The sequence below is a fragment of the Rousettus aegyptiacus genome, unplaced genomic scaffold (assembly GCF_014176215.1).
Source record: "Rousettus aegyptiacus isolate mRouAeg1 unplaced genomic scaffold, mRouAeg1.p scaffold_m13_p_3, whole genome shotgun sequence".
NCBI classification, from domain to species: domain Eukaryota; kingdom Metazoa; phylum Chordata; class Mammalia; order Chiroptera; family Pteropodidae; genus Rousettus; species Rousettus aegyptiacus.
In genome coordinates this window covers 170,526,672-170,652,078 of record NW_023416306.1, presented here as the reverse complement: position 1 = coordinate 170,652,078, position 125,407 = coordinate 170,526,672, and the positions used below count along the sequence as shown (strand labels likewise).

Genomic DNA, 125,407 nt, shown 5'->3' with positions numbered 1-125,407 from the left:
ATTTTCCCGAAATACACAATTTGTATCCATTCATCCATCCATCTATCCAGTGTTTATTGAGCACCTACTCATCTGCCTCCTCTGACGCCCAGGCCACTGCCTCAGTTTACCTGGCAAAGCAGCTTCAACCCCCCACCCACATGACCTCACCCCTGGAACCCCAAGCGCCCTCCCACAGGGCTGCAGGCGCCATTCTCCACACTGCTTTGGGGCTTTGGGCTCAGCTCATTGCAACCTGTTTGGACGGTCTTAGTTGCTGGCTCCATTACTAGACTGAACTTCACAAAGGCAGCAAGTATGTTCAATCCTCTGTCCCCCATGCTGGTTACAGCACAGAACTGAAGAGACCCGTCCTCCGTCAAGCGGGACCAGCCTGTGTGCGCGGGCGTTACATCTGGGAAGCGAAAGCTCCTGCTCGCATGCTAGGTCCACCTGGCAGGAAACAGGCTGCACCCTTCGGCCTTCCTCACGCGCGAGGGCGGGTCACCGCTGGAGCGTCTCGTTTGACTCCACCTCGAGGCTCTGGCTCAATAAGCAACTCTCCCGAAGATTACGAAGATTACGGTTCATCTGCTTTGGAGGCCCAGGAGCGAGGAGTCTGGGGAGAGGGGCCTGTTGGGGTCATACTGGGGGACGACTCCAGCTTCCTGCTAGGGTAACTCAGAGACCTGGACCAATCAAGGGGAAACGTGGCCAGGTGTGGAGTGGAGGGGACCTTGAGTACCTGCCCAGTAGAGGGGAACTTCTTAGTGCCACTGTTTGCAATGGGAGGAGGACTGGGTGACCAGGCTAGAGCAAGCCTGCCTTTCTGGGTAAGCCCGGAGCCAAGTCCTGCTGCCCCAAGCTGCCTGAGTGTTCCTACTTAACAGATCTTAATGTTCCCGCTTAATGAAATGAAAACTAAGCCAAGAGCATCCCTCAGGTTAGTCTGATCAGCAATCCTGGAGAGAGCTGCTGACCCCTTTCCCAGGAGCCCTGGGACTCTGGGGAGGGGTGCCCCACCCAGACCCTACTAGGAAAGCCCATCTCCCTCCTGTACTCCCAGCTCCAGTCCCAGCAGGGGGGCTGTTCACCATCAGCCCTGGGGAAGAACTTCCCGATTACTTCTCTCGGTCATCTGTCTCACACCTGCCTCCAGACCCTGACAGCCAGGCCTCTGTGGAGACCGAGGGAACTTGCTCCCACATGGGGCTCGGAGGCCTGGGCCTCTGAATGCGTGGGGAGTTTGGGGACTTGGGAAGTCTCAAGGCTGTGATCCTCCACGTAATGTTTTCCCAAGCAGAAGGTGGCGTGACTAATGGAGGGATGACAGAGAACTTGTAAGGTGAGTCAAGATCTTGCGCAAGAGCTGAGAACAAAAAGTAATTTGGGAAACAGAAAACAGTATTTAAAAAAGTATTTAAATTTAATTAGAGGCAGTGAAGACACTGAACAGAAAAGACACTGATCTAGAACTAGGGTTGGCGCACTTTTTGCAAAGGGCCAGATAGTTAATATTTTTGGCTTTTTGCAGGCGATTCGGTCTCTTTCATAACTATTCTACTCGGCCTTATAGCTTGAAGTCAGCCGTAGGCAGCACATAAATAAATGGATGTGACTGTGTTCCAATAAAACTTTATTTATAAAAACAGGTGGCAGGCTGGATTGGGCCTGTAGGCTATAGTTTTGATCTGAGACCTTCGCGAAGGAGAGTAAAAAAGAAAGAAATGAAAACTGTCATTGACAAAACGAGACACGTAAGTAATAGATTCAAGAGACCTAACTTCTCAATAATAGGAGTTTCAAAAGGGATGAAGGAGGAGATGCCCTAATTGAGGACAAAATAAAGTTTTGAAGTTGAAAGAACTCATCAGAAGACTGGACGTTTTCCCTAAGAACAAGACAAGGTTATCCACTTTCACCACTGCTTTTCTATATTGTACTGGAGGTTCTGGTCGGGGCAATTAGGTGAGGGGGAAAAAAGGCATTCCTATTGGAAAGCGAGAAGTAAAACTATTTCTTTTTGCAGATGACATGACCTCATGTATAGAAAATCCTAAGAAATCCACTAAAAAACTAAACAAAAAGTTCGGTAAAGATGTAAGAGCAATACACGAGAATTAATCATATTTCTATACACTTGCTTTGAGCAATCTGAAAATGAAATTAAGGAAACTTATTTACAGTAATATCACAAGAATAAAATACTTAGGAGTAACTTTAATAAAAGAAGTGTGAGACTTAAAAAATACACTGAAAACTACAAAATGTCACTGAAAGAAATCAAAGACCTAAACAAACAGAAAGCCACCCATTCATGGATTGGAGGGTTGAGGGGACAGTGCTCTCTAAGTTCATCTATAGATTCGGTGAAATCCTGTCAAAATCCCACTGCCTTTTAAAAATTTTTTTGCAAAAATTAGCAAGCGAATCCTAAAATCCATTTGACCTAGAACGCCCAAAACAATCTTGAAAAAGAAAAACAAAGTTGGAAGAGTCATGTTTCTGATTTCTAAATTCGTTGCAAAGCAACAGGAATCAAGACAGCGTGGCACTGGCTTAAGGATAGATACACAGATTGACAAATAGAGTTGAAAGCCCAGAAACGAGCTCTCACATTTATAGCTCATCAAGGTTCAACAAGGGTGCCGAGACAATTCAGTGGAGGAAAGAATCGTCTTCAATAAATAGTGGTGGGACAGCTAGATCGTGACATGCAAAACATGAAGCTGGACCTTTTTTTACATCATATACAAAAATTACGTCCAAATGGATCCTATATGTAACAGCAAAGACTATAAAACTCTGTGAAGAAAACACATGTGTAAATCTTCATAACCTTGGGTTACGTGAAGGCTTCCTCAATACGACACCAAAAACTCATGCAACTAGAGAAAAAAAAAAATAGATAAATTGGACGCCGCTCTGCCACCTCTCATCGTGTGGCCATGGGCGTGTGTGTGCTGGTCCTTCCTGGGTCTGGGCTTCCTTGAGCTGGATTCTAGATGGTGGACTTTGGTGGCCCCTGGGGCAGCTGGGGGTGGCCGGGGTGGATGGACTGTTGAGGGGAGTAGGGTGGGAGGGACGGGGGATGGACACAGGATGAGAGTGTTTCTGGTCACTTCCCCCACCTAACGGCTTCAGCCAAAGCAGCTAGCGGCATTCTCGACCACATCATGGAGAGGGGCTTCCGGGAAGGTTTTATCTGGACGAAGCTTTCGCTACTAATGCAAAGTTTGAAACCCAGACGATCCCCAGCCCCCAAGTCGCTTTCGGCTCTGATTTTTTCACAGCAGTCGGCTCCCACAGCTCATTGGTTTTCCTTTGATAACTTCCTGGTCTGTTAGAATTTAGAAGTGTGTAATGGGCGTGCGAGCGTTCCTTCTTCAACAAAACCACTGTTTAATTTGGAACATAATTTGAACTTGCTTTTCCCGAATGACCTAGAAGTAGGTTAGCGCGCAGGGGCGGATGGGCCCTGAGGGGGTAGACAGTTCCTGCACACACGCCCGACTGGGAATGATGAGGTTTGCAGCCTTTAGGTAAAAATAGCTCCGTGCAGCTTCCGCCAGGAAGACACTTAGCTAGGGAAAGAGGATTCATTTGCTAAAAAAGAAAAAGGCTCCCAAATTGCTACCATAATTTTGGAATTCATTTTTGCAAAATGCATCACGGGACAGAAAGAGGTTCTTCCCCTCTTACGCAGTAATTCCGTCTCTGGGCATTTGCTCCAAAAGAGTAAACGTAACTTAAAAAATAAAAGCTCAGTGGACAAAGTTGTTCTCAGCGGTGTTGCTGGCAGAGGTAAAACAGTGGACACAGGGGAGACGCTCGAGGTCGACGGCAAAGGTTTAGGAATCTGACACAAATCTGATGGCACCCTTGCCGCTCACATCGTGTTCACGCGTGCAGCCGCCTCACCCTGACCGCCTGTCCCCGTGAGGTGCCCGAGCAGGAAGAGTGAGCAGGAGGCAGGGTGTTCGCGTCCCAGGGAGCTTAGGACACGAAGGCTACACGCGGGTCAACCGGCGCTTACGATGCAACGTGACGGAAGAAGTGCAGTGAACGGGGACGCCTAAGAGAGACCGCGATCCAGACTAGGCACCCTGGGAAGGCTTCCTGGAGGAAGTGACTTTTACGTTGAGCTATGAAAATTGTGGTGGTTGGCAATGGAAAATGGGAGGAAGGGTGTTAAGGCAGAGGGCATGTGTAAGAGCGGGTGGCGACAGCGTGGGCCGGAGGGAAAGCAGACAGACTACTGGCGAAGAGCTCGAGCCCCCCGAACAGCCCCACGTGCGGCATGAAGGAGCTTTTCCTAGGAGCCGCGACAGGATTTTGAGCAAGAGAGTGACATATTTGGAAAGCTCATATCTGACCGCTGGCCAGGCCCGTGGAGCAGGGCCAGTGTGACGGACTGCAGCCAGGCCAGCGGTGACGGCGGCTGGCCAGGGCAGAGGCGGTGCAGACAGGGGGACGGGGACACAGATCCTTGCGCCGCGGAGAGGCAGGGCGGAGGGCTGACGGAGCGCGACCTCTGGAACCTGGGCTCTGATCCCGGCGGCCTCGGTGCGCGGCCCCTCGCGGGTTAACGTAGCAAGGTAAAGATCTCTGCGATGAGGAGCCACCTGACAGGGCCGATGTGAGTCGTCGCCACGCGCAAGGCACCTCCCATGCCTAGCGGGGGGAAGCGCTAGTGGGGTCGGTACTGTTATTGGCGGCTTGTCGATATGGGCAGTGGGTCAAAGAGAGGGCTCAGGAGGGACGACCACATTGCCGGCCCGGGCAGGTGGGAGGATGGCGTTCAGGGTTTGGAGGGGGAGCTGGATGCATTTGGTCTGGGGCCTAAGAAAGACTGAGGTACCAGGGGACGGACAGGTATGAAGGTAAAGGCGCCGAGTCGAAGACTGGGCCTGGGAGCTGAAGAGGCAGCCTGGGGAGGAGGGGAGCGGGAAGGGCAGAGACCCCGGAGAGGGCCTGCAGCGCACCCGGGGAAGCGACAGGCCAGGCAGTTTCCCTTTGTAATGGGAAAGAGCTGAGCCTGCTTCAGTGCCGCAGGAAGGAGCCCTGGGGGTGCACGCCATGGGCAAATGCCCCAGCGAGGGTGGCCTTTATGACCTCTTCCTTACCATGGCCATCCCCGAGAGATTAGATAAGGAGTGATGATAGTAATCCTTAGCAGCCTCTTGTGCCTCTGACAGGAGCTATTTATAACAAGGCTATAACAACATGGAAAAATGCTCGTTAAGTTACATGAGGAAAGCAATATACAGCATTGTATACGCAATATGTTAACTATGGGAGAATATACAAAAATGTACTTGTAGGGAAAAAAGGCTGGAAGGAAATGCGCCGAGAAGGAATCGTCCTGTTGGTGGGTGGTCAGGACATGGCAGATTTATTTCCGAATTTGCTGTAATGAGTGCATGTTAATTTTATCATTAAAAAGTCCAACAAACTTTATTTTATAAAAAGAAACCAATTAGGGTGGGTGGGGGCTGTCCCTACCAAGGTTACAGTGACCTTGGGCAAATCCCTGTTTCTGTAGGGGTTTTGGTGTCTACACCGATAGAGGGGGCTGAACAAAACAGCATTGCCCTAACGTGCACTCTGCCTTGCAGGGATGTCCCAGGAAGGAATGGCTGTGTGGTCAGTTTGGGGGACCCTTTGTTCTCGCAATCTGCCCTGGGTGTGTTCTATACCTGGGAGGCCTCCCCCCGATGGCCACAAGGCTCAGGCACTCCACTCTCTTTCCAAAGGCCACCTTCTCCAAGTCCTTAGGCTTAAGTGGCCTCCATCACCACTGGCCCCTCCCTGCCTATCTCTAGCAAGAACTGTGATATCTTTGGTCCTAGGAGTGATGATAGATAGATAGATAGATAGATAGATAGATAGATAGATAGGACAAGAGTCTCAAGGTCTGGGCAGTTCTTACTAAATGCTATCCTTCCTAAGTGTTAAAATGTAGCACAGTATTTTACAGAAGCAGCAGCTGTAGTTTGATAAGTGCGGCCAACTGCAAAATAAAGAAATCAAATGCGTAATTAACCAAATAGTGCAGAGAAGCCATGGTGGAGCCTGCTTTCCAGGAGACAGAGCATGAATCCCATCTCCCTTATTTGCTGCAAGTAAATAACACTACCTGTGGACGATCTCAACTTGATCTTGAACAGAACATGGCACCTGGCTCAGAGAAGGGAATGGTGCTTATTGGATGGATGGACGGAAGGATGGGCAGACGGATGGATGGAATGGCCCCTCTGGACTCACAATGCACATTACTGTGTTAAAACCCTGAGAGGACCCCCCACTCAAAGCCCTGCTGGAGCTCCAAAATGAGCCACGGGTTCCCCTGCAGCCCCAGCCTTCTGCAAAGTACTCAGACCTCCCTGCTGCGGGCGTCCGCCCATGTCTGGCCGTCCTGAGCATGCTGGGCCCTCTCCTTCCCCCGCCCCTGGCTGTCGCCCGGGCCCGGAAGTGGCCTTGGCCAGGGAAGGAGATGCGCAGGAGTACACATGCCAGGACAAGGGAAAAGCTTTCCCTGCAGAGTCTTGAGTTTCTGAAAATGCGTTCCCATGGGACCTGCGGTGACTGAAGGTGAGGTCGGGGCAACCCGAGATGCCCCCAAGACCAGGAGCACGGGCTTCTACGGGGGCTCATTTCAAATGCAGATGATGAGCTGGCACTGTGGTTTCTAAACCTACCACTTCGGTGAGAATCAGAGAAAAATAAACCCAAACAGACCCGTGAAAACAGGAACAGCGTGCAGCCCCACGAGCTACGTGGGGGCGGGCAGTGTGTGGGGCTGACTGTCCGAGCACCCCCCACCCCCACTTCCGTAGCCATGGCACTGAGGGTCAAAGGAACCTCGGAAATGCCACAGACCTTGTGACACTGGCCTTGCTGTGGCAGGGAGCCTGGTAATTTCCAATCCAGGCCTGATGAGGAAGAAGTTGCCTCCAAATGTCAGAAGTTGCAACGTTATAAGCAAATTCTTTTTTCTGCTGCTCCCCATTCTGCCCGGAGGCCACAAGCCTGATAAAAGGAGGAGGAGGAAAGGTTATGGGTCTGCCCCGGACCAGGGGCTCGTGCCACTGCCACAGGACGTCACCACTGCACCCCGAAGCCCCCCAGCTGTGGATTTTATACATCAGTGAGGCGGAGTGCTCTAGAAGAAAGTGAGACATGGTCTACAGAAGTGGCCGGGGACATGGAAGCAACAGAAAAGCCCTAACGTGCCTTGTGCCTCGTTCCGTCACTCGGAATTTGGCCTCGAAGCCCCTCCCAGTGGAAACTGGGGGAGGGGGGAGGGGACAGTACCATTGGGCGCCCGAGTTCCCTTTCACGGTGTTTCCCCAGGATGGCATGCCCTGGAATGTTGATCCATGGCCGGTAATCAGCATCTTAGGTGCAAAAGTGCCCCGTGGTCAAGTTTGGAAAATGCCAGTGTGAACAGGGTTCCTTCGTACAGAACTTTCCAAGGACATCATCAGGCAGCCTGCACTCAGGTCTCTGCATGCTACACATGACATGCCACATGCCGTGTCTGACACTTTCTAAAGTCATTCGGAAACCCTCCGTTAGCAAGAGATTAGGGTAACAGGCCCCTCCCCGTCACTCTCCGCAGCCAAGCTAAGAGCTGACTCGGCCACAGGCCACTGGGAGGAGGAGGGCCCCACACGGAAAGGACCAGGACGGACTGGCTCTGTGGGCCAGACGCTGCCGCCCCGGTCTCTGAGGCCTCTTGTTCGGCAGAATCCTGAAAGTTCTGGGCCGTGCTTGCCCCAGAGGGGTGAGCGGTCATCCAGGCCGGCGCTCGCTTTGCTACCGAGCAAATAATGAATCCCCGCAAGGCTGATGTTGGGCTGTCTAAGAACTTCGTTGAAATATGGGCAAGTGTGAAGCTAGTAATAACGGTTTATATACATGTCCCTTTCCCATTATTGAGCTTAAAAATAGTGGAAGTACAAGGAAATAAACCGAGATCCTATAAGCCGATAACGGGTCCCTTTCTCTCCCCTGATCTGGTTATTCCCTCAGTCATTCATTTTAAAATGATTATTTTTTCCAGTATTTCCATAACCAAGTAAACTAACAACTGGGTATCATAACTAAGCCGAATTCCTTTTAGTTATCTAATCTGATAGATGTTTACACACCATATGCAAATTATAGTTCCCAGGTGAGGAAAAAAATTTGTTTACGAAACAGAAATATAGTGTGAACCATAGCTAATTTTAAATATTTTAATTTATATACTTTCATGATTATAGGTCAATAAGAAATCCGCTGTTCAGAGTTTATTTCATTACAGAATATATTTGGTAAGGATACATACAAACGGAGTCACCTTTAATACACATTGTTTCCTGGTGCCTGCACTTCCACAGTGGGCCGGAGATGTCGTAAAAAACGCTTCGAATGTCGCCATCGACCGGCCACTCTAAACAACCAGTGCTGTAGAGTTCACGGAGTTCGATTCCTTTACTTGCCTAGAGCAAGTAAAAATCTTAATATTTGTTTTTAAGTCTGTTTATTACTCCTCTATTTTAAAATCTGAGATACATTCCCCAATGTAAACAGTACATTTCAATCTGTCGCACGATCAGAATGGATAAGGCCGTCTTGACAAATGCATGCCGCCTGTGCTCTATTCATCAGAACGCGATCTTACTTCATTGCGAAACCAGCCGTCCAGGCGCAAGAGGCAGGAGAAGCGGCTGCCTTCAGTGCCTGGCGGCGCCTTCCAGATTTCTCCCTGCTGCAGGTTTACGGTATCTTTTCGACTTGGTCTCCTTGGTCTTAAAATACAAATATACAATGTCCATAAGCATAAAACAGTAAAGCCTAGCCTTACGCATTTATCGTGACTTGCTAAAATCCTATACAATACCATACCATGCCAGTTACTATACAGAGGAAGGCGGGCCAGATGTCTCCCCCGTTCATCAGGGCACGTGGCCGGGGAAGGGTAGGGGCGCCTGTCACGCGGGTGCTAAGTGGCTGTCCGCACCGGGCTGGGCAGACAGTCCACCGAAGCTCGGAAATGCCTGTATCCCTGGCTGCGATGTTGAACTTAACCAGGAGTCCGACCTGCTTAACACGAGACGGGAACAACCCCCTTCTCACCGGCCTCCCAGAGGAAGAACTGAACGACACCTGCGACCACGTGACCAGAGGCAGTCCTGTCCGCGCATCCCGACTCAGCTGTGCAAATCGGTTATTCACTCTCGCCCAGCCGGGGTAGCCCGCGAGAACCACTCCGTCGGCCGCGATCGGGATTCAGCACCTCGTCATCACAAGCCGCTCGACTTAGCAAGCTCGATGGGGCAGGGGTGGGCGTACGGACAGTATGTGAAAAGGCATTCTGTGACCGTTCTCGAAGAATTCATAGAAAAGCTATGAAGGGAACACCGGTCATCCTGTCGATGTCACCGTAATGTAAACCTTGGCATCTTCTTCTTTTTCTTTTTATATTAAATGTGTTTTACATATTGTACAACAGAGAAACCTGAACTGCTGATCTGACGTGGCGCTCGCCGAGCACGCGGCTGGGGTGAGCGGCACAGGGCGTGGTTTTCCTGAGGTTTGTGAGAACTTTTCCAACGGACCAGAAGTCACAGGGGCCGAGGCCCCGAGGCTGCGTGCGTCCGGGCCGGCTCTGCTCCCCGGGGCTCCCGCCGGCACTAAATGACCCGCCACTGCATGATGCTCATGTCCTTGCCGCCCGTGGAGATGAGGTGGCTGTCATCGCAGAGGAAGTCGACGTTGGTGACATGGCTGCTGTGCCCGCTGTACACATGGCTGGGAGCCTGGGAAGAAAGGCGTGCAGGGGGCTGGACGCACAGCGAACCCCTCAGAGTCGGAGGGCACCGGGACCCCATGGCCGTGCCTCCGGCCCTTCGTCCCTCCCTCTCGGCAGCTGCCACGTGTGCCCTGCTCGGCAGGACACGTGGGGACCCAGACCCAACCACGCAGAGTCTCTGCACACACAGAATCTGGTCTGGCCTGGGGACAGACACGGGCCAGCGAGCGCCCTGCACAGTGACACATTCAAGCCTCGAGGGCTGTACCAGGCCCTGGGCGCCCAGAGGGGGGACGAAGCGGGCGCCGGGGTCTGGAGGGAAGGGGGTGTGTGCTGGTGGAGGGGGGTCACGGGCGGGAAGGACCAGGCCGGGACGAGCTCAGTGGGGCTGGGGCGAGGGCGCCATGGTGGAGGGGGCGACACGGGGCGATAAGCCAGGTCTCGGGGCTTCTACGGGTCCCCCGGAAGGCGGGGGGGGGGGCCCTGAAGTCCTCGAGGGCGGTGGACGACGGGGCCAAGTCTGCGCCTGGGACTGGCGGCGTTTGCTCACGCCGCCTTTCTCCTCAGTTCCCGAGGGGCTCGGGCCGCACACGCGCCCCGGGAAACGTGCTCACCCTGAACTGCGAGCAGGGGTAGGAGAAGAGGTGCACTTTGCCGAAGTCGTCGCCCGTGGACAGCAGCTTCCTCTCGTGCGCCCGGCAGATGGCGTTGATGTCCGTCCCGTCCGAGCCCTCTGGCCACACGCCTAACACGCAGAGCACAGACAGGGTGCTGGACACACCGGAGGCGCCGGGCCGCGCCGCCTGGGGACTGGCCGTCGCGCTCTCGCCAAAGACAGACGGCCACACCCTGGGCTTGGGCACCAGGGCTCCCCGCCGCTCCTGGGAAGCCCTCGCCGCTCGGCCCCGTCCTGCCGCTGGGGCGGCGGTGCCAGGCCTCCTCCTCTGCCGGGCCCCTTCTCAGGAACACGGCGGCAGCCGCGCCAGGAGCTCCGGTTCCCGACACGCCGCCTTCCCACCGTCCCCCCGACATCTGATGGGCGGCCGATGAGTCTGCAGCCCGCGACCTGGTAACTTTTCTTTTTTTCCGGGTGACTCTTCACATGTGAGAGTCTCTCCAGAGGACGTTTGAACCCTGGGTCTGTGCGTGCCCTTCAGGCGCTTGCTGCTGTCAGCTCCTCGTGGCTGCAGCTCGCCTCGGGGCGCCCGGCAGGTGTGGTGTGTCTGCCGTGGGCCGGGGTGAGGCGGCCGCTCCGGCCCTGCAGCCCTGGGTCCCAGGTGGCCTGACGAGTGGGGTGGGGGCGGCATCTCCTGACCGGTGCTCCGGGAAACCCTTTCGGTTTCAGTAACTTTGGATCTGAGAGCGCTGGATGCACACCAACCCTTCGACTGGCAGTTTGGGAGAAAATGCAGGTGGGGGTGTCCTAGCGTTTAGTGCCAGAAAATGGTAAAATGCCAGCTTTAAGGAGATTTGTGAAATTCTGACCCACTTATCATGGGTTCACATAAAGAGATGAGAAGTATTGCTTTTGGAAAAAAATTCTACTAAATTGTGGCAATCTATTTTAGATCATTTAAGACTATATTTCTAATCTGAACTTTGAAGGAAGTGAACATTTTAGTTTAAGTACCAAAGAGATACCATAGTAACTAACGAAAGGTAAGTAAATTGGCTGAGTGCCATCTGGCCCATCTATGTAGGAAGTTCAACACAGCCTTCTCATGTGAGAAGGTTCTAGAGCACTATCTCGGGACTCATTTCATACAGCGGGAAAGGGTTACAACCCCTCTCCTGGCCCTTCCTGCCCGACCCCGGGGTGCTGCGTGCGGTGCGTCCTGTGGGGTTCACACAGCAGTGGAGCGTGTGACAAAGCTGCGAGCCTTACTAACGATCAGAAAACACTCTCGAGTAGACATGTCTCCCATTTGAGCCAAACGAAATCTGCAGGAAACTCACCAAAGACATGGAACCCCAAAGTGCATGTGTACGTGGCCCATTCTATGTCCCTTGTAGTCTCCACACTCACGACTTGCTTACAAGCAGAGGGAACCCCTGGGAAAAACAAACACAGGCCTGGTGACGTCTGAGCCAAGGCCCCTTCTCCTTCCGGGCGGGGCTGGGCCCTCGGAGCCACGTGTCATGGGCTGCGGAGCCCGCTGGAGAGGGACACACTCCGCTCCCCAGCCCGGGGCCTCCGGCGTCCTCCCCGCTCTGGCCGGTTTCCCCTCGTCCAGCTTCTCTTTCCTTTGACCGCCCTCTGGCTCCTAGGCCTCCGTCCACTCACTGTTCCCCCGGAGCCCCCAAACACAACTCAGCCCCCTGCCATCTGGCTCCCTTACCTTCTGCACACATGTGCGTGTGCGCACACCCACCCACCCACACACACTCGATCCCTTCACCTCTGAATCGGAAACGAAAGCTTATGGAAACCAATCAGACCATGGACCTACAGCCTCCCAGGGGCTTTGCCTGTGCCCCAAATGAGCTCTCACTACTGGAGCATGAGACTGTGTCTGAGAAGATTCTATACCCAGGGCCTGTCCCTGAAAACCATCCCCCCAGCCCCATTTCTGCCCTGTGCCAGGCAAAACCTTGGAGAGGGCAGGGAGGGGACACTACGTGTCACTGGCCCAGCTGGAGGGAGGCATGGTCCTGGCGCTGGGCTTTTCCCCTGCCTGCCCCGGCCCAACAAAGGGGTGCCCACAGACCCCCGCACTGGCTCCTGCTGCCCGCGGCCTCACGCCTGAGCCAGACCTCCGTGCCTATGAACTGGGGTAAGCCTGGAAGCGCTGTGGGTCACGGGGGAGGATGCAGATGAGGATGCTGCACCTGTTAGTAGCTTCTGGCGGGGCAGAGACCAGGCCCGCTCATGCCCGTGACCCCCTGTGCTTAGGCCAGAGCTGGACATGTGGCGGGCGCTCGGCAGGTGTTCGAGGAACCGAGCATATCGTGTCGTGTGTGCTTAGTAAGTGCCGGCCACTCCCGCCCTCACCGGTCCCAGGTCCCGCCTGGGCACAGACAGCGGCGGGAGGGGCTGGGGGAGCAGGGAAGGGGTCCTGGCGGGGGGCGGGGGCTGCTGTCCACCCTGGCGAGAGACACTTCATGGTCTGCCTGCTCGGGATGACGTCCCCACAGCGTCCCTCTCACCGTGACGGCTCTGACACCCTCTCTTCTGCCGCATCCTCCCCCTCCAGGCTCATTCTCCTCGGGGGCCGCATCCCCTCAACAGGGACCTCGGTCGGCCTGAACCCCACACGTCTATGAGCTGGGAAGGACTTGAGAGGTCGTGCGGCCCAACTGCTCTGTTTACAGAGGCGGGAACTGAGGGAGCGGAGGCCCGAGCTGTGCGGGGAGGGTTTTGCGGGAGCACACGCGCCCCCGGGCGCCACTCACAGTACAGGATCTCGTAGTCTCCCGAATTGGAGACGAGGAACTGTGAGTTCACCGACCAGTCCAGGTGGGTGATGAAGCTGGAATGGCCCTGGAGGAGAGAAACAGCGCGTGAGCTTCCCTCGCCCCGCGACCTCCCGACCCGCGCTCCGCCGAGGACATTCGAGGGCGACACGTGTGCCCGGGCCGTGACAAGGGCGCTTACCGAGCATTTGCCAACTCGGGCGTACTTCCGCCCGTTGTCGCTGACGCCGTAAATGTAGATGCAGTTGTCATGGGAGCCTATTGCTAAGAAGTTCCCATCTACGGAGATACGACAGATTACATTTCAATTGTTAAAAATAAGCATTTGATTAATTCTAAGAGATCATGCTAGTTGCCAACACAGATTTAAAAAAAAAAAAAAACCAGCCAGTTTAATGAATTATTTCAAAGAGAATAATTTGCTTTTGAATGAGTCCTACGCCACTTCCAAAACCACCTTTTGAAAATCTTTACCTGCCCATTTGGAAGGCAGTAGGCAGTTTCATAAGATGTTCTACCTCAACGGACCATACAATCCACCAATTCTACTGAGTTTACTCGAGACATAAAAACAAATCGCTGTCCATAAAAACAAATGTCTACAAAAAAGGTCTATAATGAGCATCCATAGCAGCGTTATTCATAATAGCCACTCCACAGAAACCGTCCAGTGTCCGTTAACTGACGGGATGGATAAACAAGATGAGTACAACCCAGCAATTAAAAAGAAATTACTGATACAAGAATTAATCTCAAAAACATCGTTTTAAGTAAAAGAAGCCAGAGGGAACTTTCGGGGGTGCTGGAAAGGTTCTAAAATTGGACTATGATGATGGGCGAATGACTCTATGAGTTTACTAAGAATCAGTGAGTTATATGTAAATTACACTAAATAATAAAAGAGACATGGTATATTAAATACTATATCTCTTTTTTGAGATATATACAGTGATATTAGCAGATAAAGGATAAGATATCTGGGAACTCCTTCAAAATAACACAGGAGTGGGCTGGTCGGCAGGGTTACAGATGAACAAGATTGACTAAGAGTTAGTAACTGCTGCAGCTGGAAGGTAGAGACGTGGGGGGTTCGTATGCTATTCTAATTCTGTCTGTCTGAAAATTTCCATAATCAAAACTTAAAAAACACACAAGCACAGTGATCAAAGAAGGGAAGGGAACCCCAAAATGTCACGGTTATGTGCACGTATAGTTTAAATTCCACTCCGAGGAGGCTTGTGAAATGTTTTTCTTTAGAGACATCTATCTACACAGAAGTTCATCAGTCTGTTGGGCTTTTATCGTAGGGAATGGTTTGCGTTCCAACCTGGCGAGTAGCGCATTACAGAGAGCTGCTCATTCCCATCCGTGTGAACAGTGACCAAGTCTTTCGTTTCTGTGTCAAACACAAACCACCTGTTGTAAACATGAGAAAAAGCACAAAAAGTTGTTTAGTGGGAAAATGAAGACTTTGACAATAGTAAGACTTAAAAGCTATTAATCTAAGGGCTTAATAAATATTCTGTCTCTGTAAGAACACTTCTTCCCGCTTTTATTTTATTTATTTTTTTAGGTGAGGCACCCTTGGCTGACCTCACAGATTGCAAGGGCCTAGCCAGCTTGCAACCCCTTATTTTTCATTTTTTACGCCTGGTCTTCCTAGGTGGTCTCCCATCCAAGTATTAACCAGGCCCGACCCTACTTAGCTTCTGAGATCAGACAGGATCAGGTTTGTTCAGGGTGGCGTGGCGGTAGACCCCAGCTTTTATTTTAAGAAAATTTCCTGCATACGAGCATTTCCTAAAGAATGGAGCAGCAGATTGGCTACCCATTGAAATGATTCAGTTACCGAGGCTATGCCGGGGCTCCTCGATGTCTGAGTTGTGTCATTTCCATGTAATGAGACGGCCCTGGGCAGGGAAGCTGGACCAGCCGCTAACAACGGCCCGTGGCCACAGGCAGCGGCAAAGGGGCCACCTACATGAGCTTACTCAGGGACACGGCCAGGGGAGCAGGATGGGTCCGGGAAGATGGGGCCGGGACAGCCTCAGGGGTGGGGACGCGCCCCACCGTGCTGTGCGGGCAGAGGTGGGCCAGCGTCTGACCTTCTGTGGATGCTGGTGTGTAACCAGCCAGGTGAAAGAAATGACAGTGAGCAGGGAAGAAGGGCGAGTTGACCTCTCCAAGCTCAGCTCCCCCCCGTTCTAAGATGGGGACCAGGGCCCACAGCCACCTTGCAGGCTCAGTGTTAAACCAGTCACGACGGATGTGGACGGGCTCTGTATCCTCTTGTGAGGACACGGCACTTGGGGAATGTTAGGTGACGGAGTGACTGCACTCTCCTGCCCCTGTGTCCTCTGGTGGAGGCAGTAACTGAGACCCCAGTGCTCGCCGGGATGGAGAATGTGGGCCTGCTGCTGCCGCAGTCTCAAACCCAGAGGACACATTCCCGAAGCGAGTCCCCTCCGCCGGCATCACTCGGGGCCCCATCGCCACCCGATGCGCCCGGCTAACACCCCCGACGTTTGGATTTGGCTTCCCAGCTTTGATCTCTTCCATCTGGCAGCATCCATTGACCTTTAACGTGCAAGCTAACCTTAACAGAGGTCAGATCACAGGAGGCAGAGAGACTGGAGCTGAGTGAGCCAAGCCTTTGACAGTTCTGCTGAGCTGTCTCATCGAGAGCCAAGGCGGGCACTTGGCCCAGAGATGCGGGAGGTATAAACGCAGGGGAGGGATTGGGTCACACATTCCATCTGCCCCCCAGGACACTGTCCGTGATTCTGAGCAACCTGGCACTGTCACCTCCCATCCCGCCACACACACACACACACACACACACACACACACACACAGTATGTAGATGGTGGCAAGAACCGGCTGGCGGCCATTCACCGAACTGCTGAGTTTGAAGCTTCAGCTGTCACCGAGAGTTATGAGGTAGGGTGTGTGTGTTTGTGTGTGCGTGTGCGCATGTGTATGGCTATGCAAACATGTAAGATGCTGAGCTCCTGGAACCTGTGACTTATGATTACTCCTTCTTTAGACCTACTCTACAGTCATAACCACAGAATCTAAGTGGTATGCTTTTTGGAGAGGAAATCACCAGAAATATTTGAATTAAACTACAATAATTGTATGTACTATGGCAAACAATATAAAAGTATAACTGAAATTTATAAAGCGACGATGCTAAGCGCCGCCACCTCCTGCCAGGCGACCCCAGGAAATGCTCTCCCCACACCGGCCTCTCTGTGCATTGTCACTGCAGTGTGGCTAGGCAGCTGCTATGACCATGATTTTGAAAGGGCAGCAAGAAAAAGGAGTCTTAAATTCTCAGTGCCTGAAACGGCCTCTCCCCCGATTCTGAAGTTGAGGTTCCTCCCGCAGCTTGCAGGGGAGGGCCCGAGGGACCCCACAAGTCCTCTGAAACTGGATGCAAAGGTGTATGCAGGGGTGGGGAGGTGCTTTTCCAGGGGGTTCACAGCATTCCTCGGATTTCCCCAGGCCCTGAATGTGAGGGACCACTGTCATCATTTTCCTCTTGAGATCTGACTTAATTCTCGGTAAGTCATGAGGAGCTGGGAGGTGCAGCCGAGAGCTGCACTGAGCCTGTCCCCCGGGAAACACAGACACACGCCTCTTTTCCGTGGACTCTGAAGGCACAAGCCACGCTGACGCGGACTTACCTCCCGGTCAGCGTTCCAACCGCAACCACAGACCCTGAAGGATGAAAACCAGAAGACTGAGCTGGATCCTAAAATATTTTAAAGGAAGTGTAAATTGATGACCAGACACAGCACTATCGCATAAAACACACACAGCCCTAACCCCTCAGGGCCATTGGGCCTCATTTAAAAACAGCTCTCTCCTCTCCAGAATAAAATCTTTTTCGACTTGGACGAAGGTCGTGTTTCAGTAACATTAAATCTGTACCCTTTTGGACTATTTCTCTTTCTGTCTTATATCCTTCCGTAGCTACTGCAGTCAAGTGACAGACCACGTCAACGCTCTTCCCGCGAGTCTTGGCAGCCCCCCGGGGGGACCCCGTGCTGAAGGGTGAGCTCGCTCGGCCTGGAAGCTCGACCACTGTGCCCTGCTCCACTAGACAGGCACCGGTGAGTGCTGCTGGCGCAAGACACGTCGCCCCAGACGGTCGAGACGAGCAAGGCACGTTCCAGGCTTTGATCTGCTGCTACACACACACCTTCATCCCTAACTTTGAGAGGCAACAACAAGCTGTGGAGTCCCAGGAGCGGGAGGCAGAGGGCGTCAGACGGGGGAGCTGGCCCAGCTTTCCGGGAAGAAGCAGAAGTGGACACAGTGATATTTTGGGGAGATCAGGTGTTATGGGGACAATAACGTGATCAAAGAGGTGGAAGCAGGCCAGTTTGGGGCATGTTGAGGACCGGGCGGTGCAGTCGGTGGGTTTACAACGCAGAATGTACGGGGTGGGGGATGGGAAAGCGTACGGATGACGGGAAACCGTTCGGGTGACGCTGGAAATGTGAGCTGCACCGCCATGGCAAGGACTGTGACCACTAGGAAAGGGGAACACAGTGGGTGACTCTTTCTCTTTCAACAAAGAGTGATATGATTGAATCTGCGTTTCAGATAAAAGACCCCTTGGCAGGGATGTTTAGGATGGACTGAAGTGAGAAGAGATTAATCCCAGGAAGACCAAGGAGAGGGTGAAAATGGAACCGGAAGTGGAAGGCAGCATTGGGATCCTCCTGGATAAACTTAAAACATAAGGGACCAGAAACTCTTCAGGCACTGATCACATTTCTGCAATGCTTTTTCCAAGGTGGGAGCTCGATTAAGCTCAGAGCTGTCACCGATACACAGAGAGAAATCACATCTGCTTGACGCTTGATCGTGTAATTCATTGGAGGCTCATCACATTATTGAGATGCAGACACTGGGGTACAGGGAGGTTCCTGTCCAAAGCCACATGGCCAGTGGGTGCTGCAGGTGGGACTTGACCACAGATGTCTCTGGCATCCGGTTTGGCCCCCGTACCCTTTCGCCAGGCTGCGTATGGGGCTAACTAGCAGCCCGGTAAAGCGGAGGGGGATGGAGTAAGGGGCATTGCTTTCAGCAGGGATGCTGTGCTGACAGACACTCCAGGGAAGGCCACCTACCCAGGCCACCACTGTCCCTGCTGCGCCCAGTGGTTGTTACCAGCTCTGCACGAATCCCTGATGCATCCCCCACCTGCTCCTCCAAGCCCCTGCCAGGGGACAGGCGCGACTTGGGGCACCAGGCCCCACCACCTCGGGCTACACCTGCTCCTTCCTCTGAGCGGCGGCGGTGTTACCCCCGGGGCCCTGTCACCTCAGTGCTCAGCTCCCTCTGGCCGGCCGTCTCTAGCTCCTCAGTGACCTTTCCCGAAAGCGCAGGGCAGGAGGGCTGAACCTCGAAGCCGGCACACTGGGAACAGCCCCACTCTGCGGGGCTGGGAGGAGGGGCCTACCTAGGGGCTACCGTCACACGGCGCCGTGCCTGCCATGAGGGTGCAAGCCACACAGGACGCGCATTTGATGCACTACGGGGCGGGGCCGCGGGAGACCCTGGGCTCGGGAATCAGGCTGAGCTGGGTGTAAACACTGGCTCCGTCACTTACTAACTCAGTGACCTTGACGAGCTGGGCCTCCATTTCCTAATCAATATACCAGCAGGGAAGCAAACCGTCAGCCTGCCAGGCTGCTGCGGGGAGGGGACGCAGGGAGGTAGATTAAGTGACGTTTGCCTCGGGACAATTTTCTATCACTATTAATTTCATGGAAAAAATAAACAAACATGTTCCAGATGGGTTTTTAGAGGGAAAATGGAAAGTAACGTGCATGTCTACCTCTATTATTTTGTCCCAGACGGGCCGGTGACCAATGGCGTCCCAGAGAGTAGCATGCCGGTCATGCCCACAGGTCAGGAACTGAGGTTTCGAGGCATGGACGGCCAGCCCCCAGAGCTCGTCGGTGTGACCCTACAGGGAGCCAAGACAAAGAGAAGCGCTCTGAGACACTGCTGCTGACACTCAGGAGCCACGGGACGTGAACCGGGCTCCCCGCACACGCCCTAATCACTAATCAGTCTTGGTTTCCTCCCTCCCCCGCGTTAGCGATGATGCAGCTGAAACTCCGGAGGGGGGTCACGTGAGTCCGAGATGCAGGAGTCACCTCCGCTCCGTGATGCCTCACGATATTGCAACACTACGCAGAGGGGCCGTGCCTGGGGGCCTGCTGGGGGTGCACCTGAGTAATGGGCGCGAAGGCCCCCGACAGAGTGCCCTGCAGAACGAAGTTCCTGGTCGTGCCAATCAAGATGACGTCGCCTTTCCCTTCGGCCACTGTCCGTATTGGACCGAACTGTTCTGGAATCTGTGTTGAAGAGACAAGATTTAAAATGTCATGAAGTTATTAGCTCCGTCACTCAAAAAACCTGCTTATACGTCATGGTGACAGCTCTCTCTCTCACACACACACGTGCACATCTACAGGGATAGAAAAAGGCCCATAACCAGTACTTGTTGAATAAACGATCAAAACTCCAAAACTTACTTTCAAACTCTAGGCATTTTATATACCTTAAAAGAATCAGCAAGAGTAAGGTTGTTAAAAAAATAATAAAGAATAAAGCATTTTTTTTTCTTGACGAGATTAAAAGGTAAGAAACAATACTGGTCAGTTTACGTGTTACGACGTTGGATAGCAGGAATGGGTAAGGTTTGGAAAGTAAAGAATAATACCACGTGCCGTAATCAGAGTTCCTAGAATTTACTGCAACTTAAAATGGTGATTTCTTGGGCAACTTCACTCTGTTGAGTTTTGAAATCCACTGTTCATGTTGGTAACATATGGAATTATGGAAACATTAAGAAAAATAATTTCACAATGCACCGGCCAAGAACAACTTGCTAAAATAAAGTAAGTGGAGGTTTTTTCACACTGTAAAAAGAACGAAAACCACAGCTGGCCGCTGGCGGCTGACCCTGAACATGCGGGTCTGGAAAGGGCAGAGCCCGGCTGCTCCCACGCACACTCTCTGCCTCGGCGCGTTGGGTAGCACAGGTCTGACGACAGGTGACGACTGTCCAGGCCAGTGAAGAGGAATTGCGGATACTAAAAGATAATGGCTGAGTACCTTCTGTGAAACTGGAGGTGGCTGAGGAGTTTCGTGGAGGTTGTAATTTAACATGGGAAAGGCTGGTCAACTCTCATAATTAAAAAAAGAGGCGTGGCAATTAAAATCTCCAGGAAAGGGAAGTGATTTCCAGGCTCCGATGAGGACTCCGTTTAGGAAGAGCAGCAATCGGCAGCCCCGGCTTCCCCCTCACAGCTGGGGCGCCATGCTGGCTGCTCCCCGCTGTCCAGGACACAAGGCGACGTGTCGTGCGCACCGGGAGAGCCGTGTGGCACGTCACGCTGCACTGGGGACGGTGACCGCCCACCTTCAGGTCAGTGCTGACTTGGGCAGCTTGTAACTCCCTGGGACTGGGGGAGAAAGTCTGGGGAGTGTGTGGGAAGGTCATCTGGTTTCCCGCCAGGGTGCGGGCTGCCGCCCAGGGAGAAAGGAGGGGAAACGGGTCCTGGGAGCCCAGAGCTCCGAATAACGCGGTGGGCACTCGGCCAGGTACGAGGCGGGTGCCCAGCGCGTCTCAGCTCAAGGTGATCATGTCTCCAGAGCGACACGCTGGAAATTAAAGTGGAAAAGGAGCAAGGTTTTAAGGATAGATCAGAATGCAGATAATATTCCCTTGGGAAAGTGACTCTGGTTCTGTCACGAAAGCATTCTAAACGTGAAATACGTTACGACCTCGAATTTGATCGGTCTGATGCCAATTCAGTACTTGTACCTAAACTGCCTCCGTGAGTTTAATAAAATGTTATCCCATTGAATCGAACTTTATCTGAACGGTTTTTAAAACGGTGCGCTGAAGACTTCACGCCCACACGGGAGCTGACGGCAAGGTCCAAAATGAGCGCCAGGGGCCCCGCATGCTGCCTCACCTCCGTTTTGTGAAGTTTCTGATAGTTTCCATTCCAAGAGATGAGCTTCCGGTCCTTCCCTCCGCCCGACACCAGCGTGCCGTCCCGCAACATGCAGAGCGCGAAGATGCCGCCCTCGTGGGCGCCCTGGACGGCGCAGCTTATCCGGTTCGTACCTAGACACGCCAAGAAACCCTCCTGAGGCCGGGGCTAAAGGCTCCGCGGCCTGCCGCCCGCCGTTTCTGTTTTCAAGGTGACGCTGTTGGTTAGAACATCCCTGGGGTGGGAACCCGTAAAGGATTCGGCTTCTGGGGGCGCACAGCGCGGCGGCCGCAGGGGCTGGACCGCCTCACGGTCAAGGAAGACCCGTGTGGACACAGGCGCGGGCCGGAGGACAAGCGGCTCGGAACAGCGACGGCAGTCTGATGAGCGGCATGTCCGGACAAGGGGCTTTGGTGCCCTCGGCCTCGGTTTCCCGCTTTGTGTCATGAGCTCCTGCTAATCCCACAGGGTCGTTCTGACGACAAAAGAAGCCAATGGGGAGCACGCCCAGCACCCGGGGTAGCGGGAGGCCACACACGGGTCACCGTGCTGGTCCGAGATCACGCTGACGGGTGTCTCCACCTCCACTCCCACCCCGAACCCTGAGGTCCTCGAGGATGGGGGTGCCCTGTGTCCCCTTTGGTCGCGGCACGTGGTCAGTGCGCATGAACCGAATGAACATCTCCCGAGCGACGGGCGCCCCTTACCACGCTGCTCGCTCGATGACGCCTGCCGAAGGCGGAGTGCGCTAGGCATCCACCCACACGTTGCAGAGCTAAACAAACGGTCCCGATGACGTCATCGTGACAATTTGTGCACAGACCTCCTAACGAAGCTCCTAATTCCATCATGCTATCCTGGGCTTAACAAGCCTTTCAGAATGACGGCTGGGCAATAACTCGAACTACTCTTGTTTTCCTCTGTTCTGGCGTGACTTCAAGTTACACACACACACACACACACACACACACACACACACGTATGTGCACACCTACATAACCTGGAGTTTACTAGTAATGCTGTAGGCTGCATTAACAGACAACTCCTACGGAAGTCACGCCTGACCTCTTATAATTTGTTTCCCAAAACTGCTGGCTTTGAAAACAATCACTTGTTACCTTTTCCCCACACCAAGATGTTGCCACTTGAATCTCCGGTAATGGTGTCGCCGTTTTCAGAAAAAGTCACGCAGAGGACAAACTTTGGCTTTTCTTGCTTCTGCGGAACATTGTGAACATACGTACTTAGCCGAGACGTGCTTTTGTCTGTGTTAATAACATCCAAACTCACAGGGATCCCGAGCCGGGTAGCGTCGGCTTCTGTCACCACCTCACACGCCTTTTGTCTGCCATCACGTGCCTTACGCCACTAGAGTATCTGCTCTAACGGAAAGGAATCCCTGGTGCTTGTAAAGTTGCAAATGGTTTGAGCAGAGGACGGTGCTGGAGGGGGCTCGGGGGCAGGCTGTGCTGTTGGTCACGTTCGTGGCCTGAGGAATAGGCCCTGGCACCGGAATAAAGAGGCCCTTTAACTCGGTCTTGGGAGTAGCAGCGAATGTCCTCACAGAGAAGAGGTGCTGTCCCCCGGCGCCCTCACAAGGCCCCCCCAGCGGCCAGCCTAAACGGCACAGAGCGCCCGTCGCCCTCCGCACAGTCTCCTTGCCCGCCTGACCTGCCGGGCGCCCTCTTTGTTGCTCTCTGCAGCCAGCAGGCGGGGCGGGGGGCCTGCTCCCCAGGGAATCCCGCCCCTGCCCTCTCCCTGGGTCGGCCCCTCCCTTCTTCCCAGCAGCACCACAAGGGGCTCCCCAACTCTGTTAAGGAACCCGGGCACCGTCTGTCACTACGCCCCCACGCGCACCCCCACAGTGGCCAATTTAAATAAATCCTAGGACCGGAAAGCCTCCAAGCCGCCTGGCGAGGAGGGGCTGATCGCAAGGACACACGGGGACAAGGGGAACGTCACCGCACCTCGAACAGTCCCTGCTTCTTGACGAGGGAGCTCCCCTCCAGGGTCCAGAAGTAGAGGTGCGATTTTCCACAGGTAACTATGATGTTGGTGTCCGTGGGGTGGAAATCCGCAGCAAACACAGCTTCGTTCGAACACTGAGGGAAACAGGAGAATCGGATGGCGCGACTCTCCGAGGTGCTCAGGGAGGGAGTCTGGACCGCAAACAGGCAGACAGCGCCCTAAGCTAAGCGCGAGTCTCCAGATTTCTCCCCACTTAATTCATAAACACGAAATCATGTTTGCTGCGGCCTTAGCCTCTGTCTCCCCCACTGGACTGCAGCCCAAGGGCGGAGCACGGGGCCCTTCCTCCGGCCAGCGCCTCTCACAGCCCCTGGCACCGCAGCCAGCCCCGTGTGTCCGCTGAAGGAGTGGCTTCGGGGTGGCTGGGGACCTGGAGGTTGCAAGCATTGCTCTCCTCTGCCCATCATGGATTCCCCACCCCGGCTGGACAGATTCGGCTGATGTGTGCTAAATGCCGATGTCAGGCCTCGTCCCCTCTGGTGGCTGGAACCTCCAGCGAGGGCCTAGGAATCTGCATTCCCGATGGCTCCATTGCTCCTGGCCCACTTTGGCTGCCGTGTTTGCCCTGGGAGTCCCTCCCGGTCTCATTCCTGTGCCAGTGGGTTGGCGGCCAAGCCAGGGATCCAGCTCCTCAGGTGAACCTCGCTACCCCCACCCCGTTATCCGACTTCCAGACCCGCATCCTGTTCGGATGAATCAGACCGTGACTGTTCCCTTTGCTTGATAACTCAGGTACACCTTCAAAAACCTAGATGATAACTTGTCTCATTACATCTGATCTAACAACAAAGCAAGAACTCAGATACGTGACCAGAATGTTGGAAGACGGAACCATAGTGTGCAAACAGGAATTAGGAGACATGACAGGTCAGTATAAAGGGTCTGCATCCCAACAGGCAAGAAGGTCACACAGGTAACGTGACCCAACGGGGGTCCTAGTGTCAGGGAAGTACAGTCATCCAGGGTTAACGGATGACAGGATTAGAAACCTAAAGTCAGTTCTGCGAAGCACATCGCGCCATGATTTAACGGGAGGAGCGCACAGGAAAGCGTGTGGACGTCTCGTGCAGAACAGATGAGTGAGCGGTGGGGAGGGACAGCCCGGGGGCGCCACCACGGGGAGAGTCCCCCTGGGGGGACGAGGAGCTGGTGGGGCACGCGCTCCTCTCCCCCGAGTGTGCTGGGCGCGGACGGGCTCCGTGCCGGCTGTGACGCCCTGTCCCCAGCGCCCGGCCTGCTCCCCCGAGTGGGCAGCGAGCGCATCTCGGTGCTACCGCCCGCCAGTGCTTCCTCGACACACGAGGGCACAGGGGACATGTGGCATTTGTCGAATGACAGAAAAAGTGAACGAATGCACAGTGGACTGAATTTAAAGGGCCGTGGCTGTAAAATGAGGGAGGAAAAACCCTTACGGATGTTGTGAAGAGAGAGAGAAACTCTGCCCTGCAGGGCTTGGGAGAGAACTCCTGGGGGGGGGGGCAGGAGTGGGGCCCAAGGGGCTGCAGTGAAGGTGAAGGGCCTCGGAGGGCCGCGGCGGGCTGGGGGCCATGAACCTCGTGAGGAGCAGGCGACGGACAGGGAGCCGGCGGGGTGAGGAGGCTCCGAAGGGGAAAACGACGACGCAGGCCGACGGCGGGCTGGGAGACAGACCTTCACGTCCGCCAGCCTCTCCTCCCTCTGCCAGTCCCACACCGACAGCACGTGGTCGTTGGAGTCGTCCACGGCACAGAGGTTGCTCCCTCCGTTCTAGAAAAAAAGAGGAATTCACAGGAAGACTACGCCTGAGAATAAAATAGGTTGAGCGTGATTAAAAACGAACATTAATTGTATTTTTAAACAAAGAGCCCGCTACGTTTTAGCTAAAGAATATTTCCCCACTACTTTTGAGACCTGCTTACTTGGGCAGACAGGAGTCACCAGGAGCCCCAGGGGGCCATAGCCCTCCTCCTGGAGGGGACAGTGCCCACAGCACACATAGCACGGGCCTGCCACCGCCGCTGGGCAGGGTGACGGAAAGGCTGCCCAAGGGGAGCGCGCATGGGGCGGGGCGGGGGGCACGAGGAGCCTGCTATCCGGGTGTGAATGACATGTGAGCCTCGAAAGCAAGTTTCTGGCTGAAGAAGTGGTTGAAAGGGTGGGTCGCTGAACCCACACGACCTGAGGAAGCCTGGGAGACCACGAGGCCCGTCCAGCCCCCGCTTACAGCCAGCGGCCGGCCAGTGAGGATGGCGGACACACGCGGGGGCTGCCCTGGGAGGGGCAGCTGAAGTTCAAGGCCAGGGCCCCACGGAGCTGTCTCAGGAGCCTGAAGACAGTGAGGCTGCAGGGGCTCTTCCCCTCGCCTCGCCCACCGGCTGGAAATGCCTGCCTGGAAACGTGTGACCTCGGAATGAGGGGACCTGGGGAGCAGGGAGGTTTCTGAGCCAAATCTGCACATAGACGTGGGCAGTCACCCAGACTGTTAACGCCTCCTCTTCAGCTCTGAGCGGATGCTCATCCCGCTGCGGACAAAGGCTGCAGTTCCCACAGGGCTCACACTTACAGATTTCGAGAATGCAATGCAGGTGACGGCTCGGTCGAAAAACCCGGTTCCGATGACATGAAGCGTGTTCAGGGTCACAGAGTCCCAGATGCGCACATGTGGGGGCAATTGCTGTTTAGGAAAACAAAACGCAGTTACCAACTGTGATGGGTGATAAAATTTATCTTTACCTCGAAGCTGTGAGAGTACTTCAATTCCGTACTGACGGAATACCTTTTGCTGCATTTCAGAACTGTCTTTTTACATGAGTGAAAGACCCCCAAGGTTTTAAGAGGTCATGGTCTGGATGTGTCTGAATTTTAAAAATAAAAAATGCCAAGGAAAATGGGATCTCATAGGAGGGTTATTCTTATAAAGTTTGCATTATTACTAAGGTACAAGTGTGAATTCGTCAGGACGGTCACCACCAAACAGTTTTAAGGGCTCCTCGGGCCCCAGAGAAGCAACACAGGCAATCGATTGAACATACATGAAATTTAGGACTGTTATGATTTAGTTCGAAACCCTCTCAACTGTGTTCCAAGGTGACTTAATACTATTGTCCCTCTTCCTCAACAGAAGGAAGCATTCCAGAACAGTCGGCAGATTTATCAAGAAAAGGCTGAGCATCGTACCTAGTGGTCAGAGTGCGGTCAAGTGCAGGTGGATTAGGTTCTAGTTCGATCGTCTCTAAGTCCCTGGGTGTCTGTTCACCGTCACTTGGCCTCTCTGGGTTTCTCTGCATGTAACTTGAAAGGGGAGGCTCAGAGAGCTACTGCATTTTCTCCAGCTCTAAAGTTCTGATTAATTTCAATGCCAGAAACGGAAATATACCCTCCATGCACTAGAGGGAGGAATGAATGGTTTCCTACTAATTTCAGGGGACTTTTAAAGGCCATCTAACACTAAAAATAAATAACAGAGACTCTGTTCCATTTATGTGTTTACACAATAGTGGTCTGATTTCTGCTGTTCGTGTTATGCCTTCTCAAGTGTAGAATTTTAATAGAAAACGATAGAAGGCTGATACTAAATGTGACGTTATTGAGATAGTTTCTGAAAAGTGTTTGCTGGAAGACAACGTGTTGATAAAAAGGGAAGTATTTCATGTAATTAGTTTCAGATCATATATTGTGCAATATAAGCTATACTGAGGTAGATTTCAAAAAAGCTCCAAGGGGTTTTGGATAAGGCATGACAATGAACACGGCCTATCGTAAAGAAGTAATCGGAAGCCAGTTTTGAATTGTTCTCCATTTGTTAAATTCCACTTGTTGCCCTTCTAATTCTTTAAAATACAAATTAAAGTCTTGCCGAAGTGCGGAGAAAATTCATGCTAAGACCCCCAGCAGCCCTTGTGGGTCGCACACAGATACCAGCTCCACGGGCAAGAGCCCCGGTTATAGGAGCTCATGCAGAGGGTGCCCGAATTCACCGAAGAGGCAAAATGCCCATATTCAAATGAGTATTCATTATGATTTTAACTTTACTTATGATATCTGTACTTAATATTTTAATACTTCTCACGTATGTAAATACCTTAAGCGTTAATGAATTCTTAGGCAAGAATAAGGCTATTTAAAAATTGGCTGAAATTAAAGAACTCAAAGGGTTTTTTAAGGTCACTTGAAAAATAAAAAATTCTAATGAGGGATCGAGAAGCATTGAGATACCTCATACGGAAGCAGGCTTATTCGGCAAAAGGTCATGTTGTGTTACCAGCTCATTATGAAAACATGAAAAGAGAACGTGACTCACTTTTCCATCCTTAGATGTGCCTGCGACTTGTCCTGTTGCTATTGTGATCTTGTCAGGATGAACTGCTAGGCTAAAAAAACAAACAAACAAAAAAACAGATGTTTATAAAATACCTACTCTTTAGAGGTAAGCTTTACTTTTTCACTTGATCAAATAATCTAGTCGAAAGTTGAAATACAAGAAACACACAACGTCTGACTTCTCACAGACTGACGATGAATGCGCTGAGAACTTAGACAATTAGCGCTGGCTTCATCCCATCTCAAGTCCTTCACCTCCGGAGGATTTTTAAACTCAAGGAACAAACACTCTCTGCTTGGAAAATACCATTTCAATCTTGGAACCACTTAATTAGCCTGAAAGCTTTATTAAGAAGCCCGTTCGAGTATATTAAACAGCAAAGACATCGTCTTTTTGCGACAGGACTTTTATAATTCACCAGGCAGCTAGGACAAGTAGGAATAACATAAAGCCACCATGTCATCCATCTATCCTCCCAAGGTACGCAAAATCCCATGAATGACGGGAACAGCAGACCCGGCCCTAAACACGGGGCAAAACATCTTTACTTTTATTAAAAAAATAGAGACCCCCAAGTAGAAGCCGTTTGCACGAGATGCATTAAGAAGGGTCTCCGAACAGGGATTACTAGCACGACTGGTTTCGGTGACAACGTTGGTTAGGATGACGCGTCATAAGGACGGAGAGCTCACACGGCGTCTTGGACGGCAAGGTAGCTGGCGCCCCCCCTACACGACCCGAGACAGAGCTTCCGATTTTCCCCTCCTTCGTGACGTCCCAACGAGGACTCCCCTCGGCTCCCGCTGCGCCACGGGGGCCGCGCGCGCCCGCCTGGGGGGACTCACCACTTCACGTCGTCGTTGTGGCCGGCGTAGTGCCGCTGCAGCTGCTCCTCCACGTTGTACAGCACGACCACGGACGCGATGAAGTACACCGTCTCGCCCGTCGGCAGCAGGTACAGGTTGTTCCGGCAGTCGCGGCCCCGGTACCCGTAGCTTCGTGCGCGTCAAGAGAAAACTTGGTTTTCTTTTTAGGAGCTCACGGAACATCGTCTTTATTCAACAGGCATAGGCTATAAAATTCTACAGGGCTATTGCCATCAATGTCGCGAATTTGAATAAAATTGTAAGTACCCTGCCAAATACATCTGATCCCTGCCCACCCCCCCTCCACCTCCCCCCATAAAGAGGCAGGCAGCAAAGCTGGAAATGCTCATTGATTTCATGTGAATACATGTTTTAAAAAAAACACAAAGATGTGGCTTTATTTTTAGAAAGTAACACATACTTTCTAAAAATACATAAATCTGTCGTTTTATCCATGCATCTTTCCAAGATATATAAAACCCCACCCAAAGCTATAAATGAATTACGGGACTAGCAGACCCAGCCATAAGCACGAGGTAAAACATTTTCATTTTTATTAAAAAAATAAAACCCCAAATTAGAAGCTGTGAGCGTGAGATGTGTTAAAAAGGTTTATATTATGATATATTTTAAACGCTGAATTTCTCGGTCTGATCAAAATTGGTAATTTTTATTATTTTGTTTACTAAAGGTAACAGGATCGGACATTCATGAAGTCACTGGGAGATGAACTCTCTTTAGGTCAGTCAGTCAGTCATGGCTTTGGGGGGCCACGGCCAAGGAACACATCTCTTCATTGAGCTGCGGGAATCCCACGTGGATGCCCGTCTTCTCCGCACTCCGCCTGCCGTTAGATTCCGCCAAGCTGGGGTCCTGGAGGCTGACGACCATAACATCCTGCTGAACGGTACCAGTGGATCTAGAATTGGATGCACCGGAAGCTGCATCTTGGCACGGAGAATGCTGGAATATTGTGCCCCGATTTTCCTCTCTTCCTTTCTGCTGCCTTTCTTGTGTGAGGTTATCACGCCGCTTGGTCAGATCTACTGCACGATCACGAAAGCCCCACAGAGTGCTTGCTCACTTCTCCTTCAGAATCTCTGATCTCTTAAAGGCAGAGGGCGTGATTCTGGGAGCTGAGGATTAGAAGGAGCAATGGAGCCGTCTCGGTATCATCTTTCGCCTCCATTATTGTCATCTTGAGACACAAATCTACAACTGGGAACTGAAATGGCCATTACCCTGTGCATTAATGAGAGGCACTCAGCCTGGTTCTAGAATCCTAATTGGGAAAACAACCGAGTCCCTATTATAATTTGTGGCTTTCGTAGCTTGTTTGGAAAACAAAATATATCTGAAAACATTGACTGTTGTTTCGAATATGAAGTAGTGTGAGGTTACTGATCCTGTGCCAAGAAAAAACTTTGAGCTTTGACATTCTTTATGTTTTCATGTATTTAAAAAGGAATTTTAAGATACTGGTAACTGATGTTTATATACCTCAGTTACATCAATTACAAGTTTATTTTTTATTGCAATCTCGGCGCTAACTCTTTCATATGATGAAAGTACTTGTTAAAGGTACAAACCACACACCACACACCACACACGCAGACAAGGTAAAAACCTCAGGTCCTCCAACCGCTTCCGGCTCCTTAGATAACTGCTTCTGTAAAGATTCTGGCACGTGTACACTTCCAAACCTGGAGAACTATTGTGAGAGCAAAACATCGTGTGAACTTGGATGTGAAAAAAATCACCTGGCACAAATTACCATTTTTTGGGGGGAGAAAATTCCACTGTTTCGTATCTTCTAAAACATGAAGAGTAGGCTGAACGAACGTGCTTTGAATCATGCGTTCCTGATCTGACTTAATCAGGTTAACGATGACTGACTTCAAGAACTGAACCATTTCAAGTATATGTGACAAAACAGATTCCAAAGCAGGTGCAGGGAAGTGCTTACGACGCCTGAATCCGAAAAATTTAAAAAAAAAATGTATTTTGGAGGAGAAATCTAGGTGCAGATGATACTTTAAAAAATTTGCCAAAGAACAGGATTCCATAATTTCAAATACAACAGTAATCCTTCTAACTGAAAGGATATCAGCTTAAATTTAAACGACCTTCTTATAATCTGTTTAGGGCTTCGTGTTAAACTGGGACTTGTAAATAATGATTTGAGGGTGATAAAAGTATTTTTTTTCTTTTTTCTTGAAATCTGCATGGCCTGGAAGGTGGCCTCTGTAGGCTTCCTCTAAAGTAAAATAAAATAGTAAAGAGCAGCAAAAGTAAATAAGAAGTAAAAGTAAAGTGAAATACAGTAAGACGTCGACACTTAACGCGCCCTTTTCCACAGGCTCCATCCTCCTGACTTTCCAGTGCTCTCTCTTCAGAAGCCCATTCACTTTCCAAATCTCACACCGTGAAGGTTCCAGCGGCTTTATTTCAAGAACGTTCGTCACACGCTGACTCAGATTTTTGTGGTTAGGTCTGGGGGTGGGGGTGGGGGAGGGGGAGCGTTTTCACATGACATTTTAAGTGGGACTGATTATATCCGCGCTCCATGTCGACTTCGTTCCTGCTGCTCATGGGACCCCGCACTTGGCACTCGGGCATTCGCACCCTCACGTCGCTCCTTCCGTGGGTCGGGCTCCCGCAGCCGGCCGAGTCCCTGCTAGGTCTGAGGGGGAACGCGCCTGCTCGCTTCCAGGGTATGGCTCTTTCTTCCTCTGGGTTTAGAAACTTTTTGCCAGCGCACTTGCGTTTCAGTCCCTGAGAGTCTCACTTTCTCATCCATAAATGCCGTATTTTCAGTATTTTCTTGCATTTCGCTGCTGTCCCCTTGTAAACATGTAAGGCTCCTGGCTCCTCCACACACCCCTGAAGAGCTGGCCGAGTGCATGTCAGTCAACCAGCTAATGTTAAAAACAATCAGCACTTTCGTTTTCATTGGCATCCTCAACTCTACCCATTTGTGATGGTTTTCACTAAAAAATTAGTGAAAATTAATTTTTTATTTTTAAAAAATTAAAATCCAGACCAGAAACTAGTGATGCATTTTCCCAGGACTCTCCAGAAAACAAACCAACCAACCCAAAAAACATTCAATCTCTTTTCAGGAAAATAGTATATGAGTCTTTGAGCAAGGACCACAAATACTTCCCTCGGGAATAAGGGGAATAAGTCGCTGTCCGCCACCGGCAGCAGCTCTCGGGGAACTCCTTCGCTAGGACACTGTGCCGGGTTCTGACCTATGGCCAAAAATTAAATTCTTAGGTGAAAGTCGGCTACTTTGCTTTTCGAGAGCTTACGAGGACTTCCTGGCTATGGAGCGCTGCTGTTACACTTGAGCCAGACGCAGGGCCCGGCTGATCACCGCCGGGGTTGGGGGGACCTGGCCGATGCATAAAGGATACACCCACTCCAGCTTGAGCCTTCGGGCCGGCAGCTCCGCCTTCGCCTCCAGGCTGTAGGCGCCCACTTGCTCTTTGGGCATGTACATGGTGACCGGACGCCCACGGAGAAACATCTTTACATACCCTTCTTCTACGAAAAGAACAAAGGTGTCAGCGAGACCCCTCCGTGGCCCGCACGCCATGGCGGCCAGTGTCACGCTCACTCTGGCCTTCCATCTCTGCCCTTTGCTCACACTTCTAACTGATGTCTAATTCCATCTTGTTTACTTTTGATATTGTACTTACAAAGGACGTGAACTATATAAGAAATTATTTTTAAAAAGTAGGAAAGAACTAGATTCTATTATTTTTCCATTAAAGATCTTAGTGCTTTCATTTTCTTTATCATCAAGAGGGGGAGAAAATGCCAACACCCCCCAAATTACAATTAACATCAGAAATTTACCGAAAATTTGTTTTCAGTTTAATGTATATACAATTTCAATATCAAAATTCGTAAAATATCCTTCAGTATTTCAGTTGGTTTGTTATACTGCAATGTAAACATGTATCTCTTACATCGGACAATGCTTCCAAGTGTAAATGACCCCAAAGAGCAGACGTACATGCTGGGATGCGTGCAAAAAGGAAAACGCTTCAAGAAAAGCAAGAAGTGGAAAAGATGCCTTAGAGGGAGGAACTGGGAAGTGAAACTTTCTAGAGCAAACACGTCGATAATAAAATAAATTATGGGGGCAAAAGTAAAACACATTTGACATGGGGCAACTCCTGGACTTCAAAAGAAACGAGTTGGGGTTTTCCTGGCTAGCATTTCCAGGATATAATAAGACCAAAGAGAGTGTCTTGTGAGCTTTTTGATGAATTTGGTTCCGATTCAGAACTGGCAGTATTCTGATGTTTTTGCTGGGAATCAGAGGACCCAGCCTTAATGGCATTTAATCTGGATGGCTGGAACTGGGGATATCTGTACATCGCTCAACGGAAAAATCATCTGTGGAGAGGAAACTGGTGAGGAAGCATTGTGGAATCAAATCAGCACCGTTAGGCACCACATTTACCAGTTAGTTTTGTAAATCTCATGCCTAAGGAGTTTCAAACGTTGCCACGTGCAATAGTGCCTGAAAGTCGAGAGGCCGCCCTGGTCTTACGTTATTACGTGCATGCGCTTCCGGTGCTGAGGGCATGCGTGTGACACACTCCGCACTCTGCCTATGAAGTGGGGCTTTTACGTAAGGACCAGTATGCGTTCACTCCTGCCTGGCGTGCTGGCCGCTGCGCTGTGTCCTATGGACCCTCCGGCTGGGATGCTTTCACCTGGCTCCGCCCTCCAGACCCACTGAGACTAGCCCACCTGAGGCCCCACCGCCCAGGCTCTCTTATGGGTCCCCTAGATCATCTCGCAGTCACCTGCCGAACCTGCTGAGGCCCAAACTGGATTTCACGGCATCTCCACCCACAATCCTGCGCCTGCCCTTACCTGCTGGATCCCAGGGGCCAACCGCCTGCCACAACCAACCCGCGTGGATTCCTGTCCCTGGCCAGACGTGTCTCTTCCTCGGCCCCCACACCTGTCCTGCTCTGTGCCCCTCCTCAGGCTCTCTTCCCCACCTGAAACCTCTTCCCTTCCTTAATCCTTCATTCAAATCTACGCCCATCAGACTGTGTGGCTCCAAAGGAAAAACCTAGGAGCCCCCAGCAGACCTATGGAAGTGGAAAGAAGGACGGGCGTGACGGTGCTTAAAGTCGACGGCAAGGGGTCCCGGCAACTCTCTTTGTAAGAGAGGAACCCCCGATTGCACGCTTGAGGTAAAGAGAACACAGTGGCACTTCCAGGACACACACGAGAGGCCCACGTGCATATGTCGTAGTCACGTGCTGGTGACGAAGCCCTTCTGACTGAGGCTTGCTTACTGCACAAATCTGAACGACTGGACTAGGTAAAAAAAAAAAAAAAAAAAAAAAAAAAAAAAAAAAAACCACACTGCATTTAGCTCTGGCATTGCTTCGTGCTAGTAACTCAGACATTTTCCATCTCAAGTCAAAACGCTGCGAGGGAAAGCGGTGTTTTATTTTGTTTGTTTGTTTTTTTTCAGGCATGTTAGGACAGCAGCACACAGCCACCAAACCCCGAGGCGCTGGGGAAGAGGCCAGCAGCGGTGCGGGACACCGTTTCAAACAGTGGACATCCGAGGGTTGTCCTATAGCTCTCTTAAGGTTTCCACAGATTTTTTTTTTTAAAGTTCCTGTAATCGGCCAATAATCAATCGAGATTCAAATTATAGCTACTTCTTAAAACCCATCCAAGTAAGATGCTCAGGAACGCTTTTGATTTAAGTCCAGGTGGTTAGCACCTTGTTTTCATACAAGGAGAGCGTCCGTTTGCCTGTATGAAAAAGGTTTCCGCAGCCGGGGCAATGGCTTTGCTCAGAGAGCTGTGAGGCTTCACGAGTGCTGCCTACCTTTGCAGTGCGTCACCCGGCGCTTCCCTTGAGATTTCGGAGACAGAGACAGAAGGGCTAGATAAAGAGACAGTGTCGCACTGCAGGGGCCGGCCTGCCTGTGCGGGCGCTCGCCGGCTCGCAGGCAGAGACGCCACCTGCCACCTGGCACGCACACCTGGACGCGTTTTGGGGACTCTGACAAGTGTGCCCGGGACCTAGCCCTGTGGGCCTAGGGCGCCCATGCTGTCGCGAGTGACTGCACGCTTCCTGGGAATGAAACGAATACTAGAGCACGTGCGGATAGGCACGGAATTCTGACTCTTGTGTCTCAGTCCTGAATTTAGGGAAAAATCTGGAAAAATTAAATAAATTGATTTAACTAATTACATACTTGTCCATTACTCTGCATTTTAAATGCACCTTTCAATAAGCTTAACTCCTAAAAATAGCACCTACCTTATGATAAAACTTGTTAAAAAGGTATACAGACGGGTATATGGGAACTATTAGTTTGCAGTTTAGGAAATCAAAGGCAGAAAAAGGAAAAAAAAGAAAAGCTACTTTTAGACAAAGTTATAACTTGATGCATCAGGAACTTTCCTTTCCAGAGAAATGCAGTGCTGACGAGGGGAGCCCCGTTAGTAAGGGAGGGCGGCCAAAGGCAGCGGCCAAAGGCAACCCCAGAAATCCCCGCAGTGAGTGTGGGGGCGCTTCACGCCACCTCCTTACCGACGTCACCTTCAACCAGTTCGGAAGTGGGTCAGTAAAGGGTTTCGTTCTCATGACTGTGCTATGATCTATGCGAGCACCCCCAGGGGCAGGCTGACCGGCGGCCCTGCGTGCAAAAGGCTGTGTGGGCCCCCCGGCCCCTGAGACAGCCCCTTCTCACTCACGCCTCAAGGTCTGAGTTGCTGAGTGAGGGGCGCCGCACAAGAGAACCCGGACTCACCGGCGCTGAAGACGGGCTCCTTGGGTTTGCTGTGGAGAGAAAAGAAATCCGGGGTTCAGAGCGAGGCTTGGGGGCTCATCTCCCCACCCCCACGCGCCCTGTGGGCCGCCCCGTGGTCCTGAGCCACCGCCGCGGTGTGTCACATGGTGGCTGCGTGAATGACAGGCACTGAGCGGAAAACAGAACCGCGTAAGCGCGAGTGTGGACGGGAGGGTCCAGAGCCGGGCGCAGAGGCTGGGACCCCGGCTTCGCCAGCAGAGCTGCGCTTTTCACGAGCAAGTAAGCGTTTGCAGAAGGAGGCCATCGGGCTGGGCCGGACGGGGAGCAGGCCCCGCCTACGTGCGTGAGGAGGTTTGTTGTCTGTCCCATGCGCTTGTGACAGGTCATTTAAAGAACTAACTTAAAACGGGCAAATTCCTGACCCCGTGTTCTCAGCGAGGGCTTCAGAGCCCGCCTCCCAGCCGGGGCCCGAGGAGGACCGGCCAGCCCGAGGGGAAGGAGCACAGGGGAAGGACCGTCGGGGCGATGCGGGGACCCCACTGTGGACTCTGGCCCGGCCGAGACCAGCCATGACTGCACCTGGGGAGCCAACCCCGGAGCGGGCTACAGATGGACCGAGGTCATTCCTAGGGGTCATTCCCACAGACAAGCCTGCGTGGAGTCCCCATGCACAGGAGAGCACAGTCTTCCTGTGACAGCCACCCGTGGGGATCGCCCCTTGCCCGTGGAGGAACGGGGAGCTCTGGCAGGGCAAGAACTGCACCCCATTCAAACACGGAGCTGAGCTTGATCCCGCGTCTGTGAGACTCCAACAGCCATGCCATCTTCTCACTGGACCCCCGCTCCCCACATCAGCCCGCTCCCCACATCGCCCCCCCCCCGCTTCCCACATCACCTCCCCCCGCTCTCCACATCGCCCCCTACTCCCCACATCACCTCCCCCCCACTTCCCACATCGCCCCCCACTTCAAGATGCAGAGCAAGACAGAGCAAGACAGGACACCTGCAGCTCGGGGAGCCGTGGGCTGCAGGAGCCGCGGAGGCTCACAGGTTTTTCGTGTGTGTTCGTGTTTTTAAAAATATATCTGAGCAGATAAAGTCCTAATGTTAATTTTCTCCTTCATTTCTAACTGGACATACATTGAGAAACACCACCAGTAAAATCACCCTTGACCCCACAATATAATAAGCGATATTTGTTAATCTCCTCAGTTTCCAGGTCATTTTACGCAGTCCACAGGGAGACATCCTTCCCGAAGCTCCGGAAGTGTCTCCACTCTGCTCGAAGGTGCTTTAGGCGCCTGGCTGTCACGGGCTTAGTTTTCTGGACTCTCACCCTTGGTCACTGAAAGCAGGACTGTGACAGCATGGCACAGCCTTTGAATGGAAAAGCCGACCTGACATCGGCCCGAGTCCCGAGACAGCCTCACGGGCCCCGCGCATTTCTGCCCTCGCCTCCCTTTGCTCTCCCCTCAGTCACTGCGTCCAGCCACCCTGCCCCTGCCGTCCCTTGCATGTGCCAGGAGCTGCTCTGCCCCAGCTTCCCCTCCTCCTGGAGGCCAAGGCCATGGCCAGCCACAAGACGCCACGCTGGGTCTGTGCCCAGGGCCACTTCCCGTCTGGCTCGCGGGCTCTGTCATGAGCTCACTGAAGGTCTGTGGAAAAGGGGTGTCTGCGTGTGTGCGTGCATGTGGAGATCCCCTGGTGCCTGGGGCCCCCAGGAATCCTGAGCCGCCCCGCAGTCCGCACCCGGCCCGGCAGAATCCCATAAGCTCTCGGCTGCTCTCTCCTGCCGCCCGCCGCGAAGGCCCCGCTTCCCGCGGCTGTGGGGTCCGTCTCTCCTGAGATGGGCTCGCCACCTCTTGCATTTAGTTCGTCACATGACTCTGTGACCTGGGGAGGCCTTAAAGGAGCTCTGATTTTGTAGATGCCTTGGCTTGTCCCCAGGGTGGCGGGGGAGTGACACTCTTGTGATTTTCTGAGCAGAAGCACAAGCCTTCAGTCCAAATTTTCTGCACTATTAGATTCACAAGCAGGGTAAGGACACAAGAGGGGAAGCGAACCAAAGACCGCGAAGCGACCATCACAGAGACGCGGGGACACGGAGCCGAGCAGGGGTTCGGAGGACGGGAGGCTGTTTTTTCCCCATCGTGACTTTGATCACAGAAGTAGAAAGATGCAAAAGCCGTGAACATGGGAAAAAGCCACCCGGCCTTCTCCGGGGAATGACGAGAGCAATGGCAGGTCACGTCCCTCTCAGAAGCGTCTAGGGGAACACAGGCGGGCCGCGGACGCCCGGTGCTGACGCGGAGCGAGGCGGAGAACGCGGGCTCCATCCACAGACCGGGGAGGCCGCCGAGGGGCTGAGAGGCGGCGGGAACCCAAGGGCGTCCTGTGTTTAGAAAACACGCCGTTGCTGTGGTTCATTATTTTAGAAAGTTGAGTTTTTATAGAAAATCAGACTATGTCTACTTCAGGCCCCATCGCCCCTGCCAACGCCCCACCTTTCCTGAGAGGCCAGAAGAGCATCTGGGAAAGGAAATGGCACTCACGTGTGCAAGTCCTATAACTGCCGACCTGCAACAGGATGGCGCGGCTCCCCAGCCGCGGAGCGCGGGGCCAAGCCACGGCATGCACGACGTGGTAACCACGCAGGATGAGGGGCGGCGCGGCCTCCGGCCACGATCTGTTCACTGGGCCGGCGTCCGGCACACATGCCCCTTCCAGAACTCGTCGTCGGTGGGGCTGACGCTGGGCCCTTCTCACCCAGCATGGTCTGAAACGCGCCCGGCTGTGAATTCCCTGGGCACGGAGACACCGCCTCTCCGGGTGTGATGCGATTTGTCTCTGATTACCCGTTCCTCAGGGTGAGCTCAATGGAAAAAGCAGGTGGGCGACTTAACACTCCCGCGACAGCCAGGGTGTGGTCCCGTGTGGGCAGGGCGAGTGAATGAGCACTGGGGCCGGAGGAGATGCGGAGATGCCGTCCACCCCTATCCTAGGATGGCATCAAGCCAGACGCCCCCCACCCTCCCCTCGAGCCCACGAGAGAAGCAACCCAGAGGAGGAAGGACGTCCTCTCTGGCCAGCAAACTCTCCTCTCTGGGCCAGTGACACTAGGCTGAGGCCAAAATCTGCAAGATTAACGGCGCTGCAGTCCAGGGCGGTTTCTGCTGCTCTGTGCTGGCCGGAAGGGAGCTGGCCGGAAGGGCCTGGCTCACACTCCGCTGAGTGGCTGGTTCAGGAGACTCTGCTAAAAAACTCTTCCAAGCAGTGAGCAGGACCTGGGGACGCACAGAGCCTGGAGTCTTCCCCAGACTCGCAGCGGCATCTGGAGGCAGCAGGAGAAAGGCAGACCACTGGCCCAAGAAGAACCCCTCAACCTCCCACCCCGAAGCAGCCAGGCCATCTGAGCCCCATAGCACCCAGGCCCAGCGACGGCTCACCACGGGGTCTGGGCACAGGGACCAGCCCCGTGCGGCTGCTTTTCTTCCCGTCTGGTAAAACTCACACTCGCGGCACCGTGGGCTGGAGTTTATCAGGAGGGTCCAGAGAGAACGTGTCCAGACTCCAAGTCACTGAGCGCTCACCGCCCCCCGCCATGGTGCTGGGACCCGCACCTAGCAATTTCCTACCCGTCCCCTCATTTTCCCCGGTTCCTGAGAGGGGGGTCGGGGGCCCGGGCCCACGCTGCAGGTCTCACACGTGACTTTCGGAACAGAGAGCCCTGGGCGGCGCTGACAGTGGCCACGTGTGGTCTGAGCAGAGACACTTGCTTTTAAAAGTGACCGATGAGGTGGATCAAGGAGGAGACCATTCCAAAGCCGAACATGTTGTTTACCTGTGACTCAGCCACCTTTAAAACCTCAGCCCTCAGCACACATTCCACGAGTCCTTTTGGAATGGATTTTACTCAGTGAAATAAAATTCCTCCTGGAAGTCAAAACATTCTACGATGCGAGTGATGACCGTTTATACCATTTACGCCAATACCCCTCAGCAGCTTTTTACTAGAAATAAGGTCATTTGGGAACCATCTATTAAAAATATTCATAAGTCACTGAAGGCTTTATTGGGGACAAAAAGCATTGCTTTGTAGACATCTGCAGCCAACACTTCCGCTCGCCATGGCGGAAGCCGCTGAGTTCCGGCTGGACTCACGGCGTCACCTCAATGCCCCTTAGTTTCCTTCGGCCTCAATGCCCCTTAGTTTCCTTCGGCTACGAGACGCGAAGGCAGCCGGAGAGGAACGGGGCACCGGCAGCACTAACCAAAACATGTGACAAAGTGCCCGGCCCATGGCCACCCATCACTACCACCTCCTAGTTCCACGGACAAGAACCTCATGTATTTCTGGGCTCTCTGCCTCACAGCCTCTAAACTGTAGCCACGTAAAGAGCATCGGCACTTGTTATTAAAACGCGTGTTAAAGGACAAATGACCCTGGGGCCCGGAGAATGAAACAAGATCGATTTAGCTAAAAAATAAATAAATAAATAAAAGGATGAAGACGACACCTAATTTAAGTCACCAAATTTCTAGTGCCAAAATGTTTCAGAACCTAAAATGTGGTGTGATAAAGTCATCCACCAATAGGTGGTGCTGTTTACACAGTTCTTAAATGGTTTTAAAGCTATGATATCCTTCCGTTCATTCCACGAATACTGAGCAGTCACTGTGCCAGGCACTGTGCAAAGTGCTAGTTATGCAGTGACACAGCTCCTTGTGGCCAAAGCTAAGGGAAGCCAAGGGGTGTGGGTGCGGGGGCCATGGGGGAGGAGTTAGGGTGACAGGTGAGGTTGATGGGCGGGCACAAAGCAATTGGAAAGGCGGCCACCTTGGAGCGCAGGGCCAGGGCCGGCTTCCCAGAGAAAGGGGCCGACCGGGAGCGGGGACGCGAAGGGTAAGCTGGAGCTCGCCGCCCGCCCTCCCACACCTAGCTTCCAGACACACGTGTCAAGTGGAGGGGAGAACCCGCCTCTTACTGAGGGCTAGAGGGTCTAATTCATTACGCTACGTGTTGTGGGGTTGGGGGGTGGTGTGTGTGTGTGTGTGTGTGTGTGTGTCTGTTTTGTTTTATATCAAAATTAAAAGATTTTTAAAAATACACTCTTCTTACTGAGATTTGCATTTCTTTCATTAAGACTGAATTTGATCATCTCTTCATTAATTAGTGTTTGTACTCCTTTCTCCGTGAACTGCCTGTTCAAACCCTTTACCCATTTTCTACTGAGTGGTTGTCTTTTTTCTCACTGGTTTGTGTCGAGTCCTTTGGAAATCAAGGGAATTGGCCCCTTTCAGTTGCACATGCCACTACCGTTTGCTGAGAGAACAAATCTCTGTGCGCAAACCCTTCCGCGTCTCCCCAGGCCTTCACGCTGCGTTCCGCGCACAGCGGGTGCTCGGCAAGTCAGGCGGTGCCGGGGAGCTGAACGAGTCACGTTGGCAGAAATGCGCAGAACTTCGGACTCCACCCTGTTCCGGCTGGGGCGAGGGCAGAACAGGAGTCAGACGGTTCCCAGATGTCCCATGGAGGCACGTGCAGACCGGGGGGCGGCGTGGGCAACGGTATGCGTGCGTCGGTTCCCACGCTTTGGGAGAGAGGAGGTAACCACCGCCGGTGCTGTTCACCGAGCGCCAACGGGAGGTGAGCTCCGGGCTAAGGGTTCTACATACGTGATCGGATTCACTCCTTACAACAACCCTGGCAGGCAGGTGCCATTGTTACTGGCACTGAGGAAAAGCCCGAAGAGATTAAATAACTTGTTCACAGTCACACGACACAAAGCGGCAGAGCTAAAATTAACACCTGCCAATGGCTGTATCGCCCCAGCATTTTAATCTTTTTTTTGTTATAGTGATTGAAGTAAAAAGATTCGTTCAACGAACGTTTATTGAGTACCTACTATGTGCCAGGCAGTGTTCTAGATGTTGAATTGGTCAGACTAGATTAGAAAAACCGTGTTGGCAACTGAATGCCCAGCCCAATAACATCTGCCTAGATAAGTGATGAATGATCCACATCTAAAATAATGTCAGAGTATATTTACCGACCCAAAAACCCAGCTACAGAGCAAATGAAAAAGAGGGTTGTGAAACATATGCAGAAGAGTATAATTTATGTCAAAATTACACACCACGCCCCAGAAGCAAAACCAGATGGAAATGTGAGCCGACGTCCGCTGTGCGTCCGAGCACCGAGATTATAGGTGACTTTCATTTCCTCTTTTTTATACATCTGGGTTTCCTAAAACACATGTTACTTGTGTAATAAACTGCCTCCAAAGAGAAAAAAAAGTCTTGCTAGGGAAGAGCGAGAGCTGGCGTGGGACGAGCTGGCACGGGACGGGCGTGGCCACCGGGGCCCAGGGCAGGGGAGCCGGGAGGCGAGGCGGCTCGAGCGCTCCGCGGAGGGTGAAGGTGAGGACTGCACCGTCGGGGAGGCTGAAGCAAACGAAAAGCAGGACTCGGGGCCTCGAGGGGCCACTTGGAAGACTTTCATTGAACGCTGGAGCTTCAGGAAGGATGGCGCTCAGCGCGTCCGGCTCAATGGCCTTGCGGTCTGGATAAGACGGCCAGTACGGCCAGTGCAGGATGGCAATACAAAGGGGCATCTGAGGGACGCTTTCACATGGTAGCCACCTCCATTATTCTGAAGTTTTTTGGTTTTGTTTTTTAAAAAAATATTTGTTGACTCCCAAGACAGGCAGTTTATGTTTCTTGTTCTAACAGAATCAGCCCATTACCACGACTTCCTGATGGGAAGAAGTGAAGGCTCTTCCTTACAGAGCGGATGAAGTCAGAACAAAGGGGGAGCCGGTTTACGACGGAAATAATTTATCAGCCTAGAAACATCTAGCATAAATGTAGCTGCTTTTCTGTCTGAAACAAAACGTCTTTTTGGATTCCTTATTGGATTTATATACCAGCTACATGGGCTAGTACAGATCATTCATCAAAATGTTATTGTTGGCACCCTATAAATATATAATCAGTACTTCGTTAAGACACGAGTTGGTATATAATTGTTAATATTTATCACCAATAATATACACAGTAAGTATTACGTTGCCATGTATTGCTTTTGCCTTTCTGGAAGTTTTGTCAGTGCAAAGACTAAGTGCTATTAAAGTTGTGTGGCTGGTTACCAGTGAGGCCTTGTAAAGCGTTAAGCATTCTAAGATAAAAGTTTACAATGTCACCCAAGAGATGGTCAAAGCCAGAGACCGCTGCCAAAGAAAATGAGATACAGAAGCCAGAGGACTGAAACTATTCTAAAGAATATGGTTTCTCTGAAAGCGCAATGTAATTATTTTAAAATAAGACATTATATCTGGGAAAAAGTGAATGTTTAGGATCTCGAAAACAATGTGATTTTAGGTTAAACGGTAAGATTTGTACAATTTATATGGAGTAGGCTTGTTATTTGCTGTAATTATTATTGTTGAGAAATATATAGGCTGATCTGAAAGTGTTTTTCTTGAGTAAGAGGAGCCTTTTTTTTTCCAATTTTTTGCCAAAGCGTCATATGTGCTAACAGCTGCTTCGCACGGGGTGTGTGAGCTTTATCGCAAATAATCTGTGACTGATACGAGTTAAAGCACTGCTCTGTGGCTCCTTCTACAGATCAGGATGAATCCAGAGCTGTCCTTCTAACATCTCCACTGTGACTCACCGCGTTCTGATGACCTTCCCTGAATCATACACGACCTAAAGACCGGCTCGTTCCTTTTTTTTTTTTTTTTCCCTTTTGAAAACGTGCTGTCATGGTGCTGATGGGCAGGGTGAAGTGATCCCGTCTTGAATCTTTGTATGTGACTTGTCTTGTTTTGTTTTGTTTTGTTTTCAAAGTCTGGCTTTCAGGACTGACACTCTAAGCCCAGTGTCAAGGTATTTCTTTCCTTCTTTCTTTCTTTTTTTATTTCATCCTTCTTCCCATCCCTCTCCCCTTTGGCAACCATCAGCTTGTTCTCTGTATCTATGGGTCTGTTTCTGTTTTGTTTTGCTTATTCATTTGTTTTGGTTTTTTAAGATTCCACATCTAAGTGAAATCATACGGAATGTGTCTTTCTCTGTCTGACTTATTTCCCTGAACTCAGACCAGCTCCTTCTGAGTGACATTCACAACCGTGGGAACCGTGAAGATTTCTAACGCTTTGTTTCCACCCAACCCCTTTTTAGATTTGCCAAAATCCAGGTTGACCTCCCAGGATGGTGTCCCTTACCTGGATGTAGTTTAACATGTGTCAGGCCAGGAAAAAAGACTAATGAGCTCAGGTGTCCCCTAACAGCCTCATCTTACCAACGAGAGGAAGTGAGCTCAGGGTTTTGGTGAGCCGCCGCTCTGCATAGGCCTCGCTCTGTGACACTGGCCACGATGCTGACGCCACCGAGCGCCAGGCGCGATGCCCGTCTCCCCACCAGTCGGCTCATTTCTGAGATTCAAAGGAACTGGTTATAAAATCCCCTAATTCACAGAGGAAAACACTGAGGCTCGGAGGAGTTAGGTGGCGGACCCGGTCTACGAACCCGGATCTTTCTTCTACTCCAGAGCCTGGGCCCGTCTGGCTATGTCTTGCTGCCGACAGTCACCTAACGAGGATCATCTCTTTGAATGGACGAAACATCCTGGACCCACTGTCAAAAGACAGTGAGCGACGGGGGAGGAGGCCACGCTGTCAGGGGAGCACCGGATACCATAATGTCATAAAGAGGAGCTGCGTCCAGGCCTCTCCCCGCCCCTCCCTGTGCGCGCTCCACAGCTCGGACACTGGTCGCAGGTCACTCGGCCTCCCGCTGTGCGGTGGTGCTGGGTCACAGCCGCCAAGAGCGGGCAGCTCACACGGGCGTGGAGAGGAAGAAGGAAGGAAAGGGGTCAGGCGGCGACCGAATGACCCCCTCTTTACTGCTTCGTAGCTGCGGCTGCTTCCTGGGTCACTGCCGCGGGCACGCCCCTGGGCTCCCGAGAGCACCTGTAGGTACCACCCACTCCCCAAGGGAGGGCAGGAGCTCTCCCTCCGCGCAAGCTCAGGGGCCTGCGGCTCTATCAGCTCAGTGCTGAGCTGGCCTCGACTGTTCCTGGTGCGAACGAGACAAAGAATTTATTTGTAAATGGACATGCTTGGCTGCTTGACTTATTTTTAGACAACGATTAGTAAGTTTTCCCAGTCTCTCGTTTTCAAATCGAAATTTCCAACTGTGGCATTTAAAAATAAAACCCTCTGTAAACATCTTTCATGGAAATATTAACCCAGCACATTTACCAAAGCCACAGGATTTAAAAGATAAAACGGATCTGGAGTTTGCGCAATGCAGGTTCCTCTTGGAAATTCTTAATAAGACTCAGATGTGCAGGGGAGGGGCCAAGATTTTAAGGGCTGCCAAGATCTAGACATTTCAGGTCAATTCTAAGCTGCCCCTGACTTCGGAGATGCCCACAGGCCACGCGGCTCTCCCTGTCCTCAGCTCTGTCGCCATTGTAAGTGCTTGGCCTTATTTCCAAGGTATTATCACTCAATTAGCATAATCTTCTGATAAGAAGCACTAATAGTCTAAATTAGAAGACAGAACACATGTCCGTGGTTTTGAGATTGTTAATCAACCGTGAACTTGACCTGCTAGAGATGTGCGAAGTGCCCGCGTCTTTTCCATAAAAGGTATCTTTGAAGAATAACACTGAAAAAGAGTTTAAGCTTTCCTTACAGGGCTGAATCAGGATGGGTTTACAAACTCGGGTTTTCTACAGCCTGCGGGTTGGAGTCGAATGCTTAATGACTAAGCCTTCTCCTTCCGTGAACATCTGGAGGAAAACGAAAAGTTTTGTCTGTGAAGCTGAAACTCCTTCCTAAGCCTTGCCCAACAGAGAGAATAAAATTCAAGCACGGTATTTAAAAGGCAGAACGAGGTACATCGGATAGATGAACACAGAGCCTCGCAGCCTCGATACGCTCTTAAACATAAAACAAGCGATGAACACACCCCAAATTGGCTTTCACGAACCAAGTGTTCCCATCGGTCTCCTGATATTTATTATGATCCGTCACGTGCTAAGCTCGAAGAAGAATTCCAAATTAGGAATAAGTGTATTTCACGAAACCAGAAAGAAAATGGCTCTTTCTTTCTGGCGTTCGCTCGATGTTAAAAATAGTTTCAACAGATTATAAAATTACAACTTTTCACCCACTCTGTCTTAAGTGATTCACTCACGTGAACTTTAAAATGGCAGCGGAGTGTACCAGAAATACCCAGTGCTCCCCGAGGAAGTCCATCCAGGCCAGCTTCCTAATCTGGTGCCCTCGGTACCAAGCAAATTCTCAAGAACTACCATGCCACATAAGGGGGCCGGGGGTCCCGGTTCCAATTCCCTGCCTGGACGGTAACTGGCGTGGGCCGGGACCCGTGGCTGCCCCAGGCAGCTGTCTCCTCAGGGCCCGCACGGCCTCGGGAGAGGCCCAGGTCCCACGCGAGCTCCCGGCTGCGTGCAAACCAGGGACCTCGTGACGCGGCTCTGGAGAGAGGAGGCGATGCGGAACGGGCGCACGGGAGCCGGCGCGCAGGGCACCCTTACCTTTCGCTGTTCTTTTTGCCGCTGGAAGAGCTGCTGGTGGACCCCGTGCGGTTCCGGCTCCCCTTGGAGTCGCCGTAGCTCTCCCGCCGGCCGCCCGGGGACACGCGTTCCGAGGAGCTGGTCCTCTTGATGGTGCTGAAAGTGACAGGGAATGACAACGAACTCCTGAGTGGAGGGGTTTTAGTTTACTGCTGAGTACACGCATACATAGAACGTCACACTTCCATGTGGATAGGTAAACGGATGGGTGCCGAGGCCCTAACCACGGAGATCGCGAAGGACGGTCACCTGGGCTCAATGCCTTTCTGCTCCCTGCCCTTGTAACGGCGGCAACTGGTACAGTTCAAAGTCATGGAGGAGACTGGAGGGTAAGAGCCCCAAACCACACAGCATCTGAGAGCGGCAGGGACTTCGTGGGACGTGGCTGTGCCCTGAGCAGACTTCGGTCTGGACCCGTGGTGCTCGACCAGGGGTGACACTGCCCCCAGTGCCCATTTGGCAAGGTCTGGAGGCATCTTTGCTTGTCACGACCGGGGAGAGATGGCTGCTCCTGGCATCCGGCGGGGGGAGGCCAGGGGTGCTGCTCAGCACCTCGCGGTGCCCGGGACGGCCCCGGACAAAGAATAACAGCGCCAACACCGCAGGACTCTGACCGCGAGGCACGCGCGGCGTGAACGCACATGGGGTGTCGCGGGCGGCGACGGGGACGCCCCCCCACGCGAGATGCCAGCGTGTGGCGGCGGTGCCCAGGCGAGCGCCTCGCTTCCTTCTGTGAGACCTGAGGGCGCGGGGGAGCCTGGGGAGGGGTGTCTGGGGAAGACTCCCCTGAAGACTGCAAGTTCCCGGGAGAGAGCAAATGAGGGGCCTGACTGTGTGCTAAGTGCACAGTGTGCGCGCGCAGACGGTCCACAGGCATGGAGGGACCGGCGCCCGGCAGGGGTGCAGCCTGGGGGGGCCCTGCTCCCGGAGCAGGGAACCGTGCGACAGGCATTGCTGCCAGGTTTGGAATCTTCATCACTGGGCCACCCATTTCTGGGCATCTTATCTCGTTTACCATTCTTATCTACTTTGCAGAGCCTGGTATAGAAGCTGAATATTTATTTTTTAATGAATGGATAAAATACATGAATAAATAAATGAGAGTGTCAGGCCTCGAGCCTGTCACAGGAAGAGACACGTGATACTTTAGCTTAGCACCTGCTCTGGAAGAGAAGAAGGAAGGAAGGGAGGGAGGGAGGGGGTGGACGGTGGTGCCGGTCCAGGGCAGGGGCTGGGGGACAAGGCAGACCCAGGTGGGCCTGGCCGGGATGCACGCGGACGTGCCGTAACGCAGCCTTGGTGGCGGCTCGGGACAGGAGCCGTGCAGCTGCCGGTCACTGAACCACAGGTGTGGAGGAGATCACCGCATGAGGAAGGAGCCAAGAATGAGGAAAACCCACAGGGCAACAGTAAATCTTTACAATGTGGGTTGAGAAATTGCCACGGGAGCCTGAGGGAGCAGAGAAAACCAGAGAGGCGGGCGGGAGAGAGAGATGGGGTGCGGGGGTGCCAGAGGCAGAAACTGCGGCGGGCCTGGCTAGGGCGCTGGGTGCTGCCGGGCAGGGCAGTCTGGGTGGCTTCAGTGCACAGAGCTCCAGGGGAGGACAGAGACGAAACCAGATCTCAATCAGGAGACCACAGGAGCCGAGGCCCGAGGGACAGCAGGGCCGTCGCTGCCGGGCTGACGTGCGGCCGGCGTCTGCCTCCGCGACACCCACCCACTCTCTGCCTCTCACTCTCCTTTCTGGCCTGCCTCCGCCTTCCTCCGGCCCAACTTCGGTCCTTCTTCCCTCGTAACTTCCCATCCTCCAGTGAATCATCTCCCAGCACGTTTTTAAAAACCGTGCCGGGGTACGTGCTTTTGAAAGACCACTCGCCCTCTGAGCAAACATAATACGGCGACTGCAATTGTCGGGGTTCGAACACACTTTCCGCATAGTCCTTCTGGTCACTGAGGAATCTCTGAATTCACAGCACCAGAATCTTCCAGTTGGGCGTGCCTTAAGGACAACATGCGAATTTTTAGAACACTCAATTTGGGGACAAAGAAATTACAGATCTCAGGAGAGAATTACATTCCTGAAATTTGGGACTGAAGTCTAAAAATTATAGAAACCTTTGTGCTTCAAGCTCACGATCTTCCAGGGATGGGAAACACCAAGCTAATTGCACTCAGTGGGTCGCTCTCTGCCAGGCATCGAGCGAGAGGCCCGGAGGCTCGCGAGCCTGGCAGCTGGCGGCCCTGGGCCAGCGCCGCCTCCACGGTGTCCTTGTGGGAGTTCAGGGCAAGTTCACGGCAGTTTAAAGGCTTGTACAAAACACCCTTAAAGAGCTGAGAAGCCGTGACTATTAATCAGTTATGGCAAATGTTAACCAACTTCCTGGCAATTAGCGCTCGACCTGGTGGCTGGAAAGGGTTCGCAGGGGCCCTTAATGGTGGAGACCTCGGCGGCGGCGGCAGCTACTGTGCATTAAAGACTCGGCGTTTTCCATGTCGTTTCATTTAAGCCTCACGAAGCCCCATTTCACAGACGAGGAGACAAACCCAGGGATAGAGCCGCTCGCTCGGGCAATGCCACCCTTGCTCTCTCCACTGCGCCTGAGTTAGACCACCTGTGACGCAGGGAACCGCGACGCCTAGGTGTGAGGGCCTGTTGAACCTCTAAAAATCCAGCCCGTGTCAATGATTACTGCAGTTACATGGCCTGAGACGTGATGAACGGGGAACAGTGGGTAAGATCTCTAAGCCGCTTGTTAAAATGGGGTGCAGCTGCTGGGGAGGCGGCGAGGGGGCGCGAGAAAACCTAAGTCCCCCTCACCTGGGCGTCGGTGTATTCAGCGCGCCTGCATCGAGAAGACTCACAGCCCTATTTAATCCACACTCAAGAGGCGCAGAAACGAAGCAGAATAAGCAGGAGCGCAATCACGCAAGCGTGCAAAAACATTTTCGGGAAGCGTCGAGAAATCACTGAACACACAGCGCACACTGAAATGGAAAAGCCCTGCGGCTTGCACGTACAGACTGGAACATAACCCACCACGGCTCTTTCAAGACGTTTGTCATTCACGTACTTGCATTAAAATGTAAAGCTTTTTAAAAAAATCTACCATTGTTGTATACATAGAAAAAATAAGACATGTCCTTTTGAGAGCCAAGAGCTCTTATGAATTAAAGAATTAAAGAGGATTTACCAGGACTCAGAGCGGGGGACGGGATGTAAAGCTTGAAGTCAAGACATTTGCAGGAACCAGGGCAGCCGGGGGGAGCAATACTGCGTTCTCACTGTGAGAAGCCTCCCTAAATACCCGGCACGGAATATCAAAGCAGTCATGTCCCCTCCAGACAGTAGGCGAAAAAGAATGCTCTGGATCCTGAAAGAGGCAGAAGTACTGGCTTGTGAGAGACTGCGCAATAGCTCAGCGCACTTGTGTAGTGCCTAAGGCGAGTAAAGTATTTTCGGTGCAGAAATCCATAGATACCATCATTTCTTCTTTTCTCTTCTGCTCTCTTCCAAACCCTAAGCCTTCTAAATTCTGAATATGGAATGGTTCTTTACATGTTACATTACATATACATTCAACGGTTTTTGCCAATTTAAACAAAATTTTAGACGTCGTGAACTTTCTGCCATGGAAACTGGCAACCAGAAGAAAAGTGGCAATCTTTCTTCTTACGGTCAGATGACTCTAAGCACGATGAGCTATAGTTGTCTTTCTTTCGTTATGTGATTTGCAATCAAGAACTGGTTTTCCAAAATTTGGCAAAATGATCCCAAACTTTTACAGTCAAAACCCCGGAAATCTGACAGATAGCTATTATGTGTGGCCAGAGATTTTTTTTGATGTCATGATGGCCAGGGCGACTAACACGAGGTTAAAACAATTATCCACTCAACAAACACTTACTAGGCACCGACCACATACCGGGCGCCATGCTGAGCACGGGCAAGGCAACCTGGGACCAAGACTCACCTGGAGCCTGCCCTGGTAGTCAGGAGATAATTCTGACATATGGCGATCACACACATCAATAATTAAGAAATGCTTTTATCTTTTCACTGTCTAAATACATATCTTTGTGGCAAAAATTGAGTCATTTCCTAAGGAGGCTGGTGGTCTTACAGGATCTGACGGATCAGAAGAACTTGTCTTTCTTCCTGTCACATGAAGCCCAGAGAGGAGACCAGCACCACTCCTGAGAAAGGGGCAGGTGCCAACTCACCTTCCTCGTCACAGCAGAATACTTCCATCTCCATTCTGCCACTGAGGACACCTGATGCGTGAATTTAACGCTTACATGTCAATGAATCTCAATGATAAAAATATTAGAAATTCTAATAAAAACCGACGAGAAGCGGATTTTGTTTTTCTATTCTTTAAATCGTGGACGTATCTGGCACTGACTTGGGTGCATTTAACAAAGACCGTGTTTCTAACGAGTGCAGCTACTTTTCCAAATAGCTGTTTACGTGGACGCGGGAGATGGTGACCACCCCATCTTACACTGGGGTATGGAGCGTTTTTTAAAATAATGCTCCCTTTTGTAGCAGTTTTGCTCTTTTGATCTCTCTTCTCACAGCTCTGCGCTATTGTAAAACTCCACTTAGGAGCGGAAAGAATGAATGATTGTCTCCGCCTTGAGCCCATGGAAATGTAATTCCATTGTCAGCCTCAGCACCCCAACTGCGCGAGGTATGGCCTCCGCTGTCTTCCCCGGATTTTCGGCCTTTCTCCCTTAGACGAATGGAAACAAAGCTTTTCCCAAGGATTCCAGATCCAGCCCCCCACTGAAGTCTTAATTGGCAACACAAAGCACAACCACCAGGCGCTGGATGATTTCCAAAGGGGATTTTGTTCCTAAGCATGAGGCTGAAAAACCCCAAAGGAGAGAAAACAAACATAGACCCATCTACAAACCACGGATGCCCCGACTCGGTTAATCTGGAGCTCTGATTAAAGAAAAATCTCCACGTGATTGCAAACATATTTGAAATGGCTTGGAAGTTATTTTAATCCTAATATTCACAATGTCTGGCTTCTTTCTGTTTTCAAAATCCTCTCCTAATGAGCGATCGGCAGGAACTTGACCATGGAAGTAACGATCAGATGCTACTGTTTGGGCTTCCAGCTCCCACACGGAAGGGAACGCACATCCATGGGAGCCCACTGAAGCCAGAGGGAAAAAAATAAGTGAATCACTACACTCTACACTGGAAACTTAAGAGTCTTGGATACTCAGTCTAGAAAACCACGCATTTCTAATTGGCAGCCAGACGATAACTTATCAGATTTTTACTCTTATTTAAGTTCCAAAGAGGCATGAATTATCAAATTCCATTTTCTTCAAGAATTAAGGGAAAGAATCTCATTTTTCATTAACTATTTGCTACTTTAAAAAGTCATTCTTGAAATTAAACAACTCACTCCTTTATTTTTAAGTAATATATTTCAATAGAAATATTTCAGAAAACTACTTAAACTCATTTTAAGTTAGCTTATGCAAACACACTGAAGATCACACACTTGCATTTGCATATTAGACCAAAAACAAATTAACAGAGGAACGAATCCATACTGTCACTCGGGAGGTCATATGCAAACATATGCAATCGAGTACTTCATCGTTAGAGTACTTCAAGTTAAGTGGGATAAAGAATAAAAATGGCTTGTGTTTTCCTATATGTTATCATCATTGGATATTTATCCCCACAGATGTTTATCCCCTTTGGATTACATTGTGAAGGAGTTCCCAACTCCCTCCCCACACATACGCATTCCATCAGGCTATAAACCAATGAATTTGTCAATACTCCCGGGGTACAAACTCTTGACAGTCTGATGAATTCCAATTGGCTACTCTGTCAGACCTACTAAGTCAACAATTATTGGATTATATTTGTGAATAGTTCTAACAGGCGATCTCTTCGGGAGAAACTTAGCATTTTAAACAACTCACTCTTAAACAACCAATGGATCAAAGAAGAAATCACAACACAATTTAGAAAATAACTGGAGACAAATGAAAATGAGAACAAAACATACTAAAACTTATGGGATGCAAAGAAAAAGCGCTAAAAGGAAAGTTTATAGCAGTAAGCACATTAAAAAGAAAAAAGATCTCAAATCAACAACCTAACTTTACACCTCATACAACTAGAAAAAGAAAAACAAACTAAACCCACAGTTAGCGAAGCAAGGAGATAATAAAGATTATAGCAGAGACTAGAAAAACAATAGAAAAAATATCGATGAAACCAAGAATTGAGTTTTTAAAAAAGATAACAAAATTGACAAATTCTCAGCTAGACTGATAAAAAAGAGAGAAAACTCAACTAAAATTAGAAATAAAAAGGATTTTAAGAGACTACTATGAACAAATACATGCCAACAGATTGGATAACCCAGAGGAAAAAGACAAATTCCTAGATACATACAACCTACCAAGACTTAATTGTAAACAAATAAAAACTATGAACAGATGTATAACTGGAAGGAAATTGAAGCAGTAATCAAAAATCTCTCAAGGAAGAAAAGCCCAGGATCAGAGGGCATCTCTGGAGAATTCTACCAAACATCTAATGAGAAATTAATAACAATCTTCTTCAAACTCGTCCAAAGAATTGAAGAGGGGAACCCTTCCAATCTTGTTCTCTAAGGCCAGCATAACTGTGATACCAAAACCAGACAAACACCCAAGAAAAACTACAGACCAATATCCCTAATGAACATTAATGCAGAAATCCTCAACAAAATCCTACCAAGCTGAATTGAACAGCACATTAAAAGAATTATATGTCATGACCAAGTGGGATCCACACTTGAAATGCAAGGATGATTCCACATATGAAAATCAATGTAATACATCCACATCAACAGAATGAAGGACAAATATCACATAACTGTCTTGATTGATGCAGGAAAAAAAAACACTTGACAACATTCAACATCCTTTCATGTTAAATACACTCAACAAACTAACAATAGAAGAAAACTTCCGTAACATGATAAAAGCCGTATCTGAAAAGCCTGTAGTTAACATCACATTCAATGCTGGGAGACTAAAAGCTTTTCCTCTAAGATCAGGAACAAAGCAAGGATGCCCGCTCTTACCATTACTACTCAACACAGTACTGGAAGTCCCAGCCCGTGCAATCAGATGAGAAAAAGAAATAAAAGGCACCCAAATTCGAAAGGCAGAAGTAAAATTATCTCTGTTGGCAATGACATGACCTTATATGTAGAAAATACTTAAGATTCTACACACACATACAGATTAAAACTAATGAACAGTTTCAGCAAAGTTGCAGGACACAAAAACTCAACAAGCAAAAATCAGCTGCATTTCTATACACTAACAATACCAATACAAAAACAATTAAGAAAGCAATCCTATTCGCTATAATATCAAAAAGGATAAAATATTTAGCAATAAACGTAACCAGGAAGGTGAAATACTTGTACACAGAAAACTATAAATGTTGCTAAAAGAAATTTAAAAAGACATAAATAAAGGGAAACACATCCCACTTTTATGAATTGGAAGACTTAGCATTGTTAAAATGTCTATACCACCCAAAGCTATCTATAGATTCAATGCAATTCCTATCAAAAATCTCAATGGCATTTTTTGTTTTGTAAAAATAGAAACAGAATCTTAAAACTCATAAGAAATCTCGAGGAATCTCAAATCATCAAAACAATCTTGAAGATAAAGAACAAATTTGGAGGCCTCACCCTTCCTAATTTCAAAACATACTACAAAGCTACAGTTATCAAGAAGGTGTGGTATCTTTATCAGCATAAAGACAGCTAACATAGACCAATGGAACAGAATAGAGAATTCAGAAATAAACCCTTGCATATATGGCCAAATGATTTTTGACAAGGGTGCTAAGGCTACACAATGGAGAAGGGCAATCTTTACAACAAATGGTGTAGGAAAAACTGAATATCCACATGCAAAAGAATGCAGTTGGACCCTACCTTACACTCTATACAAAACTAACGCAAATGAATTAACGATCTAAAACTATAAAACTCCTAGAAGAAAACACAGGATCCTAATTCAGGATACTGGATTTGGCGATGATTTCTTGGATATGACAACAAAAGCAAAAATAGACAAGTGGGACCATATCGAACGTGAAAACTGCTGTGCATCAAAAGAAACAGTCAACAGAGTGAAAAGGCAACCTATAGATTGGGAGAAAATATTTGTAAATCATATATGTGATAAGAGGTTAATATCCAGAATACATCAGGAACTTCTATGATTCAACAAAGGCAGCAAAATCAATAACCCAATTTAAAAAACGGCCAAAGAAGCTGAACAGACATTTCTCTAAAGAAGATACATAAATGGCCAACAAGCATATAAGATGCTCAGTATCACTAATCATAGAGAAATGCAAGTCAAAACCATGATAGCGCCTCACAACCCATCAGGATGAATGGAAAATGAGTGTGGACAAGGATGTGGAGAAATTGGAGCCCTTGTGCACTGTTGGTGGGAACGTAAAACGGTGCGGCCACCAAAGAAAACATTACAGAGGTTTCTCAAAAAATTAAACTAGAATTATCATATGACCCAGGAATCTCGCTTATGGTATATACCCAAAAGAATCAGAGCAGGATCTTGAAGAGATATTTGCACGCCCAAGTTGACTGCAGCATTATTCACAAAAGTGAAGAGGTGGAAGCAGCCCACATGTCCACAACGAATAAACGAGGAAAGGAAATGCGGTGTATACACATCATAGAATATTATGTCGCCTTAAAAAAGGAGGAAATCTTGCCACGTGCTATGCTATGGATGAACCTTTAGGATATTATGCTAAGAAAAATAAGCCAGCCACAAAAGGACAAATACTGTTTGATTTTACTCACATGAAGTATCTAATGTGGTCAAAATCATAGAAATGGGAAGGAACAAGGCGGCTGCCAAGGGCCGGGGTGGTGGGGGGTGGGGTAGGCAAAAGGCATTAACGTGCGATGGGTACAGAGTTTCAGTTTTGTAAGAAGAAGAAGTTCTAGACCTCTGTTACATAACAATGTGAATATACTTAATGCTACTGAACTACACATCTAAAAATAGTTAAGATGGTAAATTTAACATTAAATGTTTTTACAACAATAAAAAGAGAAAGAAACCATAACAGATGGCAACCTGAATCTTAAAATAAGTCTTTTCAATCTTGTAACATCTAGATAAATAAAAGATAGTCTATACCTACTGCTGCCAACTAGAATCCAGATGTCGTTTCATGTTTATTCAAACAAATAAGTAAACGATTCAAATGAGCATTAAATAGATATAAAAATGAGACCAAGAATTTCATTTGAAAGTTCCAAAAAGCCCTGCGAAATCAATTTTCTTAAAATTCACTAACAATAAGTACATGAAACTAAGAAAACACAAGAAAAATTTGCTTGGTGAAGGGTAGGCCATTACGTATGAACACTACATGTTTAAAAGATAAGATGGGATCACTACGTCTTCATTGAGTCACGACCCAGCACCAAACGCTCACAAGCCCAGCGCACATCCGGCAGCCAGGATTTTAATGAATTCCACAAGTTCTTGATCACAAGCCCACACGGCCGTGTTGCCGGAGAATTTCTTTAAGACTTTCTATGCTATATTCCCATCAGGTATTTAATTTTCCAGAGCCTAAAAATTTAGAAAAGTCGCCTAGCTTATAAAATATAAGGATTTAATATGATACTTATGAAATTATAAAAAAATTAAAAGCATACTACTCTCTATCTGACAGACAACAATATCTAGAACTCTGCTGTTAGGCACAATTTAAAAATATGAGCTTATTCAAATGTTGTAAATAAAAAATTTAAGGTTGGTTCGATAATCCAAATTTTGCTGTGTGTCGAGCACGACCTGGGACCAGCATGTTCCTCTTTCCATGGGTTCTACTCTCATTTGCTTTTACCAAAGGGAACTTTAAGTGAAAATACAAAATGGCATGCTGTAGTTTCAGCTAACGCGCTTTCAAAGATAATACGACTATAATTTAAAGAATAATAAATCTCTATGGTTCCTGGTACGGCCACACACCAGATACTGTACTTTTACAAGCGTGAACTCAGATGAGAAATTGTGAACGTATCGTATTAAAAAAAGGAATACTTGTTTCAACATCTCAGGTGGAACTGCTTCAGAGGTCCCCTACGGCACGCCGGGCCTACCTTTTGGCTGTCGCCGGCACGGCGGTTTCCTTTCTGGTCCCGGAGGGAGACGGCAGAGAGCCGCTAGGCTTCTTTGGTAGCACGGTGCCATTGTTGACGGTGGTGCGTAAGGGCAGAGTCTGCACCAGCGGCCTGGCTGCAAGGCGAGCAGAGAGAGGAGTCAGAACTCGCACCTCTGTCCAAGTGGCTCTTTAAGACGTGTCGAAAGGTAAAAGAGGTCAAGGTTAAAATGCTAGTATAACTCACAGAGGTGCAATGACCATTCAATGGAGATTTTCAACCCACGGCGCTGGCACCCTGAACCCAGACACCAACCCCACACCTTATACGGATATTACCTCCGAGGGGGCCACAGAGCTAAGTGCACAGTGCAAAATTATAAAACTTAGAAGAAAGTCTGTGCGACCTTGGTTTGGTGAGGACTTGTTAGATACAACGTCGGAAACACACTCCATTAAAGAAAAAACTGACAGCTTGGACTTCATTAAAATTAGAAAAACTTTTGCACTGTCAAAGACATTGTTTAGAGGATGAAAAGACAGGTCATTGACCGGGAGAAAATATTTGCAAATCACGTCGCTGATAAAATATTTATATACAGAAAATAAAAAGAACTCTAAAAACTCACAGTAAGAAAACAAACAGCCCAATTAAAAAAAAAAATAGGCAAAAGATCTGAACAGACCCCTCACCGAAGAAGATATACAGATGGCAAATAAGCATATGAAAAGATGCCCCGCATCTTTCGTCATTAGGGAAATGCAAATCAGAACAATAATGAGATATCTCCATACACCTATTAGGGTGGCTAAAATCCAAAAAACAGACGAAATGCCCGTCGTGGGCCAGGAGGAGCAGCAGGGCTCTCGTTCACTGCTGACGGGTGTGTGACACGGTGTGTGGCAACTGCTAGAAACGGTCTTAACACACAGCCCGGCAACCGTGATGCTAGGGATTTATCCCCTGCTGGGAAAACTTATTTCTATGTTAAACCTGCTTTTGACATTTACAGCAGCTTTATTCATCATCGTTAAAACCTGGAAGGAACCAAGATGTCCTTCCATCGGTGAGAATCCGGATGTGGTACATCCATGCAACGGAGTACGACTCAGCGCACGAGGCGATGGGCCGACGCACGCAGAGACATGGGTGCGTCTGAAACGCCCCGTCCTGGGCGAAAGGAGCCGGTCTGACGGGCCGCGCACCGTGTGGCTGCATTTAAAAGACATTCTAAAAAGGCCGAGCTACAGAGGCGAAGACCGGGTGCGCGGCGGGCGTTACCGGGTGGGGCGCGGGGCGTCCCGCGGGGGGGGGGGGCGAGGGGGGTTGGGGGGTGAAACCGCTCGGTTCGCTCCGTGGCGGTGGCCGTGGGCACCACGCACGTGTCAGAACAGCGCGGGCTCCGACGGCGCACAGAGCGAACGTCGACGTTCGCGCATAAAAACCAGTGAGGAGCCGGGAACCCCGCGACGGAGTGACGACTGTCCCGGGAGAGCGTAACGTGCGAAAAGAGCGAAGCGCCGCGCAGTGCGAGGCGGGCCACCGCGGGCCGCCGCGGACGGAGGACGCCGACGCCGACTACGCCATTTAAAAAAAGACGCTGAAACCATCCAAACGCGCACGAGGCGAACTTTCATATATCGTCTGGCAGGCCGGCGAGGGCTGCCCGGGGGCCGTGGTGATTCGTTGGCATTCTCAGGCTCGCGTCTCGTGGGGCGAGAATCCTGCAACGCTGAAGATTCGCTGTAACGGAAAATACGTGGGCGGAAAAAAGACGTGGCTGAACTGACTGCGAAAAAAATCATTTGCTGACGTTCCGGATTTCCATCGACGGGTGAGTCGACGCACACCACGTCACGCATCCACACCACGGAACATCCCTCAGCTACGGAAAGGGACGAAGCGCTGAGACACGTGACGCGGGGCGCGGAGGGGCGCTGGCGGCGTCACGCCGCGTGGGAAAGGGCGGGCGCAGACGCCGCGTGTCACGTGCTTCCATGTACGCCGGACGTCCAGAACGGCCACGTCCGCGGGGACAGCGCATTGACCGCTGGCAGGCGGGCATCGGCGGAGGGAGCCAGGGGAAAGGAAGGCCGATGGGCCTGGGGCACCTTCTGGGGTGATGAAAACGTTCTAAAGCCAGATAGTGGGGTGGCGGTATAACTCTGTGCACATACGAAAACCCAATGATTTGCGCACATTGAAAGGGTGCGTCTTCTGTTATGTAAACTATATTTCAATAGGGCTGCTATAGAAAAGTCATTTCTTAGACAACTGAGAAAATTCGAATGCGGACGCGATGTTAAGGAATTACTACTTTGTAAGTGTGATGATGGTATTACGAAGTTTTAAAAAGAGAATCCTTATGCCTTAGAAGTTCATACCGACATATTTATAGCTAAAATAAAGTGATGCCTTGGATTTGCCTAATGCGAGTGAGGAGAAGGAAGGGGGGGGGGGTTGGGGAGAAATAATAAATAAAACGAAATTGACTATATGTTGATAAATCATGAAGCCAGGTGAAAATTAAAGGCATTTTTCCTTCTACTTCTATATACAATTTAACATTTTCAAATTACAAAGTTGAAAAACAATTTTAGTCTCTGAAAAACTGAACATATTCACTAAACCTTTTCTATATTGCACTAAAGAATGCCAGTCTAAACTGGGGAGGGCAACTAATGAGAAAAATGGAAGAAACTAGAGCATTTTCTGTCAAAAAAAAAAAGCAAAAGTTATTTTCTGTAAATAACTGATTTTTAAGGCGAAAGGTAAGGAGAAAGCAAAGTAGATGAGAGAGGAAAAATTGCTCTAATTTTGGTTAACTAGGACAAAGAATTAAGTTAATTATTAATTGTATTCACTGCGAAGAGCTTAAATTCTTAAAATTTGTTCGATGTCCCTCTGTAATAAAATTTGTGAAGAGACCATAACATAACATTTCACACAATTATGTGCTGGATATGATCTATTGTATTTGGGATACTTTGCAAATCAAATTAAACCTTGAGAAAAGAACTCTTGTTTCTAGTCATATCGTTATTCGTTTCTGAAATATTTGAATTGTTTTGAATAATGCTGATTTAAATAATTTTGCTAAGAGGTGTGCACGGCAAAGCAACACGGACGGCAGGAAAAATCCGCCCACATGTCTAGCCAGTCCTCGGGGGCCAGTCTCAGATCTTCCCCAACTCGCTATGGTCTGGGGCAAATTGTCCAGTCTCCTGGAGGCTGCTTTCCCATCTGTCAAATGGGCATAAATATACCTCCCTCAAAGAACTGTGGAGAGCGGAAATGAGCTAAAATATCTGAAATATCTATTGCAAATTCCAGTACCTCGCCAGCCAATGAATGGTAGTCACAGTGTTATTTTAAATATCAGGGCGAAGTGTTAATGTAGTAGGGGCTACGTTATTAGAGATGATCCACAATCTGCTTTCGATGGCAGTCACAGGGGTTGAATTCTGAGACTAGGTTTCGATGTCCTGAAACAGCAGCGCTGACCTGCTTATCCGCATGGCCAGAGAGGGCTTTGGTTATGTTCTCTGATCTGCTCATTAATGGGGCTATTAATACGACCAGTAAAAAAGTTCGCAGAAGTGCGTTAAAGTGTTACAGGAGGCAGGCTGCCGGATTGCAGTCTGACATGCAAGCAAAATTAAAATGAGAAATAGAACTATTTGCTGGTTAACGCCCCCCAACACGGCGGACCATCCAGGCACGTGGGACAATGACTATATTTGAACCCATAGTTTACATTCCAAATCCTGTGACACTCCCCTAGGACTGAAATGGAAATTAGCCATGCATGCGTGCAATGGCTCGATCATCAGTCTAACCCCAAACCAGACTCCTGTCTCCGTGAGAACGCACGTGCGTGAACTCCGGCTCCAGCTGTGGGCGGTGAGCCGGCCGCTGCCCTCGGCACGGTGAAGGTCAGATCCGGCACTAAGCGAGGAGTCATTTTTAAAATAAAAATTGTTCTGCTTATTAAGAAATATACACCACAGGACATTGAGAAGCCAACCAAAAGCATGGAAAAGGAAAACATCATGGTCACACAGTCAGGGAACAAAAAAGCAAACCAGTGGCCACTCGCGGTATACTTCTTTCCAATCTCGTTTGCGTGGATTGTGTCTGATTAGTTGAAATTATACAACATGTACAGTTCTGCGTCTTGTTTTGACTGGGAACGCCACACGAGCATGTCCCCCGCTGCCACCAGGAACAGACGTTTTTAGATGACGCAGCGTTCGATGTCACGAGGCGCCACAGGTTGCTGCGTGGCCCCGGTGCCCGCTCTTCCTCCACGGCGTCCTACTCAGGTTCCCCACCCCGCACGGGAACTTCTCTACTCCTCGCACATGTTTCTGCGTGTTCACTCACAGGAGCGACGCCCACGGGGGTCTTATGTTCAACGCGGATGAAGCGAACTTCGCAGGCTGGCTTGTGACAGGACAATCAGTTCTTAGTACTAAAAAACCATATATATATATATATATGAAAAGAAAAGGAGAACCAAAAAACTCGGGGAGCTGAGGTAGAGACTGAGGTCACCCTGCGACCCAGCATCATTGGGTTGAGTTGGATAATCCATACAAAAGGCCATTCCAGGGACAGGAGAATATTGTCCAAAAAAAAAAAAAAAAGCAGTCCGAGACACAGCTTCCTCTGCAGGAACTAAGTCCACAGCCCCAGCCCGTTATGGAGTTGGCCAGTCCCTCCCAGTCCCATGAAGCCTCGATCTGTGAGCAAGACTGTGGTTCTCATCGTCACACTAGTTAAGTCTCATGAAGAGTGACCCAGTCGGAGCTCAGAGGCCACGGTGATGGCCTTCCGTACACAGAGCGCTGCAGCAGGGAGCGGCCACAGCTGCTCCTGGGGCCTCGGGGCTGTCCCGGGGCTAGTGAGAGGGAAGCACGGTCCAGCCCCAGGGATGGCGGCGGCACAGGGAGGCAGCGGGCCGTGCGCTGGCTCTGAGCGCTCTGAATGCGTGCTGCCGCAGCCGCGGCCCGTTTCTCGTGGCACGGCCATCCCTGTCGCCGGCAAACAGCGCAAAAGCAGCTGAAGACAGAGCCCTGAGCTTATGACTCAGTTCTGGGGGAAAAAACAATCACTTAACATTTAAATGTTAGGATGCCACGTGCCCGGTCTACTTCAAGTCTGCATTAGGATGGAAGCCACAGTAACGTGAGGCGACAATCATAATGTGGCCTTTTAAAAACCAAAGGGGGTTTGCCTTAAAATCCATCTCATCTAAAAGATCTCCCAACCCAATCCACGGCTGTGGAGAGCCAGCTACCCAGACAGCGCAGCGGGGCACGGGCCAGTGGGCAGGCAGCATTCTGGGCTGGTGACAGGCTCAGTGCCCCCTCACCTCCCGGTACCGTAATGGAGCACAGACCGCAGGGAGCCCCGCAGCTCGCTCCTGCCAGCCGCCCCCGCGCTGTCTGGAGGCCATTTTTCATTTCTCGGTGTGGCTCTGGCTCTCCTGCTTTGACTTATCCTCGCTTATGAAGAGAATGTTACAGGGAAACATCAGCTATAACTATGAAAAAAAATCATCTTAGAAGTTTTATAAAAATCAAACTTTAACTCCTGGACAGCCCTCTTGTATTATTTTTTTCCCCCTAATTTTCTAAAAACAAAGAAGTTTCAGAAGTCCCAAGTTTTACATAAAGCAACTACTTTGATTGTACCCCTTAGGATACAGTAGACATCGGAATTATTTTTGGAAAGCAGAGTAGGTCAAGAATACCTAAAATAACCTGGTTTCTATTTAAAATACCCTAATCGCTTTGTAACTTAGAAGGAGAAAAAGATTACTTAAAAGGATTATTCAAAATGGAAACGTCACCCAGCAAGTATATCTTGCATGGAGCTGGTGGTAATTACCCCGAAGGCCAAAGAAATAGATTTCTTTGCACAGAAATGTGAAAATGTGTGAAAATATAGCCAAGTGCTGGAGAAAAAACTCGCATACATAGCCTCTCCCGACTCCAAGGCAAAGATGGCAACTGTGAAATAATTTGTGAAATCCAAACAGAAAAGGAAAGTTAATTTTAAAGGGACAGTTACACACTGCAATCTGAAAAGGTTTTAATCAGAGGAACTGTACAGCCAAGAGGAATTTAATTCCGCTTTCTGGAGCTGTCCACTAGGAAATTCACCTGGCAAAAGATGAGCCACGGGTGTTGGTGGGAAGCGGACAGCAGGTTACTACCTACCAGGCCAGGGCTGTTAGGAGGCGCTTCATTTCCAGCATTTTTAGAGGGTCATTCCTAAGTTACTGAAAACACAAACACTGTTTTATGTTTCGGTCCTGGGCGCCACAGGGAAACGGAATGAGGTCGCTTTGCCAGAAATCTGCTAGGTACAGGATCTACGTGCAGTAGGCGATGCTCTCATGGGCAGCCAGGAAGGAGCTGAGAAGAAACAGGAGGCTTTGCCCAGGAGCCGCTTGCTAGCTTTGGGGGGTGAGGGGAACTCTGAGCTCTTCGGGGGCCTGTCCCCTCGGGGTCCCAGTCCTTGGCTCAGAGCTTCGCATGTGAGATCAGTTAAGTGTTTGCTGGGCTAAAATGAATGAGAGCATAAGGTGAGTATAGAGAAAGCGAAAACAGTTATCGAAGCAGTTTCTAGGTGGAACGGGCCCCAAAAGGCACCCGAAGGATCACGGGTGCTCGAGTGCAGAGAACCCCGATACATGACGCTCTCAGGCCACTGTGGCGATTCTCAGCGGCTGAGTTCCTTCCTCGACCAGACAATCGCTTACTATTCGCCTAGAAACATGCGCCTCTGGGCTACACGTCGCCGGCGTCACGCCGAAAAACTGTCCTGCTTTGGTGATGACCGTGACTACGCTAAGGGGGTTTCACTGTTAGGTTTCTCAGCTTCGCGTCCCTGTCGATATTAAGGGGAGCCACGCATCGGCCAGAGCAAGGGTCTCCGGGGGGACCGGCCGCCCCTGCCCCCGCAGGATCCGCAGTGCTCACCTTTGGTAGGTCCTTTCCTGCTCAGCACGGCCTGCTGCTCCTCGGTGATGTTCAGGCGCCGAACCACGTCAGCCAGAGCCGATTTCAGCAGCTGGATGTCATCCTCCTGCATCTGGACCCGCTGCTCCAGGGAGGCGATGCGGTCCGTCACCTCCATGCTGCTCGCGGCAGAGGCGCTGTCATCTGGAGCAGAGGAGAGGAACCGTGAGTCTGAGCGCACCCCAGAGAGACCGGCCTGGGGGCCACCCACTGGCACGCTGCCGCGGCACCGTGCTCAAGGACCGAAGGCGACGGCTCTTCCATGGGGTCTTTCCCTTTGCGGGACGCTTCGTTCCACTGTCTGCGGCCCCTGCCCGCCCTGTGTTAGTGCCTCTCGCTGTCTGAACTGCGGTTCTCACGCCACGACCGTTTCCTACATGCAGGCCAACTTATTTCTTTCCCACGATATCAGAGAACCTCGGAGGGGGTGTGAGGACCCGTCTAGCGCAACTTCCAAACGCCACAGGAATCCAGAGCGTGGTCCTGGGCGTTTGTTCCGACGATGCTAACCGACAGGTCGGTCGGACGATCACGAGGCCATCTCACCCGCCAGGCTAGACTCCTAAGGACCGCGTGGGAACTCTGACAAAGCAGTGCGAGTGGTCACATCCGTTTGGGGGGCACGCACCCTGACGGCCACGGTGGCCAGATTTTCCTGGAGAGTCGTTAAGTCCCAGCTCCTGACCGAGGCCTCCCAGGCCCTAGTGACCGTCCTCGGCTCTCAACCTCACGCTACGCCATTCCCTTCACGCGCCGGCCCCCTCCCCTCCCTGCGGACTTTGGTGTCCCCTGCGGCCTTTGCTTGAGATGTTCCTCAGCTGGCCTTCTGCATGACCAACGTCCTCTGTTCCCCTCAAACGGGAGCCCCCCAGAGAACCTTCCTAACGACCGCACCCACACGGTCGCTTTCGATGCGTCGACCTCCCTTCCTCTTCCCACAGCTCCTGCTGCGTATCCTCTACGTCTCCCGGCTAAAATGCGAGCACCCCGGAGTAAAGTCGAGCGCAACATGTTTTTTTTTTTTTTATATATATCTATTCCTATGTGCTATGTGGATATAATGATGCAAAAGTAGCACTAAAAAATTAATTAGAAACTAGTGTTTTATCAATAATACTGGTTTTCAAAGACTTAAAAAAATCTGGTGTATAGAATCACGCATTTCTGTGATCTTTTGGGGTCACCTCACTAGACAGCAGCTTTGAGCGGGCACACGCGCTCATTAACGGGACCTGGGCACGTTGGCTGTGGTGGCCAGCAGGGTACTAGGGAGGAATAAGTTGGCCTCTACCGCACGACCTTGCATTTTCAAATCGGTGTGATGTAACAACATACCAACGAAGACAACGCAGGCCTCCTCCGCAGTCTAAAAATGTATGAGGCCAAACAGCACCGCTGTAGCCTCGGTTTGCTCTATAAATGGCTTTAATAAAACCGCATAAGACTCTATTTTAATTATATTGCCAAGTTTGTATAGGAAAGTCTAATTTTAATATTTCACCTAAAAAAAAGACCCCAAAAAACCCAAGCCCCAAAACAAAACCCCAACCACCTGCATACCTGCCTTCGAATACAAGTGACAAAAAAAACCCCGCGATGTCTGATCCGCTCGGGTTTTCCCCGCGGCGCAGCCCTAGTACGCTCCAAGTCCCGCCAGCACGCGGTGGCACCTGCGGCGGGCTGCCTGGCGCCTGCAGCTGGTCGCTCTCCGGAGAGAGGCGGCCTCCCGCCAGCAGTGTGAGCTGCCTGTTCTTAACCTTTTGCGAGCACAGGAGAGGCCAGTGCTGTTCCGTGGCTTTACTCTCCCGCCGGCTGGGAAGAAAGCTGATCAGCATAATGAAAGCCACACCCGAAGCTCAGTGGAACCAACGCAAAGCAAACCCGCTTCCAGCCTCTGAACATCCACGGGCTCCCCCGGCACAAGACGGGGAGGTCCCCTGAATTCCGTCAAAGAAAACTTCGTTGGGTCAGGAATGCGGCACGAATGACCTTAACAAGCCATTGAAGGTCATGCTCATTCCTGCGCCTCTAAATCTTATCCACAGAGGTCGTTAAACCAGTTTTCACCCAGGGACCCTCTTCATCTGTTCTGCGAAGTCGTACGTCCTTGTCAAGTGTCACTGCACTTTGTGGCGTTGAGGGGAGGCTTGAAAAAGACAATAACCTTACATTTTTACCTTCTGGGTTTTAAAAACTTCTCTCTGAACTAGAACTACTGTGGGTGGCTGTGGCACCTGCTCATTTTCTTAGGAAGGCGTGGGGACCGACCGACGCCCGACAGGCAGAGTGTTCCTTTGCATTGGAATCAGGTACCTGTCACTCAGCGATCACGCGGCACTAACCGGTGCAGTGGGCACGGGGCAGACAGGACTCCATCTCCGGTGGAACCAGCCCCACGCTGGCGTGAGGCCCTTAACGCCGGCGTCGTAGCTGACTCCCTGCCCGAGGACACACTCTGCACCCTCTGCCAGCCACAGACCTCCTCGGGGCTAAATCCCAGCCTCGTGGCATTTTGTCAAGGTCCCAACGCGGTTCAGGAAACCAGTCCTCGGAAAGGCTGGTAACCAGGGTCACCCGCACTGGACAGCCTGGGTCCCGGGGCTTCGGAAAGAGCACGGACTCGGGATGCAGACTGGGCAGGGTTCAAGTCCTGGGTCTGCCACTTATTGGCCACGTAACCTTGGTGAATGACTCGACCGCTCCGGGAGGAATGCCGCCTGCCCTCTGAAGTTCTCGTGAGGATAAACGTTAGCGTGTGGGAAACGTCTGATACACGGCTCAGCACGAACGGCAGCATTGTACCGTTACAGTGCACCAGCCCCGATTTCACTGTTTATAAAGGCAAAAAGCAAACGCCGATCCTCAGCGGAACGAGCGTTAACGGCAGTCGGTGAGCAAATTCCGTGAGTGCTGCGCAGCGCTTGGCCCGCGAGCGGCCCGGACCGCAGCACGAGGTGCCGTTTCTGCCTCTGAAGCACCTCCCGTCACGTTGAGGAAATGTGTCATTCATCTTACGAGGAAGGACAGTTCCATGTGAACCCCCTCACACGGCAGCACGGGACCAGGGGCCAGCGGGGCACCACATCCACGGCTCCCTCTCTGGCTTGACTCTCCGGCGGACCCGGCCAGACGCCGGCTTCTTTCTGAATTTAAAGTGACGTCATGGGTCCAGGAAGGACCCATGTCACCCCTGATTCCACAGGCAAAAAGATGACCTTGAAGCTGAGCCCTTACCCTAGATCTTCATGTAGCTCTTGTGGCTATGACTTTTAAGCTTAGTTGCTGTTTTACGATAAAAAGTAGCACCGTAAGACCTTCCAGCAGCTTGTCTGTTTTATTCTATTTAAAAGGCGACAGAAGCGCCCTTCCCCCTCCATTCGTAGGCCTGTCCCATTATCTAGAGATAAAAACACCCCGCTACAGAGATCACCCTGTAAATCTCCTGGCGATAAGATGTTGTTGCTATCTGGGTAATGTTCCCAGAAGTCCCGGGGGCCTATTAATTTTAAAAGGTTCTCTTAGTATCTGCCCTTTATCTTGAGGTGTTCTTACTTCTTTCTCTTTAATTATTTAAAACAGCAATAAGAACCCTCTATTCCCACTTGATGTGTCAGACGCTACGCGTCACCTCCAGTCCACACTTCCCCCTCCCATTTAGGCGTCATCCCATTCCACAGCTGACACTGGAGAAGCTGGGTTTCTCGTCCACCCCAGCTAACGCAGCACGGCTAGAAAGTGACAAGCCGGGACCAGCTGGGAAACCTCCGTAATGTCCACCTTTCCGCATTGTCCATCCAATGACAAGTATTCATTACGGTGGGACTTGCTCGGTACCAAGTAGAATATACATAGAATTCCTGCGTCATTCTGCCTTTTCCTACATATTAGATACATGCTATTTAGAAGAAAAAAAAATCTTAATACAGGTTTTAGAATTTTAGAACTGATCATGTAAGCAATAAAAAATAACAACTGTTCACGCAATAATTTGCAGGAAGACACCTCATATAGAAGCCGGCTTTCCGTATTACGCACTGTTTCCAAAAAAGTTATGTTACATTGTCACACTGTTAAGCATGCCAGTCGCATCCAGTAGCGACAGGAACGTAGAAATGGGCATGGCGGGGAAGCGCGGGGCCCGCTGCTGCATCACGGTCCGGATGTCAGCCCGCCAGGTGTGCAGACAGCCAGGTGTGCAGCCTGCCCCACCGCCTCGGCTGAAGGGCTCCAGCTCTGCTTCTCTCCTGAGACTCCTGGTTCTCCTCTGAGCACCTGGGCCAGTCAGGAACCCTGAGTCTGGCTCCTCCGTGGGCTGGATCGGCCACCTGAGCCCCAGCTCTGAAATTCATCGCTTCACAGAAAGTTACACTAATTGACCCCACCCGTCAGCACTCCTGCCTCGGACGATGCTCACAGACGGACGTTCACGCACTAGGCCGCGGGGGACCTGGACGACAGCCCGCGGTTGACGAAAGGGACCGCGGCGGAGGCTCCTGAATGGGAAAAAATGGTGAGCAGATCTATCTGTGTGAGGCTGAGGCCGTGAAACAGCGGCGGGACAGACCGCAAGAAAATGCACACGGCCACCCTAAGAGGCAACGCGGCCTGTGTTAAACGTAGAGGAGACGATGTATTTTAAAGCTCACACACTTTCTGTTCACTTCAGTCGAATGTTACTGACCCCTTTTCCTGCTGGACCTGGCGCCAGGCAAGGCCACGAATACTGTGACCTTCCCAACCTTAGGGCTCCCGGTCCGGCGGAGAGACTGGCCGGCAGGTAACCACCACGGACATGCAGGAACCCAGACAAGAGTGATTACGCGGTCCCTGCCACGCCCCGATCGCGAGCTTGGCGAAAAGCCCAGCGAGAGACGCGGCATGAGGGCGAGACGAACCCAGGTCAAAGCACCGGCGAAGGAAGAGGAGCAGGATTTCAGGGGAGCACGGCTTTCGATAAGTGACTGATGGATACAGCAGAGGAGGAGGAATAAGACTAGTCCCTTGTAGAAAGAACAGCCTCGAGATCTGAGGTGAGTAATTACTGTGCTAATTGTCACAACCCCTACCTTTGCAGAAGTAATTGTTTCCTGTGTCTGTCAGAAATTAAAAGAACTAGGCACTGAAAATTTATTCATCCCTTGTTTCCCACAGTTTTAAAGTGAACAAGGCATCCTGCAGGCGGGCAGAAGAGAAACCCCCGGTGACGTGTGAACCGCGTGCTTTAACACGTGGCCTCTGCTCTGAAGTTCAGGGGCATCCGGAGTACCGAGGCAGGAACGGAGTATCCGGGGTATGGGATGAGAGGGGGCGAAGGAAAAGGCCCAACATGTGTTTCGATAGCGCTCCGAGTAAGTCACGCAATGTGGCCAAGTCCTAACCATAAAAGGAAAAGCTGAAATTACGGACAGGGAGGCGGGGAGAGCAGACAAAATCGTGAGCATCAGGACAGAACCTGACCAAGATCTGAAGTCCGCGTTTTGATTTTACAAAGAGACTGACTTTTGCATATTCACTGGTTATGTTTGTTAGAGCCGGAAGGGGCTGAGTAGGATCTCGTCAGTTCCCAGACCGATGTAACAAACTGTTATCTAAAAAGTAGCCTTAATAAACTTTCATTTGCTACTTGGTTTCAGCAAAAAGTATAAAATGAAAGCTATTCTTATCTTAATTTGTTCTATTAATTTCCACTAGTATAAAATCTTCTATTTAAACTGCAACATGGTTACATCGCCCATAATACCGACTATCTCCTAGACTGATTAGTTTCAGACCATATCTCTTCATGAGAAAGCCTGTCCTGTTAATAGTTGGGAAGAAAAGTCAGAAAAACACACTTCAGATGGTTTAAAACCCACCAGTGGGGCTAATGCCATACAACTGGTTCTCTGAGATAAAATTTGCTAACACATATTGAAGCCAGTGGTCCATCCTTGGGATAATAAAGTAGATCTGTTGGCTCACGAAGACATTAGAACGGAAAATTCCTAGCTTCCGTTGTATAAATTACCTTCTAGGCTTCCGTCAAAAAAGCGAAGCCACACATGCTAAGGTTAGAATCCAAAGGAAGGTCTGAGTTCCAACCTGCCACCACCCACATCCCTTTTTTTTGCGGTTATTGTTGTTACTGTAAAACTTTTTTCTCTCTCTTATTGACATTGTGTAGCGACTTTTTAAAAAGCTCCACCAACTTCTGCTTCCAGCTGAGCTGGGGTAGCAGGCGCTGGATTTGCCATCCTACCTGAAACTGCTAAAAGAAACAGATAAAGTTCATGATGCAGGGTTTTCAAGACACGGGACATCAGACAAGGAGGGGCAGTGCCTGCTCGGAGGTGGCAGACAGACGCGGTACCCCACAACCGCCCCGGCGTCCAGCCTGGAGGAAGTGACGTGGGGAGGGGAATCCCCGAGTTGAGACAGGGCGCCAAGATGACTGGTGTTCACGGGGCAGAGTACTGAGGAGAGAGCTATAAAAAGAGAAAACATCAGAAATCTGCAGAAAATACCCCGGGGCCACGTCATCAGCCGAGAACTGAGCAGCATTTACCGTGAGGAAGCCACCCAGGGCTGGCGGAAGAGCCGCGAGAACAATCGCCAGGGCTCACGCCGCCCAAAACGAGTTCCTGTCACCAAGGGCCGGAGTGGAAGCGACACTCAGTCCCCAGGGCACTGGGCAGAGGACTTAGAGGGTTTGACCCTGGACAAGATGTGGCTCTGGTCCCCCGACAGAGCGTAAGAGCATGCCTCGAGAGGATGAAACGGTTTCCAAGTGACTTAACCGCAACTCACAACAAAGCTCAAAAGTATTTATAGGGATATAAAAATACTCAGCTCCCAACAAGGTAAAATTCACAATGTCTGGTAGCCAATAAAAATGACCGGCCATTCAAAGGAGCAGAAAAATATGACCCGCAATCAAGAGAAGAATCGGCCAAGCAAAACTAATCCAGAAATGACTCCGAGAACAGAATTAAAGTTATTATTACTGTATTATATACATTCAAGAAGCCAGAGTGAAAGTTGACTATATTAGATAGAGGCATGAAAATGTGTGTGTGTGTGCGTGTGTGCATACACATACATTTATTTAAAGTCAAACTTCTAGAAAACTACAATACACTGGATGAGATTAACTGAAAAGATTAGTGAACATTAAGAAATAGCAATAGAAACTACCCAAAATGAAATACCAACAGAAAGGGGGGAGAATGAATGAGGAAGAAGGGGAGCAGAGGGCCAGGGAGGGTGCAAGGCCTTGGGTGCCCCAACAGCTACGTAAATCAAGTCCCTAAAGGGGAGAAGTAAGAGGGGAACACAAAATCATTAGAAAAATAATGGCTGAAAAATTTCCAAATTTGATGAAAATTATCAATCCACAGATCAGAAAGCTCGGTAAATCCCATGCGCAAGAAACATGAAGAAAATTTCACCATGGCAGAGCCAAATTGAACTGCTTTGGATCAGTGATAAAGAGGAAAATCTGGCAAACGAGGAATACAGAACTTCCTTGACTTGACAAAAAACATCCACAAAAAGCGTAAGCTAAGACCTTACTTAATCGTGAGAAACTGGATGCTTTGCCCTAAGAATAGGAACAGAGCAAGGACGTCTCCTCTCATCCCATGATATTGGAAGTCCAGCTGGTGCAAGCAGACACGAAAAAGAAACAAAAGTATATAAACTGGGAAAGAAGAAATGAAACACCAGATGAATAATTACCTATGTAGAAAACTGCAAAGAATTGAGGAAAAAAAAAAACCTCCTAGAATGAGGGACTATAACAAGTTTGCAGGATACAAGGTTAATATACAAAAGTCAATTTCGTATGTACCAGCAACGAATGACTGGAGTTTGAAATGAAAAACACAGCACCATTTACGGCAGCACCCCAACATGAAACACTTAGGTGTAAATCGAACAAACTCTGTATGGGATCTATACGCAGCTAACTATAAAACTATGATGAAAGAAAATACAAAAGGTGTTCAGTATCTATATCAGAAAACTATAAAATTACGAAAGAAACAAAAAATATCTGAAGAAATAAAGAGATATTCATCCGTGTTCATGGATCAGAAGTCCCGGTATTGTCTCATCAGCTCTCTCCACCCTGATCTATCCGGTCCCCGCAATCCGGATCATGATCCCAGCAAGCTCCTTGGTGAATAATGACCGAGGGATTCTACAGTTTATATGGGGCGTGGTGGGGGCGTGGTGGGGGCGTGGCGGGGGGGGAGGGGTAAAAGGCCCAGAACAGCCAACGGGATACCGACGGGCAGCGACGTTGGAGAACTGTAAGACTTGACCCAAAGCTGCAGCAAACAGGACATCACGTTACCGGTGAAAGAAAAGACACAGAGAGCAAAGGAACGAAATAAAGAGCCTGGAAAGGGACCACTTGGACGCTGCCAGCCAATCTCTGAGAGAGGAACAAGGGCGGGTCAATGGAGAAGGAACAGTATTTTCAACAATTGGTGGTGAAACAATGAGATTTCCATAGGCAAATAAACAAACAAACAAACAAACAAACAAATAAATCTAGACACAGATCTTACAACTTTCACAAAAATTAACTCATATTGCACAGAATGGGAAATTAGAAAGTATTTTAAACCGAATGAACATCCACACACAGCATACCAAAAATTTTGGGATGCGGCTAAAATGAGATTTTACAGCACTAAACACGAATAGTAGAAAAGGAAAGGGAAGGAAGGGGAGGAGGTGACGGAAAACGACCCGTCTACCCTAAGAATCCTCAAAGCAAGCCGAAGGGAAGTAAACGCGCCAGAGCAGCGGTCATAGAAACGGAACAGAAAACTATAGGCAGAATCGCTGAAGCCAAAAGCTAGTTCTTTGATGAAATACATGGACAAAGCAGTAGCCAAATTAACCAGAAAAAAAAAAAAAGCGAAGGGACAGAAAACGGCCTCAGGAATAAGAGGCGATGTCGCTGCAGCTCTCAGAGACCGAAAGGATAACAAGGAAACATTGAGACCATTTTACGCCAATAAATTCAATGAAATACACAAATTCTTTGAAAAGCAAAAACAAAAGCTCATGCGAGGAGAGATCATCTAAAGAGCTTATCAAAGAAATTGAATTTAGAGTTAAAGTTCTTTTTATAAAGAAGACCCCAGACCCTGACAACTTCGCTGGTAGATTCTACCAAACTTTCAGGAAGAAACGATACTGACTCTACCCAATGTCTTCCAGATAACTGACGAGGAGAGACTACTTCCCAGCTCAACTGTCAAGCCAGCATTACTCGAAGGTCAAAGATACGTTACGGGAAAAGCGTTGGCGCGTGGGGAACCCGGATTTCCGGGGCGCTGCTGGGGGACGTAGATGGCGGGACCACCTGGGAAACAGGTAACGCGATGTTCACTGTTTGATGCAGTCACTCTGCTCCTAGGTATGTGCCCAAGAGCAATGAAACCATGTGTCCCTGCACCTGAACGAAGAGCCGAGAACCGGAAACAGCCCAAGTGTCCACCAGAGAGGGAATGTAAACAAACCGTGCTATGTCCACACAGTGGATAGAGTACTGGGTGAGAACAGCATTTAACACTGATTGAAGCAAGAACACGGGTGGATCTCGAAATAGCTATGCTGAGCTAGAGAAGCCAGAAAACAGAACACTGGCTCTATGACCCCACGGATGTAAAATCGCACCAGACGCAAACTAATCTGCAGTGACAGGGGTCAGGGGTTGAAGGGGAGGAGACGGGGTGGTCAAGGGCACGGAGGAACTTTAGGGAACGATGGCTCTGTTCATTATCTTGATTGCAGTATGGCTTCATGGATATGTGCATATGTCAAAACTCATCAAACCCGTCATTTAAATATCTTTAGATTATTGCGTGTCACTGATACTTACGGAAAGCTTTTTTTTTTTAAGGCAAGGAAAGCAGAAAACAAAACAAAAACATGCTATCTTTCAGGAAAAAAAAAAGAAAGAAAATTATATATTTTTTAATGATTCCAGAAAACCTACTCAAGTCTTACAAGATACCAAAAACCCTTCACGGAATGAGATAGGATACAAAAAATAAGAAAATATTCAGTTTGGGCAAAGAAAGGAAAATGATAAATTGAACTGTTTCTGGACCTAAAGGTTACAGCAGTTTGTTTTTCTCTTAATGGGCCTTAAAATATATATATATATTTTTAAATCAAGGTTAATGCTACACATTATGGCACTCGAAACTTTATTTCTCCCACCTCCCACCCCCCAATCTTACTCTCTTAGACTAGCTTTGAAAATCCCACTGCGAGTTCCCCATTCCAAATTCCACAGGAGACACAGCCCCGCGCCTCACAGCTGCCGACGGTCCAGAGAGCAGGTCGCCAGCGCCCAGAGGGGGCTCGGTCCTGGGCCCGCCGATGCATCACCTCAGTTCTCATCCAGCTGAATACTCTGACCCATCCAAGAAGACACTCACCTCTCCACGTTCAGAACCTGCGTCCAACCCCACACCAAAAATGCACGGGAAAACACGGCTCAGAGGACATTGCTATGCACACATTATCACTTTTAGAGAGTGGTCAAACGATCAAGTGACAATTTAATTCTCCAATTTCTTAAATACACTTGAAAAGGGTATTTGCCCATCTGAGCTACAGCATGTTCCAATGTGAAAATTTGCAGTTTGATTCTTTATTCAAGTACCACTTGAAGTTTAATATGAGACATGAATCCAGTACCAGGGGGGAAAAAAAGTGGGAAAAAGCCAAAAAAAAGTGAGAGGGGAGGCACAGAAGATGATTACAATAACCTTGGCAATCTAGAACCCTTGAAGAATAAGCTCCCTAGAAAACCAGGGCTCAGGAAGAACCCACCCTTTTAAGAAGCCCACTTTTCAAGGTTTTAATCATTTTGTTCAATAATAAAAAGATAGCTCAACCAAAAAAACGGGCCAAAGACTTGAGCAGACATTTCTCCAAAGAGCTATACAAATGGCCAACAAGCACACGAAAGGATGCCTAAGACCAAGCCAGCAGGAAACTAAATCAAAGCGACAAGATGCCCCTTCGCGGGTACTAGGACGGCTACAGTCGACGGAACTGGAAGTAACAAGCGCTGGCGAGGACGTGGGGACACAGAGCCTCACGCACAGCCAGGGGGCACGCGAGTGGTGCAGGAAAACAGTGTGGCGGTTCCCCAGAAAGTTAGACACAGAATCGCCACCCAGTCCCAGGGCGCACTGCTCACAGAACTGGAAACAGGGACCCAAGCGGATACGTGTTCGCTGGTGCTCACAGCAGCGCCACCACCAGAGCCCAGAGGGACACGACACAGCGGCCACAGATGCTGCCGGGGGGATCGAGAAAACGGGGTTCTCACGCCGCGGGATGCTCAGCAATGAAAAGAAACGGAGCCTGGAAACACGGTGCCACACGGGACAGGCCAGTCGCGGACGGACAGACACCGCGTGGCTCCACTCGCATGAAGTACCTGCCACAGGCACGTTCCTCGGGGCAGGAAGCCGCTTAGAGGCCAGCAGGACCTGGGAAGGCGGGGGTGGCGGGGAGAGATGGGGGTCACTGCGTCATGGCTACCGTGATGAAAACTACCTCAGCAGCAGATGGTGGAGACGGCTGCACGGCGCCGTGAATGTCATTATCGTCAGAGAATTTGCACACTTAGAAATGGTTAAAATTGCAAATTTCGTTATATATATTTTACTACAAAAAAAAAAAGTGCCCCCAGTTTTTCTCCACCGTTTCGAACGGCTGCCTTTTAAGAAGATGCCGTATCCGTTCTTCCGCGCGCGCGCCTGCTCTCCGCGGCGGAGGCTGGGCTGTGACGGACGCAGGGGCCGCGGGCACAGGGGCCACGCTGACCCCGCCACAGCGCGACGGCAGGGGAACAGGCGGACGGGGCGGGCAGACGAGCCTGGAAACCGCCGCCTCCGGAGGGCGTCTCGGAGCAGGCGGCAGAGTTTCAGAGGACTTACAGAGAGGGAGGGAGGGAGGGAGAAAGGCACCCAGAGTGCCCAGTCTGCACGAGAACGGCTAACAGAGCGTTCGAAACGGGCTAACGAACTTGCATCCACGTTTTTGAAATGAAGAAAGTGAAGTGCCGCTGGATGAACATCACGAAACCGTTCGGAACCATAAAAAGGAAGAACCGCGACTATCGAATATCTATGCGATGAACCTAGGAATCGGTGTGCAGTCTACGAGCACACGATGGCTCCAAGGCCTTCTCCCTTACGGGCGAAGATTCTGCGTTCATTCGCGTTCACACAGCACAGAAGCACACGAGCCTGTGGGGACCGCACTCGGCGAGGGCGCCCTCGCGTGCTGGGGCCCCGTGACAAGGTGACACGGACCGGGTGGCATAAAGGACAGCCGTCTGCTTCCTCAGGGGCCTGGAGGCCGGACGTCCGCGGTCGAGGCGCTGCCCGCGCTGGCGGCTTCTGGGTCCTCTGCCCTCGGCTTGCGGACGGCCGCCTTCTCCTCGCGCTGTCACAGGCCATTCCTCCTTTCACGCCTGCGTCCTGACCTCCCCTTCTTCTACGGACACCAGTCGTGTTGCATTACGGGGCCACCCCGGTGCCCTCGTTCTAACTAATTACCTCTTTTAAGGCCCCATCTCCAAAGCTGGTCACGTCTGAGTTGTGGGGGTGAGGGCTTACACGTGGATGGGGTCAGGGCACGTCAGCCCGTAGCCCGTAACACGGGGTGCTCCCGGAACCCACACCTGCGAGGCCGTTGGCCCCGTGCCGGTACCCACTGGGCCCGGCAGCTCCGCGGGGGACATGCCACCCGCTCAGGGGCTCCCTGTGCAGCAGGGCTGTCCCGGGTCTGCTTACTTGGCATCCGGTGTGTGCGCGATGCATGGCTTTGAATGAATGAAAAAAAAAAAAAAAAAGGATGACTTTTCTGACACTGTCCTTGGGCGAAATCAGTGTCCGGACGACCCCGAGTCGCCCCACTGGCGTCGGTGCCGCGGCGGGACCTGCCCCTCGCCCGCACACAGTGCTGTCTGGCAGGAGATCCCGGCCACGGTCCGGCCCCCACCCTGTCCTGACTCACTTCCTCTCTGGCACCGACGTGGACTCCAGCTCTTCTCCCCTCCAGAACAGAGTCATGTTTGTAACACTCACAGAATTCTCTAAGAGCCTTCACCATCATTTTCTTGCCCTAAAATTTTCTTTTCCCCCAAGAAGCAGGGTGGTACCGAAGTCGGACACCACCATCGTGTTAAACGGTGGGGGTGACACTGGAGTCAATGAACGAACGCGTCCCCTCGCCACGGGACGCGGACGGCAGCACCCCCTTCCACGAGGCTGAGCGGACCTTCGAGGGCAGCCGCACAGCAGGGATTTTCTGCAGTTGTGGGTCCAGACCTGCTTGCGCACGTCGGGTTGAGAGGCAAGACTGTCAAACAGGTCATAGCTCCTGTGAACACAGAGGCCCCATGTCTGAAACAATCTCTTTGACAGCGAAAGCCATTTCTTCCTTATTTCCTCTCCCGGCGTTTCCAGCCCGACGGTCCCACGGCGGTCCTCGGAGTGGAGTTCTGGGAACCGGTGGGAGGGAGTGTGTGGCGAGGGGCTGGCTGGAGTTGGTTATGGCTCCGTGAACTGGGAACAAGCGCCCGGAAAGCGCCAGGGGCTGCTCCGGCCAGGGGTGCCCAGTCCCCATGCTTCAGGAGCTGGGAGGCTGACGGGGAGAACAGGCGCGTCCACGGCTCGGTGAGCGCTGGGGCAGAATAGAGGTGAGCGTGAGCCCCGGGGGGCGCAGGCAGACGGGAGACGTGGAAAGGGCAGGGGCTCTGCAGCCAGGACACTCGGTTCTGCCGCTTCCCCGCTGTGGGGTCCTGGGTGACGGCTGGGCCTCTCGGTGCCCGAGTGTCCTCGTTACAAAGTGGGAGGATGACACTTAGCCCGCAGAGGAAAGTGAAGATGAGAGACGGTGCAGAGTACAGCCCTTCTCCCCTGCGGTTACTCAGCAAACCACGGCTACTTTGGTTTTAGCCTGAGACAATCAGGGAGAGCTTCCTGGAGGAAATGGTGCCTAACCCCGAGTGACACCCTGGCCCACCCAACCTAAGGCACTTCAGTTCACCTTCTTTGGAGTACGTCTCACTCTAGGAAGTGCCTTGTTCATTTGTTGGCTCCCCTGGTCGCTGTCTCTCTCCCATGAGCACGGAAGGACATCGTTCGTTGGTGTTTTCTGTCCCCAGAGCCTGGAGGTGGCCCTGGCCCACTGGAGGCACCAGATGAACACGTGCTGGAGAGCAAGCAACTAACGCTGCCCCAGTGCGTGTCCAGTCTACAGTCTGCCCGCGTCCGAGGCTTCATTCGTTTCTCCACGACAAGGCACGGGGACAGGTGTTACTCCATCATTCGTTATAGATGATAGAAGTCTAGGCTCAGAGAGGGTCCAGATCCAAGGTCTCACGCTGCCAAGCCCGTGACCCTCTGCCACAGGGCACTGCCAGAAAGGGCCCTGCTGACGCCTGAGCTGGGTCACGGCCCAACGACGGGAGCCGGGCGCTCACACGAGCACCAGAAAGGATGCGATTCTGCCCGCAGCAGGGTCTCTAAGTGGCAATTTTATGAAAAGGAATCGAGTCAGTATCAAGACGCCAGTTACACCTCTAAGCCAGCCCCCCCTCCCACCCCCACCCCATCCCTTGGAACTGACGGGCATGGCAGGATGGCGGGTCTCAAACCAGAAAGGCGGGGGGAGGGTCTTGGTCTCCTTCCCGGGGAGGTGGTTTCTGCAGGCCCGGCGCTCGGGCATGCGGGAACCCAGCTTGTCAAGGCTCCGACACTCCACTGTGCATCCAGAAAACACAGATGGGTTGGACTGGTGACAAGCAGCATGTCTGGTGGGGCAGAGCAGGCCAAGAAAAGAGAGCGTGCTGAAACGGAAGAGGCTGCAGAAGGCTCCGGCCTCCCACACGGGACCCACGGGATGGGTGGCAGTTAGCAACGGGAGGGGGGGGCGGGGCGCAGCGCTGGCCAGCAAACGCGTGCTCCGCCGCCGACCCCTGCGAGCAACTCCAGGTTCCACGGCCTTCACGTGGCGCACGCGTGACGGATCACAGAATGGCTTTTTAAAATGAAACAAACGCGCCAGCCGCAATCACTGGTTCCGGAAGCCCCGGCTCCACAGGAGAGGCTGAGAAAGGCAAAGGGAGCAAAGGGGAGGAGGGGGGCGTGGGGGGCCGCTGTGAAGGGGTAGAATCGAAGAAGCCAAAGCGAGAGAGAGGAGGGGTGACGGGAGAACAGACCCTTCTTCCCCACCGCGCCCCACAGCTGGGGGCTCAGCCTCCCGAGTCCCGATGGGGATGACGACCACGTGTGGCCCTGACTCAGTCAGTCACGTGACGTCCGTGAAAGCGCGTTGGAAACGCAAAGCACCTCACAGCCACGGGGGACTGTCACCCAAACACCTGAACACTGTCACACGATGAGTCACCGGCTACCGGGCCCCCCACGCCTGCGCACGTGTGTTCTCACGCACAGCTCCTGCATTTGGCATTCAAAACACCATTAACCGCCCGCAGCACCCACGGCAGTCAGGACGATCCTGAAGATGCACCAGGTCTGGCGTCTGCGCGTCGTCTGCACTGAACCCACAGGCTGCGAGACGCCTCTGCTCACGCAGAGCAGCGACCTCCGACGTCCGCGTGCCCGGCCCCGCATTCCCGCCCCCACCCCCCCACACACACCCCCACGACCCGCCTCGCCTGACGCCGCCCCTCCCCCTCCGAAGTGCGGCCCTCCTGCCGGGCGGTGAACCGGGCGGTTGTCTGAGCTCAGAGGCCCGCACTGTCCGCGGGCTGCGGTTGGCCACAGCGGAGCGTTTCGGAACTGACATATTCAAAGTTGGCGCTAAACCCCTTCTGTAACGACCGCGCTGGTTTTCACCCAGCCTCGGCCCCAGCCTGCAAGCGACGTCGGGGCAGGGGGCTCGCGGGCAGGGGGCTCGCTGGGGCAGGGGGCTCCCCGGGGCAGGGGCTCGCCAGGGCAGGGGGCGCCGCGTGAAACGTCTCGGCTGGAGCCTGCCACCGGGCCTCGGGCCTCGGGGCGCCGTCCCAGCCCGGGGCCGCCTCCTCGCACGTGCCCCCGACTCCTTGTCGTCGGGGCCCCACGGCTCACTCGACGGGACGGCGGAGACAGGGCCGAACTCGCGCGAAGCGGCGCCCGCAGCCTCGCTGCTCACCCACCCCGGACCCGCGCCGCGTGTCAGGACGCACCCATGCACTGGGGGTCAGCATTACTCTGCTCACAGACGGTGCCTCCGGTCAGTGGAAAAGCCGTGACCGTGTGTGTCTCTGGCCTGAGCGCGCACAGGCTCAGTTTCCTGAGAATCTGTTTCAAACCATGCTGCAAACGACGATGCGGAACCAGACCGGGAGGGCCGTGAGACGTCAAGATTCTTCCTCTTCGTCCCCGATAATCCCCTCCCGTCCGGCTGCCACGTGCTGCGTGGGCACCGACGGCAACAGCCAGAATGAAGAGGTGCAGAGGCTTCCTGCGGCAGGTCTCTGCCCTGCACTGCGGGGTCCCCCCGCCCCCTGTGATGTCTGCCCCTCCTGCGATGTCTGCCCCCCTCCCCCTGTACTCCACGGTGTCTCTGCACTGCAGAGTCCCCCCGCCCCCCGTGGCGTCTGACCCCCTCCCCCCCCCGCCCCCCACCTGCACACCATAGCGTCTCTGCCCCTGCATGCGGGGTCCTCCCGCCCCCAACCGGAACACCACAGCGTCTCTGCCCCCGCATGCGGGGTCCCCCCGCCCCCCGCGATGTCTGCCCCCCTCCCCCCCCACACCCCGCAGCGTCTCTGCTCCGCGCCGCGGCTGGACGTCGGGTTCCAGGACCCACCAACGTCCATTACAAGCAAGAGCGACAGAGCACACGATTCCGTTTCAGCAAACACAGAACCTGGGTCTGCACATACGTGTCTGTGCGTGTGTGTGCACGTGACTCTGAGGCGTGAATCCGTGTTCCTCGCCCCGCCTGCCACCCACTCGCGTGCCCCGTCCCCGCTGCGGGCGCTCCACCGCACCGCCGGTCCCCGGTCTGCACGGGACTCGTGCCCTCGACGGCTTCCACACGCCTCACGCCAGCTCCGGGTCGGCCGTCGAATCCTGCCGGCTCCGATACCTACATGCTCCGAGCACCTTGCCGACGGCCGTGGGCGCCCCCTCCACTGCACCCCTGGTTTGGCCCTGCTCGCTCGCTGTCCGGGCCCCCGCGACAGTCTGGACGATGGCCGTGGCGGCCTCGTCCCGCCCTTCCTCACCGAGCAGCACGACCTCTCTCGAAGGCGGACTCGGTCACACGCCTGCTGGCACCGGCGGCACGTCGCCACCGTCCGAGTCGAAACTCTCGGTGCTGGGGCTCTGCCCTTCGCCGTCGCCCCTGACACCTCCCCGACCCCCCGGGCCGCGGCCCCAGCCGGACGCCTCGCAGCGGCTCCTGCTTCTGACCTGGCCCTGCAGGCCGCTCCACGGCACCCTCTTCTTCGCCCGGCTCGCCTGCACCCCTCTCCGGAGGCTCACCAGCTCCGCGCTGCCTCCGACCAGAAGCGCCCTCAGCGCCAGCGCGGGGACGGCGGGCCGGGTCGGGCGACCCTCCCGCACACGGCCAGAGCGCCCCACGGCGGCCGTCGCACTTTCTAGACGCCTCTGCACGCATCCGCTGAGCTGAGCCTCCCCCGCCCGGCTGTGAGCTCCTGGCGGGCTGCCCCGTGCCCGTCTAGAGGCCGAGCTGCCTAGTGCATCGCCGGGCGCGGGGCTGGCCTCCCGCGAAGGCGCTTCTCACGCGTCCAGCAGCAGCTCTAAGACTGTGGTCCCCAGAGTCCCTGAGTCCCCCTCAGGAAGTGCATGAGGCCAAAACTATCTTCATAAAGATACCGGGCCACCGTCTGCCTTCCTCACTGTGTCGCCGTGTGCACTGTCGGCGCCAAAGCGGCGGCGCCTGAGCCCGTCACCGTGCTCCTCGCTGCCGCTCACAGTAAAACACGCCAGGTCCACGTACGGACGTCTTTGACGAAGCTCCCGAAGTATCAATTTTATTAAAACCCATCCCTGACGAACACGTCCCTTTCCTCCTCGACGTGACAAGAGCGCACGGAGCCCCTGTGCTGCAGACTGGTGTGCGGGAGGTGAGGGGGGGGGGGCGGTAGGGGGGTGGGGCCATCCCCAGGCCGCGCAAGCGCTGCAGACCGGAGCGGGGGGGGGGGGGGGGGGGGGCGGGGGGGGTGCGGGGAGCGTCCCCAAGCCGCGCATGCGCTGCAGATCTGTGCGGGGGGTGAGGTGGGGGGGCTGTCCCCGGGCCACGCACACGCTGCAGACCGATGCGGGGGGCCGTCCCTGGGCCGCGCGCGTGCGGCCAAGCCGTGAGCTTTCCCCCAGGCAGCACCACGTTCCCTGTCAAGGACAACTGAGGCACCAATGCTGGTCATTCGGGCATGAGGTTCTGGACTCGTTTCCTCAGAAGTGCATGAAGGGGGCCTGTCACTTGAAGAAAAAACAGTTGAGGGCATTTGCTGCCCCTGAGAAAATCTGAGCTTTTGAGTAAAAACAGAACCCTGGAAAACTTGTACCGGCCCCTGGGGAGCTGGACTGCTTCGTGACACTTAAAAGGCTATTAATTATCCCCTGTGACTTTTTGACATTGCATAATGAAATGTGTCCACATTCGAAAGATCTGCATAGCCCAGCTAATCAATATTTTTCAAGTGCCCAAAGCATGACATTGGGTCAAAATCCGGCCTGGCTCAAAGAGCCATTCAGATGCAAGACAGACCAAAAAGTGTGAGAATCTCCCTTGTCAAATCTAAGGACAGGCTCACAAATCTCCTCTTTGGACTCAGTCGTGTGTGCCCTAAATTAGAAATATGTTTGGCACTTGCATCTGACAAAATACCATCTCGACATAAGGTTTCCTCATTTCAAATGAAACACACAACTTTCAATGTTGGACTAGACTGAGGGGCCACGTGGAGAAACCTCGGGGGGACCAGGCATCATAAGAACCGCACTCCAGTTGTCACCTGGGGGCACCAGGTGCCATCAGGTGAGCTGAGCGAAGCACCCGGCCTCTCGGAGGTCAGTGTCGACATCGTGGGCAGCACTGAGCGTCCGCCTCAGGCAGCAGGGTAGGAGTGGAATCAAATGTGAGGTCGGGGCCTTCGGGCGGGGCTCTCAGACCACAGGTCTTCCCCAGACCACACTCCGGTTTCACCTGACAGCACCTGGTATCAGGGACAGCCCTCCGCGAGGAAAGGGTGATCAAAGTCAGTGGAACAAACGTGGGCGCGAGGAACGAAGTGGAGAAGACCAGAATGAGGAAAAGTGCGATGATGATCGCGGGCCTGATGATCGCGGGCCGCCGCGCTCTGAGGTGTCAGCAGCCAGCAGCCTGCTTCGCAGGAATCCCCGCATTCTTAGTCCTGTCAGACTTTTATCTTGGGAAGCCACCTTTTCCCCTGAAGCAAACGCAATGCTTATCTTACGAGAGCATCTCTACAACAGAAGCGACAGACAGTCTCACCTACGTGGTGTATCTTTCATATCTGAAAGAAGATGAAGAAGTATCGCGAGGCCCTAAAAACCCACCCAGAATGTTCTGCCACTGATCGCTTACGAGCGAGTCAATCGAAATCATTCTCGGGGGATGCAGGAAGCATCGGAGAATGGCTGAGACTTGGTGTCTCAATTAAATATCCATCCCCACTTTCACAAAAACAAAAGAAACCACTGTTTGTAGAAGAAAAACATCACTATAACATTCTGTAAACTAAATCAGTGCTGATCGTGACACAGTCATTATCATATTAGAAGGTCATACTTTTTTTTTAAAAACAAAGCTCACAGGTCTCAGCTTAAGCACTGGGAAAAAAAAGTCAGGTTCACAGATATCAAAATGACGAGGGGAGGACCATGAGCCGTGGGCTGTACAGGAAGGCTCTGGAATCGAACAAACCAGGGTTTGAATGCCGGTTCTGCCACTCCCTGGCTGTGTGACCATGAGCAGGTTATTCTCTGTCCCACGTGTAAGCTCTGGGTCACCCGACTTGCTTGCCACAGAACTGCTGTGAAGAGTAAGGAACATGTAGACCTGGCACAGCATCTGACACAAAGTCACGTGGAGTTTGTATAGCTAGAATGGCTGCCAGACACACCTGCATGATGGCCTGGGAAGTGGGACAGGGCGTCTTCTTGGCTTTGAGCTACCTGGTTCATTTGGGGTGAGATCCATGGGGCAGGGCGGCGAGGGGGGCGGGGGGATGGCAAAGGAGGAAGGGGGATGGGAGCTCAGCTGGGCAGCATGCGAGCCTCTGCGCCCCCTAAGAGAGCTCTAAGTTGCAGTATAACCTATTCCATTATGTGATCCATTCTTAGTTTTATAGCTTTATGACCTATTAATTTAAAATATGCTTTATAATAAAATTGGTTCCTTTGACCTTCTTTCTGTATTATTTTTTAAAGATGAATTTTAATCCTGAGTCCTTTTAGATCCTTGACATCTCTAGGTTTCCATGGAGATGATGACAGCTCCGCCTCCCTCTTTTTCTTTAGTGTCTGGGGAAAGAACAGGGTCAACTCGGAAATTATGATCATACAACACCATCGAAGGCTACAGGTGTGTCAAATACACGGACCTTCACGTCGCTGTAGATCCCGGGGTTGTAGTTTGCAGTGCCCTGAAGCCGATGGCCTCGAAGCTGAGGAAGGTCCCCGTGGCAGGCGCGGTGTGCTCCGGGCGGCTACCACAGGCATCGGCGACCTCATGGTGGGCACGAAAGGGGTTCTGGGGTCAGAAATAATTTAACAGAGCATAAAAAGTGTTCCATTTCTCTAAATTTTAATTAATTGGCGTTGATGATCAGTTACTGGTGTGGACTGGTATAATTACAGTCCTGCAGGGCTTCATGAGGAGGATGGGTTCTGAGAAACGTGTCGTTAGGCAACTCCGTCCTCGTGGGGACATGGCAGGGTGCAGGCACACAACACGAGGTGGCCCAGCCCGCTGCACGCCCAGGCTGCACGGCGCAGCACAGGCTCCCGGACTGCAAGCCAGCGCAACATGCGACTACGGAACGCGAGATTAAACCGAGCACAAGCGAAGGGACGTTGTCGAGCGACGGATGCGACCGAGAAGACGCGGTGGACACAGGATGCGTGCGGCTGCTGCCGGCACAACACGCTGTCGCGCGGCAAACTTTTTTTATCAGTAGGAAGAGCATACGCTAAAATAACGATGAAAGCTACGTCGGAGTAAATGCATAAACCAATAACGAGGTCGTTGATCATCGCTGCCAAGGATCGCGTCCTGTACGTGATCATACGTGCTGTGCTTTTAAACCACTGACAGTGCAGGCGGTGTGTTTACGCCAGCACCCTGCAAGGGCAGGGGAACTTTTCAGCTCTGTTAACTATCTGTGTCATTGACCGAAAAGTCACTGTGCGGCTCGTGGCTGAATAGTCAAAGTTTACAGTCTTCTTACATCTGTATTATTCGACAAGTAAAGAGAATTATTTCTGTCGGCTCTGAGAATCTACCAAATTGTCTGTTCTGCAACCAAAAACCATATAAATGCCTATGCTAGGGCATTTGAATTTTTTTTTTTGCCTTGAAGATTAAAAAGAAAGAAGGAAAGCCAACAACTGTTCCTTTTTTACCCTCAAATCAAAAAACAGTATTTCTCTTGCACAAGATTGTCATTTGTTGGTCCCTCATTGAGTAATACAAAATGGACAGGTTGGTATTTCAAAGCACACAAAACTGGTTCAGCCATAATCCTTTTGCTCAGCATAACAAGCTTAATCATCTTTCCTCAAGAAACGTAGCTAACGAAGGTTCCTGGGCCAAACAGGCTACTTCACTTCCAAGGGTGGTACTTAATTTATTCAGCCTTAAGGAGGAAGATGTGGGGCTGACAGCGGGTGGAACGGAGTTTTTGGCAGAGTAAATTCGAGATCCTTTCTTTGGTTTATGCCCACTCTCCCCGAAAGATTAGAAAAGAGAATTATTACATTTAGAAACACTTTATCTGTTCACTTGCTTTTAAAACCATGTAAGAATGTTTAGCTAGAGAAAAGCAAATTGTAACGAAGCACTCTAGGCGCAGGTGCTATTCCCTGGGAACTCCCAACCAGCCCTGCAGGAGCTTCTACGCAAAGGTTACATCATTTCCTTGACCCCTGAAACTTTCAGCCGCCCTGCAGGACAAGCCTGGGCACCCTCCCGCTCCCACCCTCGTCAGACCCGTCCTAAATCTTGACGCCCCGAGTCTCTTTGGGCCAGACGAGGTGTAGAGCCCATTGTGTAGGGCGCGGAAAGGGGACGAAGGCTGGGAGTGCATCATGCCGTGAGAAGGGGTCACCGAGAGGGTGCAGGCGGGGGACAAACTCGAATGCTATCTGGTTCCTCCAAAAGGCTGCGAGGTCCATAAAGCAGTCCACCAGTGTCACAGCTACTGTCCCCAGCACACCAAAAAGGAATCGCCATCTGGATATCGCCTAAAATCCACATCTTTGGATTTAGGTTCAACGACATTCATTTGATCGACTTTCAGTCTATACATCCAGCTGTTTCGGAGTCATGAAGACACAACCTTGTAAATAAGTGCCCTCAGGCACGGGTGCCTGAGGCGGCCAGGGCGCCATGCCCGCCAAGACACCACCGACGCAGTCGGCAAGCCCGAACCACCCAAGCTACACGGGCCACAGCTCTCTGGAGCACCAGTCCTCACGCGTTCACCGGTCACTCAGTGAGCTCGGCCACGTGCAGCTCTCACGGGCGAGTGAAGATCACAGGCTTCCTTTGCTCTTGAGGGTGTTGCCGGAACGGAGAGTGTGGGGAGCAGCATATGAGGTGAACCCCAAGAAGACATGGGAGCACACCACAGGGGGACCCCAGACGGACATCTCAGATGTGGGGGCGGGGGGAGAAGGAATGGGACTAGGCGATCAGGTAGCACCTTGCAGGTCACAAGGCGCGGCTGCAGACGGCTGCGCTTGCGAGGATTAGGAAGCCCGCAACGCGGAAGGGAAGCCTGAGGCCCGCCGAGGCCAGACGACGCGTCCCGGGAATCCGCGAAGAGCCGCCACTTCCTCCGGGTCGGTGAGGGTTTTTGTTCGTTCGTTTGTTTTTTTCATTTCGATTGGGTTTTGAAGAGCTGAGTCCTAGAAGGTAGAAACTTGGCCCAGAGTTAACAGATAATTTTGAGGGCCTCTGAAAGCGGCAGCAAAGAAAAGGCGTGAGGCCTGAGATCTGCAGGTGGAGAGCGGTGTGCCCCTGGAGACCCACGCCACCCCCTACGGCTCGGAGCGGTCATGAGGGCGGCTGAGAAAGAACAGTGAAACTATAAGCTGGAGCCAGTGAGCAGATGCAAAGTGCCATTGTTCCTCTGCACAAGCCATGGGCCCCGCCCTGTTAACAGTGGACACTCACATTCCTACGGAAGGAAGGAAGGGAGGGAGGGAGGCACGGAAGGAAGAAATTTAGAGAATTTATTTTCTTGAACTTTGCTTTCTTGAGACAAAACTTGGCACACCTGGCTGCCTCATTCTGTAGGCAACAGCCTGACTCTAGAGTAGGGGCCCCAACCCCTGGGCCATGAACTGGTACCGGTCTGTGGCCTGTTAGGAACTGGGCCTCACAGCAGGAGGTGAGCGGTGGACGAGCAAGCGAAGCTTCAACTGTGTCTGCAGCCGCTCCCCAGCGCCGGCATCACCGCCTCAGCTCCGCCTCAGATCGCCAGGCATTAGATTCTCGCAGGAGCACCGGTCCCAGGTGCCAAAAAGGTTGGGGACAGCTGCCGTTGAAGGTGCTGTGACAAGTGACTGTTGCACAATGATGTCACAGTTTCCCCAGGGCACCATTCAGTTATTTATATGCCAGGCTTCCCACTGACTGTCATTCAAATGTGGAGCCAGTGTCCCTAAGCATGGGACAGTAGAGAGGATCCGCTGTGCAGTCGCCAGAAGCCACCCTGGGCACAGGGCCAGCATGGCTATCGGGCCTTACAGGTCCACAAACCCTTCCCTAAAACCTCTGGAGCCTGACCGTCTTCTGAATTCAGGTCCCGCCCTCAGAACAGAAGCATGGGCATATTCCATATGTTACCCAAGACCCGCCGAGGGTCTGGGGCAGCACCCGTAGTCACCCTCGAAAACACCTCTACGGAAGAGCAGAATAACTTTCATACGAAAAGAAATAAACATGAACCATTAAAAGCCACATGTTTCAATTCCAGTAAGTCCCCCCCGCCACCACCACCACCGAATGCTTCCGGTCAGGCCGAGTCTAACAAATGAGTTACCGAGAAACATTTGGTGATCAGAGCCTTCTGGATTTTGCATCTGGATAAGGGATTGTGGGTCTGCCTCCCCCAGGCCTCCCGCAGGGCTGCTGGGTCCCGGGGCGTCTGAGAGAAGCCCACGAGAGGGATGGACACATTGTGTCTCAGCCCCTACTTCGGAAGGAACAGGACCGCACCGGGAAGGGCACGCGACCGCCAAGTCAGCACTTGGTCTAGGACGCAGCATGTCGTGATCTGAGGCCGAGAATTAAAGACACGAAAAACAAAAAGGCGCTTTACCCAAGACGTGGCCCTGAAGAAGGCACATGTCCGGCGAACGTGACACTTAAGCGGATACGGAAACTTACACTGTGAGGAAAACGCTACGGAATCCTGTCAATAACCTTGTCAGGACTTACTTCTTAAACGTCCACGTTTCTGAATGTCGGGTTTTCTTAAGAGCAGGGTGGATCTATAAACACTTTTCAAAGTCCAGGTGAAAACAACAAAATTTGTGAAACAAAAGATGCGATTATCTACATCGTATTTTCTTTTTAAATAAAGTGCTCTTATAAAGGTAGTTTGCCAGATGGATGTGGATCCTAACGTGAAGACAACAAACAGAAGACAACGTGGCAGTCTCAGGCCATGCCACCCTGAACAAGCCCGATCCCGTCTGATCTCGGAAGCTGAGCAGGGTTGGGCCTGGTTAGTTCTTGGATGGGAGACCACCTAGGAAGACCACATGCTGTAGGCGTAAAAAAAGAACGAGGGGGGGATTGTAAGCTTGCAAGGTCCTTGTAATCTGTGAGGTCAACCAAGAGTTGCCTTGCCTAAAAAAATAATAATTAAAAAAAAAAAAGGCAACATGGCAGAGTTCAAAGAGCCCAAATTCCATCAGGAGACCTGGGTTTGAGACTCGTCACTTAACTGTGTGGCCGTGGTGAAGTTGCTTACCATCCACTGGTCTACGTGATCATCTGTAAATTGAACGTGATGAAATAGCACTTTATTTACCTTGGAATTTGGTTGGGAGAAGTGAGAAACAGAACTGAAGGTGCTTTTAAAACTATAAAACACGAGAGTGGAGCTTGGTTTACATTGGGGTTATATAATAAGGTCAGTGAATGAAATGAAAATATTGCCTCTAAATTACTCATGAAACATCCCTTTCTCCACAGCATACGTGGCTTTTGTAAGCTGCACCTTCTCTCAATGACTCCCTCCAGCGTTAGAACAGATTACGGCACTGGCCTGTGTTTAGAAGCCATGTCGAACAAAAAATAAATATGGGTAAATGAACAAAATAAAATTGTATTAATATATATCGTTTTCTGCAAAGTACGCATGCATAATCCATTCTGCAACGGTGAAGGGGCTTTGTGACACATGACAGTGAGTTATTTCACGGCAGTAAACAATAAAGAAGCATCTGGGTGAAACCGGAAAGCCTTTCCGTGTCGGGAAGCTCTGCCCTGGCCTTCCATGACGCTGTAAAGACAGCGAGGCCCTTTGTACAGTTTCAGCGTTTGGTTTTTATCTCGACCCGCAGGGCGGTGGAGGAGAGCCGTGCACGGTGACGGAGCAGAGTCCCTACCCTCAAGGGACTTACTAGCCGGCGGTGGGAACGAAGGCTGAGCGGCCCGCCAGAATGCAAGACGGAATGAACCAAGCGCTCATGGAGGTGTGTGCACCGGAATGTGGAAATGCAGAGGAAAGACGGTGACCCCGACGCGGGGGAAGACTCTGTAGGCTGCGTCCCCCCGGGATGAACGGTATTCAAGATGGGGACAGGAGGAGATAAGGCTCGATTAAACCTCACTACGGAGCCACAGACGTTCCCGGTGTACTGGAGCAGTGCGCGCGCAGTAGACGGGGGGATGTGCTAGGACCCCAAACCTAACACGTGTGGGACTCCTACTTGGCATCAGGAACTAGGATAGACCAACATAGTTGCCACCGTCAAACATAAAGGCGACACTTACTACTAAATAGTAATATCTCCATTCTAGACGACACTGCCGGACCCCACGTGCTCATCCTCCAGACGCCCTCTCCTGGCCTCTGCCCCGTCTGCACTGGGGGGCTGCCTGCGGGGGTGGGGGGGCGGCCACATGTTCCCCTGCTCTCAGCAGCTGATGGGCGGGAAGGAGGGAGGGAGGAGGGTGGAGTCAGAGTGTTTATTCCCCCGCCTTCCTCGTAACTGGCAAAATCAAGATTCGAATCCAGACCCGTCTGCCTCCAAGGCCCGTGCTTTGAACCTCGGGAAAAGTACGTTGGTGACAGATTACAGCAGGTCTCGACAGAAGGGCACATGATCTCTTCCGCCGGTTCTCAAGCGTGACGGAGTCATGTAGGACATGTGTAGCCTGTGCCTGCTCATCTTTTCAAACAGCCCTGCAAACGAGATGCTCCCGTCAGACACTCATGTCAGCGGGTCGTGCCAAACGTGCGCCGGTGACCTAAAAAAACCCCCCAAAACCCACCCAGAACGTCGGAGACATTCCAAGACTCCGGCCCAGACCCTGCCGGGCTCACGGCCCCACATCTGCTGCCTCCGTCCTTGGAGTCGGAGCTCGCGGGGAGAGAATGCGCGCTGGTGGCCGGGCCGCGTGGGCCGCGGGATCTCCGCAGCAAACACGTGCCCCCCGCCCTGTCTGCAAACTGCTCTACGTTTCCTCCACCTCCCCCACTCCTCGGAGGGCTGCGGCACTGGTCGCCGCTCTCCGGCCGTCGGGGCGGCCTCTGCTGCCCTTCGCTGGGTGGGCGTGCGGGGCGGCGAGGCGCCCGGGGCCCGCACGCGGGACTCCCCGCCGCCCTTCCTGACCCGGCCCCGCCGTCTACCGACCCGGCCGGGGGAAGGACACACTTTCTACGGCAGAGATTCCAGAGACGAGGCGCTGAGACGGCACAGGCTGAACGGAGCTGCCGGCGGTGTGTGCGGGTGACCTGGGGATACCCCGGCGGGAGCTCGGACCGGCTTCGACTTTGGGGTGATCGGCGCAGTCTTCGCACCCGGCTCGGGACCCTTAGGCAGACGTTGCTCGCTTCCAGATTCTAGGACTTCGTGAAACCACGGTTTGAGAGAAGGGTTCAGCGCGTGACATGAGCCAGTCACAGAAGGACACGTTCCACATGATTCCGCCCCCCCGAGGGACCGAGAGCCGCCGGATGCAGAGACAGAAAGTCGAACGGGGGCGCCAGGGGCCAGGGAGCGGAGAACGGGGCTCACTGTTTAACGGGGACGGAGTTCCGCTTTTGCCAAATGAAGAGCCCTGGGGACGCGCGGCGGTGTGGATGTCCTCGGCGCCACCGAACCACACGCCCGAGGTGCTTAAAACGGCACGTTTCACATTATCTGTATTTTCTAACCATTAAAAAATTTTTAAAAGGGTTCTGAAAAGTGAGAGAAAAATTCACAGAACGAGGCTGCTGGAGAAAAGCCGGAGGCCGGGCCCTGAGTGGGCCCATCGGTGCTCGGTCCCGCCCTGCCAACGGGGGACACACGAAGCCGCCCGGGCTGGCGACTCCCAGGCCGGAACGACCACGTAACGTGTCCAGTCGGAAACGGCTGGCCCCTCGGTCCCCCCTGCAGGGGCTCAGGGCCCGCGGCACGGTCCCCCAGGAGGGCCAGTCTGGGGGGGCCGCCACGGCTGCCCCGGCCGGGAGCTGGGTCCTGAGGGACGAGGGGTCAGAGAGGTGAGGGGCTGGGGAAGGGTCCCCACGGGGAAGGCGGGCCCACTTCGCGGATGCGTGTAACCGGCCTGGCCAGCGGGACCCCAGGTGTCTGGGAGGAGAGCCGCCCCCGGGTCAGGGAAGGGGCGGGGGGTTGGTGGCACTCAGACTCGGCCCTGTGTCCTTGGAGATACGGGAACTGGCGAGGGACTTCGGGCAGTTTAGATAAGTGAGGTTTCTCTTTAGAAGGAGTGGGAAGTGGCGTCATTTGAAGGGAAACGTGGTTTAGACGGGGGACCTGTTCAGAGACCCCGGCGGTGATCCTGGTGAAGGGACCTCGGATCTCAACCAGCAACCAGTGCGCGGCCCCCTCTGGAAGCGGGGCGGGCGGAACCACCTCGCGAGCCCGCCCCGCGTCGACGGCCGCTCCCGCCTCTGGAGCCCTCATTTCCTCTTCAAACGCGACTGGGCGCTTCGTTAGCTGTGACCAGTGCACCCGGACGCCTGGGTTCAAATCCCAGCTCTGCCGCGTGCCAGGAAGGAGCCCCAGGCACGCTGCTTAAACTTTTGGGCCTCAGTTTCCCCATCAGTGAGAATGGAGACGGTAGCAGCAGCCACCTCAAAGGGGCCAGAGGGGTGCGGCAAGGCTGGAAAGGGGAGCGCCTGTGAGTGCTCAGCCCGCGCCACCTGCTGCAGCCCGGTGAGGGCCCCAGAACTGCCCTGCCCACCGGGCCACATGCCTACATGTGCTGCCTGGCATTGGGGGGCAGGACGGACGAGACGCGGCCCCCGCCTCGGAAACGCTCCGGCTCGGCCACCAAACAGCCACCCTGTGGCATCAGCTATGATTAGCTCCAAGAGGCGGCCGAAACCCTTTTTATATAATTAAATTATATCGACTCAACAAAAGGCCACTTCCAAGGAAGGCAAAGAGAGGCCACACCGGGCCAGTTAGTTTTTGAGAGCGGGGGCCACGTGGGCACCACCCTGCTTGCTTTCTAAGGGGCGAATTCGGCGAAGCCAGGCACACAGGTCACTGTCCTTGCTACATGTCCCAGACGGTCCCCAGGAGCCTCTCCACGGTTCACATGCGGGGTGCCTAGGCATCACCAGTGACTTGAGAGCAGATAGAGCAGCGCCACGAAGCGCTACTCCCAAGGATTTTCAACCGTCTGTGACACTGTTCTTGGGGCTGAAATGTGCAGCGAGGCCACAGCAGAAGAGAGTCCTAGCTCTGGCTCTACCCAACAGTCTCATGACCGGAGCGTATTTTTCTAAGAATGGTAAAATTCTTGTTACATAAAACAACTTTTTTGGGGGGTGGGGGGACAGGCTTAACGGTTAAATCTTTTTTTTTTTTTTTTTTTACTGCTAAAACTGCTGGTTTTGCCAAGAACTACTTCACTGTGTCAACGACTTTGGCTGCAGATAATTTGTTTCAAGCCTGTTAAACCGCCAAAGGCCTTTTGCAAATGTTTCCACGTCTTGGTTCAAGCGGCCCCGGGGCCAGCTGGAGGCATTCTGCAGCGCTCGCGCGGCGGGTCTCGGCCGAGTGTCCTCGCCCCAGAACGCCTTCTCTTCTGATGCCGGCGTCTCCCAGTCCTTTGACGGGAAGAGTTAAATGCCGCGCGCACGTGCGCGTGGCTATACACGCGACACATGCACACGTGCGTATGTGCGTGGGCATGACCGGCGACTACACGTACGCTGTCTCGAGCCTACAGAAAAGCGGCGTGTGCGCCGCCTCACCGCAGCGTGGGGCACGCCCGTCGCGTGTGTCCGGAGTGTGTCCGAGGAGGGCCTGTGAGAAAGGGATCGTCCCTGATGTCACTCGACCCCTGCTCACCGGGAAACCCCTCACTGCCGGGCGCCACGGAGGTGCCCGGACGCGAGGATGATCTCTGGGCAGCTGTCCGCAAGGCTGCGGCAGACCGCGAGGGAGACGCACACGAGCCGCGACGCTGGGACGGCTGGATGACAGAGGTGACCACGCGGCCACCGAGGAGGGACACCTCGCCGCACCGGGGGGCCAGGCACGGTGGCGGGTGAAGGAGCTGGGAGCCGGCTGAGCCGGGAAGCACCCCCTGGGCAGAGGGGCGGGTGGGGTGCTGAAGACTGCCACACGGGAGGCTGTTATGACCGGACCTGTCTTCTGGAACATTCCAAACATCTAATTCCTCCTTAGGAGAGCTCAGCTGTGCCATGGATTCGGTTACCATCTATATACTGATGGCTCTTGAATTTTTTATCTCCAGTCAGACGTCTCCTGGGCTGCATCCAGACCCTACAACCCACAGACTACTCAGGCCCTCGACTTGTATGTCCCACAGGCTCCTGACACCCCACAAGCCCAAACTGAATTGTCATCCGCCCTGTCTGTCCTTCTAGCTCCTTCCGCCTGGGCACACAGTGCTCGGGATAATGGTCCTCCCTCTTCTGGCTCCTAACGACACAAGTCCAGGCCAGGTGAGCCCTGAGTACCCCTGCAGCAAAGATCCCCGTGGCCTCTGCCCTGGACTCACACAACAGAGTCCGCCTCCAGCCTCCAGGTCAGAACTCCCTGGAGATCTGACCACACCATTCCCTGGCCTCGAAATTCCCTGCCCGGTCTCTCTGCTCCCAGGAGAAGGCCGACCTCCTTAGGGGGCTGGGAAGCCCTGCGGGACCCTCCCGGCCTTCTCAAACCACTCTGCCCTTTTCCTTTTCATAGAGGACTTTCGGTTTCCAAAGGGTCCTTTCCCCACCTGGGCCTCCTCGTGGTCTAGAACGTTCTTCCAGCCCCAGGCCCCACCCTGCCCTCTCCCAGCCCTTCCCTCCTCATCCAGGAGGAAGGTCTTCCTGACTCAGCGAGCGGAGCGCCCAGCCCGGTGCCCGCTGCGGCCCTCCACCACTGCTCCTCGCACTTCTCCGCGGGGGCCCTGACTCACCAACTGTGGACCTCGGTGGAGGGATGAGCGCCGCAGGCTTCCGGTGTGCCCTCGGGGAACCCCGCCCCCATCGCTGTACCGTGAGCACGGCGCCCGTTAATATAAAAGAGCGGATCGAAGGGGCCAAGCGTGGAGACAGGAGGACTAACTAGTCTGCAGTGGATGAGAACCGATGAGGGTCTGAGCTAAAGCAGAAGCCACAGACTAGCAAACGTCCGGCCAGTGGGCTCTGCCTGGCCGCCCGAGACGGGAGGGTCGGGGCGAGAGGAGTCTGGGGTGACAACGGGGAAGACCGCGGCTTCAACGCCTTTCACTCTCTTATGTGCATCGCAGGGACGCACTCGGAACTGGCTCCACCTGCCGAGCAGACGTAAAGGCCTCTCTCCCCGGGGACTGACCTATGGGTTCTGACCCTCGTCGTCTTCAGCTGTGAGCCGCCCACTGTAACCGAAAGGTTACCTGTGGGAATCGTCTGCAGTCGGGATGGTGATGCATAGGACAATGGTGCTCAGATCGAAGGATGCGGCCAGTCCGGGCGGCACCGCAGTAAATGCGTGACCTGGCGGCCACCCCCTGGGAGGGCGGGGCCCAGCTGTCCTCTCTCCCTCTGCCGGTGGCTGAAGGTGTCCGCTCAGACTCCCCACCTGCTTCTCACCCTCCTGCATCATCCAAGCCTGCGGGCCAAATCTGCCCCTACACAGCAGGGATGGTTTACTAAAAACAGGAGTTCAGATCTTTTCCAGAACGCGGGCAGAAGAAACATACTGTTGTGTTTCAAGACACAACAAAGTACTCTGCAAAAATGTGGTTTTCCATTCCAATAGTATTTTCCAGTAAAGATACAGCTTTAGAAGAAACAAAATTGGAAGTATGTCTACTTAACTTTTAATGAAAAATAAGTACTTTTTTTAAAAAAGGTAAACTCTTCTAAAGAGCTATTTCTTTAAAGCAAACCAAAAAGGATGCACCTTGCTCCCCCTGGCACCGAGGACCCCTCACCCCTCCCCAGTCCCGCATGACATCAAAACAAACATGCTGCTCTCTGCAGAACACTGAATTTATGTCAACCGTCTAGTGAGAAAAACGTGAAGCTTTGGTGGTGGTGGGGGGGTGTTGTATTAATAATTAAATAACATTTAGAGTTTACGGCATATTTCTTTTTAGTATCACTATTTCTGACGACATTTAAAACATTTTGCTAATACTAGAAAGCTTCTATTAATAAGCTGGAATTCTAAAAATGAATAATAATATTTTTCCTGAAAAAGACTTTCGTACACAGTACAAAATACCATTGATTTTAAGTGCTTGGAAAAACTACCTTACTGATAAAAACAATGCTTTCATGTCCAACTTTCAGTGCCTTCCGTGATTAAGTTTTTCACGCTATTAGTTTTATGGCACGAACAGACTGCAACACTAGAAGCAAAGATGTTACTTCTCTTCTCATCCACCCTCCACTCAACTAAAATGTTTATTTTTTTTTAAGAGAATACGTGAAAAGGCTTACACTACCTCGGAAATGAACAATAACCAATGAGCGGTTACTTCTGAAACACAGTTTCATGACTTTTTCACCAAAATGCTCGGGTTTGTTTACCGTGTCACGAATGCCTGTGGCTTGGCTATGAAATAACTTCCTTGCCGGGTGGGGCGCCAAGCGTACCACTCAGGAATCCTCGCCTGGTGCGCGTGCCTGCTCCGCGCTCTTCCGAAAACGCGTTTTCTTTGGACGCTGCATCATGGAAAGGTCTTCTGTCGCCATGCGAGGACCCGAAAGGGGCTTGAAGATATGTCACATTGTTGCATTCAGATGACTTCCTCCCAGGGGTTCCCTGATCCTGTTTCAAGTTCAACTATTTGCCAGCTTGAAAATTCTAGCAGGCTCACAGTTAAGAGAAAACCTGAGTATTACAGGTGCCAAAAGATGTTTAAGATTTTAAATGAATTATTCTTAATTCCTCAAACATAAATGCTTGGAAAATAAATCAATTTTCCATTTCAAAACTGGAAGAAAGAAATGGTAGTAGCTCAAAAGATTATTACAGTGATTCCCAAATGTGACTGAGAGCAGCGTGTGGACTTGACCTGCCGTGGTGATTAACGAGTGGCTCCTGCAGGACAAGCAGCCCGGCTATGTCAGGGGACCGCCAGGCACGCTACACACGGGCTTTAGAAGGAATGTAATAAGCTCTTTCATGACACCTTCCAAGGCAAGAGAAAACATCATTAGCCAGAATCGCAGCCCTTTAAGGCAATGACCAACTTCCATGTCATTATAATGCCGGGAGAGGGGGTAGGTAGCTGGGGTAAAGCGGGTCAACTATGTGGTGTCAGAAAGAAATCGAACTACAGACGGTGAACACACTATACAGCATTTATATGCCTTACTGTTGAATCGTACGCCTGAAACTTACTGGGTGTCGTTAATTACTGTCACCGTAATAACAGCAAATCAATCAATTAATTAATTAATTAAAAAAATAAAAATCATGCCTGAAATACCACAGTTACATCAAATTTTAAAGGGCCTGAAGGCAAAAGGGAAAGAGTGTGGCTCAGGCAAACCAGGATATTTAAGGGTCTAAAACTGTATCTCGTAAGTGTTTTTATAATGGTAATTTTTAGGTAGAAGATTTGAGAAAGAGCTATCGTGATTGTTTCAGACATGTGATGATGACCTAGTGTACGGGAAAGAAATTAAACCTACTCTCTGTGGACCCAAGGGGCAGAACTTGGGCCAAATTTTGACTGCACGTAGGAAGTGACACTTGGAACAAGAAACAACTTGCATGGGGAGAGGGTGGGTTTCCGTCTCTCGTTGGAGCACCCACCCTGACCCCGCTGCAGAACAGAGGCGTGGGGGGACCGGGTGGGGAGGCGGGTGGAGGGGGCCGGAGCGCTGCCTCCTCCCACTTCACATGGCGCAGCCCCCGTTTGCATGTGCACGTGGGTCCGCGGGTACACACCGTACCTTAAAGAAACAGTCCAAAGGCTTAAGAAAATAAACCAGGGAACGAGACTACCTGGCAGGTCCCTTCAAAGGCTGAGACCCTCACGACCTACGGTGACTGAGCGAGGGCGCGCAGTGACACTGTGGTGAGCTCTGGCTGGCGTAAGTATCTAAAGTGGGACGGAGAGGAAACGGCATTTTGTCCCTCGCACACCCACTCCTTTCCCGCTTTCATCCGGTCCCTTAATTCCCTATTCTTTCACCAGCACGGTATAATAAAAAGAGCTTGGTATTTAGATTTCATAAAATTCGGATCGGTTCCTCAGAGATGTTAAACCCAGACTTACGATATGATCCAGCAACTCTACGCCTAGGTATCTACCCCAGAGAAATGAAAACACCTGTCCACGTGAACACTCGTCCACGAATGCTCATGGCGGTGTTATTCGTGACAGCCAGAAAGCAGAAACGCCCAAGACGTCCTCCAGCTGGTGAACGCGTGAACGACACGTGGCCCAGCCACAAAATGGAATATTAGTTGGCCATTGGCCATAAGAAGGAATGAAGTGCTGACATCTGCCACGACTTGGGTGAAACTTAAAACACGATTGCTAAGCAGAGGGCAGACACAAAAGGTCGATGACTGAATGATTGTATGATGACATGTATATTAAACATCCAGCATCTAAAGAAAGCAGGTTCATGGTCATCAGGGCCTATAGTGATAGGGGGACGGGAGAGGCCCCTACTAGGAACTGAGGTTTCTTTTGGGGTAATAAAAATGTTTCTAAAGTTGGACAGTAGTGATATCCGCGCAGATCTGCAAACACACTAAAAGTCACTTAAACGCATCCTTTAAAAGGGTGCATTTTTATGGTGTATGAATAATATCGCAATAAAGCTATTAAAGTTATTAAAACAAAAATGGTTCAGACTGGTATCCATGCCTTACTAGCTGTGCGACCTTATAAAGTTACCAGGCCCCCTTTAGCCTCACTTTCCTCACATGTAAAAGAGAATGGTAACCCCACCTACCTCAAGGGAAGGCTTCAAAGAAAATATGGAGTAAAGGATGGTAGCTCCAAAATCATAAACTGATAAATGATCGCTTTTCACTGCTTTTCAACTATTGTAGTTTTTATTAGGGCAATCAAAAAAAGTGCATGATCTCTAGCTCACTTTACAGAATCCTAAATACTCAGAAGAAAAAACAGTGCACAATTTTCTACTTAAATGAGAGGGCCGGAATCTAAAAGATGAGAATGGCTAGTCTTTTCAGGGGGCTAGACACTAGCTAGCTAACCTTACATTCAGCATTCATTGCAGATTAAGTAGGAGACATAGCAAGAAAAAAGTTTAAGGGGAAAATAGAAATTTCATTCACTAGAACAAAGTTTTCTTTTCTTCCCTTCTCATTTATACACCAGCTTCCAGCTTTATCACACCAGGAAGATGTTAAATGTGACAGTCATCCAAATTATAAGTGTGTGTTGTATTTTCTGAAGCTGACGTATCACTATGACTTTTTAGTTCATGTCTCTATCAAAAGCATGAAGCACACTCAACATATGAAAATTCTCGAATTCATATATTGTGCTGTTGTAGTCTTGCCACTGTAGTTTAAATCGCTAATTTAAAACAAAAAAAAAATTTTTTTTCAACGTAGCTAATAAAACATCCAAATGTTTAATTTAGTTCTTAGTGAACTGTTGCTTCTGAGATCCACTCCTTTAATTGAATCATCATAGTAATTAACTGAATTGTATTCATTTACATTTTCAGTTAAAGGAAGCCTCTTAAAATGAATAATTTCACATCAAACATCTGTTGCTTAAGGCGTCATCAGTTAACATTCATTTCTGCCCCAACTACTCTTGATTTAAATTTTATTCATAATGTAACCAAAAAATAATAAGTAACAGAGCTAAGAACTTTTTGAGAAAAGTAATTCAATAGTTATGATTCACTCAATTGTGTTTTGAATTGATGTTATTGTTTCATTCTAGTTATTTTAAAGTGATTTTTCATTAAACTGTTACCCATGTAAGAGCTGGCTTTCACTTTCCTCTGCACATCATTACTGGTAAAATACCTTACCAATATCTCTAAACTAGCAATTAACAAGAAAAAACAGACCAAAAAATTCATGAATTTTTTTGTAGGTCAACTTATGACTGAACTACTATTTAGAAATATGACCAGACCCCCCAAACGACGGCTCAAATGAGAATATCTAAGTTCATTTTGTAACTAAATCAAACTGTCAACATATATGACCACATATTAATTTTTTAAAAGCCTCTATGCCTGGAAATCATTTAATATAATTTTTCAGCCACATGCTTTGCACTAACACAGGACGAATTCTTTCCCAAACACTGCCTCTTACATCAAAAATAGTGATTCAAATATGATTGATTATAAGTCAGTTAAGGAAACTAGTAAAATTTAATTGAGGCCTCTACAAATTATTAGAGAATAAAACCATTCCCGTGACTTTAAACTCTTAAGAAATTCCAGAGGCCAGTGCAGTACGAAACACACTCCATCTGCCTTACCGAGGATCAAAAAACACAGCCGTTCTGCCCTGCAACTGCTGGTAAATTTGGAGAGAGTCAAAACTCATTCCACTGAGGAGGGCGTTACTAAGTTAATGAAGGCCCACATCTGATTAGTATGAATTTACAGGCTGCCAAGACTATCAAAATATATCCTCTTCCATAAAAAAAGATGATAAATTTCACCAGAGATTAAAATATCATTACGGCAAATGAATCAGCACTCATTAATCTTTATTGCTACAGCTAATACCTCCTATTTGCAAACAGGTGTTGAATAGCTAGAAAAGTTCCCTTAAATCACAGTTACAATTGCAAAATAAATAGCTCAAGTTGTCAAAGCGTCTAGAATTCCAACTTCACGACAAATTCTACAAAATACACGTTTTCCCCTTTACAAACTTTTGGGGCCCTCTGATAAAGCAATGAATCCAAGGTATTAAAAAATTGTGCTGTTAATTTTTGTGCATGAATTATACCACACATCATGTTCTGATAATATATGCACTGGGCTGTGAGAAACTCCTTTTCAACCCTGCTAGTGAAACTAAAATCTTTCAGGCGCGTAGGATTTTATATTAAAAAAAAAAAATGCCATATTGGTAGTTATTAATGTTTCCTTCCCGTAAAAATACACTCCCCAACCCCCAAAAATCTATCACCCTGTAAATTAAATAAGTAGAAACACTTTTAATGTCGGTCCACTTTGCCCGTCCATTTAGATTGCACTGAACTGGGGTGATTTCATCAAAGTGGAACTGAATGGACTCCGAGGGTCCACAGGCAACGAGCACTGCGTGCACGCTCCTGGGACTGTTTTGTTAGTAAGTGGTTTGTTTGCCGAGTTCTCCGTCCAGACCTTTGCGGGCAGAGGTGAGTTTGGGAGCGGAACGCAGCACGTCCGCGGAGCCGGGGGCGGCCGGGCCTCCCCACGCGCTGCCCCGCGGGTGCGCTCGTGCGGGGGGCGCCCGGGCCGGCCGGCCCCGCGCGCACCGGCCGGAGCCGGGCGGGGGCGCGGCGAGCGCGGCGCGGGGCCCGCGGCCCAGCACAATGCGCCCCGGCGGCGGGAACCGCGCGCCCGTCCGCCGCAACTTTGCGCGGCCTCCCCGGCCGCCCGGCCTCGCCCCTCGGCGCGGCCCCCGCCGCGGTCCCCGCGCGCCCGCCCGCCGCCGCTCACCGTTGCAGAACTGGAGCAGCGACGACGTGTCGTACAGGCTGCCGTAGCTCGAGAAGCCGTCCTCCATCCTGAGGCCGCCGGGCAGCGCCCGCTCCCCCGGCCCGGCCGCGCCGCCGCCGCCGCCGCCGCTCACCCCCACACTGAGCCGCCCGAGCCGCGGCCGGCGCTGGCGCTGGGGCCGGCCCTGCTGTGGCGGCCGCTGCCGGTTACCATGGCAACCCCCGGCCCGCCGCCGCCGCGCGAGCCGCCTCGCGCTCTGCCCGCCAGGGGGCGCCCGCGGCGGGGACGTGGCCGGGCGGGGCCGGGGGCGGAGCCGGGGCCCGGGCGGGGCCTCCGGGTCCCCCGAGCCCGGGGCGGGGGCGCGGCCCGGCGGGCGGGGAGGCTGCGGGCGCGCCGCGTCCAGGCCCGCCCCTTCTCGGGGGGCGACGCGTCGGTGCGAGGGGACAAAGGCGAGCGAGGAGGGCGACAGGGACGCGGGCGGGGGCGCGGGACCCCACCGCGGGCGTCGCACTCCCGCCTGGCCCGGGCCGCGCCCCCCGGTGGCGCTGCCCCGTGCCCGCCGGCCGCTCCAGGACCAAACATGGACAACTTGCGAGCCCCGTTCAGCTGTCTTTCCACCTCGGAGCAATTGCGCTCTCGGCCACGTCCTGCGAGGCGCGGCCCTGTCTCCACGGCCGTCCGTCCGGGGCGGATTAGCGGCGCTCGCGGCTCTCCGCCCGTGGAAAGACGCGGCTTCCCACTTCAAAAAGGGGCCGCGCGCTCTGCGGCTGGAAAGCCTGGGCGTTTGCAGGAGCCGAAACACCTGCGCCGTTCTCCCCTCGTCTGATCGGCCCCCCACAGCCCCGGGGGCAGATTTGCTACATTACACACTTGTTAACTTGTTACAGGCCCCAAGGAAATCCGTGTTTACTGTATCTCAGAATGAAAGAGTTAGGACAAAACCCCCAGTAGGAGAAACACACAAACCCGCGGGTTCGTAACTGCCAGTCCACAGACAGACCCAGCTTCACTACCCGCTGCCTGAAGTACAGGTGTTTGTATGTAACGGGAGAGACCGTGGGTTGCACGATCTGGCTTGGTCCCGAAGAGACTGCCAAACGGTTATGCTCCATGTCGCAGGGTAGTTATCATTCATTTCCATGTAAAAATCCGAGTGGTTTCATGTTGTAGCTGTCACCTGTGTGGGTTGAATACATTTAAGTGAAATGAGGACTGAGTGAAAAGTTACTCTTAAGAGAATCAGTGGACACATATTACACGATTCTACTTATGTGAGGTCCCTAGAGTGAGAGGCCCAGAGAGGCCTGTGTTTCCACCAACACAAGGCAGGGGCAGGGGCGGGGCTCTGTCACTGTATGTGTCATGTTTGGCATAGAGTTGCCACGTCTGGCATCAGATGCTGCTGTTATCCGGGTCCTTGTCAGGGAGACCAAGCACAGAAGCCCAGATGGCTCCTTAAGTTCTCCTTAAGGTACACGCAGAGGCAGAAGGGCGACAGGTGCTGATGGTTTGACAGTGATCTGGTGCTTGAAGGACAGCAGCAAGGACAATGTCCGTGATTGTGGAGGAAAAGAGCAGGGCCTGCTGGCAGGTCCACAGGCTGGGCCGACGCGACCAGGCAGCTCGTACTGCAGACAGTGGGAGATTAGAACGGACACCGGGAACGGGGCCAGGTCAGAGAGCCGGCGGAGGAGACCCAGCAGAGAGACGAAGGGAGACGGGAGGTTTGCACGCAAGCAAACGGCTGATCAGGAGATGAATCTGAGTGCGAACCGGACCACGGGGACCAGGGCCTGGGGACGGGGCAGCCCGGAGTGTCTGCAGTGCTCCAGAAACGAGGCAGGGGGCACGGGCGGTCAGAAGGAAGAAAGAGACTGAGGCACGGGCCAGGGGAGGACTGCCGAAGAACCAAACGGCTGGAGGGATGGGAAGGCTGACGATGGACAGCAAACCCGTATTAGCAACGTCCTGTGGCCACTGGAGGTGCGTGACCAGCTCGCTAGTGGCAAAGAGGCGCCGAGTGAACTGTCTAAAGGGGAGAACGAAGGCCGGATGGTTGCGGGCAGAGCCTTGGAAAGGGAGCACAGAAAGAGAGTCCAAAGGGACGGACGGAGGGGCAGGAAAACCAGCCAAGGGTGTTGTCTCAGTAAGCTAAGAGCCTGGGAAGCTGCAAAGAGGCGGGCTTTGTCACAGGGCAGTCAAAGAAGGCGAGGCTGGGGAAGGCCCTTCCGTCTGGTGGCAGAGGGCTCACGAGTGCCCTGGAGCATCTTGCTGAGCGGTGAGGACAGGAGCAGGGCCGCAGATATCAGAAGGAGAAGACATGCAGGTGCGCGTTTGAGAATGTTGGCGGGGAAAGGAAATGGGGGCCAAATATAGAGGGGGGGTGCCAGAGAGTCACACAAAGTCCCTCATCCCCGCCCAGGATAGGTGGACCCTCTGCACCTGTAAGGCAAGGGACAGGTGCTACGGAGAAGGGGCTTTTGAACGGCGACACCTAACAGAGATGCACATTGGACTTTTGCTCTCTCTGTCTTCTCATTCCTCATCTTACCCTGTTCTAGTCCGATCTTTATGCTGTCTCTACTTTGTGGTTTTATGCATCGGGATACACTGGGTAATTAGCATAAAAAGCTGACGTGTGGCATTCTTAAACTAGGGTAGGGAATGAAAACCATGAACAAATGGTTAAAAGATGTCTCTCTTTAAAAATATTACTATTCTTGATTTATGATGTTACAGGTATGCTGTGTGACGGCCCCAGCTAAAAATGGTTAGGAACTAAAGAAAATTCAGAAACGGGATAGGCCAAAAATCGAGCTGGAAATTTTCTTAGAAAATTTTACTTTTACTATATAGAGTACAATTATAAATGATTAAGACCTCAGTCCACTTGCTTTTGAGATGATAAAGATTGTTATTACATTCTTAGCCTAAAGGATTAAACAGCTATGTTTTTCCCATAATGATAGAAGTGTAGTCTTTCCAAAAGCAAAATTGAATATAATTCTAAGGCCATGCATGTTAAGTCAATTAAGTATAATCTCCACAGCATTATAAAAAGATCTATGGAGAAAGTTCAAGAAAAATCTCTGAAATCTTAATTAATAACGTGAGATTTGCGCCCAAACACTTTAACAGGCTGTTGTTATTCCACGTCATTCTGAGATAATTTATGGCCAGAGTCCAGAGAATGTTGTCATCATGATAAGTAATGCACACTCTTGGGGACGATATAACCGTAGTGTTTAGGGCGTTAATAGCACCATTTGTACGACATGTGAAAAAGAGAGAGGAAATTGGGAGTCCTGTAGCCTTTGTTCATAGAGAAGTAATAATAAAAACATTACCCAGAAATATGAGCATCTATTGTTTAATTCAACATTCCTCCAAAAATAGTTGCACAGTACCAGGCCGCATGCTTGGGGCTGGGCGTACACTGCAGGTGGCTGTGAAGTCAATTTAAAGCGTCACAAAATGACTTCACAGATGCTTGCAGTGTACCCCCTCTAAAAAATAAAATAGAATATTCCACTCCGGGTATACACACCGAAAGGAATGGAAAACAGGGCCTCGAAGATATATTTGTACACCCATGTCCACGGCAGCACTGTTCACAACCACTAAAGTGTAAAAACAACATCAGTGTTTGTCAATGGATGAATGGATAAACAAAATGTGGTCCATCCATACAATGGAATGTTATTCAGTCTTTAAAAAGAAAGAAATACCGGCACCTGCTACAACATGGATTGGCTTTGAGGACATTATGCTGAGTGAAATAAGCCAGTCACAGAAGGACTAATATTGCAAGATTCCACTTTAATTAGGTCCCTAGAAAAGTCAAATACATAGGCAAAAAGTAGAAGGGTGGGTGCCGGGGGCTGGGAGAGGGGGAGTTAGTGTTTAATCGGGACAGAGTTTCAGCTTGGGATGTTGAAAAAGTTCTGGGACGGATGGTGGTGATGGCTGCATGACCATGTGAATGTGCTTCATGCTGCCGAATTGCACACTTAAAAATGGTTAAATGACAAGTTTTATGTTATGTATTTCACGTCAAGAAAAAAAACGAAATGGAATGAGAACTATCACCGCACTGAATGTGGTAAGAACAGGGAGTTTTGCTGGAAGCACCCGTCTTTACCTGAAACGTCTGTACGTGTGCTGAGTCATGAGGTAAATGTGTTTCTCTCCTTAGGTCACAAAGTCTAAGAAACATTTAGACGTTACAATGACCGCACGAATAAGTGTATCTTTACAAATGGTGATACGTGCTTTGGAACGAGAAGAGAAGGAAGGATTCCAGATTCGTTGGGAGGCCCCGAGAGGGACTGATGAGTGAAAGAAGGAACCAGATTTGCAGTGGGCAAGTCAGAGGGACTGGGGAGAGCAGGAGGCGGGTGAGGAAGCCGCCTGTTCACACGGGGATTCCGATCGCATTCTAAGAGGAAAAAGAAGTTGTCATTCAATTAGTGTTATGGGTTAAATTGTGCCCCACCCCCCAGCCACCCCAAATCTATATGTTAAAGTCCTAACCCCTAATACCCCCTAATGTGATTTGGAGATGGGTCTTTAAACAATCAAATTAAAGCGAGGCCAGTATGGTGGACCCCAATCGCATATGACCGGAGTCCACATAAGAATAGGCGTTTAGGGCACACACAGAGGGACGACCACGTGAAGACACAGGAAGAAGACGACCACCTCCGAGGAAGGAGGGGCCTGGGACAGAGCTTCCCTCGCAGCCCGCAGGAGGAGCCCACGCTGCCGGCGCCTGGATTTTGGGCTTCCGGCCTCCAGAACTGTGAGAAGATACATTTCTATCATTTAAGCCTCTCGTTTCATGGTACTTTGGTACAGCAGTCCCAGGAAACTAACAGTTAGTATAGACCCTCGAAGTCAAAAATTGGCTATTCCACAGATTCAAGACACCATCCATTACTAAAACACAGAATACACGTCTTGTGATAAGACCATTACTCTATAAGATGAGAGGAAATCGCGGATTCTTAGCATCACCATAGAACATTGAAGTCTGATCTCCAACCTGCCGGCTAATCCAACGCTCTTTCCTACCACACCCCTGCCCATTGCAAAGCTGAGGAGCTTGACTTGTTAAAAAGATCATTGGTTCTTTTTATCCCAAATCGCTGGTCCCAAAGCACCCTTCATGGATCCTCCTTTTGTCTGGCCACTTCCATCTCCCTTTGTCCTGGCGCAGGCTTCTGTCTGTCCTGAAATGTCGCAGTCACGGCCCGGGTCCTGGTTTCCCCACCACCGTTGTTCTCCGGGGTTAACTTGCCCAAAGAGGGTTTAACGAGGTCGTTTCATTCTCTGTCGCCTGCCCCATTAAGTGCAGACCTCTTGGCTGGGACTTCAGGTCTGTGTTCCTGCTGCAAATGCTGTCTTTGGCATCTGTCACCCTCCTGCCGCACCGTGCTATCAGCAGCTCCTCACGACGCTCGGACACGCCATGAGCCTGAGTGCTCTGGACCTCTGCCCGCGCCCCAGGCCGGACTGCCCGCCTTCCCGGCCCACCGGCACAGAGGCCGCCCTGTCATCTGCATGAACTTGGCCTCTACAGCCATGAACAGTGCTGCCTGCTGCACTCCCACATCTGCTAGTACTTTACTTTACTGGATCCCTATGTCAATTCACCTTGCCTTGTAGGAACGTAGGAACGTGTGTGTGTGCGTGTGTGCGCGCGTGTGTGTGTCTGTCTGTCTGTCTTTCCCAGGAGATTAGATGCCTTTAACACCCATCATGCTTGACACAAAGTTGGTGCTGAGTGAATGAATGAATGAGCAAACCCTCGAGACAAAATCAGTTGCGATGACGCGCAAGAATAGCTTTCAGACGCCTTAGAGAGCGCTCGTGTTCTCCAGGGTGAAGTTCTCCATCTCCTCCCTGTCCCTCACGTGACATAGTTTCTAAGAGCTCTCGTCTGCATAGATGTCCATACCTCTCAACTGGGTCCTTTTCTCCTGAATCCTGGTACCCAGCACAGAACACAGTAGCCTCAGAGGGCTGAACTGGTGGCGCTTCCCTCTGAGAACTTGGATATTATGTTTCTATTGATGCAACTGAATTTCGCATCGATTTTTTTTTTTTTTTTGGAGCAGCCAGGGCACATACTGTTGGTTCATCTTGAACTTACCATCAATTACGAACCAATCAGTCTTTTCAAATGAACTGCTCGTTGGGTCTTTTCCATCTTCTACTGAGCCCATCGATTTTTTCCTTCATCTAAAGACAGGATTTATCGTTACCCCTGTTAAATGTCATTTTGTTGGTTTCAATCCATCCTTTTAGCCAATCAAAATCTTTTAAACTCTTAAATCTGGCATCTCACACATCAGCAAATGTGCCATAACAAACCCTTTAATGTCTCCTTCCTCCTCGTAATTGACAAACACATTAGCAGCGCTGCGCGGGGCAGGGGGGGGGAGCTGCATGCGCGCCCGTGGGGACGCCTCGCCAGCTGCATCTCCATTGATCTGTTTATCAATACTCTGAATACGTTTGTCCAACTAAGTACAAAATCGCCCCAATTGTTCGTTCGCCCAGCCTATTTTTCTCGGTATCATCCGCAGGGTTTTGCGAAGGGGCTTTACCATCGCGTTTGAAACCCAGTGCCCCGAGAAGAGAGAATAGTGTTGGTTTGGCTCTGAGTCGCCGCGTTTTCCTCCAAGTGTATGCGCACCAGCTCCTCAAAGCTCCGCTAACATTTTCGCTCAGAACCAATATTATCATTGAAGTTATCGTCTATATTTTCCAGAACCCAACTTCTGCTTTTTGGAAAATTATGGCATTTTTTTTCCCCTTCCAGTTTTCTGTGACTCCCATCTGGCAAAATCCGAGATGCTTTGCCGAGCCCTTGAGAACAGATTCGTGACAGCTAAGCCGCCCCCAGCCACCTCGCGCCATCTTGGGCTCTTGACAAGTTCTCGGCCCCTCCTGCACTGCCATTTCTTCAACGCCTTCTAGTTTTAAAATTATTGGAGAAAAAGAAAACCCACAAAGTCCTGACTATGCAGACAGGCGTTCAGAGTCCTTCAAGGCCCCTGTTCCTGAGCCCCGTCGGAGCCATGCTGCTTTCCGGTCCCCAAACGCCCCACACCCACCTCCCCCCAGGGCTCGCTCGTGTGATTCCCACGGTTGGAAATGCCCTCGACTCAGTCTGTAAGCTGAGCTCAGATGCCGCCTCCTCTCTGTCCCTGCGCCGCTCAGATTGCTAATGGCAGCCAGCGCCTTTGGTCTGTGCTGAGCCACCTTCCGTCTGAATCTCTGTAGAAACTGGACCGTCGACCCCAGGGGGCTGCCATGGGGACAGGGCTCCGCCTGACTGTGTGTTCGTTCACTTCGCCCTCCCGCAGCAGCCAACGCGGAGTCTTCCCAGCACTGTCCCCGGCCTTGCCCCTGGCTGGGGGCCTCGTCCTCAGGAGTGGAGGCAGGTCTGCGGCCCCTGTCATAAAGGCGAGGCAGCCGTAGTCCGGTGCGCCCAGCTCCCCGCCCACCTGTGCACCACCTGTCCCGGAGAGGGTGGGGCGGGTGAGAAGCACTGGACGAGAAACACTCCGTGGTGAATGTAACCTTCTCGTGGGGTCTCGAACTTCATTATCCCATCACGTAAATGTCAACACTGCAGAAACGTGAGCTTCAGAGCCTTCCAGAAGTAATCTGTTAATGGTCCAAATGGATATGAAAACGCCTTATTATCTAAGAAACCCATGACTTTCCCCCAGGGTAGGTTATTCACTCAAAAGCATTCTCGATGATTTGCATCTATCGAAAGAATTGACATATTGTGAAGCGTCTGAAGTGAAGTGAAAAATTAAAAGCACATTCAGTCGGTTTTCTCTTTTAAAAATGTCGTTCCATCTAGGAAATTTGACATGACCATTGTCTCTGCTTCATGCAGGCAGTGCAGTAGATTGCGAACGAAATTTCCATCCCAGGATCTCCACCAAACAATGTCATTTTCAGGAATTTTTGTTCATTTGCTCCATCGTGTTGCCTGGGAGGTTTTGTGGCTGTTCTTAGCTTACCACCGACTAACCACAGAGTAAATATTAGGCTGACTACTCATCGCCAGGGACGGGGCAGCCCGGTGTATGCCAGAGTCCTGGGTAACCATTAACCAGCCCCTTTGACTCTGAAGTATTCTGGTTTGGATGACAGATTATATGGTCATCCTAGCTAATATGGAAAGACCTAGAATCTATTCATGTTGAACATTGAAAAAAATATATTGAGTTCATACGGGTATATTTAAAATGCCATACTAAGCTGCCTCGGAGCATCAAAGCTGTAAGAAACATAGGGAAGTTGCTGGCAATCTGAATATTTATCAGAAAAGTCACGGAAAAGACTCGCTTCTGAGGTTTGCCTGGTGCCTTCCCAACACCTCCATCCATAGCTTCTTCATCCCAGTGGTCCAGATACACAATACTTTTCTGTAACTAACAAAGCATCTGGGAATCCTTGCTGGAACTGTTCCCTATGCAGTCGACTTCAGCTCTCTCACTGATGAAGGCAAAGATTTAAAGTGTCTCCTGATCAGAGGTCACGCTAAGACGCTGCTCCACCTCCCTCAGGCATGTGCTTGCCCACTGTTCTCTGTCACAGGTGGCTGCCGGACGCTGAGTACCGGTTCACTCACTCGCACATACTGAGCATCCACTCTGTGCTGGGAACAGGGGCCCCCAAGGAAAGGGAGCGCCAGCCTGACCCCCCGAAAGTCTCACGGTCCAGGAGAGGAGCAGACACACAGGAATGCACCGAAGCAGACGGGAGGGGCCACGCGCACAGGAGCCCCCCGGGGACGCGTGCCTGCTGCCATCCGCACTCTCTCTCCCCGCTTCCCCGCCATGTGAGGACGCGGCGAGAAGGCGGCCATTTGCAGGCCAGGAAGAGAGCCCTCGCCAGGTACCGGCCATGCTGCCACCCTGATCATGAACTCGCAGCCTCCAGACCTGTGAGAAATTAATTGCTGATGCTCACGCCCCCAACATGTGGTCTCTTGTTATGGTGGCCCGAGGCGACTGAGACAGAAGATAGATTCCTTCTTGATCCTCCCTGTGGAAGAGTGGAGGTTTAATCTCTGAAACAGGTGGACCAAGGGGGTCTCAGCACAAACCGATGCGGGACCATCCTGAGCCGAAGACAAAGGATAGCCTGATGCTGCGTGGTGACATCTCACCCAGTCCCTTCCCGCCTTCAGCTCCCAGAATCCTGGCTGCCGGCGTCTGTTCCCCAGACGAGAGCGTACAAGGCTCCATCTTAGGGAATCTGACACACTCGGGAAACGACCTGGAGGGATGGAAGGCCAGGCTCCCCAGGGAAGTCCCCCTGCTGACGAGTCTCATCTGTGGACTTGGAACGTCCAGGCGGTGTCTACAATTTGGATGGAGAGCCAAGAATCTCTAAACATTTAGGAAAATATAAGAGGAAGTAAAGGGGGGGGGGGGTTCTGAGGAAACATACAAGACAGACAACAAAAGGAAATAAAGCCACCATCGACAGCCTCTGAGAAGTTACCATAGCCACAAAACAAGGATAGGAGGCTAAAATTAGGTGATAAGAAAGAAATTTTGGAAATTAAAAATGTGACAGTAAAAACTCAATCCCCACAGAAGACTCTAAAATAGTGTTAAGGAAATCTCTCAGAAAAAAACAAAATAGAGCAAAAAGGCACAGCAATATAGAATAAAGGAGGAAAAAATCAGTAATGACATTGGGACGTTCAATATCTGAATAGTAGGAGTTTCAGAGAGCAAACATGAAGAAAATAGAGGGAGGAAAACCATCGAATAAATAATTCAAGAAAAACTCTCCGAACAAAGAGACATGAATTTCTAGATTGAAAGAGCCTACTATGTGCTCACCACAAAGGTGAAAAAAGGAAAGTCACAGAAATTTATATCCCTGTGACATTTTAGAACGTTAGAGACAAGAAAACCGTTCAAAAAACTTCCAGAGAGAAACAAAGGGTCCAAGACAAAGGATTAAGAAATAGAATGGCTTTGGATTTCTGAACAGCAATAAGAGGAACTAGAAGACAATAAAGAAATGCAAAAAGTACATTTTTGAGGGAAACTTATTTTTAACTTATAATCAATCACAGGCCCAGACAAATCGTCAAATCAAGTGTATGAGTAGACTAAAGCTATTTTCAGTCATGCAAGGTCTCAAAACCTTAGCCCCCATGTGCCTCCTTTCTCAGAAAGTTACTGCAGGATGTGCACTCCCAAAACGAGGGAATTGCCAAGAAAGAAGACATGGAATCCTGCGAACAAGAAATCGAATCCAGGAGAGAAGTGAAAGGAATCTCCAGGAAAATGGGATGAGAGATCCCAAGACATCGATTGTGTAATGAGCAGTAACGACTGTGCTAGTAGGCGGCCAGTCAGACTGCAGGCAGAGGACAGAGGCTCTGGAGAAGTGCTACCTAGAAGATGAAATTAGAAACTAGTGAAAGGAGATTTACACATTAGCCGAAGCGTTTGGGGATTACTTCGTGATAGATAACACAGAAAATGGAAGACGGTTACTTACTCCAGGAAAACACAAAATCGTAGAGGAAAGGAAATTCTATCGTACGCCGTATGGCTTAACTGCGGATAGCATCTCGTCGTCATAATACTATAAGGACACAATGATCAAATAAAAACTATGACAAAACTATATTGGAAAGGGGGAGAAGTGTGTGTGCAAGTGTGAGTGGGTGTGTAGGAAGAGACGTGGAAGAGAACTACGCCGTCATCCTCCAAGGTGGATGGTAACAGAAAACAAATTCCCGAACCTGGAAAACCAGGGAGTCTCAGTGTGCCCACACGATCTCGAGAAAGATAAAGGACTGCCAGAAGGGGTGGATAAAATACTAGGAAGCAGCAGCTGCTGCTTCGAAGGGGGAGTGTGGGGCTGGCACGGGAAACGAGAGACGAGATACTTTTTGGTATTGAGCCTTGTAGAACTACTCGATTTTAAACAATGTATGTAGTATGACTTTAATAAGTTTAAATTCAATGGAAAATCAGGCGTACATTTTAATGTAACTTCTGAAGCTTCAATTTATTTGTTTTGTTTTGTTTTGTTTTTTAGTTCGTTCCTTCGTTCGTTCGTTCCACAATTATTTGCTGTGAGCCCTGTTCTGAGGGCCAGGCGCCGTGCCACCTGGACATGGAGGCTCAGTTCCTGCCCCTCAAGGCCTTTGCATAAGAAGAACTGTAAGGACGTTAAAGATTTACGGGCCTTTTTACTTTGCTTTGGATAGGGGGTGGATTTCCCTAGGAACTCCAGATTCTACATTTGTAAATCAGTTGCAGTTTTAAGACAACGCGTGGCTGAGGTGTGTGATTTCAAGGGGTCTTATGATAAAGCTTTCAGAAAGAAAAAAAAAAATTCCCCCATAATATATCGATGTGTCAAGTTGTATTTTTGTACATTGGCCACTCTGGTGAGAAATCAAGGGGACAACAGGAAGGGTAGTGTGAGCACAAGTTTATGGGCCACATGTCACCATTTAGAAAGAGGATGCATTTATGACCAATCTTACTAATGACAACAAAGTAGAATTCACTTGTACACCGTATACTGAGATGTGGTCCTTAATTACATTATGTACATTCTTAATGATGTCATTTAGTGATTAAAACCTAACCATATCCAATAAACGGGACAGTCAAATGTTCAGCTGCACATCACCGGAGTTCTGAATAACGCACTTCACAGGATTTTACATTCCTTCCATTTATAACAGATACAATTCTTCCTTTCAGCCTCATCTGTAGGGGCGCCGAGGAGAACCTCGTCTCTGTATTTTATACACAAAGGGCTGTGTTACCTGGTGGGATTCGATTTTTGCCTGTAGGACAGTTTATTGCCCCAAATGAGAGCAGCAAGAAAATATTCTTAAAAGATAACCGTAGTTTAGAGAAACCATCTGTTTTAGTTGGAAGAGTAGACACATAAAGCGTACCATAAAAATTTGCTGTGAAAATGCTCTTTCTCCCAAATGTTACCTTTTGTGCTCTGACTATTTTTAATGTGCTGGGTGAATCTGCAAAATGTTTTTTTTCGAAGTCCTGGTTGCTGTCCCCACACTGCCGTCATGCCCACAGTAGAAGAGGCTAATAAGTTATCCCCCCGCCGTACGACAATTATATTAAAATACATCCCAGCTACTCTGGAGCATCTCAATTGCCATTTACTCAAACGCCACTTCCTCTGGGGACCCTCTCCTTCCCCCCCATGCCCAATGGCCCTCGCCCTCCTCCGAGCCCCTTGGCATCTAGTACTGACCGTCCTGGTGAACTCCAGTCCTTTGCAGACCGTGCCTCGTCCACCCGGGGGGCTCTGCGCCCCCTGAGAACAGAGACAAGACCCCTCCGTTGCTCTGTAATTACGGGAGAGGTTCGACTTGGAGACATGGTTCCCTGTAACTTTTCAAGAAGGCTGTGACGCGCTGCCTGCCTTGGGCACTGTGCCAGCAAGCCGCAGTCCTAATTATATAACTATTAAAATGTAAAATGTGTGTCACTGTAAAGAGAAGAACAACTGCTTGCTTTTTTTTTTTTTGATTTGTGACCAGAAAATCTCCTTATGATCACTGGACTAGTTTCCATTTTAAGCTAATTAGTAAATTGCATTTTTGGCTCTTTGACTAACTAGGTTAAATTTAGCTCATCTTTTCCCTTAAAGTCAAGCTGTCAGTGGGATTTGCAATTAAAATTTTCACTCTGACTTTCTTTCCCATTCAGGGGGTGTGGCCACACATCCCCTCCTCCACCCTTCCTCCATGCAGCTTCTCCCCCAGCCCAGGGCTCCCTGGGGACACAGTGAGAGAGGACGCCCTACCCACAGGCTTGCAGGTCACCACCCATGAGCACGGCTGGCACCCTTGGTTTGCCCCCATAAGCAGGTGGGGCATGCACCCTCGGCTGCAAATCAGGCCTCAGCCACACAGCCAAACACCTATCACATGCCAGGCCCCAAAGGAGTTACTGAAAATGTGCAACCTAACGGCTGGGGCTGGAGCAGTGGCCTGGAGGCCCCCTCTGCTGAACATGGGACGCTCTAGGGGTTCTCAGAAGAGGAGGTGGGGTGGCAAGAGAACGGGGTGCTCTCAGGGGGAGGATTGGGGGCCGACAACATTATGGAAACATTCGACTCTTCTACCAATCGTCTCGGTGAAGCCAGGGTGCACCAGGTGACTCTGGGCCTCACTAGACCCCAAGGGTGCCTAAGAACGCCTTTGCGGGCATGCATTAGCAAGGTGGTTACCGGGTCGCCCCCCGCACGGCTCTCTATCTGGTGACCGGGGTCATTCTGAGAGGCAGGGAAAGTCCCCCGCCCCTTGAATCCTAGCCTCTCACCTGCAAGGCCCCTGCTCTTTGGTTGAAAGCCTGCTTCACCCCCTCCTACCCTGTCTCCCCTTGAGCCCTGTAAAGGGCTCCTCCCACCCACCCCCAAATGTGGGTCAGACCCCCACCACCCGCACAGCCCAGCGCCCAGGCCCCTCAGCAGGCCAGCCACGGGGTCGGAGGGGGAAGATGCTCACCAGCCTTCGCAGGGCAGCAGACAGACCCCAGGCCGGCTCCACGCCAGCTCCTCCCTGTGCCAGCGGCCTCGCTGCTCCTCCTCCGAGGGAGATGGTGGGGGCAGAGACCAGCCCTAGGAGCAGAGCGCCGGTATCCGCCTGCTCTCGTGGCCATTAAGCAAGATGGGCTGGTGATGGCCAGGAAGAGGAAAGGAGGCATCCATTATGCAAGCGCTAATGGGCCCTGGCCTCCAGGCTGCTCCAGGGAGCAGGGCGGGTCTGTGAGGGGGGCAGCACCCCGCCAGGCCGCAGCCCTTCCCACCGCACTCCTGTTCTCTGCCAGAAGACCCTGTGTGTCTGGGTGGTGGCAAGTAGGGCAGAGGAGGCCCACCCGGGGGACCGGCTGCAGGCGGTGAAACGGGCTCAGCGGCCTGGGGAGGCGCCGCGGCCGAAAGGATCTCTGGGAACAAATGTGGGGCTTTGCGGTCAGAGCAGCTTGCAATTTCCACAGGGAATGGCCTATGGAAAAACTGGGACACCTTCTTCTCTCCAAGGTGTGTGACTCTGAGCAAATGTCCTGCCCTCTCTGGGCCTGACGCAGGAGGGAGGTGGTTTCTGGGATGTCCCAGGGTCTTTCCAGCGCTGGCCCCCTGAGCCCTGCAGGGCCAGAGGCACCCCAACACTGGCCCACAGAACGGTGAGGAAAACATCAAGTGCGTTTGTCATGGCACAATGAGGACTTGGCCTCATTCTGAGATTGGACATTGTCAAAGCCTTTCTTTTATGAAATAATAACCAGAATAGGTGGCCATCATTTTTAAAAGTCCTCATTTAGCAAAACAAAAAGCTGGCAGCCTTGTGTTCTGCCCCGGAAGGTCGGGGACGAGTGACAGCCTGTAAATCCCATTTAGCAGCAAGGCCTGGACCCTGAAAGCTCTCACTCTGGGCTTTGGTCACTGTAGGCCCCACGGGGATGCGGACGGGGAGAGGACACAGATGTGCAGCCCATCTGTGGGGACAGCATTGCGGCCACCCTGCTCCCAGTATGTTCAGGACACAAAGCCTTCTAAACCTGGGGCAAGGGAGGGAGAAGCTCTTGCATTTTATCCATTCAGGCGGCTCTGACGGACAGCGCACCTGCTCCTTGTCTGCAGGCCATCACAGCGCGTGGGTCAAACCGTGGGCTGCCACCCGCTCTCGGGGCAGGAAATCAATTTAGCGGGGGACTGAAACTAGCACTTTTAAATGAAATATTGTAGAGTAGAGCAGAAAATATCAGAGCACATCATATGTAGTTATGTAGTAGGGTAAGTATTGATTAATAAACATTTTATTTCAAATATATATGTATTAGTTTTATTTCAAATATATATTCAAATGTTTTTATGATACCTATATGTCTGTCTGTCTGTCTGTATGTACTATCTATCATCTATCGATCCACCTATCTCTCTGTCATCTATTATCTATTCCTTTTCTGTATGGAGGGGTAAATTCCTCACGAACTAGGTGTTGCAGACAACAGCTACAAACTACAGACAAAATAACAAAAACAATATCCTGAGGGACCTAGACAATAAACAAAATCAGGCGGTTTTTGGAGTAACATCAAAACCTAGAAAAACCAACCCACATGGGGCAAGTTTCCCATTTTGGGGGCTTTGCCCTGAGGGCAGCCACATTTGTTGGGGGCACATGGTGGCTAAACTCAGTAGGAGACCTGTTGTCCTTCTGGACAATGGAACGCGGAGAGGAAGCTTGGACGACCAGCATTGTTGGAGAATGGGGAGGAACCCCATTAAGGAGAGAGACAGAGAAGGAGAACCCCAAACTCTGCCCAATTCTCCGTCTGACCCCCTAACCAAGAACATCAACATTCTTCAAAGCAATATCACAGAATCCAGTTTTCACAACAGAATACTCACAACCTCTAGGATACAATCCCAAATCACTCTACATGTGAAATATGCCCCATTCTCAAGAAAAAAGTCAATCGACCAATAGCAACTTTAAAACAACCCAGGTATTGGAATTATTAGATAAGAGCTTTAATGTGGCTTCTAACAATACTCAATAAGGTAAAGAAAAATATGTCCAAATAAAGAATAGATAGGACATCTCAGTTGAAAAATGTAAAATGTAAAAATGAACCAATGGGCAGCATTATTCATGGTAACCAAAAAGTAAAAACATTCCAAATGTCCGTCAACTGATGAGTGAGTAAACAAAGTATGGTTTATTGGTACAATGGAATATTATTCAGCCATGAAAAGGAATGAAGTACTGCCACGACATGGACGAACCTTGAAAACAGCATGTTAAGTGAAAGAAGCCAGTCACGAAACACCACATATTCCATGATTCTATTAATAGAAAATTTCTAGGCCAGGAAAATCTATACATACAAAAAGTAGGTTAGTAGTTGCCAGGAGCTGAAAAGGAGAAATGGAGAATGATTGCTAAGGATTTCTTTGGGGAGTAATAAAATGTTTTGGAATCATGTAGTGGTGATTGTTGCACGACTTTGTGAACATACTAAAACCCACTGCATTATACACTTAGAAATGAATCAAATGAAAATTTTAGAACTGAAACCAATGATATCTAAAAAGAAAAAAGTTCGCTGGATGAACGCAGAATGAGAATAAAAATGACAAAGGGAAAAATTTAGTAAACTTGAAGAGAGGTGAATAAAAATTTTCCATTTTGAAATATATAGAGAGAGGTAGTATAAAATTAACAGAGCCTCGGGGACGTGTAAAACAATATCAAATGTCTGAAAACGCCACAGGAGAGAAAAGAGAGAATGAGGCGGAAAAAGTATTTGAAGAAATACTAGCTGAAAATGCCCCACATTTGGAGAAAATCTTAAATTATGGTTTTGAGAAGCTCAGCAAAACCTAAATAAGAAACATGGAGAAAATTATGCCTTAGGCATATTATAGTTAAATTACTGAAAACCAAAGATAAAGACAAAACCTTGAAAGCAGACAGAGAAAAACCATACGATCCATACAGGGAATCAACAATTCAAATGACTGTGGACATCTCACCAGAAACCATGGAGTCAGAATATAGTGGAACGGCATCGTTAAAGTATTGAAAGAAAATATTGTCAACCCTGATTCTGTACTCAGCAAAATTATCTTTCAAGATTAGAGATGAAATAAAGACACTTCAACATAAAAGAAACCTTGGTGCTATAACACCACCAGACCCGCACCATAGGAAACGCTAAAGGAAATTCTTCAGTCTGAAGGGAAATTGTGCAGGAGGGAAATGTGAATTCTTCGTGAATGAATGAAGGGCATCGGGAACAGTAACTATGTGCATAAACATGAAAGACCGTTTTTACTCTTAGCTTTAAAAATTACCTGTGACTATTTGAAGAAAAAGTTATAACACTGTTTCATTGGATTTCTAGTAGATGTAGATGTAACATGTATTGCAACTGTAGAGTACAGGATGGTGAGGATGAAAATAAATAAACAGACCTACATGGTTACAAACACCCTACATTTTATGTGAATAGTGCCACATTAGCGTTAAGGAAACAATGGAAAATTAAGGTGCATAGTATAATCCCTAGAGCAACCACTGGAAAGGCGGCGCCACGAGGCAAAGCCGAGAAGTCGATCAGTAAAATGGAATTCTTAAAAATATTCAAATGACCCCTTCAAAAGGGCAGGAAAATGAATCGAGAAATTAAAAACAGAGGTGACAAAGAGAAAATAAATAGTAAAACGGTAGTCCCGTATCCAGTGAAGCTGAATAAACACTCTAATTAGAAGACAGAGATCACTAGAATGGAAAAACAAGAAATAATTCTATACTGCTCATAAGAGACCCGGTTTAAATATGAAGACATATGTAGATTGAAAGTAAACAGGGAGAAAAGGATGTAACATGCGAACAGTAAGTATGACAAGGTTGGAGCAACTATATTAATATCCGGTAAAATAGAATTCAGGACAAAGGATATTACTAAAGCTGAAGATAAATAACTTTATAATGATTAAAAGGGTCAATTCATCTGGAAGACATAGCAATAATAAATGTGTATGTGCCAAGTAACACAGCCTGAAGACACATAAAGCAAAAACTGACAGCTTTAAAGGGGGAGAAACAGACAATTCCACAATCATGCTCTTCTCTCAGCAATTTATAGAACAGTTAGGCCAAAAACCAAAAAATCGGTAATGACCGAGAGGATCCCAACACATCTGGACCTACTCGATATTTATACATATGGGCTATGCCATAAAATATATTCTGGCTGTGACTCACTTCTAAAAAAAAAAAAGAAAGAAAGAAATTGAAAACTACTCTCTTAGGGCAAATACAGAGACTGAACCATAGTCTCTGCAAGATTCTACGTTGAGTGGGCGAGGCAGAAACCAGGAGGGAGCTGCGACCAGGAAGAGGAAGGAAGATAAGGAGAAAAAAAAGATAAGGAATTGTTTATCGAGTACCTCCTGTGTGCCTGTGCTCAACCCACGACACGGTTACATAACCCCTATTACTCGGGCAGGTGGTGTGATCACCTCTGTTATCCAGATGGGGAAACTGAGGTGAAACAACTGGGCCCGTGTCCACCGGAGTTCGAACCAGCTCTGACCCCTGCGCAACGACCACGGGAAGGCGAAGAGGGCGATGCCTCCGCTTCTGAGGAAGATGGGTAAGTGCAGCGCGAGGACCATCAGGTGTCGTTAGCGCTGAGCGGGCAGGAGGAGGACAGGCGCGACGTGAGCGACGGCGAGGAGGGGGAGCCCGTGCGTGGCGCTGGGGGTGTCGGGCGGCAGGAACGCGGAGGAGAGGGAGGGGCTCGGGGGAAAGGCGGCCGGAGGGGTGCTCAGGGGCTAGGCCATTTCTACTCCCCGGGCAAAGGGAGAAAAGGAGGTGCCAATGGCGTAACGAGGACGTGGGGGTCTCGCTCATCTCCCCCTCCTTGGCTGGAGACTCGGGGGGCAGGGGTCCAGCCTCAGGAAATGTCCCCTGTATTTAAATTGAGTGTCCCCAATGTGATGTCCTGAGAAAACCGAGCATTGAAAACAGGTATGTTCGGAGGACATCGTGACACTGGTTCAAATGCTGAAACACATATGCCCCGTCCTTGGCCCCAGACAGGCAGGGGACGGGTCGTGTGGAGACATGCGAACAATAGCGACCCCCTTCGCTAGGCGTGAGGCCCCAAAGGAGTGACATCAGACCGACCCCAGAAACCAAGGAAGCTCGGACGACCTGTTCTCCACGCGTGGCTGCAGGAAAGGGACCCCGGCGATCAGAGAGGAAGTTGTCTCTCTGCCACTGCCTGGGAGGCCAAGGTTACTGATAAGGAGCTCTGTGGACGGCACGTGCTCTGGGGCCGCCCTCTGCACGTGCTCCCAGAGCCTTCTCCTGCTGACACTGCCGGCGCCCCGAGACCTGAGCCATCACCTCTGGGAGGGTGCTTTTCTTGGCGTCTCAGAAAGGAGTTCTTCCCGCAGGAGGACTTTAACCTGGGTCAGGGTGCCATCTGCAGAGCAGGCCTAGCCGTCGGCATGCCGATACCCTCCCGCTCCCCAAGCAGCCAGCACTGCTGCAGATCCCCGCCCGGCCGGCTTGCCGGAAGTGATGATTAATGCTGCTCTCTGCTTCTCGGCAAGTCACTGGCGAGTGTGAGCCTCCAGAGGCCGGCCGAGAAAGAGGGACCAGAAAGGGGCCCTCTGGTGGGTTCTCCTCGATGGCGGAGGGGTCTGCAGTACTTGGCTACCCTGACTCCAGGGCCAAACCACCAGCCAATGCCCGTTTGGGTCACCCTGGAGCCCCAGGCTGCTGACAAAAAAAGACATGACTAGCACTGGGAGTCTTTCGAATGCATTTCTGAGTCTCCCCACTGCATCGGCCGTCCTGGGACACGTGCGTGTACGAGGCCTGAGCACAGGTTCTCCCTGTCCCCATTAACGGAGTGCTATCGATCTGTGGTCACTCCTGGCCCGGGGCCTGTCCCCCTTCTCTGCACCTCCCCGCTCCGCTGCCCTCCGGCCACATGGCATTACTGAGTTCCTTGGATCACGTCAAGCTGTTCTGTGCCTCTGCGCCTTTGGCCACGTTTTCCAGCCACTCTGAATCTCTTCCTCCGTCAACACCGTGGTTCCTCCCGTCCCAGCGTGAACATCACCCTCCCGGCTCAGACGTAACCCTCCGGCTCAGGCGGCTGCTCCATGAGGCCCCACCCCGCCTTGCAGAAGGAACCCTCTGTCACCTCTGCCAAAAGTGCATCCTTCTGAGAATTTCGCTGAAAGTGTGACATTGTAATCACCACATTCCCTCAACTCGAAGACATCCCCTTTGCTTTTGAAGGTTTCTGAAAGAAGGCTGAATCTTACATTCGATGCATACCTTTAACGTGAAAGTGCCTCTCCCTGTCCCACAGCCCAGGAGAAGCTGCTGTGAAATCAAAGGCCGGTCTTAGAATCGGGTGACTCAGCCCCCTCCCCCAAGTCATCTCTGTGCCCCTACAGCCCGGTGCAGACTGGACCTGGCGAGCAATCGCTGGACCCAAAGTTGAATTCAGTTCAAGCGTTTCTTGAGGCCCACTCGGCATGAAGCCACGTGCTTGGTAAAATGGAGGGTTCAAGATAAGTACAAAGTGAAGTTCCTGTCCTCTGGGAGGTCACAGGGGTGCGTGAATGAGGGGGCTGGGGAAGGCCATAAGAAAGCAACCAACAGTGATGCACGGCAAAGCCACTTGCAATAACACCTTGCCCTGGACTAGGAGGTTTTGTATGTGTTTTCTGTTTGTGTTCTTTGTTGGAATAAGTTTCATGATTTGTAAATGTCTTGCATTTTCTCGATCAGTTCTACAGAGAATCTTGATTCTCATTATTCATCTCATTTTACAAAGAAAGGAACCGAGGCTCAAAGAAGTAGAGTCTTGCCCAAGGTCAGCAGATGGAAAGTTCCAGAACCAGCTAGAAAGTGCCGGAAGCAGGACAGGTTGCTCAGTTGTCTCATGCCCTGATTCCCGCCCCCTCTTGGCTGGAATCAACCCTGCTAAGTGGAACCTGACTCTTCTCTTTAAAAAATAAACATGTAGCCCACTCTCCAGGAGAAGTCCAATCTCCGTTCTGTGAAAAAAGAAGTAAACCCTGAAGTTTCTCACTACGCCTTCTCACACAGTCACCATGGCGATGGGAAAATATTATGCAGCAAAGGAATTATGGGAATATGAATCAGCAGAACCAGCAACAGGACCTTTGGAAAACTGTAACTCCCAGTGGACATGCTGCATTTTCGAAGTAAACACTCCGAAATGATGGATTGCATTTTGTGTCCTTACAGAAACTCAATGGCCGACCTCGTTCCATTCGTGACAGACCCGCTGTCTCCGCGTGAACACTGGTCTCTTCTTTTTATAAGAAAAGCGTTGGCCATTTATGAGCACGATTGCTGCTTGGCAACCCAGGATTGTGGATGTCTGCTGGCTTCATTCAGTTTTAAACATTTCCCCTTGCCAAGTGGAACAAATTACTGAGGTGGATTCTTGTGGGTATTTAACGTTGTCCAATAGAATTTCAACGGTGAAGAGTTCAAACCCGGTTTTAGCCTAGAATCATGGAGCTGTTTGTCAAACATTAAACAGTGCTAGAATGGAATGACTGGCTCATCTCGTTATTGGTAAGCTTCCCTAAAATTGTTAGTCAACCTGTGTTTGATAAAAAAAATATTGATCGAGTTCCTTGAAAAAAATTAAACCGTAGAATTACGAGTTGATTCAACAATTCCATTTCTGGCTACATATTCAAAACGATTGACAGCAAGGGCTGGGCGGGGTATGCGCACACCTCGTTCACAGGAGCGTCATTCACAACGGCCAGAAGAGGGACACAGCCCAGAGTCCCCCGACAGGTGAGCAGACAGGCAAAATGGGGTCTATTCATTAAAGGCAATATTATCCAGACTTCGAAAGGAAGGCAATTCTGACACACACCACGACACGAGTGAACCTCGAGGGCATCATGCTAAATAAGTCACAAGAGATAGTCACATAAGCCAGTCGCAAAAAGAGAAATCCTGTATAATTCCACTTATATGAGGTCTCTAGAGCAGCCAAATTCATAGAGACAGGAAATGGAATGGTAGTTAAAAGTAGTTAATAGGGCGGATTTCCTATTATGTGTATTTTATCACCATTAAGGAAAGGGCAAGACAGTGGTTTGGGGGCGGGGGGGGGGGGGGCTCTGAATGCAGACTTGACCTGCTGCTGGCCAAACCGAAGGTCTGTCAAGAAGCTTCAGTACAGGGCTCACCAAGCAGGGGTGTGTCTGTGGCCAGGTACAGCCCCCCTGCCTTTTCTGCCAGGTACCTAGACCACAATGCGGGGGTGGCCTCTCTTCTTCCCCGCTCGGTCAGCCACCTCCTTTCCTTCCAGCGGCACCTCTGTTGCCCCCTCCAGGAAGCCCGCCCTGAGCCCCCACCATCTGTTTACAGGTCCAAGTGCTCCACCCGGCCGTAGCCCTTGGGAGCAGGATGCTGTGCCCTGGGAATCAAGTCGATCAGTGACGGACGCAGGTCGGCTGGATAGCCCCCCACCCCACCCCATGGCTCTGCCAGCTTGCCACCTCCTGCGTCCCCCACTAGCGTGATATCTGGCAACCGGTCTTGCACTTGGCAAACGGGGATGGAGCACCTCCCAGGGAAGGCCCTGTGCCGGCGACTGACTGCAGGTAGAGAGTGGAATTGAACTTGGCTCCTACAGACAAGAGCAAGGTGCTCACAGTTATAGACTCTGGAGCCAGGCAGCCTGCGTTCGAATCCTGACTCTGCCACTCGAAAGCTGGGTGGCTCTGCCCAAGTTACTCAGCCTCTCTGAGCCTCAGTTTCCTCATCTGTAAAGTGGATATAATAATGGTGCCCCTAGGGATGTGGCGTGGATGAAGTGAGTTAACATTTGTAAAGCCTTTCCAAACAGAGAACGCGCTCACTCTACAGGCCTGCTAGGGCTTCCGGCTTCCGTCCACGGTTCTGTCTCCTCCCTGCGGCTCCCCCAGGGCCAGGCCTCGGTGGCTTCCCTGGCCCTCGGGCAGCAGAGAGCGAAATGCACACAGAGGCACAGTGACGTGGACCTGCGCTGGAAGCCCGTCTCTGCCCCGGCCGAGTGCAAATATCCAGCAAGATCTCATTTGCTCCCCTACGAGGGGACCGGTTACGCCACACACAGGGACCCCAGCCCAGGACACGTGCTAACTTGACAAGACCGAGATTAATACTGGTGGCCGTCAGCACGTGTTTGGGGATGGGGCCCTCACAGCGAGCTTGAGGAGAGAAGCGTGTCGCATGCTGTGGGGGGCCGGCGGCGTGGAGGAGGGAGGGGTCGGTAGAGGTGCCCATTAGGGACGTGACATAGGAATTAAATTAACAGACAGCGCACGTCATTCCCTCCGAGCAGCGGGGCGAAAGCCCCGCGCGGTACGCCCGGGGTGAGGAGTGGCTCCACGCGCGACGCTCGGCGGCCGTTAAAAGCGGTCGTTTCGGAGAGACCGCGGCAGTGCGGGGAAGGCCTGTGACCTGACGGCGAGGCCGAGAAATGGGACGAGGCGCTTTATGGGCGGCTGGACAGGGCTGGGAGAGGACGGAAGCCCGCGAGGCCGGCGGCGCTGGGCCTCCAGGCGAAGGGGCGACGGCCGAGTTCACGTTCTTCTTCTCTGTTTAGTGAATTTTCCGCAGAGGTTCTGCTTCTTATGCTCACTTAGAAGTTTACTTGGAAAAAAAAAAAAAACAAAAAAAGCAGTCGAAGCCCAGTCCTATAGTTCCCCGGTCCGTGGACGGTCACCGTGTGTTCGAGACAGCTTCTGGGGCCCGGCTGCGGGTGAGGACGGTGCAGGCTCGGTGGGGGCTCCGCCTGGAGGCACTGGGCTGGGGACGGTGGCGGCGACAGGCCCCGAACCCACAGTGCCGCCTCCCAGCTGCTGCCCAGGGCAGGCTCTTCCCTCTGCGGCCGAGGCCGGGACGGTGACGCGTGCACCAGCTCCTGCCCATCCTGCTGGGAGGAGGAAACGGGAGGAAGGGTGCCGTGCCCACGCGCGGTGGCTGTCGACAGCGGAGCGACCCTGACAGTCACGGGACGTGCGCCAGGACGCGGGACCTTCCAGCCCAGGGCTGAGGCGTGGCCCCGGGTGTGAACCCCCGAGAGGCGAGGACGGTGTGGCGGCAGGGCGGCCCGCGGAAGGCGACCTCCGGCCTAGCCAGCCCCGCCTCCAGTGTGCATGCCACGTGCACCGCGGCGCCTGCGGGGGCCGAGCTGGCTCCGGGGCGGCTGGGAGCCCTGCGCCTGCTCTTTACACCCGCGTGGGGGTGGGGTGGTGAGCCAAGCCCCTTCCTTCCTCACCTGCCAGCTCCTGGGTCCCACCCTGACTCCCAGCCCAGTGCTTGCTGCGTGATGCTAGGGCCTCCTGCTCCTGAGCGGGCTCTGGTTCGGAGGAACACGAGCTCTTTAAATCTAAACAGCATGTAAAGCACATGTCTGGGCATCGGCTTTTCAGCTGCTGGGGCCTCTGGAAGGGCAGACTGCTTTCAAGATCTGTGGGCCTGAAGCAAGGCGCCCAGTGAGCACAGGCCTGACCCCCGTCTGCCCCTCCGGACCCACCAGCATTGCCATCGGAGAAGCCACAGCCAGCTGAACTCCAGATTCTTTGAAACGCAGAGTCCCACGTCTTCCCAGAGCTGGAGTGGCACTCTGCAAGTCCATTGTGATGGAAAGGGCGGGCGGGCAGGGGTATGTGCTTTACAAGGAGGCCTTGTGAGCAAACCTTCTGTCGCTGGACTGAGCCAGTCCCAGCTCTCCTGGCCTCCCCAGGAAGCCCAGGGATCAAATGCATAATTTATGAGGATGAGACTATGCATATTCATGAGCTCATTGCTTTCCAAGGCCAGTTGCTGTCTGTGAAAAATCCTTACATAATGAATTATTGCATGAAGGGAGGGCCTGGGTTCGGGGCAGGCCTCCAGTCCTCGAAATTACTACAATCTCTACAACTTGCTTTGAAAGAAATGCTCCCAAATGTGCCTGCCTTTGGTCACGCGTGGGGAGATGCACTCCCTGAGGGAAGGAACCCCATAGCCCCCAGGCTGCACAGGGTGGGGCACCCCTGCAGCATGCCAGGGGAGCTGAGGCAGGTGATCTTCCCCGGAGTAACCAGGCAGACGTGATGGCTGGAGCTTGGTAACGAGCCCTCCCAAGTCTCCGATTGTATA

The 125,407-nt window shown here is 51.2% G+C and overlaps 1 protein-coding gene and 1 pseudogene across 2 annotated transcripts; one reads left to right on the top strand and one right to left on the bottom strand.

Moving 5' to 3' along the window:
• Nucleotides 1-8,208: 8,208 nt before the first annotated feature.
• On the bottom strand, nt 8,209-100,777 carry EML1 (EMAP like 1). Of its 2 annotated transcripts, XM_016119528.2 has the most exons (23): nt 100,636-100,702; nt 63,030-63,212; nt 56,038-56,173; nt 45,796-45,930; nt 35,229-35,257; nt 34,298-34,354; nt 31,839-31,968; nt 28,399-28,548; nt 27,533-27,602; nt 25,796-25,906; nt 24,904-24,999; nt 23,193-23,327; nt 22,344-22,443; nt 21,205-21,359; nt 19,450-19,575; nt 19,050-19,181; nt 16,885-16,952; nt 14,523-14,611; nt 13,377-13,474; nt 13,175-13,262; nt 11,738-11,833; nt 10,396-10,526; nt 8,209-9,788 (listed from the first exon to the last, which is right to left on the bottom strand). In XM_016119528.2, exons 1-23 carry the CDS (start codon nt 100,700-100,702, stop codon nt 9,663-9,665), a joined length of 2,508 nt encoding a protein of 835 aa, XP_015975014.2. In that variant the 3' UTR covers nt 8,209-9,662. The 2 variants fall into 2 exon arrangements, with proteins under 2 accessions (XP_015975014.2, XP_015975015.2); XM_016119529.2 differs by lacking the exon at nt 34,298-34,354 and having other exon boundaries at nt 100,636-100,777.
• On the top strand, nt 87,984-88,102 carry LOC118600757 (annotated as a pseudogene).
• Nucleotides 100,778-125,407: the final 24,630 nt, after the last annotated feature.

Bases quoted from the DNA above. Each gene is read 5' to 3' on its own strand.
- EML1 (XM_016119528.2), bottom strand. From the start codon at position 100,702: ATGGAGGACGGCTTCTCGAGCTACGGCAGCCTGTACGACACGTCGTCG. The intron at 25,907-27,532 runs GTGAGTCACGTT...TTTCCTAAACAG, and splicing joins GCACATCTAAGGATGGAAAA to CAATTGCCCCCACATGTGCG. The intron at 16,953-19,049 runs GTAGACATGCAC...AAAATATTTTAG, and splicing joins TCTGGGACAAAATAATAGAG to GATCCAGCTCAGTCTTCTGG.